Here is a 121,896-nt window from a genome sequence, read left to right on the forward strand (position 1 = left end):
TTCCCTCCCAACCCCAAATATGGCAATCAGTTGGACCATGAGCATGTAAGTGAGACCCACCAGCCAGACATCTGGGAAAGAATTCTCTGTAGCAATTCAAGAACCCTCCCCATTTAATGTCCCGTCTCCAGCTATCGGAGATATTTTTGCTAACAGCAGTCACAGATGCTATTGTAGGCAACCTCATCATATCATACCCGCCATAATCAAGCTCAATCTTAAAACAAGTTAGTTTTTATGCCCCCACTACTCTCCTTGGGAGACTGTTCCAGAACTTCACTCCTATGATGGCTAAAAATGTTCATGTAATGTTAAGCCTAAACTTGATGGCCAGTTTATATTCGTTTGTTCCTGTGTCAACTTTGGGCCTTAACTCAAATAACTCCTCTTCCTCCCTGGTGCTTTTCCCTCTAATATATTTATGGAGAGCAAACATATCTCCTCTCAACCTTCATTTTGTTAGGCTTCTTCCACTCTATATGGAGTCACATAATGATTTCAAACTTCTTGGGAAAAGTGACTGAACAGTATGTGGCTCATTTTCAGGGCACTCAGAGCTCCAGTTGAAGTTAATGAGAGTGGCGAGTGCTGAAAATCAAGCCCTTGGAGGCTATAAATGCAAAAGCCCTTACCCAAATCCCCTCATTTTTACCTTTATTTCTGACATGGACTTTAGTGGATCCAAAACACCACATTGTTGGAGCATGGAATGACCCTTCCACACATACTAGACTTCAAGCATTTTAATAAGTGTAAGTTCTTATGATGTTTTCTTGCTTGGATGTGTTTTTAATAAGTTCTCTCTAAGAGACATATCTGTACCCTTGCTGACACTGAATATTTGCATTATTCTGTGTGTGGACCCACTGAATGGATTAAATTGCATCCCAAAGACTCAGCCAATAACAAGGGACAGCACCTTGCCACTTCACCTCCAGAGCATCCTAAAGAAGGAACTGTGGCCCAGCAAGCCACAATTTATTCCTTTCGTCTCCCTGCTGATAGTAATTTCCTACTAGCCCATACCAACAGCAAATTCCTACCACTACACCCATCCCTAAGCCTGCACAACTTCCCCAATTCTCTCCCAATTCCTGCCCACATTATCTGGAGAGTTGGGGATGGGCAACAGAGGATGGATCAATTGATAATTATCTCTTCTGTTAAATTCCCTCTGAAGCACCCGGCATTGGCCACTGTTGGAAGACAGGATACTGGGCTAGATGGGCCATTGGTCTGACTCAGTATGGCCAATCTTAATTTCTTATGTACAAAGCATTCCTCTCTGCATACCCAGACTCTGGTGCAGGAAGGATGCCCAAGTTCATAAGGAGGAGGAAAATTTATGCCCCATCATGAGACATCCTGCCTAAGTCGAAACATAGTCCAGTGAAACTATTCACAGATTAAAGGTACTACTTAGTGTGAGTTAGGATGCCAGATTCTAGTCCTCAGACTGTGAGTTTCTAGGGGCAGGAGCATGTTTTCTATTGGATCTTGTACAGTTCTTTCTGGTTCTTAACAATTAATAATAATTTGGTAAAGTAGTAGAAAGTAATTATTAAGGAAAAGAGGGAGTAGACAATCATGAACTGCTCACATATTCTGAAATGTATACTGACTGTGCTAATTAAGCATGCAGAAGATGTTAAGATTATGAGATTACTTGTACTAAGGGGTGATCAGATTTTGTTGGGGCTAGAGATTGTGTTTTGTTTTGATTATCAATCTTTAGGCTAACTACTGGTGTATCTTAAAAATACAGAGACAGAAATGCGATAGACTAATCTAGATTCTACAAAAGACATGCCACAATAGCATATGCAAAGTACACAGAAAAATGAACATGAGCAGTGCAATTAAAAGACAGAATTTTTAGAATTGTTAATTGTATGGTAATTAGAAGTCAAAGCAGAGTCTATTTAAAAATCCAAGAAGTCTATTAGGAGTCCACAGAACCAACAGCATGTCAACAAAAATTAGAAAAGAAGACCAGATTTTCATTGTAAATGGGATACTAATCATCAGCAGTTCAGTTTCCCAAGTGTAAGTCAGAGATAGTTGTTTGACATTTTACATTTTATTCTTCATTTTAAAAAAAGCACACAAGTGGCCTGCAGATGGGCAGGTTTCTATTACTTGGTTGCTAATATAGAGTTAACCCAGATAAGGAAAGAACAAATAAGGCCAAATTTTCAGTGTAGCCTTTGATTGCGTACACCCAAATGCTGTAATCGGGGACATCATTGCATGTTGCATGAGTTTGGAAGCATGCAGTCAGAAGTTAAATCCAGGTGAAGATTTTTGACCAACACCCGACCCCAAGAGCCATAGGCAGGGACTAATGTATTATGTAACACACTGGACCTTAGGTTCCACAATGAAAACGCCTTCTTTTTAGATAACTTTCAGATATTCATCTAGGTAAGGTGCAGACTCAGAAATGATTTAAGGTTGTCAAGGCAAAAATATATTCCTGCATTACAAAAGTGTTCAGGATAGTGACTTTTCCTGGTAAAGGTTACCATATGAGCACTTTGTATACCATATTAGTCTTCTGAAATAATCACTCAATAAAGATGGTGTTTCTCAGGTGCTAATTTATTTTTAGCATATGTAATGATGTCCTATGTGGTTATTGGCAGGGTTTGAACCCAGGATCTTCAATTCTATAGCACAGACTGTTGCCACTTCGACCAAATGAATAATTCCATTAAGTTACAACAATAGCAAGTTGCTAGCCTTGATATTGATTAACATTAACTAAAACCCAATTCACCGCAATAGGCAGGTGGCCGGGGATGAGTCTTTACCCTGTTTTTAATTCTCCTTGGCAGGCCTTAGTTTAACCTGTGAACCAGGAGCATCTTTTGAGGGTGTAAGGCCCTTAAAAGGTTATCCCCAAGCTGCTTGTCAGTCTGCTGGAGAGAACTGACCCTTCCCTCGATTTCATTGTCATACCCCAGTGCCTGGTTGGGGAAGTTTGGGACTTCAGCTCTGAGTAGAGGGTGGGGGTTGGGACAGGTACTTAAGGCTCCTACCGCTGACCCTTAGGAAGAAATCCTCATCAGATTCACTTAGGCTTATGTCGGCAGAGAGTCCATCCAGACAATCCAGCTCCAGTAGGCTCAGACTTCAGAGGCAGCAGGACTGAATATTTGTCCCTGCACCCTCTAGCAAGACCATGAAGCTTCAGCAGACTTCACACCACAGAGCCATAAATGGTAAGGATTTCAACACCAAACACTTACATAGCTAGCAACACATTTTTTTCTAAGGCTGCATTATAACTATCGCTTCTGCAGCTTGGCACAAGTACTGTCAAAGCGGTGTCTGTGGAGCATTCATTTGCTCAGCTTTCATTTGGCTGCACAGATCCATCTACCTATATTGAACCTACTCACAAACATTTGTGCCAAAGGGATTGTAATGTTGATGGCTCTTAGGGAAGGGGGGCCATTAGCAGCCACAGGGATTGTACCTACATCCTCTACATCTTAGTACACGAGCTTTTACTGCCTGAGCTAAAAGACCCACCTGTTTCGGCCAAGGTTGTAGCAAGCATATCAATCTTTACCTGGCTACCACTAGCATAAGACAGAGCACCATGTCACCTGGTCATGGCTTATTTACTCCCCGTGGCTAGGTGAAGTGCATTGCAAGCCTCAGATGTTTCCCAGTTCAATTCCACATGCAGAATGCCACCACCCTGTATGCATAGTCAGCAGAAGGATCTAACTTGGCACCTCATGACTTTAATGCATGAGCCTCTATTGCATAAACTAAAAGACACAGCTCTCTCAGCCAAGAATGTAGCAGACTCATCAACCTCTACGTGGCCTAGCTATCATTAGATGGATACATCATGCCAAGTGGGTATGTTTTTTGGATTTTGTTCCCTATGAACATTTGGGGAATGGCTGGTCTTCATACAAATAGCTATATCCACATGCTAACAAAGGAATATGTGTGCAAACAATAATCATCATATTCAGTATCTGCTATTTATCATTTATACCTCTCCTGTTCAAAATGTTTCAGTCATGTAATCATGAGAAGTAGGTGACCAGTCACATAGCACATATAGTGAAAAGTCAAAGGCAAGCCTTACAGATCATGAACACATTTGAAGGCCACTGCCTAACACAACTGAGCACTGATCCTTGAGGGGGGTTCCTAGGCATTATAGTAGTACAAAGGATGATAATAGAAATCAGGATTGGCTTGAGAACAAGTTTGCAGACAAAAAAAGGACTGCATTCATCAAATAACTGATTCCAAATGAAAAATTAGAATGGTCTTTTTTGTAATTGGCTTGTTTATATAAGTGAGTTATGTTTGCTTTACTATTTCCAGTAAATTTTCTTAATAGTGTGTTATAAAGAAGTGTATACAATATTTCAAACATATGAGGAATGGGTTCAAGATGTAGACCTTTAAAATGTAATACTAATTTTGAATGCTTCATACTTAACCCAAAATTTTCAAAGATGGGTGCCTAAAGCTATGCTCTTAGGTTCTGGTTTAGACACCCAAATATGTGACCTTATTTATATAGGTGCTGAGTATCCTGCAGCTCCCAAATGAAATCAGCAGGAGCTGGTAGGTGCTCAGTACATTTGAAGATAAGTCAAAAATATTGGTTTAGGAGCCTAACTTTAGGTTCCCATTTTGAAAATCTTATCCTAAGTAAACGTCTGGAAACTGGCTGTGATCTAAATGTAAGATCTAAAGAGTGCAAAACCCTGGCCAGATTTCTAAGGCGTGAGTACCCATGTCAAAACTAGCAAGAGAGAACAGAGCAGCAGTAGAGCAAATGGAATGAACCAGTTCTAAGAGATAAGGCTGATGGAATCCACTGCGGTACTAATATACCCTAATCTACGCAGTCATAGAAATGAGATGCTGTAGGGAATGTTTGTGATCACATGTGTCAAAAGCACAATAGATACTGAGTCACACAGGAAAGCTGCCATGTATTAAGAAGAAATTGTATGACTATAAATAGCCCTATAAAACTAGATCGGGGAGAATGCAATAAGAGATACCTGTATATGTGTGTGTATGCTTCCTTCACAAGATATAAAACTAACACACCATCTGTTTGTTTGGCTAATAGTGATTAGAGTCTGTGAATTAGTTTAAAAGGTGACTTTCAAAAATATTTAGCAGGAGGAAATGTTTTTGGGAGATAGCGTCTATCTTCCAGAGTTATTAAATTTGCTGTTAGGCTGTTGCATGGTCTCCACAGTCATCCAAAGTGGCAAATGTTTCCCAGAATTCTTAGGGAAACCTGACATACTGAACTAGTCTTTAATTTATTGATGTACTACTTCACTGAGAGATGTAGTATATCAATAAATGGCTTTAGTTAAGAAGCTCAGGTCTAAGAAGAAGTGGTATGAGCTTGCAAAAGTACATCAAGACTTGCAGAAAATAAAATCAAGAGCTAGTGGGAGAAAATTGATGTCTGAGAAGGACACAAGACCAAACAAATAGCACAAACTTTTAAGATCCACAGTAATGGTTTTCTATAAGGCAGCACTGTTGGGAATTTAAAATGTTACACTTTTTCATTCTTTTACATCCTTATCAATTGTCCTGCTTCTGTGAAAATACTATAATGGATTAATTAACAAACCAACTGTTGTCACACCAAAAAATAGGAAATAACTGCAGCACTGAGGACAATGTGGTGTGGTTAATGGGAGCTATTTAATGGAGGTCGTTGGTGCATTACTACATTGTTAACATCCCGCCACAATTGGCAGCACTTAGCAGCACCCTTGTTTGACTTGGTAACTGGCTCGGCAGAAAGGACAAAAGTTAAGAGCAAATCTGAGCTCACATATGTGAGCACATAGGACAATACTTGTGATGACACTGTTGTCCCTTCATTAAAAAAAAAAGAAGTAGTGAGGGGCAAAAATACATGAAAATTCAGAGATGCATCCACAGAAACAATAGGAAAAAGTGAATGCTAGGGTGACAAGGACTGTCCAAATATTTACACCTTTGCATTAATCTGAATTGTCATGAAACTCAGGAGACAGTCAAGAGACATTGAGGAGCCCAGTGCCACAGCAGCAGTTGTGGGTCTCAGGACACCAGCTAATTACTGTGCAAATCAACAAAGGACACATAGTCATGCATAGTGTGGCCAAGGATATATCTTTCCTATGCACCAACGAGGGGGAGGGGCTGTCATAAGTTGATAGCACTGGCCTGTGTGTTTGAGGAAGTCAGTTTAACTTCCCTCAGAATAGCACAGACAGAGGGGTTAACAGAATGACATAGCCCTGGGATGCCAACGGGCCAAAAATTTTGCCAAAGAAACTTCTCAAAAGAAGGGACACATACAGTACTGACGCTTAACAAAAACTGAAGAGAGGCAGCCATGGAAGAAGGAGATTGAATAAGTCCCTTATGCAGATCGGGTGGGTAAATGTCAAGGGGTTGTGGTTGCAGCAGTGTTGAAGCATCCTCCCTGTGGACTTTGTCAATTCACCCTCTCTCTGAGAAGTCACCTCCTATGATTCCAAGGATGGAATTTGCTGGGAAAGGAACTGATGAAACCAGAAAATTTGGCAGAATTTCCTTGCTATAGACCAGGGGTACGCAACCTATGGCACGCATGCCAAAGGCAGCACGTGAGCTGATTTTCAGTGGCACTCACACTGCCTGGGTCCTGGTCACCAGTCCAGGGGTCTCTGTATTTTAATTTAATTTGAAATGAAGCTTCTTAAACATTTTAAAAACCTTATTTACTTTACATGCAACAATAGTTTAGTTATAGACTTATAGAAAGAGACCTTCTAAAAACTTTAAAATGTGTTACTGGCATGCGAAATCTTAAATTAGAGTGAATAAATGAAGACTCGGCACACCACTTCTGAAAGGTTGCCGACCTCTGCTAGAGACAATAATAACACCACAACATCAATGGGATTAACCCCCTCAGGCACAGTACAAAGCTACCCATGAAGGTAGGGGAGTTTGGTGGTGGCTGGACGGCCACTGGAAGGCAAGTGAAGGGTTTGTACTGTCAGTCCAGTAGAAGTCCTTGCTATGAGTACTGAGTGATGAGGTCTGTGATGATATAGTTTGCACATTAGGCCTGTAGGCTGCCTTGGGGCCTGAGGTAAACCTATGTGCAGAATAGCAACCAGGGCAATGTAAATTGTGCAACATCATAAAGCTGTCATGATAACACTGGCCTGTGTCTATGGGGAAGTCAATTTAATTCCCCTCAGAATAGCACACAGAAGGGTCAGCAGAATGGCTTAGCACCGGGATGGTCCATAGTTGCCAACAGGCCAAACATTTTACCAAAGACACTTCTCAAAATAAGGCAGAAGTCTGGAGGCCATCAGCTCCCACCCACTGTAAGGTCTTATATTCACCCTGTGAAGTTTTAGGCTATTATCTGAGAAAGGTGAGAGAAAAATAAACAGAGAAGAATGACCTAAAATTCCTCCACAATGAGTATAGACTATCCAGACTCCTAGCTTATTTGAAAAAAAATAATGCCCCCTCATCTCCTGTGATGACACACATGTTTTCTCTGGCTCCTGCTATGCCCTTTATGATTTTTTTTAATTTCCCTTTTCTGCCCTTGCACTCTTGCCCATCACACATAGCTTCTTCCCCCAGAACTAACTCTCTCCCCACCCCTGAAAGTTCCTTCTCTGTTAGCAGCCGACTTCAGGTTGCCTCCAAAACAACAATTCCAAACCCATCAGGCAAGTGGGAAAGAATGTATGTTTGTCCCCCATACCCCTTAAAAATGGCTTGGTCAATGTGTCCTTGCAATATAGCTGGGGTGTGGAAGGCTCATACGTGGTAACTGCTACTGGAGCAAATTTTGGCACACATTGTTTACACTCCAATGATTCCTTGAGCTCAGATATGGCCATTTAAAAATTCCTTGGTAGGTGCATTTTATAGGCTATACACATCTTGACAGATGCTCCCAGTTGCATTCTCCTTTGAAAATACTCAGCGGATGCAAACTCTGCTTATGCATAACTGTTACTGCCCATACTACAACCTGAATTAGTGTTGCAAATTCTTTGAAAATGTAGCCCTAAATGTGCATGGACAGTGGACTTCCCTCTTAGCCCCACAGGTGGTCCATCCCTAACAAGACTGAGGCAATTGGTAAGACAGGAAGCTTGCTGTTAATACAACACAAAGCAGCATGTGGAATCTTGCTACTTCTTTTGTACTTGTCCTGTGGATAAAAAAACTACTTTGATCTCTCAAGCTATCATGCGCCTTTTACAAGTACTAAATTCATTTTAATTGTATTGGAACTCACTTTATCACTTTAAATCATTCCAACAATTAACATGTAGTACTAATTTGTACTAACTATAGGTTCTTCACAGTAGAGCCCCAACCTGGTACTTACTCAGGTAAAAATGCCCCTAAAAGCCAATGAGAGATTTGCCTGAGTAATGAATATCAGAGTAGGGCCTAGGTTAATAATATCATTGTTGAAGAAAGATGACAATAACCAAGTAGATACAGCACTCCTGTTAGCTCCCTGTCAAAAGAGTAAATATTTTATTCTGCAGATCTTTTAGAAAAGCCCCCTATCTTAAAATTTTCTCTGTAAAAAATCACAGGTTTAATTTGGCTTTTAAAAGAACAACAAAGAGGAAACTATCAGCATCAGATTTGTTTCTGAAATGTATATTAAACAGAACAAATCTGAATCTTTCTAGTTCAGCCTTGATTGGGGCTCTGATTCCGAATCAGCGAGTATTTCAGAGCACTCATATTCTGCTATTTCCTCCAAAGTTTATATTTTTTTAATCTCAGATTCCTCCACTAGCCTCTTTTACCCCCTACTCCTTGCCTCTCACTTGTGGTCAGTGTTTCTGTCTGATTCTATTCACAGACAACACTTGCTAAGTTTCAAGTTTGTGTTGAGATTTCTCAGTACAGCCTCAAAGCCAGAAGTCTTAATATAACCTGGAATCTGAGCAAAGGCAGCTGTGAGTGACTGGAAGAGAGAGAAACACTGACTGTGAGCACTGAGGAGTCATTATGTATTTTATAGTTGGTGTGCTAACCACAGCTGTAGCAAAAGGTGACCTGCAAAGATGAGGAAAATGGGTTTGTATCTTTATTTGCTTCTTTATGGTGTGCAAAGTAGGCCTGAAAATCATCTATGTTATTTAAATTTGCAGAGAGGGGGAGAGGTCTTCCTATTTTTTACATTAGAAATGAAGCTGTGTTTTTTTCCAGGAAGATTTGTGAAGAGCTAGTAGGTCACAGGTTCCAAAGAAGTGAAATTGAGCAATTAAGAGTGAGAAGGATTTTTAGTCGGACTATTTCAATTTTTTTAGTTTTCTGTTTTTATTAAAAGCTATTTACCAGGACTCAAATGCCTGATGAAGAGTTGGGAGAAAAGATCTCTTTGTTAAAGCTTTGTTCAATTAAGTGCTGAGAACTATGCCACTGTTCTACATAGGCCTTCTAGGGAAACTCCAGCACAAATAAGGAAGACAAGATTTTATACTACTGACATTTTTAAGAATGAGCAGAATAATATGGGAAGATTAAGAAAAAACAAGATTTTTCATTTATTCTTTATATTCGATACATCACAAAGAAGGCCACAACCCTGCTCTTTCCATTTTGCAGGTCACCTTTAAGGATACCAAAACATTTCCATTTAAAATGCCAGGTTTTCAATCACTCATTACTTTTTGAAGGTAGCAGGTAGAAATTTTCCAGGCTTTGCCTGCTGAGAAGTAAAAACCCATTCCTATTTTTTGTGACAAGGCTAGTGGAAAACAATATATTTTCCCTATTATAAAAAAAATAAATAATAATAATGTGACCTTTATTTTTGGAACAGCTCTGCCACTGAAATGACTGGGAAAGAAAGCCAAAATCCAGAGTCCTGCTTGAGAAGTGCCTATGAGTGTTCTGCAGAGAAATGGTGGAAATTTGAATTATACTGCAATATACTGCGAGTGGAGTAAATGTTTAACAATGATAGTGATCTGCCAGCATTCAGTAAGGTAGGATGCACTGTGCATCCTGTCCAGTGAATGTCCACATCCCCAGAAGGCACAAAATGAGTGGGTCAGGGCTCAGAGTGATGTGCTTTAACCCAGACACAGACAGGCTGTCTTGAGGAAGGTAGCTCAGTGTTGTGGACGTTGTTCATTATTTTTCCTATCTGCTCAGGCTGTCTACAAAGGTTCCAATTCTGATTGAGGCTTTTGGTTTTTTATTACATGAAAACTAGTCCAGTTTGAGTTGATCCAAGAAGGGGAGAAGATAGCTCAGAGATTTGGTAAAAGCCCATAGAACATTTTGTGTAGTGAGTCCTGGTTACATCCAGTCCACACAGGCAGTCAGTGAATGATATCAACTATTTTATAGATGTTTAGCAGCTTTACAAAATGAGTGGGTAATGGTTTCAGTGGTCCCAGTTCCTGCTGGAGACAACTGAGTGTCCATATATTAAAACATCACCCCATTTTGTAGTCACAGAAAGAGAGGCCATAGACTGAATGGGATTAAACAGCTAAAAGTGATTTCTTCATGTAAAAGTTGAGGTACATCTCCAGAGTATTGAACATAAGAATGGCCACAATGGGTCAGACAATTGGTCCACCTAGCCCAGTATCCTGTCTTCTGACAGTATCCAGTGCCAGGTGCTTTGGTAGGAATGAACAGAACAGGGCAATTAGTAAGTGATCCACCCTCTGCTGGCCCTCCCAGCTTCTGGCAGTCAGAGGCTTAGGGACACCCAGAGCATGGGGTTGCATCTCTGACCATCTTGTCTAATAGCCATTGATGGACCTACTCTGCAGGAACTTTTTTAATTCTTTTTTGAACCCAGTTATACTTTTGGCCTTCACAACATCCCCTAGCAACACAGTCCACAGGTTGACTGTGCGTTGTGACCAGAAGTATTTCCTTTAGTTTATTTTAAACCTGCTGCCTATTAATTTTATTGGGTGACCCCTGGATCTTGTGTTATTTGAAGGGGTAAATAACACTTCTTTATTCATTTTCTCCATGCCATTGATCATTTAATAGAGTTCCATCGTATTCCCCCTTAGTCATCTCTTTTCTAAGCTGAACAGTCCCAGTCTTTTTAAACTCTCCTTATATGGAAACTGTTCCATACCCTTAATAATTTTTGTAGCCTTTCTCTGTACTTTTTCGAATTCTAATAAATCTTTTCTGAAATGGGGCAACCAGAACTGCATGCAGTACTCAAGGTGTGAGTGTACCATGGATTTATATGGTGGCATTATGATATTTACTGCATTTTTATCTATCCCTTTCCTAATGATTCTTGACATTCTGTTCACTTTTTTGACTGCTGCTGCACATTGAGCAGCTGTGTTCAGAGAACTAGCCACAATGACTCCAAGATCTCTTTCTTGAGTGGTAACAGCTAATTTTGACCCCTTCATTTTGTATGCATAGTTAGGATTATGTTTTCCAATGTGTATTACTTGCATTTATCAACATTAAATTTCATCTGCCATTTTGTTGCCCAGTCACCCAGTTTTGTGAGAGTCCGTTGTAATTTTTCACAGTCAGCTTTGGACTTAACTATCCTGAGTAATTCTGTATCATCTGCAAACTTTGCCACCTCACAGTTTACCCCTTTTTCCAGGTCACTGATGAATAGGTTGAACAGCACTAATCCCAGTACAGTTCCTTGGGGGACCCCACTATCTACCCCCTCTATTGTGAAAACTGACCATTTATTCCTATTCTTTGTTTTGTGTCTTTTAACTAGTAACTGATCCAGGAGAAGACCTTCCTTCTTATCCTATTACTGCATAGTTTGCTTAAGAGGCTTTGGTGAGGGACCTTGTCCAAGGCTTTCTGAAAGTTCAAGTACACTGAATGCATTGGATCATACTTGTCCACCTTTTTTGACTCCCACTCAAAGAATTCTAATAGTTTAGTAAGACATGATTTTCCTTTACAAAAGCCATGTCAACTCTTCCCCAACAAATTGTGTTAATATATGTGTCTGATAATTCTGTTCTTTACTGCAGTTTCAACCAATTTGCCCATTCCTGAAGTTAGGCTTATCACCCTGTAATTGCCAGGATCGCTTCTGGAGCCTTTTTTAAAAATAGGTATTACATTAGCTACCCTCATTATTGTGGGGATTCTTACACTGCTTGTGCTGTATTGTTTTGGGGCTGTCAATATTACATGCTTTTCAAATTCTAAAAATGTTACATTATAAATATACATCTATATTTTTGCAGTAGGTGCTGGGTTTTTTGCAATTATTTCTCTCATATGTGGAACATGCTTCCTGCTTATTCAGAATTCTCAGCCTGGGTCATTAATTAAAGAAGGTAAAAGGTTTTTGGGGGAGAGGGGGTTGTTTTGTTTTCAGGAGTACGGATTTCTGTTGTGTTTGCTTTTAATCACTGATGCTTCATATTGCTATATGGTACAGTATCTTGCTCTACAACATTGCCAATTTGCTTTGTTGTCTCAATTCTTTGTCCCCATTTTTAAAACAGAACTAGATAGAGGCAACCAAAAAACCATCAGAGGCAACTTGTTCAGAAAAAAAGCAAATCTGGTCAGTCTTGAGTTAGAAGTTTAAAGCTCTCTGGCCCACAGCCTCAAAAGTATTTAGATACCTAATTCCCATGGAAGTTAGGTACCTAAACACCTTTGAGGATCCTGGGTTTTAAGCACAAGGGGCCAAATCCTAGTCCCACAAGCAAAGTAAATCTTCATCTCTTTCACCTCCTATCTGGAAGTAGAAAAGAGGGAACCAGCACAACTATATATGCTCCATAGCTATGTCCTATGGGCAGAAGTAGGAGTAGAGTAGAAGTAGGGCAGAATTATGCAGCCTTTTGCACATCCTTCATGCAGTGTTTTGTGAGTTTGTGGTTCTGTGCTTTGTGCCACATCACCAGCCCGGCTTGAAAAAAAACCCTTGACAGTCATGTGCAGACAGCCAGGGTGCAGCTTGTGTCCATGGCACACAGAGAAGTGTGGAGTCACTTTGCTCAAGGTCTCTGTTGCCTGTCCCCTTTCATAATTTTTTTTTAAAAGTGTTTCCACTATATATTGATCCATATTATAGGTGAGGAGCTGCTTATTATTAAGACTACCCAGCATGTCCCATTTCAGTTGCTTATAACTTCGTCAAACTTTAACCCTTTGGGCTAAAATTTTCCATGATAAATGTCTGCCTTTGGCTGATTTTTAATTATTAATTATTATTATTATTATTATTATTATTATTATTATTATTATTATTATTATTATTATTATTATTTTAACCGAAACAGTTCCACTGTTTCCAGGAATGACAGGGAAAAATACATTTTGCCCATGTTAAAAGATTTTGACAACTTTTTCTTTGAAATGTTCCAGCATCTCTATACTTTCAAGCAAGGGCTTGAAATTTGGCAGGAAGGTGACCTTTGTGTCAGAGATGTGCCTTTTGCCTTCCCCATATAAATTCCCCAAATGTAGAAAAGTTATAAGCCTTTGCAAAATTGCAGTTCACACAGGCTCTGTAGAGATTTGCTAGACCAAAACTGCTAAAATCTCCAAAGATTCCACCCTCACTGAGCATGCTCAAGCCTCTCACAGCTCCTCGTGCTGACCAGACTGAGCATGTGCCAAACTCACAGAGCAACTGAGTATGCCCCGGTTCAGAGCTACAGGAGGCACAGTAGGACTGTCCCTGTAATTTATGAGACTGGGAATTGGAATGTAGAGCAGAGAGTCTGTCTTTCCTATGCTCTCAATGACCCCACCACCCTACTGGACCCAGGCAGCTGTGTCATAATGCATATGCACAAGGGGCCCAAATTAAAATTCCATGGACTACCTTAATTTTTTTTATTTCAAGGGTGACCTGGACAGGCAGGGACCATCCCTTTTTTAAGCCCTGTCCTGGCTGTCCTAACTTTTTTTGGCAACAGTGAGCATTTGTCAAAAAGTGGGGTACAGAGAAGTGTGGGGGGTGGGGGGGGCGAGTGGCTTGGGCCAGCCCTGCACAGGTGTGGGAGGAGGCGGGGGGGTTCAGACAAGCAGCTAGGGCCAGACCAGCATGGGGGAGGGGTGCAGGCTAGCCCCACAGGGTTTCCCATTTTCCCTGTGGGAAATATGGTCACCCTATTCATTTCTCAACTTTTGAGTGCTTGACTTTGCAACCTTAATAATCTTCTTTTATCATAGTTTTTTGTGTGTAACATTATTTATGCTGTATTACATTAATATCTAGAGACACCTATTCAGCTCAGGACTCCGCTGTGTTAAACACTGTTCCAACACACAGGAAGAGACAATCGCTGAAAATCCCTGAAGCGCTTACAATTTAAATATACAAGACAGGCAAAGGATGGGAGGGAAAACAGAGATAAAGAAATCACCCACATACAAGGTTACTAGCAGAACCAGGAATAAAGCCCCTATTTCACACATTTCAAGTCAGCACCCTCTCTATAAGACCATTTAGCTTTTTACAGTGCTCTATAGGGAAGAGGATAATTACCATTTGGTTCTTTGCGCCCTTCCTCTGGTTCATCATAGTAAAGCTGATGCCTAGAGAGTAAGTTTTCTCCTGGTTTCTTTCGTGCATCTGGATATACTTCAAAGATGGATTTAATATTGATATTTTTGTAACGGAGACACATAAAAGCAAATCTGATGATGATGGATAGGGCATGCCCTAAGCCTAGTGTATTCAAAAAGAAACAAATCAGAAGGAAACCTCATCTAAGCTCTTCTTTCAGTGTATTCATTTCTGCAGCTGTAAAGTAGGTTTACGAACAAACTGAACCTATGACCTAGCAGTTCATCAGTGGAGGTGAGGTGGATGAGATGGAAGGAGAGCAAAACCTGAAAATAAACTTGAAATTATATTAGCAATGATAATACTTTGCGTTCCTATCATGCTTTTCTTTTTTTAACCCCTGGATCTCAATGTTCTTTAAATCTCGGTGGCAGAGGGAAGTATTATCCTGCTCATTTTTCAGATGAGGAAACAGAAGTGCCCAGAACTTCTGGTACTTGCGCAAATGTACATAGGCAGTCAGTGGTAAAATAGGGGACCACAAATCATAGTAACCCACTATTCAGTTATGCATCCTTCTCCCTCCTCATATGCGGCTGATGCACAGAGGATAACAACCTGCTACTGCTCTCTGCTAAAGGCCTTTCATTCCGATGGTAGAAGTTTGCACTGCAGCACTGACCATCCCAAAATTCAAGCCCTGTCATCAGCTTTTGGTGGGGGTTGTTACCTGATCATCAGAGTCACATTTTAAGTAGGAGCCTGTAAAACAAAAGCCTTTCCCGCAAACCCAGAGTGATCATGAAAAACATCCTGAGCCATGCAGTGGAGCTCCAGTACTAGCTGGAGGACACCTCATTAAAGAGCTGACTTAGTAGGTGATGCAGACAGGGGTTTCTCTTGAGGGGTCTGGGGGAAGGATCTTCTTATGTTCCTTTTGAAGGAGGAATAAAATTCTAAACAATGTTAAGAACATTTAGGTGTCCCCATTACAAAATAAGGAGTGAAGTATTTAAGTGTCCCGCTTCAGTGCTTTGTATATGAAGGAGGAAGAGAGCTGGGATTGTTTTTCGGAAGACAGTTATTCAATACTTCTTACGCTAACAGTTTGCTGTTCCGGAGAAAATCTTTGGAGACAGGAGAAGATGCAGAAAGACCAGCAGCAAATGTACTAGCAGCAACAGACTCCTTACGTCTAGCTGACAGTTTTTGGAAAAGCAAAAGACCATCAGGGGTTAGAATGTCATCAGCTATTTCTGTTTGTTTATGTATTTATTTATTTATTTTTCATTTTTGCATTTTGAACAAGAAGAGAGACTAACAGCATCTCATTATATACTACACGATGCATTTTTATCACTGTCATGTCCTCAACTTAGGCTAACCATTAACAAGAGCAGTGTGCATAAATTCCCTTCCCTGTTCCACACTCAAACTCTGCTCTTCCACAAGAGACACTGTTCCTGGGAGTTGCATATTATTTGGAGGGGGGGGCAGTGGCCATTTTTCTAGGGGAGAGTCAAGATGAGTTTGCTCACCCATTTGACTGGCACTGACTGACCTCCCATTGACCTTGTTGCAGAGTTGCAGACCACCGCTGAGATATACAAAGTCACCCTTCAAAATAAGACTGCTTGGGGAAGATCTCTGGAGGGAAAAAAATCACTTCTTGTCAGGTTTTTAACATTTTACAAACTTGCTAGAACAAGAAGAGAAGAGAAACTAAGTTGAGGGAGAGTGTCAGGCTGGTTTTTGTTTCCAATGTCAACATGTATCAATTGTTTGTTAGCTTTTTAGTGTAAACTTTAAAAAAAAACAGTATTGTTCCAAAATTGAGATGGAAATTCCAGAGAAACCGAGGTGTCATTTAGTCATTGATAGCACTTAGCAAAACGGAGCATTCTTTTATACTTACATTTTTACAACGGAGTTCACAAAATCACTTGTCCTTACACAAAGTCTGGACAGACATGCTGATGATTTTTTCCCCCATACTGCCCGAGACAAATTTGCTCACTCATTGAAGCCAGTTGGAGATCCATCACACTGAATTTGGTCCTCTGTATCTTAAAGCATCAATTACTCCCTTCATGATGGTAGGCCAGTATTCCCTGAATGACTGTCTCTTTTTAAACACCTGTTCTAGACAGCTTTATATGAAAATGTATTGTTTTATAATATCTTTGAATAGTTCCCTCCCCTTCATTTCACATACACCCTGGTTCACCTTTCTGATAGCCAGGGACAAAGTGAGACAAATGTACTGAGCATATAGATACCCAGGAAATAGTTTCTATAGCAACAGCACCTCCATTAAAGCATTCTGAACTTTCTTCTTATTCATGATATTTTAAGGTTGCAAATATTACAATTATTGATACCAGACAAACTCAATGCCCTTTATACAGATCTCTGCCCTACTCATACACTGAGGCAAATTCTGCTCATTTACAGCACTATCAATCCAAAGTCCATTGATTGTAGTTGACAGCAGTGTAACTGAGAGCAGAATTTGATCTCTTGCTTCTGAACTATAAGACATGAAGCTACAGTTAGACTATTGTTAGAACAACACTTCTTTGCAGTGCCAAGGATGGCTGCTGTTTCTGGCATCACAGCAAGGTTGCAATGTGTGTGTGGTGCACAAAGATTACAGCCAAATTTAGCAGAACAGATATAAGACTGCTTTGTAAGCAGTTACCCTCCCCTGCCTATGATTTCTCCTGTTCACTGATACCCTACATTCTTCTCCAGCCTCTCAGGCCATTTCTATGGGGGTATCTACTTCTACCACCTGCAGATGTTCACTCGCAATGTTAAGGAGTGAGAGAAAGGAGAATTATTAAAGATGATAACTAGGAATAGTGGCAATTAAACTCTAAAAAGGAAAATTTAAGCTGAAAAATCGGGGAAAAGTTCCCCAAAAGTGAGAACTAATAGGTCATGAAAGACTCCCAAAGAGAAATGGTAGAAATCTCATCACTTGGGACATTTAAAATCAGAATTGATAAAAATACCAGTAAATATACAAGAGGGAACAATTCTGCCTGGGTGGGAGCATAGGGCGGGGGGAAGTAGATTAGAACAACCCAAGCAATATATTCCATCTTGAGGTACTAAAAGGCTGATGTTATTTGAAAATGCCCCATACTCCAGCATGAATCTTCTAAGGAAAGAGAAAGAATGGGCATTTGTGTAACTTAATATCTTACATTTGAGTACCATGGGTTTTTATTTAAATACTTTATTGTTCCATCTGTTTAGTAGCTGTACTGTATACGACAGACTAATAAACACAAAATAATACAAAAATGGGTATTTTATGTGGCATCCTCCTCCTTCAAAATCTTGCAGATGTTTGGGTCCCAGTGATATTTCTTACAGGATGGAGTTTGCAACTGCTATAATTAAGCAATACAGTACCATTAAGTCACTCGAGAGGAAATTAGGAACTAAACTAGCATTATGTACCGAAGAAGCCCAGCTTGTGAGCTGAGATCTTTATTCAGTACATGAAAGTCTGCTCCTTTCAAGTTTATTTTAAGATAGAAGTTATTCCTATTACACACCATCAGAAGATGTAAAAAGTGAATTAAATCTGTATTCAATGTTTATTTTACATGTAAGTTGGGATCTTAAATTGTGGGAAAAGATGTTTTTTGTCAACAGTGCTCTCTGTTTTGGTATTAGTTTTTAATGGGCAGGAGAAATGTGCAGATTTGGAGTTTTTCCAGGGATCTGGCTGTATTCCACTGAATCAGCACTGAGTTAAAAAAAAAAGATCTTAGTCCTTCTTGTTGCAATAAGAACTGGATAACGGTAATATCATTTCTCTGAGTTGTCCTTGCAAAACTCCATCTAAAGAGAGAGAGTTAGACCAAAAGAATCACAGTATGCTATGTGGAAATGATGTATGATAGCATATGAACTCCCATTACCCTGTATAGAACACTGATACTAATACTCCTTATAAAAGTCAGTTTCAACAGCAAATATTCCACCATGGTCATAAGTGTCATATCTAATGGAACAAATGACTGTCTTACAGACAACACTGAATGATTAGATCTTGATTAATCCACTATCAAAAGTGCCTCACATCAGACAGACTGCTAGACCATATGGAGATTTACAAAGCCAAGGAAAGCTGTTCTGATTGCTGTTTCTTCACCTTTGATTTCATCTGCTTTAAGATACAGGGGGAAGCCCACCTTCACACAGACCTGTCTATTCACTCCCCTCTTCTTCATATCAAAAGTACAGCATCCCTGCTATATGACCATTTTCCACCTTATCCACTGCCTGCATCTCCTTCAAGGTTTTTGTTTTGGTTTGGTTTTGGCTGACAATGGGACACTTATTAAATGAAACTTTGACTTTGAAGATGTTTCTGTCCCTCAAAAGTCACACTCTATTTTAGCAGACTCCAAGAAGTCTTTGCAGACATTGACTTGTCAAAAACTATTGAATTTCCTCTCTTCTTTCAAGATGAACTGCCTTTACTCAGCTCTGTACTGAAACATCAACAAGATATTGATGTTGTATGTTTTCAATTTAGCTGTTAGACTAATCTTTCTGCACTTGAATTGCTGCTTCAATGAATTGCTCTTCTCCCCAGTCCTGACATGTATCTCCCCTGATCTCACAATCTGCTGCATTTTGGCAGCCCTAGTAGATGAAGTTTTCTATTCTTCCAGTTTCTCTCCTACCCATTTTGCTCGTTTTCCCTCCAATTGTCTAGCTTTAATCACTTTTGATCTGGTAGAACTTACAAGAAGGGGATGTTATCAGTTGTTCTATAACTACAAAGTCAATAAATTATTCCATCTTAATCTAAGTGATTCCAAAGTTTTTTTAGTTAACCATCTGCTGCATTTGTCATAGGCCACTCATTAACACACCATAACAAGACAATAGTTTACAGCAGGGGTAGGCAACCTCTGGCATGCGTGCTGAACGAGCTGATTTTCAGTGGCACTCACACTGCCCGGGTCCTGGCCACCGGTCCAAGGAACTATGCATTTTAATTTAATTTTAAATGAAGCTTCTTAAACATTTTAAAAATCTTATTTACTTTACATACAACAATAGTTTAGTTATATATAATAGACTTATAGAAAGAGACCTTCTAAAAACATTAAAATGTATTACTGGTGTGCAAAACCTTAAATCAGAGTAAATAAATGAAGACTTGGCACACCACTTCTGAAAGGTTGCCAGCCCCTGGTTTACAGATGCACCTCACTAGCTTACTGTTCCTAAGATCAGACTTCAGACTCTGTCTATTTTATTATTATTATGTATTAATTGTAATACAGTAGCACCTAGAGGCCCTAATTCAGATTGTTCCATTGTGTCCAGCCCTGAAGACCTTACAATCTAAATTGACAAGACTGATGAAGGGTGTTAGAAAGGGAGTATAGTTTTCCCCACTTTACAGAGGAGAAACTGAGGCACCAACAGATTAAGAGATTTGCCCAAGATCACACAATGAATCTGTAATAAAGTTAGGAATGGAACCCATGTTTCCTAAGTCTCAGTTCAGTCCCTTAATCGAAAGGCCACCCTTTCTCTCATCTTAGAGGGTATATTCATTTTAACTTCAAAAGAAAATAAAAACTAGTTGGTCATATTCTGCCATGCATGAGAGGATACAAACTACTGTTGGGTTTTTTTGTTTTTTTTTGTTTTGCTTTGTTTTGGTAAAGGTAGATTAATCACATCGGTTATTGGAATGCCAAACGCTGCTCAGGGATTCTCAAAAGGCACATCTGCTTTGTTTTTACAAATTCTCTGCAAGAAAAAAAAGGCGTCTGTTTGTCAGCTGCCTCCGTGATTATGTTCAATATGAGTACACAAGGATGGTTTATTTTCACGAGGCAATTTCTGTGTTGCTATGACTTCCCTAATCTTCAGTCCATAAATCATTTGAGTCAACAACACACCAACAAGCTAAAATCCAGAGGAAATTTCTCCAAGGCTCCTTTTTTCATCTTTCTATTTCCATTCAGAACTCAAGAGGCTCTGCCTATATGGGGTGTCACCATCAGAGAAAGCTTCTGAACATTTCCCAGATATAGCCTTAAATCATATCATTAAGTGAAGATTTTAAGTGAATCAGGAATAGTGTTCTTTGGTCAGATTAATCTTTTCATTCTGTTCCCTCTTGACCCTTACATGAGGATCCTTCTGTTGACTAGAGGATCTCAGTTCCTCTTCCCACTTCAAAAGCCTTCCTCCTAGCAACAGAAAAACTATTGACATGTGGAGGCTTTTAAGGCAGCCCAAGCTTGTGCTGTCTTGAATGTCAAAAGGGGTAGGGATCGCAACTACAAATCAACCGTCATTTTAGTTAATAATATATTTTCTAGTGGTCTCAATCTAGTCTGTGTTGTGCAGTTGCCCATATATCCTCCAGGGTTTTAAGTAAAATGGCTGCCCAGTGCCAATAATTCTGGGATTGTGAAAACATGCACCAGCTTCATATCACAACTTAAAGTACAGTTATCTCAGAGGTCAGAGGGAACATGTTATAGGAATCAAAAGGTGTTGGGGGAAAGAGCATGCAGAGATTTAACACTGTGATCTGTGAGGTGGGCCTAATTCTCCATAGCCTTTCACCTTCTTTGCCATTGACAGTTGTGCAAAATGAGTTCAAATCACCTGTAAAATAATGCCATATCAGAAGAGTATGGTTTTATGCTCATTTTGCCCAAGTGTGAATGACTATACAAGATATAAGTGACTGAAAAATCAGACCCAATCTCAACACCTAGCTAGGTGATGGACTAAGTTGCAGAAAGTGTGGTTTGAGGCTGCCAGTTACATTTTAGAATTCCTCCATGCTCATTGGTGTGGGTAGTATATTGCCATTTTATCATTTACATCCCTAGAAAAGAGATCTCTTTTATCTGTACATAATGTGTAAATTGGCAGGAAGGGACTGTGTCTGATGATTAGAGCATGGGATTGAGAGTAGAACTCCTAAAATTTGTGGCTGGCTCTGACACAGATTCACTGCATGATCTTGGCTCTCTGCACTTTACTTTACCTGTCTGTAAAATGGTGTTACAACTACTCATTGCAAAGCCTAAGAAATAACATTTTTCTAGATAAAGTGGATCATGTTTTACTTTTGTTCCCAGTAGTTTCAGTAGAAAATACTCTGTAGATATACTGGGGTTATCGGTTGCTTCCTGACCTACACTGGATCCCCAATTACTCACATTACAGGACCAGACCTCTCCATTTTCCTAGCAGCCTGTTAAAGCTTGATGTAGCAGGCAACAGTCTCAGAAGTGATGTTTGAAAGCTTTTGTTTTCTCCTCCTCTGCTTGCATCTATGGCTCAAAAATCCCTTCATTCTCTGGCATAAATTCTTGTTTCTCTTCATCATGGCTTCAGGCTTCCCATTTAGGGGTGTAGAGACTTTCCAGTTTGTCAGTTTTAGTGAGAATTTGCTCATATATCCTTGAAAGATTACTCTCTTCATTCTAGTCATGGAGAGGAATTCCTCATGCATGACAGTTCCAAGGACAGTAACAGGGTGGAGACCAACGTTGCAGAAGCTCTAATTTTTAAAAATCCACAAAATACAGTCTCTGCTTTGGATTTACTTTTAGGCTTAGATCCACTTTACTTTCTTTATTACATTGCTATCCTTTTTTAACATCCGAGATGATCTCGCAGGTAAAGTATTCTTTAAACTATCATCTGACGTTCATGCATCTCCTATTGTCTACACCCAACAATAGAATTTGGTGCCATATTCATTATTTTCCTCTGTTGGCCACAATTAAACTGTTGGGCTGTTGTGAAATAAAGGTCCAGCGTTTTCAAGGTGCTTTCTGAAGATGAGTAAGCATTACCAGTCCCATTTACACATGGGGAACCGAGAGGTTAAGCTACTTACATGAGGCCACACAACAAGCCTGTGGCAGGGCTGGAGCTAGAACCCACATCTGACACCTCGTCCTGTGCTACAACCATTAAGATCGCTATCAAGTCTACATATTACACAAGTGTGAGTAGGAAAATTAAAGATCCAGACCCAGATTCTCAAAGGAATTTAGGCTCAGGAAGTTAGGAGCCAAAACACCTCTGAGGGATCTGGGCCTCAGCCCTTAAATGTTTACTTTGCAGGTCACAACAATATCCTTGGAATCAGGTGATCCTTCAGTACTGTAACAAGTTCTCTCTCTCTCTCTCTTCTTTCACAAATATGAGACTGCATTGATTGAGTTGCTCATTATGATTTTGGGAAGATATTTCATTGAAACTTTCTTTTACTAGAGTCATCATTCTGTTTCTCTGAAAATGTCCCAATAGACACCTCTTTTGCATGTGGTAAGTCTTCTGTTGCAGGAGACTTCGCAGCTAAGCTCAAACAGAGCTCTGTGCAGCCTCTCCTAGGGAGTCAGTATAAGAGAAAATGTAAACAGAATTATAATATTTAGACAGACTTCCTGCATCAGTAAAACTAAGGAAGAAATTAAGATTTAGATAAAAAGGTCTAACATTAACTATATCGTTCTGGAGCACTCTGTGTACTTTGTACATCTTATATACCCTTTCCTTGACCTCTCTCACCTACTTCCTAATTCCCCAAGGTTCTGCCTCCCCCACCAAAACAGACATTTTAAAACCAAATTACCTCCTGCCAGAAAAATGACAACTGATACATTCACAACACCCTCAACAAATAATATCACAACATTGTGTTAAAAGACATGCATAATAATCAGCTTCAGAAAAGTCTTAATAAAAGAAAAGTATTTTTCTACTTTAAAACAAAGTGTCCAACCTTTAGGCTAGACGTGTAAAATATTTACAGTTAATTGTTTTTGTTAGTAATATAAACTTTGATCTGCTCCACCACCAGTTTGACACTGATATAATTTCATTCAGGTGAAAAATGAAAAAAACCTCACACACAAAATTCATATGTTGTATAGATTTTTAAAATAATTTTCTATTAAATTTTTATTTAAAAAAATGTTTATTTTCTGTTTTCAAAATGAATTTTCAAAAATGAACATTTCAACATTTTAATTTTTTTTAAATCACTATGTGATTAAGAACAATTCATTCATTTTTGAAAGTGTCTTATTTCAAAACTAGAAAATGATAAGCAATGAAATGATGAAAAAAAAATTAAAAAATCAAGAAACTTTATTATAATTTCTAAAATGAACAATATACTAAATGAAAATTTGATAAAAATAATAATTTTGCCCAACACTGTTAAAACCAACTGTGACTCCCCCCCCACGTTATCTGGACCGGTGATCTGGTAGGTCACTCCAATCCTTGACTCTGGGAGCCAGCCTTACCTTGCTCTACTGTGAGAACCCCCACTCCTGGGCTGTTCACGCACACCCTCTGGCATGTAAGCTGCTCCCAGCTACTTGCAACTGAATGATGCTAGCCAATATCTCCGGTCCCAGACACAACCCTAGGAACCTCCATCTTGCACTGTCCAATAATGCCTGCTGGATGCTGTAAGCTTATACGAGTTTGTCAATTTAACAAAGAAACTGATATCTCAAGGAGAGTCTCTGACATGCTTCAAACCAAATACACTGTTTCAGGTAGAATAAACAAACAGCTTTATTAACCATAAAGACAGATTTTAAGTGATTGTAAGTCAAAATATAAGAAGTCAGATTTGGTCAAATGAAATAAAAGCAAAATGCATTCTAAGTTGATTTTACCACTTTCAATGTCTTTACAAACTTAGATGCTTCTCACCTTCATCCAGGCTCTCCCTTTTGATCAGTGCTTCAGTCGCTTGGTGTGGTGTCTGTAGGTGGAGGTGGAAGAGAGAGAAAGAGCAGGGCAAATATATCTCCCTTTTATCATGTCCTTTTTTCCCTCTTAACTTTGCCCTTCCCCCTTCAGAGGTGAGCATTACCTCATTACAGTTCAAACTGACCAAAGGAAGGGGGGTGACTCCCTCAAAAGTCCAACAGATTCTTCTGTTGCTGTCTAGGCCAGCATCCTTTATTCCTACACACCCTGATGAGGTGTGAACTGCCTCTCAGCTCTTGGAGAGTTTTTGCCTAGGCTTATTTTAAGCATGAGGATGGATTTTCAGCCTCATAACTATATACATAGAATCATAGAATTATAACCTATAACATTATTATAACAATACTGTAACAATACTGTATGAAGACACCTGACATGACAAACTTTGCACTGGATACTACACAATCATTTTACAAGGATGGACATGAGGGGGCTGGGTGTTCCCCCGAGGTACAGAGCATCACACCAACAATTTTAAATGAAAATATTGACAAATAAAAAAGACATTTTATAGCAAAAAATTATTCAAAAATGTTCAGCCAGCTCTACTAAGTACTGATTTACACAGGTGTAAGTAGAATCAGGCCCACAGTCACGGAAAGTTTGATTCCTTTACAGCAGTGGTTATCCTTATGCAAGCCAACGTGGCTTATCAGTATTTGTTGTTTACACAACCCTATGAGGTGTACATAGTGATTTACAGTTGGTCAGATGTACCCAAGAACAACTATGAGCAACCATTGAAATCAGTAGCATTATTACTTAGGATAGTAAAGTTAGTAATAGTAGTAATAAAGTAAAGCACGCGTGTGTTTGCCTGAGGGCCCACCTCAGGAAGGCATATTCTCAACAAAACTTGAGAACATGCTTAACTTCAGACACATGTTATAATGAAATTTAAGCACATGCCTAAAGGTAAGTACATACTTAAGTGTGTGTTGAACTGGGGCCCAAAAAGCAGTAGATGGCACAATACACAGTAGAAATAGTATGGCTTAAAAAGCAATTGCTGTGAAGGCTAACAGAGAGTGGTGAGCAATCACTGGCTTAAAAAGTGTGTTTAGCTGTATCAAAGTCTTGTATAATCTAAACACAAGCACCAGAAACAATGGGCCTGATCCAAAGTTCATGAAAGTCAGTTAGAGGACTCCCACTAAGTTTAAGTGAGCTCTAAATCAGCAACTGAAAAAAACAAACACTGAAAACAATCTTAAAAGTACTAAGAGAATTACAGATCTGAAGATTGAATGGAAAGGCATTCCACCAGCTGGGAGCCAGAATCAAGAAAGCTCTGGTCTTGGATGTCATGCAGGGTTCAGGTGGCATAATATGAAGTAGTTATCAAACATGCCCTTTGGTTGTACAATGAATGACACACACACACATACTTCACAAAGAATGACAGTGTTCTGCTCGGTATGCTCCAAAATTTGTTGCATGCCTATGTAGGGTGACCAGATGTCCCGATTTTATAAGGGCAGTCCCAATTTTGGGGTCTTTTTCTTATATAGGCTCCTTTTACCCCCCACACCCTGTCTTGATTTTTTACATTTGCTGTCTGGTCACCCTATGCCTATGTGGTCCTAATAAAAGCAGTCTCCAATGTGCTTTTTTAAAAAGCTATCCATGCATCAAGAATACTTACTGTTATTAGGATTGCCAACTTTCTAATGGCACAAAACCGAACACCCCAGCCCTGCCCCTTCCCCAAGGCCCCACCTTGCCCTTCCCCTTCTCTTAGGCCCCGCCCCTGCTCACTCCATTTCCCCTCCATCCGTCACTTTCTCTCCCCCACCCTCACTCACTTTCACTGGGCTGGGGCAGGGGGTTGAGGTGCAGGAGGGGGTGAGGGCTCTGGGGTGAGACCCTGGGGTGGAGCCAGGGATGAGAGTTTTGGGGTGTGGGGGATGGCTCTGGTCTGGGGAAGGAGGTTGGGGTGCAGGAGAGCGGTGTTGGGCTCCGGGCTCGGCGTGCAGACTCCGGGTAGGGCCAGAATGAGGGGTTCAGGGTGTGGGAGAGCACTCTGGCCTTGGGCAATGGGTTGGGGGGTGAGGGGTCCAGCTGGCGGTGTGTGCTGTGGGGTGGGGCCGAGGATGAGGGGTTTGGCATGCAGGAGGAGACTCAGGGCTGGGGAAGGGGGTTGGGTGTAGGGGGCCTGGGGTGAGGGCTCTGGGAAGGAGTTTGGATGTGGGAGGGACTCGGGGCTGGGGAAGGGGGTTGGGATGCGAGAGGGGGGTTGGGGTCCCAGCGGCACTTATTGCAGCTCCCAGGAAGGGGCCACCAAGTCCCTGCAGCCCTTAGGCACATGGGTGGCCAGGGAGGCTCCGTGCACTGCCCTCACACCAATGGGAGCTGCAGAGCCAGCACTGGTGGCGGAGGCAGCACACGGAGCCTTGCTGGCTGCCCATGTGCCTAGTGACCTCAAGGACCTGGCAGCCACTTCCAGGAGCTGCATGCAGCTAGGGCAGGGAGGGAGCCTGCCTTAGCCCCAGGCCCCCGCTGTGCCATCAACAGGACCTTTACTGGCCCCCTTGGCAGTGTCAATTGGAGCCACCAAGGTCCCTTTTTGACCAGGCATTCCAGTCGAAAACTGGATGCCTGGCAGCCATGACTGTTATTGATTGTTTACAGGGCACTATAAGTATACATGGCACTTCCCAAAACCTGTAATCACGACAAATGTGCATATGTCTAAAGGTATTCAGGTGTTCCTGTGCTCAGTGTCACAATGCCTGACTGATTTAAGAGCCAAAATCTCATTTTTAAGAACTGATTTAGGCACTTAGGAGCCTAAATCCATCAATTGTCAATGGAATTTTGACTGCTAAATGCCAAAATCCCTTTTGAAAATGAAATTTAGGCTCCCAAATCAGTTAGGTGTTGCAACACTGAACACAACAATACCTAAATACCTTTAAAAATCTGGGCCAACATCCCTGACTCACAAAGCTTGGCCACACAAATTCAGCACACAAGATGAAAATACACAGCAGTTCAAATGGCAGAGGCAGTGGGGAACCTGGGCCAGATTTCACTTTTCGTGTGGCACACTACAAAAAGCACAGCCCAGGGAAGAAGGAACCAAAGCTGTCTTTACGCCACCTTTGTGCAGTCCCCAATAAGTTAGAGCAGCAGCTACGCGTTGCCCCTGTGCAGGAGGAATTCCCCTGCTGGCTGCTTTCTTCACTTTACAGCCCTGGTCACTGCTGGAGTGGTATCAAGGGGGCATGGCTGGGGCCAGAACCTTGCCCACTGTTGGTGATTAGTTCATGGCAGAAAATAAATGGTATTTAAAGGATTATACTGTTCAACACCTTTGTTGCTTAAGCTGTCTCTAACAGATGACTCTGCTGCAGACTGCAGGACAGACAGTAACTCCACTGAAGACAATGGAACAACACCAGTGGGAAACTGGGCCAGGCCCTTGCTGTCTAAACGGTCAAACATTGTTCCAGAACGTTCGGAAGGCTGAAGCTTCACCTGCACTGAGTTTAAACTCTAACCCACCTTCCTGTTCCTGATCTTGGCCAGAGACCATAACCAGTTAGGCTGGCTGCAGCAGCCATTTGCTGCCTCCTCCCAGTACTCTCCCTTCCCTTCCCTGGATGGGGAGGAACAGGTGCCATAGTGCTGCCTACGCTGCCTCTACACTACTCAAGGACTCTTCTGTGTCAGTGGGAATCCTTTGCCACCCAGTTAAGCCAGCAAACCAGCCAGATCCCCCCTGCCTTCTTACAGTAACATTTTCAAAGACGGGCCATTTTCAAAAGTGATTGAAGGACCCATTGACTTTCAGTGACACTCCATCTCTTAAATGTGACTTAGGACTTAGGCTTGAAAATTAGAATCATAGAACCATAGGGTTAAAAGGAACCGCAAGGGTCATCTAGTCTAACCCTCTGCCAAGCTGCAGCATTTGTTGTGCCCAAAATTCCATTCCAGCTATCTGCAGTCTCACTGTAAAACTGTGGTTAGTCATTTAAGGCACTACTACATAAGGCACTTTACCCTTCAGATTGGGAGGGCATTGCCAGATTTCTGCTGAACTGCACTATTTCAGCTTTGTTTCACTATGAGGCCCATTGGTCCTCACAAAAAAGGAAATTCAGATGGTGCGAGAGAAACTAAAGAGCAGATCGCAGGCAGTAGTCTGTAGAGGAAAATACAATAATTCATTCTATTCTAGAAGGAAAAATACTGGTATCAGATTTGGCAAATAGAATTGCTGTAAACTAGGACAATTAACTTCTGTATGTGGACCAATTTTGGAGAAATTTTTTTTAAAGATCATTAGTGGAATCGTACCATTCCCTAGCTGGCTGCTGCACCTGGAGAAACTTCCTGATATTAAAGATAATCACTTAGTCTCCTGGAGAATGAGAGCATTGAGAGTGAGGCTTGTATAACCTTAGCAAACTGAAATCAATCTCTCAAGTAATGGTTTTCCTAACTCTCCACTTCTGATCCTCTCCAACTCAGAGCGTCTCTTTAAACCAATGTAAGGGGATATCATATATAAGTCCCGAAGGACAAGCATTTCATAAGTGTATTTGTAATTAAAAATTTGTCCATATTTTATAAAAGCCTGTTGCATAGCCCTACCCCCCTTGCCCCACCCAAATGACTATAGGAATGGTTACAGCACATACTGGTTTTACAACTGATGTCACCACATTCACTTCACTGGGAGTTGAGTGTGCTCAGTGCTTCTGAAAACCAAGCCAACTTTCTTTAGATGCCTACATATGGAATTAGGTGTGTAACTTTAGACAACCCAGTTTCAAGATTCAGGGCTTTCAGTCTGAATGAACACGTTCTAAACTAATGGAAATAGACTATGTGTTGAATGATGTCCTTTGCACATAGCTGAGATCCTGGATCTAAGTGCCTACTTTTTGATGTAGCCAAGTGTTGTAGGATTCAGTGGTCAAAAAAGTCCATTTTAATTTACTGTTGTTTGACTTCCCTTCATGAAGTCCCATGATGGCTCAACCCTGCCATAATTCCAACATGAACTCTTCCCCCCCCCACACACACACAAAAACTTCATTCAGATGAGCTTAGGGCTGCAGGTGTATATTGTTGAGTGCAAATTATCTCCCAAGAATTTTAGAGTTTAAAGAAATAAAAACCCTTAGTTAGTGTTAGTGTCACGGAGTCACAAGGCTGAGTGCTATGTCCCCATCTTTTAACAGTCTCTTGGAGGAACCCCTTTGATGTGCCAGTCCCTGCAAAATGTCTCATGCTTCCTTTGGTCTAAGCCATGTAGCCTCACCGCCTACTGAGCCTGAACCTCTGGGGCATCTTCGTTCCTCCTGCAGCCATGAGCTCAGCTCAGCAACTCAGACAGACTCCTGATAAAGAAGTGTACATTGTCAGGGACTAATGCACCACGGCCAGTATTTGTGGTGACATCCCAAACAGCGTATGATTTATTTGTCAAGTGGAACACAGCACTGGAAATCCTTGGGCTCGCATGGAGCAATGCAGGTTAAAGCACAGCCATTCTGGTCAGCCCAGTGAAATTCATCAGCCAAGTTGCAGTGAACACCATTGTCAGGCCCTGCGTCTCTCCCAGTGACTTCCTTCCTTAGTCTGTTCCCAAGTGAGAGCCCCCAGCTTCTTCCTGAAGCCAGCTCTTATCACCCCACCTCACACTTCTCAGTCTTTTGTTCTTGACCTGGAGTCTCTGTTCTGCTTCCCTGCTGAGAGGCAGGGAAACCCTCCTCCCTCTGGGTTATTGGTTGCTAGGGGTCAGTGTCGTGGTGACAGGGTTTTCTATTCCCTTCTCAGATTTTCCACTGCTATGGATCGGCCTCAGTCAGTTCTTTTTTAATGATCAATTCAGTCCGGTCAGACAGCCAGTTGACACACACACTTTTCTGCATCTCAGCCTGCCCTGAGAGTAAACTTAATCCTTTTTCCCTCAGTGGGTAGCAATGCGAAGTATGGGGGAAACTGAGGGGCACATCGGATTCATAAAAATAATTACAAAAAATTCCCACTTTGTTACAGCTAGAAAAGCCTGAAATGCAGAATCGGATTGCACTTCTCAAACACAGCACCCAAACAACATTAATTCTGCCTAGGGTCGCCAAGCATCCAGTTTTCCACCATAATGCCCAGTTGAAAAGGGACCCTGGCGTCTCCCGTCAGCACCACTGACCAGGCCGTTCTGAGTCCAGTTGGAAGCGCAGCAGGGCTAAGGCAGGCTCCCTGCCTGCCCTGGCTCTGCACAGCTCCTGGAAGCAGCCGGCATGTCTGGCCCCTGCTGGAGCCTGCATCCCCTCAGCTGGAGCCCACAGCCCCTCACACACCCTAACCCTCTGCCCCAGCCCAGTGAAAGTGAGTGAGTGTGGGGGAGAGCGAGCAACCGAGGGAAGGGGGATGGAGCGATCAGAGGCAGGGCAAGCATGTTCAGTTTTGTGCAGTTAAAAATTTGGCAACCCTAATTAAACTTTTGGGCACTCAGAAATAAATAAATACTCTGGTATACTCTGCCACAGCTCAGGGAAAATGTTTACGGTGGCTGAGGGAAGACCAGACTCTCAGCTGCTAGCAAATGCATGTGTGAACCCAGAATTGCCTGATTTTGAGAGACTACCACCATCGTGGAAAGGAAGTGGGAGTAGATGTTAGTTGGTAACCTCAGTGGCAATCTCTCCTCCTACTGCAGTCTCTTCAACCTTTCCCAAGCCAGCAGGAAGAAGCTCCTGTTCCCTCAGAGTGGCCTTCCCACATCCACCTAGTCTATTTTTTTTCTGGAGGAGCCTGGTGATGTCTAGAAGCAAGGATGTGAGGGCAGTGCCCTAGGCCTTCAAAGAGTAGCATACTGTTTATCCCTGATACCAGCAGGAGGGGTCGAAGTGCAGGAACAATTTATATAGTGGGGATGTTGGAAGCCATTGAACACAACTGTAAACCCTGTGTATGATGGAAACCACTTCAAGCCAGGGGGTGCTGCTGCACCTCCAGGACCGCTAGTTCCAGTCCCCTGGGAGGGGCAGTGTGGGTGAGGAGTCTAGCAGCGAGGGCAAAACAACATGTAGCTTCCAGCTCTCGTGAAGGCCTTTCACCTAAATCATGCTGGCAATGCCCCATAACCAGGCAGCCACAGTGCAGGTCCTACTCACCATTTCATTAGCAAGTGACTCTAGACCAGAGGTCGGCAACCTTTCAGAATTGGTGTGCCGAGTCTTCATTTATTCTCTCTGATTTAAGGTTTCGCGTGCCAGTAATACATTTTAATGTTTTTAGAAGGTCTCTTTCTATAAGTCTATAATATATAACTAAACTATTGTTGTATATAAAGTAAATAAGGTTTTTAAAATGTTTAAGAAGCTTCTTTTAAAATTAAATTAAAACGCAGAGCCCCCCGGACTGTGGCCAGGACCAGGCAGTGTGAGTGCCACTGAAAATCAGCTTGCGTGCCGCGTTCGGCATGCGTGCCGTAGGTTGCCTATCCCTGTTCTAGGCTCTGCCCTTACATTGTGGATTTTACCAAGGGACTTTCTCTTATCTCAGAGCGTTAGGGCTGGTGGAACCCTCTGTGCTCTGCTCAACCCCTCTCATCAACAGAACAGCAGCTCCAGCCCCCACCTTCAATCTGGAAAGGAGACAGCAGCTGGAAATGCAAAACTCATTCTCAAACTTAAATATTATTTTCATACAAAACAATAGGGGGAAATTGGCAGGATCCACACTCTAACTGCTACTCTTTGCTCTTCCAAGCTTGAAGATGGTGTTTTTATAGGCTTTTGCGTTGTACTCATCACAGTAGTAGCTGAGTGCTTTCTGCTTTTCGGTACTGTTTCGGCTTTGCTTTCCATCCCTAACCTCAACCCTGGCACTATAAGCTCCCTCTCCTGCATCTGATCAGACTAAAAATAAACCATAAAACCCCCAGACAACTCAAATTGGAAATAAAATAAACTATTTTATCTCTTTGGACCAGCTGTTCCCATGCAAACGACAGGAGAAGCATGATTCACAGAACCATGGTGAAAAACTTTGTGGGAAAATTGCCATGGATCTTTATACTGGTCTGCGCAGCGTTAGCTCCCCCATGGTGGCCTGTGGAGGGGTTTGTTATGCATAACTAGTCATGGTAGGGAAGACAATAGCATCATTGCATAAGATCCAGCCGTGCCATCAGGGAAGGTTATGATGGCAGATCATTCAGAGAAATATTTGCTCCATGACTGAGGTCCAGGATGCAAGAGTTTGAGGATTGTGGATTCCATACATGATCAGCTTCCCCCCAGTCTCATTCGGACAGGTCATACAACCTTCCTAATTCAGGGGGCAGTAAGTGGAATAACCACAAAAGGACAGTCACTCGTCTGTTGGAGTAATTTCCCCCTTCTGCGGTTATTTATGTCAAGGGGAATGATCAGGAGTATTATAAATAATATTGATTTGACCATAAAGAAATCAGCAGGAAATCTGCTCAGGTCCCCTGAACTCAGAAAACAACCGCTCGTCTCCCAAGTAGTAGCTTGCAATGGGTAAACAGAGTTAAATGAAATCTGTGGAACTGGATGCTGATTGCAAGAGCACACGAGTTGTGGATTGTTATCCAAGTTGCATATTTGGGGGGTAGTCTGGCTTCATTTCATGCACGCAGCTTCACTAGTGGACAGTACAACACTTAAAATATGTCACTGTTAAAGGTCTGCTGCTGCTTGTGGGAAGTCTTGAAAAAATATTCTACCTAGAAGCAATTTTGCTCCCACATCATATTAGCTGTATTTCCCTTCTGTGAGTGCTGTTCACAAGGATGTTGACATATAAGTGGCTGTTTGTTTTGTTGAACTCATCTTCTCTTGCTACTTTTCCCCCCATCTGAACTCACTAGGTGAATAACTTGCACTGAACAGTGTATTTGACTAATTTACTCATTTTTCCTTTTCACAAATTATCTATGAATGGACTTCAGTTTCTTAACTTTGTTCATTATCAGCATTCTTTGCCAAACTGTTTATAATGATATTTCAGCCTACAGATTGCTTCCAATCTGTCTGTTATTATTTAATTTTGCTTTTGTTCTTGTAATTTGTGGCAATGGCACCTGGAGTTCTGAATAGGCAGCCCTTTGTATCATTGCATAAATTTAAAGAAATTATTTATTTGCACAGCAGTAGTGACTAGGAGTCCTAGATGGACCAGGACCCCATTGTGCAAGGTGCTGTGCTGGCATAGAGCAAGAAGACAGTCCCTTCACCAAGAAGTTTACAATCTAAGTATAAGACAAGAGACAGCAGATGGATACAGAGAGACCAGGAAGCACAAGGAAACAATGAGGCAACATTGGTCACGTGCTGCCTAAGGCACATTGCACATACACTAAGAAGAAACACACCAGCAGCCTAACCTCTGTCAAGTTCTTTTGTAGGTATCATGGCAAAGGAGAGTTTTAAGAAGGGAAGTGGAAGAGAACAAGTAGCTTATAAAAATATGTAAATAAATAAAATAAATGTTGCTATGAGTATTTGCTGTTCAAATTCATTACTCATCTCGTGATTGGTCACCTAAATACGTGGTATTGGTTTGTGCATCCAAGACCTTTCCAATGGCCATGGGGACACTTCTCACATCCATACACAAGAGGGGGAAAAAAGACATACAAATATTTGTCATACTCTTTTTTAACAATTTTTAGACCAATATTTGCAGGAAGTGAAAAAGGATACAAATACAATCAAAGCAAATGTGCGGGGATTTTTGCTCAAAGGAAGTTTTTACAATTTTGCAGTATTTGCTCATCAATCATTCTCATAGCAACCTTGATGTCACAGAAGGCTATGGCTGTATCTCCTGTTTAAAAACAAGTGTGTCTGTTTTCCTACAAAATATCCTTAGCAACAAAGACAGTATAAGGAAAGGTTCAGAACACATAGAACAATGTTTTCCAATAAGCAGCAATTCAATATATAAAATCAAGCATATAATATGTGGTTGTTGGGATTATATAACGGAGAAGCTCTCATTGATTTTTTTATGAAGTATTGGATCCTGGAGATTTTAAAATTAGGCACTGAGGTTGACCCAGTTTGGGTGGAAAAAGCTTATAGAATCCCAGGAAAGAACACAGCCCAGGGAAAAGTCTCTGGAGATACAGTTACTTTTAACCTTTCAGACCTGCACGACAAAGAGTGAATTCTGAAAACTGAGAGTAGAAAAGAGAGATTTAGTTTAGGAATGTTAGTATCCTTTCCCCTCAGAACTGCCCTGGCACAGAATTTGTAAGGCAAACTTTACTTCAGATTAAGCAGGAATTTTTTGACTTTGAGATCGAAGATGCCATTTTATTCCCAGCAAAACAGTGTAAGAGACCACAGTAAAATGTATGTCCTGGAGCATGGCTCAGCTGACAAGTAGCTAGACCAGATCAAGAATACAAAGATAGAAAGTAAAAACAGTGATCTAAGATCAAGAAATTTGAGATGAAAAAGTCTTCAGTTGAGATCATAATTGAATTTTCCTTCCACCAATTGCATGTTTCAGCTTTTTTTTAATATATGTAAAAGGACCAATGGCTAGAGAGATTTCATGATACCGGTTGGAAAGCATTTCAGATACATTGGTGGAGCAAAGCTAAACAGACTTCCCAATATTAAGGGGGAGATAAGATCAGGCACCAATGTAAGTACCCTATCATATTGCCATATATATTTTCAGTTGCTGTGTGAAATGCCATGAGAGTTGAGTACACATTCTTTTGAAGTCTATATATGATATCTGACTCTTATGGGGTGATCCTCACTATCGCTTTGGCCCCTTCATGCCAGGTTAAAGGGCAAGAGTCGTTAAAAAGGCTCTAAAAGCCCTTGATCTGGCCCAGGGTGGGGGGTCTCCCAGCACAGCACTGTAGAAAACAGACATAAGGTTGCCTTCTGAGGGGCTCCTCAAGCACCCTGGCATAGGTAGAACTGAGGCGAGGGAGGTGTGTCTCCCCTTAGGTTGAGTGTTATGCTGTACCATCACAGAATCTCATCCACAGATTTTAGGTCTGCCTTCTCTTTGGTGGGTACAGTAACTTTGCAGTACAGGGCTTTGTATTACTTCCACTGGCATGTCCAATTGCAAATAGGGGTATGTCTACACTATCCACCAGAGGACCGGGCAGCAATCGATCCAGCAGGGATCGATTTATCACATCTAGTCTAGACACGATAAATCAATCCCCGAGCCCTCTCCCATGGACTCCTGTACTCCAGTGCAGCAAGAGGCGCAAGCAGAGTCAACGGGGGAACGGCAGCAGTCGACTCACCGCAGTGAAGACACCACGATAAGTCAATCTAAGTATGTCAACTTCAGCTACGACCTCTGCACCTCAGTGTAGACCAGGTGTCATAAACAGATGGTTAAGGGTTAATGTCTCTTTTACCTGTAAAGGGTTAAGAAGCTCAATAAACCTGGTTGACACCTGACCAGAGGACCAATAGGGGGACAAGATACTTTCAAATCTTGGTGGAGGGAAGTCTTTGTTTGTGCTTTTTGTTTTGTTCGTTGTTCGCTCTTAGGGCTAAGAGGGACCAGACGTACACCCAAGCTTTCCCAATCTTTCTGAATCAGTCTTTCATGTTTCAAAATTGTAAGTAATAGCCAGGCAAGGTGGATTAGTCTTATTTTTGTTTTCTTAACTTGTAAATGTGTCTTTTTGCTGGAAGGATTTTTACCTCTGTTTGCTGTAACTTTAAATCTAAGGCTAGGAGAGGGGTCCCTCTAGTCTATATGAATCTGAGTACCCTGTAAAGCATTTTCCATCCTGATTTTACAGAGATAACTTTTACTTTTTTTCTTTCTTTAATTAAAAGCTTTCTTTTTAAGAACCTGATTGATTTTTCCATGTTTTAAGATCCAAGGGATTGGGTCTAAACTCACCAGGGATTGGTGGGGGGAAAGGAGGGGGGATGCTTAATTCCTCCTTGTTTTAAGATCCAAGGAGTTTGGATCGGTGTGAAGCCTCTCAAGGCAACCCAGGGAGAGGAAAGTCTGGGGGGCGGGGGAAGGAGGGGGATGGTTACTTTCTCCTTGTTTTAAGACCCAAGGGGTTTGGGTCTGGGTTCCCCAGGGAAGGTTTTGGGGGAACAGAAAGTGTGCCAGACACTAAATTCTGGCTGGTGGTAGCGTACCAGATTTAAGCTAGTAATTAAGCTTAAAAGTGTTCATGCAGGTCCCCACTTTTTGTACCCTAAAGTTCAAAGTGGGGGAAAAACCTTGACACCAGGGCTAGGAAAATTATATCTGGGTAATGAGTTCTTTCCTTGTGTGTTCCTCTTTGAGTCTCTCTTGCACCGTACCCCCTTAGGAAGTGGGCAGATTGTAATATTAGTACACTGCATCAGAGTGGCTGTGCTGCATAGAAAAAGAGCCTGTATCACAAAGCTTTGCATAATAATCTCTCTGATAAAATGAGGGGTGTATTTGTGAATTATGTACAAAAAAACTATATTCAAAAATAAAACAATGTAAGTCTTTAGAACCTACAAGTCCATTCAGTCCTACTTCAGCCAATTGATCTGACAAACAGGTTTAGTTACATTTGCAGGAGACAATGCTGCCCGCTTCTTGTTTACAATGTTACCTGAGAGTGAGAACAGGCATTCATATGGAACTGTTGTAACTGGGGTCGCAGGCATAGGCGCCAACTTTCCTCAGTGCCGGTGGGTGCTCGCGCCTCCCCCACCCCCATTCCAACCCCTTCCCCAAAGTCCCTCCCCAACTCTGCCCCCTCCCTGCCCCATTGGGCCCCTTCCCCAAATCCCCACCCCGGCTCTGCCTCCTCCCTGGAGCACCGCATTCCCCCTCCTCCCCAGCTGTGTGAAACAGCTGTTTTGTGGTGCAAGCACTGGGAGCTAGGGGGGAAAAGAAGCACGCAGTGCACTCAGGGGAGGAGGTGGAGGCGGACCAGAGACAGAGGTGAGCTGGGCGAGGGGGAGGATGGGGAGCTGCCAGTGGGTGCAGAGCACACATCAATTTTTCCCCATGAGTGCTCCAGCCCTGTAGCACCCACAGAGTCAGTGCCTATGGCTGCAAGATATTTATGTGCCAGATGGGCTAAAGATTCATATGTCCCTTCATGCTTCAACTACCATTCCAGAGGATGTGTCCATGCTGATGACGGGTTCTGCTCGATAACAATCCAAAGCAGAGAGGACCAACACATGTTCATTTTCATCATCTGAGTCAGATGCCACCAGCAGACTCTTTTTTTTGTGGTTCGGATTCTGTAGTTTCCACATCAGAGTGTTGCTGTTTTAAGACTTCTGAAAGCATGCTCCACACCTCATCCTTCTCAGGGCTTGTCTACATCAGAAAGTTGCAGCGCTGGTGAGGGAGTTACAGCGCTGCAACTTTGAGAGTGTCCACGTCTGCAGGGCATCACCAGCGCTGCAACTCCCTGTTTGCAGCGCTGGCCGTACTCCCGTTTTGTCTCGGGTGTAGAGGATCCAGCGCTGGTGATCCAGCGCTGGTAATGCAATGTAGACACTCACCAGCACTTTTCTTGACCTCCGTGGAAGGAGGAAGCCTCTGGTAATCAAGCTGGTTTCCTTTCCCGGTTTGCTCTCTCGGTCCGGAGCCAGCCAGCAAACCGCAGGGAAGGAGACCTGCTTGCTCGGGGTTCCGGGACCGAGAGAGCAAACCGGGAACGCCGCGGTTTGCTCTCTCGGTCCCGGAGCCAGCCAGCAAACCGCGGGGAAGGAGACCTGCTTGCTCGGGGTTCCGGGACCGAGAGAGCAAACCGGGAACGCCGCGGTTTGCTCTCTCGGTCCCGGAGCCAGCCAGCAAACCGCGGGGAAGGAGACCTGCTTGCTCGGGGTTCCGGGACCGAGAGAGCAAACCGCGGCGAAGCTGGTTTCCTTTCCCGGTTTGCTCTCTCGGTCCCGGAACCCCGAGCAAGCAGGTCTCCTTCCCTGCGGTTTGCTGGCTGGCTCCGGGACCGAGAGAGCAAACCGCGGCGTTCCCGGTTTGCTCTCTCGGTCCCGGAACCCCGAGCAAGCAGGTCTCCTTCCCCGCGGTTTGCTGGCTGGCTCCGGGACCGAGAGAGCAAACCGCGGCGTTCCCGGTTTGCTCTCTCGGTCCCGGAACCCCGAGCAAGCAGGTCTCCTTCCCCGCGGTTTGCTGGCTGGCTCCGGGACCGAGAGAGCAAACCGCGGCGTTCCCGGTTTGCTCTCTCGGTCCCGGAACCCCGAGCAAGCAGGTCTCCTTCCCCGCGGTTTGCTGGCTGGCTCCGGGACCGAGAGAGCAAACCGCGGCGTTCCCGGTTTGCTCTCTCGGTCCCGGAACCCCGAGCAAGCAGGTCTCCTTCCCCGCGGTTTGCTGGCTGGCTCCGGGACCGAGAGAGCAAACCGCGGCGAAGCTGGTTTCCTTTCCCGGTTTGCTCTCTCGGTCCCAGAACCCCCCTTGAAGCCGCCCAACAGCGCTGCAGTGTGGCCACATCTAACACCACTTGCAGCGCTGGTTGCTGTAAGTGTGGCCACTCTGCAGCGCTGGCCCTATACAGCTGTACTAATACAGCTGTAACAACCAGCGCTGCAAAATTTTAGATGTAGACATGGCCTCAGATTTTGGAAGGCACTTCAGATTCTTAAATCTTGGGTCGAGTGCTGTAGCTATTTTTAGACATCTCACATTGGTACCTTCTTTGCGTTTTGTCAAATCTGCAGTGACAGTGTTCGTAAAACAAACATGTGCTGGGTCATCATCCGAGACTGCTATAATATGAAATATATGGCAGAATGTGGGTAAAACAGAGCAGAGGACATACAATTCTTCCCCAAGGAGTTCAGTCACAAACGTAATTAATGAACTATTTTTTTAACAAACATCATCAGCTTGGAAGCATGTCCTCCAGAATGGTGACTGAAGTATGAAGGGGCATACGAATGTTTAGTATATCTGGCACATAAATACCTTGCAGTGACGGCTACTCAAGTGTCATGCAAATACCTGTTCTCACTTTCAGGGGACATTGTAAATAAGAAGCAGGCAGCAGTATCTCCTGTAAATGTAAACAAACAAGTTTGTCTTATGATTGGCTGAAGTAGGATCGAGTGGACTTGTAGGCTGTAAAGTTTTACATTGTTTTATTTTTGAATGCAGTTATGTAACAACAAAAAATCTACATTTGTAAGTTACATTTTCACAATAGAGATTGCACTACAGTACTTGTATGGGGTGAATTGAAAAAATATTATTTGTTTTGTTTATCATTTTTTCAGTGCAAATATTTGTAATAAAAACTAATATAAAGTGAGTATTGTACACTTTGTATGCTGTGTTGTAATAGAAATCAATATATTTGAAAATGTAGAAAAACATCCACAAATATTTAATAATTTTCAATTGGTATTGAGTGCAATTAATCACAATTAATTTTTTTAATTGCAGTTAATTTTTTTCAGTTAATTGGGTGAGTTAACTGCGATTAATTGACAGCCCTCCTCAACATATATAATATTCTCAAGGGAGTCCTGCGGGCAACATAATTTGGCTTTGCAGAGGCTGATCTCAAACAATATTTGGGCCTGTTATTACATTTTCTTCCCTCAAAGAACAACTTAGTCCTTATCATGAAGTGATGTGCCGAGTCTTCATTTATTCACTCTAACTTAAGTTTTTGTGTGCCAGTAATACATTTTAACATTTTTAGACAGTTTCTTTCTCTAAGTCTATAATATATAACTAAACTATTGTTGTATGTAAAGTAAATAAGGTTTTTAAAATGTTTAAGAAGCTTCTTTTAAAATTGAATTAAAATGCAGAGCCCCCCGACTGGTGGCTAGGACCCAGGCAGTGTGAGTGCCATTGAAAATCAGCTTGCATGCCACCTTTGGCATGAGTGCCATAGATTGCCTACACCGATCAAATTAATCCTCACAAAACCACTACAAAGTCGCTAAAGGCCTGATCTACAGCCAATGGAAGTCAATAGGTACACGCCCCAGGTATGAAACATTGACCCCATTTTATACATGGGAAACTGATACAAAGAAGTTAAGGGACTTGTCCAAGAGCACACATGAAGCCAGTGTCAGAGCTGGGATTAGCATTCTGATTCCCCCACCCTGTGCACTGGCAACTAGTCCATGGCTCTCTCCTTATTAAATTGAACAGGAATCATCCTGGTTTGATGTCTTAGAAAGTAAAATACAGATATCATGAAGATTATAATACTAGCTCTTATATAGCACTTTTCCTCCATTGATCTCAAAGTGCAACATTCACGGAACAGAGAAAATTGCAATCCTTTTAATACACAATCCCACTGATACCCAGCCTCATTCCATTAAAGATATTTAGAAGAATATCATGATACGCAGCACATGACCAGAAAAATGAGCTTGGGAAGATTTCATTTGGAGGCATGAAAAGGAGTCAAGTTTCATTGATCTACAACCTCACATTCAATTCTTGCAAAAAGAACAAGACATTTATAATCTATTAAAAATCCAGGCTAGTTTTAGTCTTTTTGTTGGATAAGTCAGTCTCTCAGAATAACCTGAGAGTTGTGAATAAAGAAAAACTTTGCTGTGTTTATTTAGAGAATCTAACCCCTTGGAGCCAGAGTATACACTAATGCATTTTACATTAGTGGGCTGAATCAGAAAATCTTGATTTTTACTGCCAAGGGGGTAATTAATATCAGATCATGTTTGCAAAATGGTTGTGTTTATGTGGGAAAGAGGACTAGGCACTAACTTGTAGGGTTTGATGTATTCAACTTTAATGTGGAACTAGAGCTGGGTGAAGAGCGAAATACCGAAAATAAAGGACAGGAAGTAGGATTTCAATGGCTAGAAAATGCATTGCTGCTGACGGGGTGTCAGCCTTGGTGCTCTGCTCTTTCCCTAGGAATTTTGTATACACAGAGGATTGGTAGGTAGAAGCTAGAAAATGGTTCATGTGACCTTAGCAACATTTGTATACTATGATGCTTTCCTAGAGTGTCACCTCATGGTACACTGTTTTCCAAGTCTGCATGCTTATTGTTCAGCCAAGGTCAATGTATGCTCAGAAAATATTTCTGTTAGGTGTGAACGATGTGTGTTGCCACACCATATAGCCATGGGGAAAACCCAACCTTCTGCATGATCTGATTCAGACACTGAGGAAAGTACTATCAACAAGGCATTGCTCTGAACTGAAATGTGCCTCGTTTATGTCTCCCAAAGTTTATAACAAACTGAACTAGGAACCTCAGCTCAACTTCCTAACACCAAACATTAGGTTCAGAGCTGCTCAGTCAGTTTTTCAGAGCACCAGCTGTGCTTGGAATACAGAAGTGCCGGCTTCCTTTCCCCAAGCCTGCCTTTAGTGCCTCCATCCCTCAGAAATACACCCATCACTGCCTTCTTACCCAGCCTGATCCCGGTGATGCCATGCTCCATAGACCCCATCCCTAAAAGAAACATCGGCTTCCATTCCCCGATGTCTCCCTTGTCTCTCTCCACATACTGCCTGTGTTCCCAGGAATACACCCTCACTCCCAAATCTCTCTCTCTCCTTCCCAGTTACACTCTTCAGGAATAACTCCATCCCCTCAAATCCCTCCTTCATCCGCCACTATTCCCCAGCACTGCCCCCCAAATCAATTAAAGTCTTTTACTGAGCCCCCACAATCTCCCTAAAATGAATTGCTGCCGCCCCCGACTTTTTTTTTGTGGGGCTGCTGCTGCCCCACTTCCTAGTGATCTCTATCCCAGCAGTCTCAGTTCCTTCTCGACTAGCTGCTGAACTGTTTGATTGCTCCCATCCCCCAACCCCTCACCATGAAGACTACGTGACTCCAAGCCCGGTGTGCTCTCTCACTACCTGCTCCCCCCTTCTGAAAGAAGCAGGAGCTCAGAGGCTGCTTTGCTCTTTATTGGGGAACACGTATTGAGTTTGTAATCACTGCACAAATACAAATTTTCTTGTTAACACAGATACTGTTAGAGGCAACAGTGTTGGATAGCTCCAATTTAGTGTTACGCATTGGAATGATATTGGGTTAAACAAACAAAGAAACTAGATAATTGTTCCTAAGTGTCCAATGAGTGTCAGGTTTTCCTTATAAAAAAGGACCTGATAAGATAACAATAGTATTCAGTATTTATGAAGGGCCAGTTTATTAAGTCTTGGGGTATCTGAAGCTACCTAGCGCATACCTAGTGATGGGTGGGGGGAGCGTCCACATGTGGATACCTCCAAATAATGAAAAAGGAGTGATGAACCTTATATTGTGCATGGGGCTGGTAATCCCACTTCATAAAGCAAACTTACTACAGAAATGTATACCCAGAGTCATATCGTTACGCAGCAGGTTTGAACAAGAGACCAGCTTCAGGAAGAATATGATAGGCAACCCCCTAAATAAGCCCAGGTCCTGAGAAGTCCCTAGCTGAAAGCCAGATCAACAATAAAAATCGGATTTTGGAATCTGAGAACAATATACAAAGCTACTAAGACTGCTCAAGTAATTATCATCTTGATGTCCTTGGAATCAGTGAATGTAGATGGGCAGGTTCAAATGAACTACACTTTAGAGAAACAAATAAGACCATCATCTACTCCAGGAATGCGGATGGTAGACATGAAGATGGGAATCAGTCAAGCAAAGAATTATTAGAGTTTGCTTTCAGATTAGAGTCTTCAAAATAACAGTCATATCATACTATGCGTGAACCGTTGAAAAGACAGATGAGGAAAAAAAGGTTATTTTTATGATTTATGAAAGAATGTGTTAACCAAGGTCCCAAAACACAATATCGTGACTAAACAATTAGTAGAATTTTGCAGTGTGAACAATCTAGTGGTAGGTGGAACAATATTTTCTCATAAAGTGACATGGAACTCCCCAGATGATAGAAGACAGAACCAGATAGATCATTTCTGCGTTACAAGAATGTTTCTCAGCTTGCTGGCAGATGTATGTTTGTACAGGAGAGCAGATATGGCCAGTGACCAAATTTGTATAGCCAAATTGAAGATTAAGTTAAAGAGGATGAAGAAAGCTAAAAGAATACCATGCATCAATAGTGCACAATTAAAACACCGAAACACAAAAAGTGCTTTTCAGCTTAAACTGAAAAACAGGTTTGGTGTTCTAATGGAGTTAACTGAAGAAATCCAAGACATTGATATTCTGTGGGAAAATACCAGAGAGTGCTATCTAGAAAGGGCAAAAACAGCTCTTATAACAAAGAAATCTAAAATGGAAGAATGGATTAGCGGTGCTACCAGGGAAGCAGTGGAATAGAGAAGATGTGTAAAGCGATAACTCATGAATGCTAAGACATGTGAAGAGACAAGCAAGTAGAAAGAAAAATACAAGCTCAAGACAGAGAGGTAAAAAGGAGGGCTAGAGATAAAAGGACATATGTTGATAGAAAATGTCAAGAGGCTAAAGATACCAGCCAAAGAGGTGACTTTATAACTTTGTATAAGACAATAAAACAGCTAACAGGAAAATCTGGCAGTATTGAAGGGCCTATTAAAGATGCAAATAGGAAGACTCTTAGTACAGAAGAAGAACAAAGGAAACGATGGGTAGAACATTTTCAGGCTGTTTTAAATAGACCAAGCCCAACTAAACTACTAGAAATACATGAAGACCTATCACTAGAGCTTGAGATTGATGAGGTAGATATTACAATGGAAGAAGTTGGAAAAGCCATCAGTAAACTCAAAAAAGGGGAAAGCAGCTGGAGAGGATAACATTACTGGAGAGATGCTTAAAGCAAGAGATGAAAGAGCCCTCTAGACTTTCCCTGTGTTTTTTGATAGAATATGGAATGAAGAAAAGAACCTAACCCAGTGGAAGAGAGGCCTTATAATAAAATTGCCAAAGAACTGCAATAATTGGAGAGGAATTGGTGCCTGGGAAAATCACGTGCAACATCATCCTGGAACATATCAAGAAATTCATTATAGAGTGGCTTTTGAAGGGTTAAAAATAGAACATTTCAGCTAAATATTGGCAGGAGTTTGATACTGTCATGAGCAAGGAATTCACTTACATCCCCTAGCTTTATCCCTCCCTCCCCCCTGTTTCAGTGGAAGAGGATGGTTGGCAGGATGTTCTCTGTGAGGGAGTCTCCACACTGGAATTTACTCTGACCCATGCTCACACCTGTACTCTTAGCTGGAATTTCAGGGATATTGGGTGGAGGGAGAGGACTGAAGGCAAGAGATAGTCTGGCAAAGGGCCAGCGTGCCCTCTCGCACTCTTCCGGGCCAAGTGTGGCTCTGCAGCACCCTGCCTCAGTTTCCCCTTCTTTCAGGGCCCCTTAACAACTCCACACAGTCCAAAGGTATAATACCAAATCCCTTTTTGGGGGTTCTCCTTTATAAAGTCTAAATAAAGTTGAAATAAAATCTTTTCCACCCAGAGTAAAAATAATACTTCAGTGCCTCCCTGGCAGGTAGCCTCCCCTTGAGTTTACACAGCCCTCCTTTCTTGGGGCCTGTGTTTCTGGGCTTTCAACAGCACCTTCAGCAGTTTCCTCAACTTCCTCAACTTCTCCCTTTCATTCAGCAGCTCTCATGTAATATTTTTCCTTACCTCCCTGGGCTAATAAAGGTCCACAGCTAGCAGCCTGATGCTGTCTCCTCCTCTTTATATGGCTTAGGTGCCTTCCCTCAGGGGCGGCTCTAGGAATTTTGCCGCCCCAAGCATGGCAGGCAGGCTGCCTTTGGCAGCTTGCCTGCGGGAGGTCCCGAGTCCCAAGGATTCGGCGGCAGCCTGTGGGAGGTCCGCCAAAACCGCGGGACCAGCGGACCCTCCGCAGTCATGCCACTAAAGGCAACCTGCCTGCTGCCCTCACGGCAACCAGCAGAGTGTCCCCCGCGGCTTGCCGCCCCAGGCATGCGCTTGGCGTGCTGGTGCCTGGAGCCGCCCCTGCCTTTACTTAAGCTCTGTTGGGCAGCAGGTAATTAGTCACAGGTGCACTGGTCCTAGCTCCCTCATAAAGGAGCCAGTCATCCTATAACAGTCAGATATGAGACTGTTGTTATGCTAGGCAAGCATTATTGTGGATCACGTGGTTAGCCCGGTCCATATGATACATATTGTGAATTTTATGTTTTATTGACTATCTTAAAATGAATAAAGGGGCCTTGCTCCAGAAATCTGTGTCTAAATTATAAACTAACATAAAGAAATGAACTAAATAAGTGAGAAACTAATTATGCCAACTTCTTAACCACTGGAAACTAAGCAACCTTGACTACATCACATAGGATAGCTAATTTCACATGAGCAGGCTTCTCTGAAGAAAGAGAACAACAGGAACCATTTTGTTTTGTCACAAGATACAACAAGGAGAACATTGGTGATGCCTGTACAGAAGTTCACTCTTTAAACCATGCCAGAAGGAAAATGATATTAAAATGAACTGTAGACTGATGCAAAAGATACCACTCTGAAAACAGCACAAGTGGGACAAAACACACACAAAAAGTAGAATTTAAACAAGCTCTATGTTAAGACAGTAAGGAGAAAATTGCATAAACTAGAATATGTTCTCCTTGACAGGGATGCAAAATGAATGGTAAGGTACTATATGTAGGGTGACTGTATTTCCATATGCTGAATACGGACACCTGGTAAAATTACTTGTATTTAAGGGAGTTCAATGGCAATCAAACAGAATGATGCAGTACAAACATTCAAATTAGCATCAAGTTGACTGAGCCCCAGTTAAAAAGAAATACTGCATAGTTGGATTCTTTTTATTTACCATCTTATCTTTAAGGCTTTAGTGTTCACACAGGGAGAGGTGACACAGTGACACACACACACACTCCTGTACACCCAGAGGTGGCTCTAGCTTTTCTGTCGCCTCCAAGCACAGCAGTCAGGCAGCCTTTGACGGTGTGCCTGCAGGAGGTCCCCAGTCCTGCGGATTCGGCGGTGCGCCTGTAGGAGATCGCCTGTCCCACGGATTTGGCGGCTTGCCTGCAGGAGGTCTGGCAGTCCTGCGCCTTCAGCGTACCCGCTGCCAAATTGCCGCCGAAGCCGCGGGACGGGCGGACCTCCCGCAGGCAAGCCACTGAAGGCTGCCTGACTGCTGCCCTCACAGGGACCGACAGGGAGCTTGGAGCGCTGGTGCCTGGAGCCGCCACTGTGTACACCTCTCTCACACAGAGGGCATGATCAACCAATCGACCTGATCCTCCCTGCCCAGGTCTCTCCACCCTCCATGTCTGGCTGGGCCCCCGGGACAGACCTGCTGTCATAAACAGATAGTTAAGAGTTAATGTCTCTTTTACCTGTAAAGGGTTACAAGCAGTGAACCTGGACCACCTGACCAGAGGACCAATCAGAAGACAAGATACTTTCAAATCTCGGTGGAGGGAAGTCTTTGTTCCGTGTTGTTTGTTTGTCTGTTGTTCTCTCTGGGTTCTGAGAGTAACCAGATGTACCTACAGGCTCTCTAATTTTCTATTCAAATACTAAGTACCAGTAGAAGGCGGTTTAGTCTTTTTGATTGTTTTCTTTATTTGCAAATGTGTATTTTGCTGGAAGGATTTTAATTTGTATTTGTGCTGAGGGGGAAGGCTTCTCTCTAGTGTCTATAAGCTGAAAGACCCTGTAACCCTTACCATCTTAATTACAGTGACAACTTTTACTTTTTCCATTCTTTTATTAAAAACTTTTCTTTTTTTAAGACCTGATGGATTTTTTCCCCTTGTTGAGGCTCAAAGGAATTGAATCTGTACTCACCAGGGAATTGGTGGGAGACAGGGAGAGAAAGAGGAGGGGGGAAGGTGCATTTCCCTTTGTTGTAAGATTCAAGGAGTTTGAATCACAGTGATCTTCCAGGGTAACCCAGGGAGGGAAAGCCTGGGAGAGGCAATGATGGGGGAAAGGGTTTACTTTTCTTGTGTTAAGATCCAGGGGGTCTGGGTCTTAGGGTCCCCAGGGAAGGTTTTGGGGGGACCAGAGTGTACCACGCACTCCAAATCCTGGTTGGTGGCAGCACTACAGGATCTAAGCTGGTAATTAAGCTTAGAGGAATTCATGCTGGTACCCCATCTTTGGACTCTAAGGTTCAGAGTGGGGATTTATACCATGACACCTGCCTCTCCTGATAACTGGTGCCACATCTTCCCATAGCAACACGGGGTGGGTGGGGGGCAAGGAGGGTCACATTCCCTCCCCACCCCACCAATTTCTGCCAGGGTTCACACCAGAATGTGACCAGCAGCAGCCTTTCAGCACAGTGCAGGAGGGAATGGATGAGAGCTGCTTCAAGTCGTAGAGGAGGAGGGTGGTCAGGAAGGGATAGCCTGGCACATGACTTTACAGAGCTCATCTCTTCTTCTCCCCCCCACTCCCCGCGGCTGGAAGCAGCTTGTTACTTCCTGTCCGCACAATATGGAAAGGAAACTAACATCTCCAGGCTGCTGCTGACCACCAACGTAACCCAGCTGCCTCCTGTCCCATTCCCCACCACCACCTCCCCACACAATTACAGCATGGGCAGGAAGGGGTTAAGCCATAGGGGTGCTTTGTGCAGCAGAGCCCAGGGAACCTGACTGCAGGGGCTTCAGCGAACCCAGCCAGAGAGGTAGCTCAATGGGTGAGGGTGCCTAGGGGACAGAGCAGCCCCACGCTTCCTGGGGGCAGGACTTAGGGCAGGGGACTGGGTGCTGAGGAGAGTGCTAAGCCCCTGCCCTGGGCAGGGCCAGCTCCACCGTTTTTGCTGCCCCAAGCAAAAAAAAAAAAGCCGCTTGGACTGTGCCACCCCAAGATTGGACAGAATGCTGCCCCTTAGCATGTGCTGCCCCAGGCACATGCTTCCTCCACTGGTGCCTGGAGCCTGCCCTGGCCCTGGGTCTGCTGTGGAGCCTGCAGGTTCAGGTCATAAACAGGATGGAAATTGCTTCCCCCCCCACCCACCCTCCGCCACTCCAGAGCTTAGCTGATGGACAGAGAGTCTGCCCGGTGTCATACTGTGTGGGGATTTAGCACATGCAGGTCTCGGCTTCTCCTGGCCAGCGCCCTGGGACAGAGGGTCTTGGGCTTTCCCAGGGCACTGGCTCAGACAGAGGTGGTGGGGGAAGGAAGGAGCCTGCCGGCCAGGCTATTGGTGAGCTGAGCGCTCTGACCAGGGGCTGGCTCTTCGAACAGTGGGGATATGGAGGAGCAGCGGGTCTGGGGAGACGAAGGGGCAAAGCTGGGAGAGGACAGTGAGAGGGGAGCATGTAAAGGGCCAATGGGTGGGCAACAGAGGCGACACGCATCTGGCTGCTGCCTGGAGCCTGCGTGCACTTACCAGCCACTGCAGCTCACGCACCAGCAGAGGGAGCGCCAGCCCTATGCACTGCCTCTTCGTCTCACCACCAGCCTTGCACATCCACCCCCATCGTTGGCCACTAGATCCCCCACTCACCACTGTGGGGAGCACCGCTGGCGAGCAGGGATCTAGCCAGTAGCAGGACCTGCCAGTACTGATGGGAGGGAGATGGGAAAATTTGCCCATTTTAAAGAAAAAGCCAGGACACCTGAAGGAGGACTTAAGTATGAGACTTCCCTTTAAAAACAAGATGTCTGGTCACCCTAACTGTATGACATTGGGCAGAATTGGGGCCCTTGAGGCCATATGGAGCAACAACGGAATTTTTCAAGACTGTCAGACTTACCAGAACAGTCACTGTCCATGACAAAGTAATGATGGTGTTCAGATCTGTCATTGTACGTGTGCTCCAGTGAATATAAGACAACGTTTGACTTGTCAGTGCACAGATGTGATTGCTAAGACTGATTAAAGATTTCCAGTTGCCTAATGGGAATCCATTTTCAGGCCTGAAAACAGCCATCTACCAGCAGTCAAAACCACACAGGACGTAGCAAAGGCTTCCAACTTTGCCACATATTTTGCTCTGTCTTTACATTACTCACTTCTGAGAGTACATGGATGTCTGAGGAGAGGACAAAAGTGCAGATTACTGCCACGTTGGTTAGTAATTTGCTACACTTGGATGAAATAGTCCTCTGGTACAGAGAAGTTAAGAAAACCTTGTGAGAAGTATTTATAGCTGATATCCCTCTCCATGAACATTAATTATTTTTTTATATGCTATCTCATGGCAAAAGACAAATATTTCATCCGAGCTGAGGAAATGGCCTTGGGAGCAAACAGATAAGGGCAGCTATCTAGGCTCTCCAATAAAAACAGCTGGCTCTCAAAGGATCTACATCAGTGAGGAGGGGAACAACAAAAAACCAAGACACACAGCTCAGAGTTGGACACCTTGGAAACTGACATCTGATCCACATATCAATTTGACAAGAAGGTATCTCAAAAAGTAGGGCTGTAACCAGAGTTTAGAAAGATACTGTAAGAAGCAGTGGTTATACTGTACTTCATGAAAAGGAGCAGAGCAACAATCTGAAGACTGTGTGCTGAGAATCAGCACTCAAAAGAGCAACCTTTACAATTGCATATCTAATTTTTTCTCTGGACTTAAAATTAGTTGAAAAACAACAAGGAGCTGGTGAATCCTAATGTACTGCAATTTCATAAAAATAAAATGGGTACTTCCACTACTTAACCCGCCCCAACAAATGATCTTTTTCTATAAAATATTTTCAATGGGTCTATTCAGAGATGCCAGCGTCCTGGCAACACCCTCCTGAAGCAGTAAATTAGAAGTTATTAAGCTTAAAATTAACTTTTAGCCGAAGTAAAAATGATTTTAAAAAGTTTCTTTTTTTAAAAGGCTCCAAAGTGTGATTCACCTACACTGGTTGCTTTAAACAACAACCGCAAGTCAAGCAAACACAATACACTGTTCTGAAGATTTCACAAACTGTAATAGCTTTGGTTAAACTAACAAAAAAGAGTGAGCTAATATGTTTCTATAATATTTATGAAGCTGCTGACATTCTTCATTTCTGATGAACAAGCGGTAAAGCAGTAGCAGCAGCTTAGAAAAAAGTTATGGGTTATTTTGCTTTTTATTTGCTGGGCACTGAGAAAAAAGAAAAGACCTACTTAAAAATGATTAAATCCCAGGCATGTATAAATCGCACATTCTGTTAAAATAATGTTTTTCTTGTAAAAGGATATTTTTTCTCTTTTTTCAGGGAAGTTTGTCCATGGTCAAAAGAAAGCAGCACCAAACATGGATTAGAGCTTTTCCTCTCTTCCTGATTAAATTAAAAGTAGATGTTTTGTTTGCATTTAAATGGTCCCAACAAGGAGCTGGAAACTCTTCCCGGCTACACACCTCTCCCTTGTCATCCCCTTATAGGCTCAATTCCTGCAAGGTGCTGGGCACTTTGGCACTTTAAGCACATGAGTAGACCCAGGGGTTCTCAAACTGGGGGACAGGACCCCTCAGGGAGTCGTGAGGTTATTACATAGGGGGTCACGAGCTGTCAACTGCCACCCCACATCCTGCTTTGCCTCCAGCATTTATAATAGCGTTAAAAACATTTTTATATATTTTTAAATTATAAGGGGGGGTCGCACTCAGAGGCTTGCTATGTGAAGGGGGTCACCAGTACAAAAGTTTGAGAACCATTGTGTTAAAGTTAATGGAACTCCTCGCAGGCTTGCTGGTCTGGGGCCAGCATGCTGGGCACCTTGAAGACTGGAGTCCTATGTGGGCCATAAAGGAGAGGGGAAGGGAAGTAGCTCTGCAGTTCATGCCTCTCTCTATGAGAGACCATGGAAGCCTCTCTATGTGATCACTGCATTGTGAATTCTGAAGAGCAAAAGCTGAGACAATGGCTGCTCCAGGTGGCATGTTACCCCTCCAGAGAGCCCAATCCAACACCAACTATAATCAATAAAGGTATTTTCACTGACTACAGAGAGCACTGGATCAAGCCCTAAACTAGCTAGTGTTACCCCACAGTGGCTTTGGCAAATAGCAACATGAATCCTCAGTAATCTACTGCCCACCACCCAAAAAACAAAACAAAAAATCTTCCATCCCCAAAGAGCTGCAGTTTCCAGCCCCTAGTGATCAGAGATTGAAATAAAGAAAAGACAATCTGCACATTATTAGCACGTTTCACCAAAATGTTAGAGTTGGAAAGGTAATCATATACTTAAGAAATACTTAAATTTATCCTACAAAACTAATTAATGAGTTTTTGTAAAGTTAGAATCAAATATAAACTTACCATTATACACATATCCACATCTACAGTACAGATTTCGCTCTTGTAGATTTACATCAAATCTGTACTTTATCATAAAAGCCACAAAATGATGTAAGGATTTCATGTTCAGAAATGGGTAAGAATTGCCATACTGGTTCAGAAATGGCCAGTACCAGACACGTCAGAAGAAGAGGATGAAAAAATAAAAAGTAACCCAAACCCACAATGGACAATGAGGGAAGTTTCTTCTTAACTCTAGTGGGTTAGTTGTTGTCTTATTACGACAGAGCACGAGGCTGTATATCCTTCTAAATAAACTGTTCAATCTGATCTAATGTAACTGGGGGTGTTCTCATCCATATAAAAATCTAATTTTTTTTTCAAAAACCTACTAAACCTCTGGCATCCGTGATATCTTGTGGATTGGGCAGTTATGCATTTCCTATTATCCGTTTCAAATGAGTTGCCTTCCAGTTCCATTGACTATTCCCCTTGTTCTTGCATTATCAGAAAAAAATGAGTGGGAATGCTCAATTTGCTTTCTCTTTTCTATTTATAACTTTATATACCTCTATCATATGCATCTCCGCTCTGAACTAAACAGTCCCACGCTTTTTAGTATCTCCTTATATTGAAGTTTTTCCCATATCTCTAATCACTTGTTGTTCACCTCTGGACCCCCTCCTATTTCTGCTATCCTTTTTTTGAGATGGGGTGATCAGAACTGATACAGCATTCCAGGTAAGGACAGAAAATGTAATACAATGGCAATCCCCTTCTTGACATTTTTGTTTGCTTTTTGACCCTGGTTGCATATTGAAAAGGTTTTCATTGAACTGTGCACAAAGGGGCTAGGAAGGGAGGGATAACTCAGTGGCTTGTGCATTGGTCTCCTAAACCCAGGGTTGTGAGTTCAATTTTTGAGGGGCCTACTTAGGGATCTAGGGCAAAAATCAGTACTTGGTCCTGCTAGTGAAGGCAGGGGGCTGGACTCAATGACCCCAGGTCCCTTCCAGTTCTAGGAGATAGGTGTATATCTCCTGTTATTATATCTACACAGCAACTAGACACCAACAGCTGCCCATGCCAGCTGACTTGGGGTCACAGTTCACTGCTGTGTAGACTTCTGGGTGCAGCTGGAGCCCAGGCTCTAGGATCCTGCAAGGTGGGAGGATTCCAGAGTTCAAGCTCCAGCCTGAGCCCAAAAGTCTACACTTAAACTGCCACACAGCCCAAGCCCCATGACCCCAAGTCAGCTGGCACAGGCCAGCCACAGGTTTTTCTTTGCTGGGCAGACATAGCCAAAGGGGTCTAGGCCTTTCTCCTGAGCAGTTAACATAATGTATGAGTAGTATGTTATTCCTTCCAGTGTGCATTACCTTGCTTTTGTCAACACTGAATTTGATCTGCCATCATTGCTGCCTATTTGTTAACTTCATTATGCCCCTATGAAGTTTCCCAAAATATCTAATCTTGATTAACCTAAATAATTTTGTGTACTTCAAAGCTGGCCACCTTCTTGGTCATCCCCTTTTCCAGACTATTTGAGAGATATAATAAACAGTCCTCACAGAGAATCTTGGTGCACTCCAATGTTAAACTTTACCATGTTAAACATTTACACCTACTCTTTGTTTTCTCAATCTTAGCTAGTTTTCAAACTATGATGGTACTTCTTATCTTATGACTGGTTTTCTTAGGGTGATCTTTGTCAAGGTAATTTTTTTGAAAATCCAAATAAATATCAACTAGTTATTTATCCACTATATTGCTGAAACATTCAAAGAATTCTACTAGGCTAGGGAGGCACAATTTTCCTTTACAGAAAACACGCTTGCTTAGCATATCATATTCATCTAAGTGTTGTATAATTCTATTTTTAAATTACCACTTCAGCCAATTTGCCTGGTACTATAGTAAGGTTCATTGGTCTGTATTTCACAAGATCAGGCCTCCAGTCTTCTGGCACAGTAGCTGATGTTAATGAGAGAGCATATAAAAAGCAGCTCGCAGTCACTTTATTCTCAAATTCCTTCTGAGCTATTGAATAAACTCCATGTGGGTCCTTGTGACTTGTTACTCTTTAATTCATCTAGTTTATTCACCCTGAAGATCACCTGAAAGTAATGGGTAATTCCTCAACATCCTCTGTGGCGAAAACTGTAGAGAAGCTAAAGGATATTTTTTTGCATCCATGTCCTTAACCTTCTTTACAGGAGCACCATCTATTTAAAAGTCACATCTACATGATTTTTAATGAACTTTTATTACAAGTAATATCTGAGATTACTTTAACTGAGAGCCTTTAGAGCAAAAGTATATTATTTCTCTATTTTTTCAGTTTGTTTACTTTATTTGACAGAACTTTGTATATGATCAGTTTCACCATTTTTCTCCAAAACAATTAGTCAATATTCTGTTTCTGAGACTCTCTCACACAGCAGCAAGGGAGAGAAAACCTTCTTTTTTTTTTTTTTTAAAGAGGAAAATGGTTGTTCAAATCAATCAATCACAGAAACTGTCCATGGACTAATGTGGTATCCGAAACTGCTTTTAACTCATTAATTGTCCTCTTTACTCTCAGGACATGTTCTTTCACAGGCTTCCTGCATCTGATAAACTAATTATTTTTATGTTTCAAGTGGATGTTCAAATTCCTTATCAGCTCTCATATTTTCAACAATCCATTCTAAATCCAAGCTTAAGATCCTTTCTGTTGGCTTTACATGGGTTGGATTTCCATTTACTGATGGATACCTGACTCAAAAAACCTCTTGCACCTTGCCATTTTCATCTCCTCCTCTCTCTCCTCAGCCCCCCCATATCTGGCATGCCTGCTTCCATTTTTGTTTAAGGGGATGTGAATAATGTATAGGTATAATTTAAATGGGAATACTAACTTTTACGGGGAACTACCTCCTCTCAAGTTGTTCTTCTAATGTGGTACCAGAGGAATAAAGTAATTTTTGTCATCACCAATTAAAAACTTTTACGAAACAGGACCGTTATAAAACAATTAAACTTGCAAATGCACTAGTCTCTAGGAGGAAACCCTGGAGGAAATTCTGCTTATTAAAATTGCAATTTTAGTTTCCATTAAAAAGGAGAATAAGACAACAGAAGATGGGTTGGCAAGACAAATTATTACTTAATGTCAGTTGAGCTTATTTCAAATGAGATACCGTATCTTTACCAGGTTGGGTTCAGCACATTTTTTGTCTCTTCAACTCATTTATCTAATTCAGTCATCTTGATTATAGCCTCATGGACCTTCATTTTCAGAGGAAGAATTTTGTAACAAACAGCCTACACAACACGCTGATTACTGAACAGTTAATTCTAATTAACTTGGCTATGGCAAGAGAATTTTGATAAAGTCCTAGAATGCAAATATATTTTGGTTATCCTGGACCAACGTCTATAAAATAAAAACTCTCAGCAAGGCCTCCAGATGAGACATCAGAGTGATAGAAATCTAATTTAAAGAAACAAATGAGAAAATTAAAATCACAAATAATTTATTCTTCCTTTAGAGTTGATGGAATACAGTTTTAAATAGCAATGAAGTACACAGCAGTGGAAAATTGGCACAGAACCTACAAGCGTTTCATTCATAATAATGCTCCTCACGCGTTATCTGTTCAAACCTTGATGTGCATTTTCTACCGATCAACTTTAAGCTTAAAAAAAAAAAAAAAGTTCTCCCTTTAAAAACAATGGACAAATGAAAAATTTGTTTTCCGTGTTTGTTTTGCTCATTCAAATACTATGTATTACAATTGCTTTCTCCCTGTTAAAATATTATGGCCAACTGTGAAAAAAATATTATTTTACTCCTGGGCTAATTTTATTTTTAAGTTATGTCCTTCATAAAGGTTGCATGTATTTCTTGCACAACAGAATATCCCTTTACATATCTGAACTACAGTTGCAGGATGGTCTCAAAACCAATTTGTCTACTATGTTATTGATCAGCGTGCTGCCTTTATCTCACATGCAACACTATAAGCATCAATGCAGTTCACAATAAAATTTGGCGTTTACCTCACCAGCAGGTTTATATGTGATAATCTAAAACATACCTTGCTCTCATATTAACCAGTAAGAAAAATGGATACACTCAAAAAATGCCTCATTTCTAAGGGTATTAATTCCCAGTTAAGAAAGTTTAGATAGAGGTTTACAAATTCTTCTATGCTAGTTTGTTACATACAAATTATCCAACTAAAGGTTAAAATACACGTATACAATACAGTTTGACCTGTCTTCAGTATTAGTTTTTTAATTCTTCGCATATTCAAACCAGGTAAAATTAACATTGTCATATTCTTTGTTACTGCAATTAGAAAGGGATTACGGCTTGGTTTATGTTATGCTGTGACAAAACACCTACAGTTTGAACAATTTTTCTGGGTACCAAACCATGCTGCAAAAAATTGTCAAACTACATTAGAAACCTTCTTTACAAAAATGCTTCACTCAGAAAAATTGGAAAGCTTAAAAAATTAATTCTTTGCACAAGACTATATCATACTGTTTTTGATTACCTTCCTGTTTAGGTAACTGGGATTCAATTCTTTGTACAAGAGCCTATCGGTACTGTACAGTATACTATGTCTTTAGTCACTTTTATTATACAACATTTTGAGACCAACACAATCAAGCATTTACCATGCCCCCATCCATATTAACAGCAGATTTTTGATCCTGCCCAGTGAGTAGTGTACTGTCTTGCATATTCACCACATGAAAAACATAATATACAAAATATTGCTGCTGTAAAAAGTGTACATTTCCCCCTTCCCCTTACAAAAGAATTTGTGGAAAAAATATTAAATTCCCATAACCTTCATAAACATATAAAGCTGTTCACGCCTTTCAGTCTGTAACAGTCTGTTTGATGCACAGTTCCGAACTCACTGAAAATTGGTTATGTCAATGCATTTTCTGTCCAATATTGCCATCTAGAGTATGGTTGTGAAATGAGAGTTTTTGAGAGGCTACAGCCTTTTATAACGAGCCCATAAAGACTGTATATTGTAAAACAGCCATTTATCCACAATATTTTTCCAAAAGCTAGATGGAATGGGAGATTCTCTTCACAGGGAGATGTCCACAGTGCTGAGGAGACAATATGGCTGCTAACAGATACTGGAATGTAAGTACTTTTTCACTGCTGATAGTTTCCATATTGCCCCTAAAAAAGATAAAATTAAAAATATGATTAGATAATGATTTTGTTTTTATATAGTAAAAGTTGAAACAAGGCAGTATCCAAAAAACTCATACCACTAAGAATCAAACACACTCGAAAACATTCATTTTATTGATATACATGGTATAGTGTTTCACCTCAGAAGTTCTCTAAATTTATCTGTAAATTACACTGCTGATTAAATGTTTATGGCCTGGAGTTTAATTCTGTCTGAACAATTTTTCTTGAATTGGTATTGGTAATTAATAAAAGATTAAATAAGAGACATTAAAAATTTAAGACAGATTATGGTAAAACTGTCTCTGTAACAAAGAATATAACAGAATGGCTGAATGCTAAATTGGAATTTGAGCAGCACTGCAAGAATTCAATTACATACAAAGGCACAGAAATTCAAAGTTAAGGTATCCACTCAGCCTGTAACTCATAACTATTATCCACATATTTTCAGAGCACCACACAATAGACTAACACATGTAGTTCAAAACTCTGTGTGTGATCCAAGGCACATCTAGGCAATCATAAAGATACAGATGGCCAACTTGTCCTATAGGAATCATAGAATCGTAGGACTGGAAGGTACCTCAAGAGGTCATCTAGTCCAGTCCCCTGCACTCATGGCAGGACTAAGTTTTATCTAGACCATTCCTGACAGGTGTTTGTCTAACCTGCTCTTAAAAATCTCCAGTGATGGAGATTCCACAACCTCCTTGGGCAATTTATTCCAGCGTGTAAGCACCTTGAGTTAGGAAGTTTTTCCTAATGTCCAATCTAAACCGCCCTTGCTGCAGTTTAAGCCCATTGCTTCTTGTCGTACCCTCAAAGGTTAAGGCAGAGGTGGGCAAATTACAGCCCGCAGGACCATCCTGCCCGGCCCCTAAGCTCCTGGCCTGGAAGGCTAGCTCCTGGCCCCTTCCCTGCTGTCCCCTCTCCCCTGCAGCCTCAGCTCACTCGCTCCGCTGCAGACGCAATGCTCTGAGCGGCAGGGCTGTGAGCTTCTGGGGCAGCGCAGCTGCAGAGCCCGGCTTGACCCAGTGGGGGACAGTCAGGAAGGAGGGAGAGTTGGATGGGGAAGCAGGGGGTAATCAGGAGCAGGGGTTCCGGGGGAAGTCAGGGGACAGGGAGAAGGCATGGTTGGACGGGGCAAAGGTCCCAGGGGGGCCGTCAGGAATGAGAGGAGGGGTTGGATGGGGCGGCAGAAGGCCGGGGGCAGTCAGGGGATAGGGAGCAGAGATGTGTGGATGGGGAAGGGGTTCCAGAGGGGCCATCAAGGAACAGGGGAGGCTGGATGGGGCAGGAATCCTGTGGGGGGGAGATAGAAGGTGGGGGCTGGGCCACGACCCCCTCCCCTAACTGCCCTCCATACAATTTACGAAAAGTTTGCCTGCCCCTGGGTTAAGGAGAACACTTTTTCTCCCTCCTCTTTGTAACAACCTTTTATATACTTGAAAACTGTTATCATGTCCCCTCTCAGGGCAGGTCTACACCAGAAGCGCTACATCGGCGCAGCTGCACTGATGCGGCTGTGTCTCTGTAGTGTGTCTGGTGAAGATACTCTATGCCAACAGGAGAGCGCTCTCCAATCGGCATAATTACTCCACCCGCATGAGAGGTGGATGCTATGTCGGCAGGAGAACATCTCCCGCTGACACAGTGCTAGAGTGGACAGTGCTTAATTCGCTGTAAATTGAGTCGCTCAGGGGGGTGTCTTTTTCATACCCCTGAACAATATAAATTACATCAACTTAAGCGGTAGTGTGGACCTGCCCTCCATCTTCTCTTCTCCAGACTAAATAAACCCAATTTTTTCAATCTTCGCTCATAGGTCATATTTTCTAGACCTTTAATCATTTTCGTTGCTCTTCTCTTGACTTTTTCCAATTTGACCACATCTTTCTTGCAATATGGTACCCAGAACTGGGCACAATACTCCAGTTGAGGCCTAATCAGCATGGAGTAGAGTGGAAGAATTATTTCTCGTGTCTTGCTTACAAAAGTCCTGCTAATACATCCTTAATCCACAGATTTGATGCATATGATGCATGGAAATACTGGCTTCATTACTCTCCTCCAATTCCTCTGATGGAAGAGATCTTTTGTGAACGGCAAAGGTTGGAGCAGAGACGTCAGTAATGCTTCTCATGATCATTCACAAGCTCTCTGCAGGTATACCAAGACGTTCAGGATTTGCAGAAAACGAGAGGGTATGTTTGGGAATGACCATACTAACCAGCATTGTCACTCCTCAATCCCACCAAGGTAATGCAGCATAAAACACTTCTGATAATGCCACATTATACACATTAGCACAGTTCCTAAGGTAGTAGTGCTACTGTGGAGAACAGGGGAAGCCTTCCACAAATGGATTCCCATTGGGACTTGGATTATCAAGAAACTGGAGGACGAGAACCTTTGCAGAGGGAGGGAAGTTATCCCTGGCCCACACCAAAATGATCTGTAGGAAATTCAACAAATTAAAAAAAAATTTCCCCTCTGTTCCCCCTCCCTCTCTCTAAGCATTTTTCTATGCCTATTTCTTGCATTTGGAACTATGGCCCTTTGTACACTAAATTATTTTTGAAGACTTGGGGCTAAAAGGTAGTTGCACTTCTCAGGTTACCGAGTTTAACAAGGTTTTGTTGCCTTCCCCGCCCTTTTTAACATATTTGTGCACAGAGAGAAATCTGTTCTCCCTGAAGGTACTCTAACCACTGTTACTCATGGGAAATATGTTTTTCTTGTTCAAAGTCTAAATAGTTGCTTATGGACAAATTATTAAGATTTTATTGTTAAAAAACACCTATCTGTGTAGTAATATTAATTCAGTCATAGTGTCCAGCTTTCTTATGCCCAGGAGAGTAAAGGCATCTATTTTAATAAAGTTTACAATATAACATTCAGAGAGATATTAGGCAACATTTTCTGTTTTGTAGCTTGTAACATACAAATAGTAACTAGGCATATGTACAAGGAACAGAGAGGAAGAAATCAATTCTCCCTTCTCCATGGCCATTAAGCAGCTGCTGAGCCACTCTGGTCCAATGGCTGGAATAGCCTCTACAGGCTCTTACTCAGCTTCCTGGGGATCCTCTGCCTCCCCCTGTACGCTGTCATGCAGGAAACCAGTACAAACTGAGGCTTCCAGTCTGCATGGGTCCCTCCCAACACCTATACAGCATAATTACACTGCTTTGGGAGGCAAGGTGCCCTTTGCAGATGCCAAGGATGGGGGCTGGATTTGCCCCTAAGGGAATGCTTTTTAAAAAAAAAAAAGCATTCAGCCATGTTCAATACAGAGCAATAATAAAATGTGACCCTGCAAGATGTTTAGTACCCTCAACTTCCACTGAAGTCACTCTCATCACTAGGCTAAAATGGTTCACATTAATTTTGATACAATAGTGAGCTGTTTATAACACAAGAGCTTTGCAAAGTTTAGTATAGTCTGGCCAAATCAGAAAAGAGTGATATAGACTAATCAACTCTCCTAGCTGTATGTGAATAATTCCAATGGAAATAAAAGCTATGAGAGTTACATATTCCATCCAGGGGACACAATTCCCCAAAATTCATTAATAAAACAGTAAAATGAACACACAAGAATTAGTACATTTTACTAAACAAAGTTGTACCTGGTCATATCCATAAGGCCTTTGTTGTGGTGGCTGTGGTGGTCCAGGCTGTGTGGGCCTGTATGCTGCATACTGCTGGCCTTGCCCTTGTGGATAGTTAGGATACTGAGGTCCTGGACCACTCTGTGAAGGACCTGCAAATCATTAAAACAAATCAAGAAAGGGGAGGAGTGAAGAACAGAATTGTAAATGGGGCTCCATGTCTGCAGACGCTGCAGGTAAACAAAATGACTATGTATTAGATAAAAAATCCAATGATTCCATAGAGTGTAAAATCATCAAATTTTGGTGTAGACCTGTTTGTAAGCTGACCCCCGCCCTTTGATGCGTCACTTTTTTTACCAAAAATATTCGGCTTATGAACGAGTATATACAGCATTTAACAAGCTTAAATTAGGTTACCACATACATCAGGCAAATACAGTGAGTTACGTTATTTGGTGCCCGCCACTGGATCCCCTGAAGACCAGAAGGAGCCATAAAGTTCTACAACTGATGAACAGGTGCTTGCTCTTACACAAACAGGCAGATCTGCTTCTGGGGCAAAATGTGACTTGCGTAGACAGTAACTTGATTCAGTGCTGACAAGTGCACATTTTATCTAATTCCATTGGTCACTGAGCAGCCATCAGATGGTAACAAATTTGGTAATTCTGGATCTGTGAGAGGTTCAAAGTGATTATCTTGAGGATAAAATCTTCATATTCCATTACCATTCTCCTCAGGCATCAAATCCACCTGAACTATGCTGCTTCAGCTCTCTGTGCTTCTCCTGGAGTGGGACAGATACCTGAAGATTCATAATAATTACTGGGGCGCTGATTGCAAATAATTGATTTTTTGCAAATTAATGAGTAAGCAGATAAATATTAAGTAAAGCAGGATACTACATCCCAAAATGTACTTTGTTCATCTCACAAATGTAGTTCAGTTTTATTTATGATAATTCTTTATGGTTTACTAGTAAATGTTCATAGGAGATTTTGTAAAAAAAGAGTTAAATATATTAATTTAAGACTTCATTATCTGCTTAAGAAACTGTACTTGAAAAGTGAGCTAGTTTGGGTGGGCAAATCATGATGTGTGTGGATAAGGAGTTCTATTGTATTTGTTTCACCTGTTTCTTCTAATGTTTTTATTCTAAACCCCAGGTTTTGAAAAATGAATATATGGAAAAAATGAGTCAAATTTGTCAAATTTTATTTATTTACTTTTTTAATGCTTTGGGTACACATACAAATATTTCAAAACTGTAACACTCCAGTCCCAACTTCAAAAACAAACTCTCCCAAATCTAACTAGATCCTTTACAAAGCACTACCACTAACACAGCTAGGTCAGATGTAAAACTAGTATTTTCATGCACAATCATGATTGCATACACAATCTCACATACAAATTATGGAACTGGTTTTCACTGTCTCTTCTTGAGAGGATGTTTATTTTAAGATGAATGTGTAAGTATTTTTACAGTATGACAGCAAAGACAATTTAAAATGTATAGTATGCCCTGTTCTGATTCAAAATCTTCAGAAAAAAACCACATCCACTCTGTGCTCATTGTTATGGAGCACGTCCTTGAATCCAAGGGGTTAACGTCCCTAATGATAATAATGTGGTTTCCCAATGCTACAATACATTAGTGTGGGGAAATTCTCAATACTAGCACAACATTATCTCTTAAGATTACAACTGTGCAAGTATTTTTTGTTACAGTAGTGGTACAAATATCATCAGAGAAAGTAAGAACTTAATGATCCAAGCTCGACCCCAATAAATAAACGTTAGGTGAGAGTCTATGCTGAGTCTCTAAGAGGTGAGAGTCTATGCTGAGTTTCTAAGAGGTGAGAGTCTATGCTGAGTTTCTAAGAGGTGCAACACAGAACTGGAAGCTCAGCAGTACAGGGAGTTAAGATGGCTTTATGGTGTTAAGATGGCTATCTTTGTGCTCTCCTGATCCTAGGGTCCTGTATGGACTGGAAAGGCCCCCAGTATAACTTAGCTCTGGGACCAGCCTAAGTTACATATACCGCTCCTATGTGGCTCAACATAGTCTAGAATCTCTGCAGTGCTATATGCTGCCTCAACATCCCCCTCCTGGCCCCAGCTCCACCCCCTCAGGAAGCTGTATTCTGCAGAGTCTGTGCTGGGGGACTTTTCCCCCAGCTGAATACAGGGATTTTAGGGCCCTGTTATATTGGTCCAGCCATTTCACCCATCATAAAGAGGCTGAAGCAGAGATGAGGATCTCACCTATAGTCTTCCTTGTGAGAACTAGCTTGTTGTCCGCTACTTACCATAACCCTGCTGTTGTCCTGGATAACCTTGCTGGCCTGTGTACTGCTGCTGTTGTGGAGGGTAACCCTGCTGCTGAGGAGGTCCTTGATATGCATCTTGCTGCTGACCATACTGAGAGTTTCCTGCAAAATGGTTGCAAGAAAAAAAAACAATTAAAAATGTTTACTACACTTCTGTTTTTCTCTAAGATGGACAGCCAACAACACATGAACAAAATGAAAATGCAATCTTGAATTCAAAAACTTAATAAAACAAAGAAAACGCAAACCAAACAGAAGGAATTCGGCCAAACAAACTGCAGTTAAAGCCAAGTTTGCAAGGTTGAACTGCAGCTTTTTCAGCATCTCTGCCAAACAAGCAGTACATTTACTGGAACATCAGTCATAAGATCATGACTATGCTAAATAAAATAAAAAAAGACAAAATTAAAGACATCTACGAGAGCACAGACTAGCTACACAAGATCAGCAAGCTGTTTCCTAATGGCACTATATTTATATATATACATATATATACATATATACATATATATATATGTATATATATACACACACACACACAAAAATATATATATATACACACACAAATGAACCAATGGATTTATGTTTAAATAAAAAATTTCCATTGGAAAAAAAAAGTTCTCTAACAGTGTTTTAGTCATTTTATTGTTGTTAGAAATGGCAAATTATGGTTATATATTTTAGATGTTTGCAAGAAATTATTTTGAATGCTTCAAGTTCCCTGCAATTTTCAAGACAGCCAGCAACTAGTATTCTACAAGAGCTTTGCATGGGCATAAATTGTTTTGTGCAAGAATTTTCGTTCCCATAGGAGGTGGGGGAGGGAAGGGAATGTATGTGCGTATGTGTGTGAAGGTATATAGATACCTCCTTCGTAGTAATGTTGTGAGGAATCCTCATAAGGCCTATCGTAGCCTTGTTCAGGATACGACGGTTGCTGATAACCGTAATCATTATGACCTACATCAATTCGACAAGAGACAGGAAGAAACGTTAATGGCCTCTGAGTGAAAACCCTAAAAATATTTCATCTTTCAGAAAAATCAAAAAAAAAAGTCAACTGGAAATACATAAAAAAGATTTTTCAATTTTATTAGCCAAAGATTTACCAATATGATTTCCTTTCATGTTGAATTAACATGTGACAGGGAACAAAAGCTTAATGCATTCGTTTTAGCAATATCACAGCAAGGGATGGTCTTAACCTTCTGATAATCTTTGTTGGTGGGAAAAAGTACTTTATCTTTTATTTTTAAAAAATGAAAGCATTTAGGCCTTTCACATGTAAATAACCTGAATTAAATTAGAATGAACAAAGGAAGCAATTATCATACTTTGTCTAACACCTGTTCGGCTGATCTCCAATTCAAAAGCATATGCTAAAAGCAGTGTGAAATATAACAAAGCTCAATGAAGTTATGAATCACATATTTTTGTAGTAAATTTTGCTCTGAAGTGTCAAAGGAAAAACTTCTCAAGGCTGATTTTTTTCCCCCCACAAACACCATTCTTAACAATCTTAAGAAGACATTTTCCCTGGAGAATCTCATTTATCAGCACAATCATTAAAAAAGAAGCTTCAGTTTCAGAGGCTATGGGCCCCTCTGGTTTAGAAACCAAAACATGAGAAAAATAGCCTACCTGTTTGTTGTTTTAAGACTCAATATTTCTCCTGCAGATTACTAAAAGGTACTACATCATAGTGCCCTCTTGTGACACTCAAGTCATGAGAACAAGCTTTCATTTTGTTAAAAATTTAGCACAAATTTTATAAAAGTGCCTAAATAAGGCAGAGAGCAAGAAGTTCTAAAAATAAATGGTCTTTGGTATAAATGAAGAACTAGACCCAAACTTCTTAAAAACTTACTCTGATGCTCCTACATTATTATTAGTTCATATTTTATAGATTATTATTTTAACATATCCACTGCTGTTTAACAATAATACTTGCCGAAGTTAACAAAATATGGTGGATCTTTGTAAATTCATCTATACTGTCATATAATTTTAACTGATAATGTTCAACTGTATGCATTAAATGCATGAATTACCTTTAACTATGTGAAAGTTATGAAAGTCATACAGCTAACTCTTTTTTGTACAGAGTAAATGAGGTCATGTGTATAACACAATATAAGTTTCAGAATTAAGACTGTATGTTCTGATTTAACATAGCTTGTGAAATATCTTTGAATGTACACAAATGAAAATCAGATGCCTACACCTATTTATAACAGCTTTAGGCCTGGCTAAAATATTGATTTAAAAAAATTAAAACTTTAAATTCAAAAAAATAATTCATTTCAATAAGTATTTACAAATTTTGCTCTGAAATGTTGATAGGATTTGAGGGTTATTGAGCTACGAATGTTTTTTAAATTGTTACTATTACCATGTTCCTTGGACTTCCCAAAACACATCATTAAGTGGCAAGCAGGCTATCACAATAGCTATGAGTCAGCCAGTATTTTTCCACAAATACAGTTTGTTCACCTAACCTCTCCCTCAGCAAAACCAAAACAAATTCAAAAAGGAACCCCATCTTCTAATTTATAGTATAATCCTGATTCCCCTTGTTCAAATACACTATATACAGATCTCTTACTTCAAAGAGGAAGAAGGACTGATTTGTGTAATATTAATTTAGAGTCTGATCCTGAGAGCACTGAGGGAATTCCACAGGACCATGTCTTTCAACAAACAAGCTTCTCAGGACTGGGACTATCTTAGGGAATGGCTAAACTTGAAATTTCAAAGCGCTGCCGCGGCAGCGCTTTGAAGTGTGAGTGTGGTCGGAGCACCAGCGCTGGGAGAGAGCTCTCCCAGCGCTGCACGTAAACCACATCCCTTACGGGTGTAGCTTGCAGCGCTGGGAGCCACGCTCCCTGCGCTGCGGCACTGATTACACTGAGGCTTTACAGCGCTGTATCTTGCAGCGCTCAGGAGGGTGTTTTTTCACAACCCTGAGCGCGAAAGTTGCAGCGCTGTAAAGTGCCAGTGTAGCCAAGCCCTCATGCCGTTATCAAACAGTATGTATGCTTAAGGCCCACACCACAGCAGCAACAAAACATTTGTGCAATTTGTTCTTAAAATCAAAAATAAATTATGTTATAGGATAAGAACAATCATAAAAAACCAAAACATTATGCTTATAAGCAAGTTTTTTTATTTCTGTATACTAGCTATAAAAAGAATATATTACTCTGTCTCTTTCTACACATACAGTATCATAAAGCAGATGTATAACATGACTGCTTTAATTCAGATCAGCTGTTCCACATACACTGAAGAACCCTCCATACTTGTAGCTAAATGAGAGGATTCTCATTATAGGATATGAAAGCCAATATTAGAATGTCAAAGTAGAAGTATTACAAATGATGTACTTTGAGCAAGTTGTAAAATTAGTTCTCTTTAGCATCTTAAATTATAGTAACAATTCTGAATTTAGAAGCTTTTATAAATACAAGATCTGTTATGGTGATCAATTACTAACTATTTTCACCCCATTCTATAGTTTTTGAGTAGCTCTCTACATTGATATTGGGCAGGTATAGAAAATGGGAAAGTTAACATTATGAGAGATTACCATCAGGGTAATATTGCTGGTTCATGCCTTCTGGAGGACCTTGTCCACCATGACTGTATTGGTCCCCATAATAGTCTTCCTGGCCTGAGTACTGCTGTGGTGGGCCTGAAAAACCACAACCAGTCAATACGTAAGTATCTTGTTTTCTCTGTTAACAAGCTTACTAATTTCTGGTTTTAGTATGAGAAATATTTCTCAAATGTACTCCCCACCCACCCTGTTGCATTTCAGACAACATATTTAATCTACTTGTTCAGCTGCACTAGACTCCATACAGTAGAATCTCAGAGTTACGAACACCTCAAGAATGGAGGCTGTTCGTAACTCTGAAATGTTCACAACTCTGAACAAAACATTATGGTTGTTCTTTCAAACATTTACAACTGAACATTGACTTAAGACAGCTTTGAAACTTTACTATGCAGAAGAAAAATGCTGCTTTCCCTTTATTTTTTAGTAGTTTATGTTTAACACAGTACTGTACTGTACTGCCTCTGCTGCTGTCTGATTGTATACTTCCAGTTCCAAATGAGGTGTGTGGTTGACTGGTCAGTTCGTAACTCTGAGGTTCTACTGTATGTGAATCGAGCTCAGAGTTCATTTTAAGAACACATGTAAAACAGCAACAGCACTAAGCTATGCATCAAGAAAAATACAGACTCTCTTTTAAAAAAGGACTGCAGTTAAGAAAAAAATGACAAGATTGTGGAATATAATTCTATTTTCTCTCTCTTTCCTCTAGTGGTTGAGCAATTTTAGAACCAAATGGGTTATTTAATTATTTTCCATACATATCAAACTTTTGTGACAACAAACTGAATTCTACTTCATACAGCAGGTTCTCTGGGGTGTAAACTTTTTGGACACCTTTTTTATTCAGAAATGAGCTTGAAATAAAAGAGATATAAATCTCAAAATTCATGTCCAAACTAGTAGCTTTTCTGCTGCAAGAGCTACCTTTAAGAAGGAGGAAAAAATATGCTGGAGACAAAGAAATCTGAAATTGTGCACATAGCAATTTGGTTCAAATATGATGTAGACAAAAAACTATTTATAAAAATTTCCAAGATGGTTATTTAAACTAATCTAAGAAGTTCAATGTAGGGTCTTACCTTGCTGTGGTGGCCTATACGGAGGAATCTGTCTCTGACCCATCATGTGATTTCCTTGGTTAACTTGGCCCATCATTCCCATTGGTGGCTGCTGTCCCTGGTAATGTTGTCCACCTCCCTGTGGCATATTATATTGCTGGGAAGGAGGTGGCTGCTGGTGCATCATTGGACCTGTAGAAGAAAAACAAACAAACTATAATATCTTTTCTAAATTGTGATCTGGATTAAAATCCTTTAAAACGCATAACAAATCAAATCTTAAACTATTAATAACCAAATCCACACAGATAAGTCAAAAGCAGTACCATCAAGCATTGCTTAATTCTGGACCTATGCAAGTTGGGGTAACCAATTCAGTCACGAATTTACAGAACAGAACTTCTCCAAAAGGATGAAGATAGTTGCATGAAGGTGTTGCGGCTTTTTAAAAAAACAAAACCATGGGTATATTATATTTTTCATTCCTATTTTCCTCATGCTCAAAGTTAATGGAACCATTTCCACTCTATTTCCATACTGGATCAGACCAAAGGTCCACCTAGCCCAGTATCTTGTCTTCCGACACTGGCCAATGCCAGATGCTTCAAAGGGAATGAATAGAACAGGGCAATCATCATGTAATCCATCACATAGTCCAGTCCCAGCATCTGGCAGTCAGAGGCTAGGGACACCCAGAGCATGGGGAGGCATCCTTGAAATTCATGGACCTACCCTTCATGAACTTATTTAATTATTTTTTTAGTCCAGTTATAGCTCTGGCATTCATAACACTCTTTGGCAATGAGTTCCACAGGTTGACAGTGCATTGTGTGAAGTACTTCCTTTTGTTTGTTTTAAACTTGCTGCCTATTAATTCCATTGGGTGACCTCTGGTTCTTGTGTTAAGTGAAGAGGTAACTACACTTCCTTATTCACTTTCTCCACACCATTCGTGATTTTATAAAACTGTAACTACAGAGGTCACTTTGTTCCTACAACAATACTCTCAGATTAAAACTACACTGCAGTTAAGGTGGAATTACACATCAGTTATTATGGTAATTTTTTTAAATGTATGTTACTTAGATTAAAAGCTGTCTAGAGCCAAGATAGTATTTTGGTTACATGTCTAGCACAATGGGGTTCTAGTCCACAACTGGGCCAAAAAGGCACTACCACAATACAAATAAATAAAAATAATTTTAAATTATCCTAAAACAAAGCATTATAAACTGAGGAAATTCAGAGTCAAGGCTAAATTTGTAATAGCATTCAAACTTAACTTTGCCCTATACTGACAATAACCATATGATTACGATTACAGATTAGATTCAACTACTTTTTAAAGAAATATTAGAATCCCTTCTCCCTTCATGGTGTCATCACTGGGAGGTTAAGGTACCAGATTTCACTAAATCTTAACAAAATGTAAAATGTGAAGAGTCTACGTTATTCCGCTATTAAGAGCATTAGGGCAAGAAAAGTCTAACAAGGTGGTAAATTGTTTGTATGTCTGTTTCTTTTTCTTTTCTAAATCCTGACCTGTATTGAAATCCTTTAAAACAGCGCAACAAATCAAAACTTACACTATTACAAACCAATTTTTTCTTTCTTTTTTTTTAAGTGGGCAGGTGCTAAACTAGGAGCAGATAGTATCATAGCAGAAATTTAATGGTGGAAAACTAGCTAAAAGCAGCCAATTTTGAGGATGGACTTATAAGAGGAATATTACATGGTAACATTCAGGAAAGTTAAATCAGATGAACTGAAGGTGTGATTGTACAGTGCATTAAACCCCTGTATGCATGCTCTCATTCAGAAGTGGCCAGATTTCAGTTTAGTTTAAACAAATTGTAATTAAATAAATTAAGAGCACTAGTAAGAGGGAGGCTATTCTAAGTGAGTTAGTGGGGGAGGTAACCAAAAAGTTTTCAACAAGAGAAGGCAAAAAAGCAGCATTATGGAGAAAACAGAGATGTTCAGCATTTTCTTTTGAAGATAAATATAGATCATTAATTAAGATCACGGAAATCAAAATCCTGCTTCTGTTCTCTAGTATGACAATTATTATGTTCCAATTTTAAAGTACTGAATAAAAGCATTAAAATGAAGATGCTGAAATTATTTTCACTTAACTGAAACTGTATTTCATATTCTGGATTTTCTGAACAATTGGACAATTCAGACCATTACATTTCACTACAGCTCTGTCTGAACATACTGAGAACAAGAACACAGTCTTGAAGAAACAAAAACTAGTTGCCATAATATTGCTAGATCTCAGGAAAGCTTGTTAATTAACAATATTAATATTAGTCACAATATAATGTGATAAAATGCGTTGGCTCCCCATGGTGCAATGTAGAGGTTTTCTATTTGCTTTTTTAATTAGAACTTCATTAATGCTTTGTAAAGCCACAATGAGAATCCACTACTCTGCATCAGCCTAACCGTCTATAATATTAATAACAGAGCACTTGGCTTCTTTCCAGTTTAGTCCAAGTCGCCTTTATGAGAATGGCACCAAGATGGTGAGCCATGAGTTCAATCAGTTTTCAGAATGGAACCATTTCCTGCAACGGATTGGGGAGGTGTAGTTTTTTTGTTTGTTTTTTAAAGGGGTTGGAGGGTGGGGTCCAGTAGTGGTTTTTTGTTTGTTTTTCAGTTACAGTTTTATGCCATATTTAGTTTCACACTTAGTCAGAATACAAAACTGAATAAGACTATAACAAAAAAACAACCTCCACTCCACAAAAAAACCAAACTAAAATATTAGATGACAGGACTCTCATTTTTGATGGGGTTTTTTTTGCTATTGTTATTAATGATTTATTTACAGCTCATCAGCTCTAGAATATATTCCAATGACTGTGAATTGTTCATTTTGAAAGAGAAGCCTAGAATGGGGATGTCTGTAAGGACTATTGCTGACAGAGGTAGAAGCTTGAGTTCCTTTAGTATGTTATACTTTAATTCTCCAAGACAGGAAGACTTAAGAATTTTTGAAGGAATAGTTAAAGACGCAGTCAACACCCAGTGCTGCAATGGTTTCATCTATAGTTGCAGATAAGAGGTTACTTCATGGAAGAGGCCACAAGATTCCTTAGGGTGAAGAAAATCACGCTGATCTTTGTGGGCTCTCTTTCATACAGCAATCATAAGAATATTAGGGTTGGAAGGGACCTCAGAAGGTCATCTAGTCCAACCCCCTGCTCAAAGCAGGACTGATCCCCAGACAGATTTTTACCCCAGTTCCCTAAATGGCCCCCCTCAAGATTGAACTACACAACCCTGGGTTTAGCAGGCCAATGCTCAAACCACTGAGCTGTCCCTCCTCCCACCTATAAGTGCTCCCTGATGCAAGAGGAATACTTGCATGCATGTTGTCTCCATGACCAGATATTTGGTGCTAAAGAGAGGCTGAAGGAAAATAATTTAAATTGGTAGAATTGTGTGTCTCATGGAAGAGCATAGATAATTTTGGTGAATCAGTCTGAAAGTCATGTGAAAACATGCATCTTTTAGGCTGACAGCTCCAAATCAGTTTTGCAGGGAAAAGGATTGGATGATGGAAGCCAGTCAGCATGTAGCATTTGAACTTTTTACTGAACAGTTCAATTTCCTTAGGTCCACAGTAAAATAACAGTGGTCTCTCTTTATTTTTGGAATTAGAAATAGTCTTATTAGAAGCCTCTCCCTCTCTACACTACTTTGGCAAGTTTTCTATGGCTCCCATCTTTGAAAAGGAACCCATCTCTGCTCTGAGCAATATCTCATTACATGGATCCGAGAGGAAATGGGGGGAAGGGAGAGATGGAAGTCAGAATGGAATGGAATTAGATTGCATATCTGAACCAGATTATCTCCAACAGCCAATGATCAGTGGTAATTCCATGTCATGCCCATAGGAACTGACAGACTAATCTTAAAACATATGGAAAAAATGAAGAGTAAGATAAATGCAGACTGGAAGTGTGCTCCAGGACAACCTAACAAATTTAAGGCCAGGTGGGTACTGAGGATGAACAAACAATAGAAAAATTCAACTGTTTAAAGTGTTTCCTCACAGTTTTGTCTTCCACCGCTTCTTAGATATCAAAGTGAGAGGGTACAATATGACAAGAATACAATAGCTGCTGACATGGTTGAGACTGCTGGAGGAGACGTAAGGGAAAGAGGAACCAGAAGTAGGGAACTGTCTTTGGACCCAAAAAGACAACACCACTAGGTGAAACCCAAAGCCCATGCTGCAAGATGTAGTCTCTTCCATCTCCAGAATTTAATCAGTTTTGCTGCTCAACAAACCTCTGTTATTAAAGGGCAGATCTTTCACATTTGAGCTTGAGCTTTAATAGGAAGGCCAGATGACCTAAGCCAGTGGTTTTCAACCTCTATTCATCTGCGGACCCCTAAAAATTTTTGAATGGAGAACTTCTTTTGAAATTCAACCTGTGGTCCATGAAACTTTATTTGCATAGTCACCTTTCATGGACCCCTTAGACACAGTCTGCAGATCCTCAAAGGTCTGCAGACCACAAGCTGAAAACCACTAACCTATGCTAAGAATACCATCAGAAAGTGATCTCAGATGTCACAGTTCCGGCCAGTGTACGCAGGGCATTATATGAAACACAGAGTGCATGTCTAGAGACAACGTGACGTTCGGCGGACTTTTTCTAACTTATTTTGCTTCTCTGAGAGGTCACAAAATAAAGGGACTACTTGGTCACAAACCTGGAACTGACCGCTAGCCATGATGGGCTGATAACTGGTGATAAGAATTCCTACAACACAGTAGCTGTGCAGGAGCTGCTGCAGCATTTAGAACCTCCAGTGAAGCATACACTTAACTGCTAATGTCTTCTAGGATCTTTGCAGTTTAGAAACTCCACAGGTTTCTGGAAGCCCAGGAAAATGATAAACAGACAAAACTTCATACCTTTTGCAAGCCTTGCTAATGTTACAGGGGAAACTTAAAAGATTCTTCAGCAGGATCTCAAAAGCCTTGTAACATGTCAAGGGAGCAATTTGCTTTTCCTAATACACCAGAAATATCTTTCCAATATGTACCACTAATTGAAAAATAGCAGAAGGAACTACTGCTTTACAAGGTCTTCACCTTCCAAACTAGATCTGAAGTTTCTAGGTGTCCTCATTTTTGAGAGGACATTTAAGAAATAAAAACAATAATTTGACAGATGGGAAAACACCTAATATTTCTAATTCAAAGCAGTTCAAGTATTTAAACCTTTGCACTTGACAAGTAGAATGTGGCATCTGTTGAAAGCAGACTCTGTTCACAATCAGCCATGCCTTTGTTTATTCAAGGTATGATTTCCTATAGGTAGCAACTCTTTAAAACCATGTGAAATTGAAGTTAGTACAGAATGCAATGCATAAGTTTAAGGTGTTTGGGTTTTTTTACTTCTGAATTCCAAATGGTTGGGTCTTGATTATATTTGAGACTGCCTTTCCTTGTGTGTTACACAATGGCAACTGCAATCAGCAGAGGTGTTCAAACTAACAGACCCTTGTTTAAATGGGAAGGGGCTGGTAGCAGGGCATTCAGAGTGAAGGGTCCTCAACAATGGAAATCACTTCTTCCCTAGTGCCTGAATTGTGTGACAATCAACACCCTATGTTAGGCTCATTTATCTTTTCAGTCTTTTACTGATTGGGCAGGACAGTGCTGTTTAGGGTTTAGGGGTAGACAGAAAGGGAGAAGTTTGCTTCAGTGGAGTCAGTGGTGTTTGTGATCTCTTATGTATTTGTTTGTAACTACTGCACAGTTGCCAGAAATCTGGAAGGGTATTTTATATATTTAAACAAATGAAAATGTCTTTAAAATCTTACCATCAGGTTCAGCAAACAATCCTGCAATGAGCCCTCAACAACTGGCAAGGCAAACATGACATCCAGAGCTATAGTTCTGCTGTTTAACTGGACAGGCAACATGTGTCTAATGTTTAGTACATGGAAACTGGTGAGTCAGAGATACTTGGCTTTCATCTCAGCTCAGGCAGGGAATGGGGTCTACCACAGTGGTCTGCAGAGGGACATGAAAAACAGGATTCCTGAGAAGGCAGTGTTATTTATTTTGGCCTTTTTTTTTTTTAATCAAAGTATTTGAGTTCTGTAGTTTGTCACCATAATGCAGATGTGAAAAATTCCATTCAATCTACATAAGGAGTCCTTTCTAAGTAAATAAAGACTTCAGTTTGTTGAAAAATTCTGCTTTCAACAGTCTCCAGATAGCAAAAATGTCTTGTTAAAAATGGCAGAATATCTTATTCAGCATACTGTACCAATAAACTTGTAGGATTGTACACACAAAAAAAGGGAGACAAAGGGGTTTTGTTCCACATTCGCTTAGCCACCTTACAGTCTCATATTCTTCATAAAGGTTGGCTAATATTCCTTGCCGTTTTCTCAGAGTGGTACAACAGCTTCATTACGAGAGTCACCTGTGAATCTTATTGTTTAACATTCATTTTCCACAACCCAAGAAGACTAAAATTTTCAGTTGCAACAGGACTGACCTTGTAAAACAATCTTGTGAAGGCTCTAGATTTTCATACACAACATTCCTTCAGAAGATGTCTTATAAACTAGTGCAAGTCAATGATTAATACAGTAGATACTGATAACAAATCACATTATTGGACTTTTTGCCATACTAAAAAGTATTTTCATTCCTTTCCTACTAATACCATCAGACACAAATGATAACTTCTGTATGACCCCATACTAGTAACTGCACACACACAAAAAATATTTTAAAAGAACATTAATGTTGCAGATTCAGCACTCAAAAGTTAGCAAGTGCCATAATTAAAGGTTATCTATATGCCGCCTTTAATTTAGCCCCTGAGCATATGCATTCTGATCGTCTTTAATAACATGATCACATACATTTTTCCACAAGACCACTCACTGCCTCATTCAGGGCACAGGATGGACAGTACTCATTGAACAAGCAGCTATACCATAATATTTTATCATCATTGTTCAGTGTGTGGCTCATGCCTTATTTCCATCACATTATTCAAACTCTGCTCTAAAGACTGAACTGTTAATTTCTTCGTCGGCTTTTCTATGGCACACATCACTATAGTATCGAACTATTTCACAAACGTTAATGAGTTTATTTTCACAACATCCCTGAGGTGAGATAGTATTATTATCTCCATTTTGCAGATAGTAGGGAACAGACGCATGGAGTGATTAAAGTAAAAAATAGCCACTAGTTTTGGGTGCTCTATTTCATAGATTCCACAGCCAGAGGAGACCATGGTGATAATTTAGTCTGACCTCCTGCATAACATAAGCCACAGAAGTCCCCTGTTTTAATCCCTGTTTGAACTAGTGTTTATCTTTTGAAAAACATCCAATCTTGATCTTAAAGTTGCCGGTAATAAAGAATCCACCACAACCCTTGATAAGTTGTTCCGATCATTTTTTATCCTCACTCTTAAAAATGTGTGCCTTATTTCCAGTCTGAATTTGTGTACCTTCAACTTCCAGACACTGGATCTTGTTATAACTTTGTCTGCTAGACTGAAGAAAATTTCCCCATGCAGGTATCAAATGTGATCAAGTCACTCCTTAACCTTCTCTTTGTTAATAGATTGAGCACGTTAAGTCTATCTTTATAAGGCATGTTTTCTAACCCTTTATTCATTCTTATGGCTCTTCTCTGAACCCACATCAGTTTATCAATATCCTTCTTGAACTGTGGACATCAGAAACAAACACAGTATTCCAGTAGTAGTTGCACTGATGCCAAAAACAGAGGTAATATAACCTCCATTCTCCTACTTCAGAAATTGAATTAGCTCTTTTGATGAAAGCATTGCAATGGGAGCTCCTGTTCAGCTGACAGAGCCTTCATCCTGTAAATATGGCTCACTTTCTTTGTTCCTAGATGTGTAACTTTATGTTTGGCCATATTAAAAAGCATACATTGTTTACTTGTGCCCACCTTAACACACAATCCAGATTCCTTTGTATCAGAGACATGTCCTCTTCATTTTTTTACCATTCCCCCAAATCTTTGTATAATCTGCAAACTACAACAGTGATGATTTTAAGTTTTCTTCAAGGTCACTGAGAAAAATGTTAAACGGCATAGGGCCCAGAATCGCTCCCTGAAGGACTCCTCTAGAAACACACCTGCTTGATGATTCCCTGTTTACAATTACATTTTGAGAACTGTCAGACAGTTTAAAATCCAATTAATGTGTGCCTTGTTGATCATTTCTAGTTTTTTAATCAAAACGTTGTGTGGTACAAAGTCAAAATCTAAGTATATTCCATCATTACTATTACCTTTATCAACCAAACTTGTAATCGCATCAAAAAAATATACCAAGTTAATTAGACAGGATCTGTTTTCCATAAACCCATGTTGATTGGCATTAATTATATTTCCCTCTTTTAATTCTTTATTAATCAAATCCCATATTAGCTGTTCCATTATGCTGCCTGGGATCAATGTTAGGCTGACAGGCCTATAATTAACTAAAGTCATCCCATTTACTCTTTTTAAATATTGTCATAACATTTGCTTTCTTCCAGTCTTCTGTAACTTCCCCAATTTTCCAAGAGTTAACAAAAATCAACATTAACTGTCTAGAGAGTTCCATGGCCAGCTGTGTGATACTAGCAGTGTTACCAGTGGCACCAATATAATTGTCTCAGCAACAGTTCCTGCTCCACAGTGAAGCAAAGTAATGATTTATTTAGATGCTGCTCCATCCCCTCTTTGAAAACCCATTAAAGTACTGATATTTGTTCAGTAATGGAACTACTATATCAGCTGCTTCAGCAATCAATTTAGAAAGTGTAATCTATTCCATCGAACTGCCACAACTTCTTATTAACTTATTGTTTCAAATACACCGCTACCCCGATATAACACGGTTTGTGGGGAGCCAAAAATCCCTACCGCGTTATAAGTGAAATGCTGTTATATCGGGGTAGCAATGGTAAGGCTGCAGCGGTGATTTAAAGAGCCCGGGGCTCCGGCCGCGGGGAGTCCCAGGCCCTTTAAATCGCTGGCAGAGCCCCGCTGCCGCAGCCCTGGGGTAGCAGCAGTAGGGCTACAGCGGTGATTTAAAGGGCCCGGGGTTCCCCGCAGCAGCCGGAGCCTCAGGCCCTTTAAATCGCTGGCAAGCCCTGCTGCTGCAGCCCCAGGGTAGCAGTGGCAGGGCTCCAGTGGTGATTTAAAGAGCTCCGGGCTCCGGCTGCTGCAGGGAGACCAGGCCCTGTAAATCGCAGGCCGAGCCCCGCCTCCGCAGCCCTGGGGTAGCAGTGGCAGGGCTGAGGCGGTGATTTAAAGATCTCTGGGCTCCGGCCACTGTGGGGAGCCCAGCCCCGCTGCTGCAGCCCCAGGGTAGCGGCAGCAGGGCTCTGGCAGTGACTTAAAGGGCCCAGGGCTCCCCGCAGCAGCCAGAGCCCCGAACCCTTTAAAGCACTGCCCAAGCCCTGCTGCCGGAGCCCTGGGGTAGCGGCAACAAGGCTCCAGCCGTGATTTAAAGGGCCCTGGGCTCCCCGCAGCAGCCGGAGCCCTGGACCCTTTACAGCACCGCCGCAGCCCTGCTGCTACCGCGCTGTATGCAAACCCGTGTTACATCGGGTCACGTTTTAGCAGGGTAGCCGTGTAATTCTTTTACAGTCTTAACAAATCTACAATTGTTTTTGCAGTTTCTAATGATCAATTTCCAAGTTTGATTGAGGGGGGGAAATAAATGTATTGGGAAAGTATTATAGTACGAAGAATACTATGAAGAAATATGAAGTACACTACTTTGAAATAGGTGAATCATTAATTCCCTATGTTTAAAGTAGATCAATTACTTACAAAATAAACTGATTTTTGCACAGATATTCAGTTTAATTCTTTCCTTGAATTTACTTCTACCTACATCATTTACTTCACTTATTAAGAATCAAGTCTTCATAATTAAGGTAAACCTCAACTGCAGTATGTCCAATACTTTTCTAAAAAAATTCACAAATATTATAAAAAATGCTCCAGGACCCACTGCCTAACACGCATACAAAATTTACCAATTTACAGCCAGAGGTATATTTGCTCCGATTTCAATCACAGCTGTGTGTCTACTGTACTTTTTCTTAACTACCAGATTTCTTAGAGCTGTGTAACTACGACTGTGGCTAATCTCAGAATCATCAGTTTTCTTGCTTTTGCTAACAGTAACCAAACTCGTGGTTGGACTGTCTTCTGTACTAATGCGGACTGGATCTTCCTGTTGATTTGAACCTCTACCTGACCTAATAAAAAGAAAAAGCATTCCTTCATGGACATCAGCCAGATGTGCAACAAAACATGGAACAAAAGACACTATTGGAAAGCAAAACTCAATCTCAATTCACACTACAGTATTATGCATATTAGTGACTAAAGAGAGAGCCTTCCAAAATAAAAAACTTTTTCTCTCATAGCAGAAGTAGTAAAGGCAGCCCCACATGTATTCTTTAGTTGACTTATTTGCAACACAATCCAGATAGTAGATAGAAAACAAACATGTTTTAATTACTGCATTTACATTTTGGATTCCGTAGTTTGGCTTTTAGAGGACAGCATATTCAAATTAAATGCAGCTAGACTTCACAAGTGGTGTTCTGCCTGTCTGTTAAGAGCATTTGTGTGAATACATAGCATAGAAACAAGGAAATAGTTTTGACCATTGTGGTAGTATCATATTTTATATTGCAGTGTACTTGGCACTAACACAAGAACCACACTGTGAACAGGACAGAGCATCTCTGCTGTTTATTCTGGTTAAATATCTTAGACACAGAATCCGTTCTGAATTGTTACTCTATGCATAAAGACATCATCAGAAAATACTATGTAAAAACAGATTTGTATCTGGGACTGAAATTCTAGTACTAATACAAAAGAAACAGGTATTCCAAATTAAAAACATATGTGTGATACAGAACAGGGATACATAAGATTAGATAGTCTGCTATAAATGTTTATTGGGACTATCTAATCTTAATTACTCCATTTATCCGTAAGATTGAAGAGTGATTTGTGTGTCAGTACTTAAAAAGAAAAATATATTGTTTTACCATGGTAAATTTCTACAAGAGATACATACAGCGAAGTAATAACTCTTTTATATCATGATCTTCACCAAATGCAGAATGTTACATAAATAAATAACACTACAAAAAAGACATAGGTTTCCTTCAGATCTGGCAAAAAACAGATTATTTCCAGTGGTTCACGCTGTCTGAATGGGGCCCTATGACTGAAAACACTGAAGAGACTGAAACACAGGAGAAAAGAAACAAAGGGTGGGATCCACAAAGGTACTTAGGTGCCTAATGCCCATTTTTAGGCACCACTGCAATCCAGAAAACTCTAGCTCAGCTGCTGTCTAACTTCATAGGTACTTAAACTCACTTGGCACCTAAGCTTTTGTCTCTGGACATGCAAACTACAGCCTCACTCCTGGGCACCTATCTCCTCCACAACTGCCCGCTCTAGGCAACCAGATGCCTGTCTCCCACCTAAGAACCAGAATAATTCACGAACCAGAAAGACAGGCATTCAGCCACCTAAGCTTAATACAGGGGCCCTATTCATTAGATAGCATCTGAGCACATCTACTGGATCAGTCCTCCGGCTAGTTCACATACTATAGCCTGGGGGAAAAGGGGAAGAGAAAGAAAAGGAGGACCTCCCTCATAACCTTTAGCCGAGTGGATAGGGTATTCACCCAAGATGTGGGAGAGCCCCCAATTCAAGTCCCCATCCTCCTGAAGGAGTGAATGAATTCAAACAGGGATTGGCCACCTCTCAAGTGGGTACTCTAACCACTAGGACATAAAGTTTGGGAACCACTGTTCTAACAACCCATGAACCCCTTTCACTAAAATGCCAAGTCTCACAAACCCCCTCCTAAAAATGAATATTTCCAGGGGTTTTCTCCTTTACCTGAGTATAAATTATAAAAAGCAGTGATCTTAGAAATATAAAATTTGTTTTATGACATGCTTATTACACGTTATTTATTATTAATTGTTATTTATCATTACAATATTTATATTATATTATGAAAACTCTTTCAAGATCTCACTTTCGTAGCTTGTATCACTTTAAATAAGCCTGATATAAGACAAGGCTCCTACGTTTCATCAAAGAGTATCAGATGTGAAACAGCATGAAGGTATTTAAGAAGCCAACTCAAAGAGTTCCTCCTACACACGCATTCAGGTCTTGAGCAGTCCAGGCAAACAACACACGTTACAACAAAGCTAAAACTTGTTCTTCATAATAATTTTAAAAACAGCAAAATATATCCACCTCCCTTTCCATTTCATATAAGAAGTCTTGAAGTTTAAATTTTCTCAGTGTGATAGATATGCTTGCTTTCATCTGCTTCGCTCTTGGAAGTCCAGGGGCTGCCTGTCCGCCATTAGGGATTTTTTTCCCTGAGAACCACTGTAACATTTTGTGAACCCCAGTTTGGGAACCACTGATATAGAATCATTCTAACTCTATCTCTAGCCCAATTAATATTTAACTATTCAACTGTTTCATTAAAGTGGACCAACTTCAACAAGAGAGATTGAGGGACACGCATATCAGACTATTTCCACAGCCGAGTGGTTAGGGCACTCAACTGAGAGATGATCGACCCAGTTCAAATGACTTCTCCCACTCAGGTGCCTATCTCCAAGAAAGGAGAGGGGCTTAGCATACACCCCTCTGGACAGCATCTCCCATGGGCTAGCTTAGGCAGTTCCTCAGCTAATATGCTGGCTTTTGTGGATCATGTTCTTAGGTACCTATTTCTCCCAATTCATTCTATATGGAGTCTTTGTGCCTAACTCAAGCTTTGTGAACTCCAGCGGTTCTAATGATTTTCTAGGTGCCTACTAGGTGCTGTGGTGCTCAGCACTGCTACACCTAAGTCCCCTCATGGATCCCACTCAAAGATCGTTAGGGACATAAAGAGAAATATATTTAGAGAAGGAAACATTTTAACTTGGAATAAAGGCTTTTTTCCACCTTTAAAGGTTTACATAAGAGGCCTCGTTTTCTAGCTGACCCCCACTTAATAGGAATTAAATTTCATTTACCTTGGTTTGGTTGCATGTTTATGTTTGGTCTGGGGCCATAGTTGCCCATGGGCTGTCCTTGGCTCAGAGTCATCTGATTTTGCACTGGCATGCTTTGTGAAGATGGCACTGAGTGATTATAACCGCCCATGGACCCATGGCTACTTGAAGGCATGTTCATGGAACTGTTTGTCATAGTGAGTTGATTAGGCCCAGGTCCTTGCATAGGCATATGGTTAGGTCCTTTGGAGAGAAAAAACATGTTATGTTAAGTACCATTAAACAATCAACAGCAGTCACACTCAGTTACAACACTAATTATATTATGTACATTTATTAAATCAGCGAGTTGGCTTATGATTTGTTAACCTGATTAAATGTCATTAAGTTTAGTTCCACTGTGACTTTACATTCTCTCTTATATATTAGCTGAAACTTTTAAAATAAAAGTTGCAAATGATCATTCAGCCTTTCTTAAATCCATACTCTGTGCAAAGCTAGCCCTTTTAGCACTTAGCTCACAAACACCTTGATTTCAAAACACTCCTTATTGATCAGTGCAACAGTAGGATCTCTAGTTCAAGGGCCTGGCTATACAGATTTTAATTTATTCAGACTAGTTAATCTAGATATTCTTTTGAAACTGGTATTTAATACTTGGGAAATAATAAAAAGTACTGGACTTCAGACAGTGCAAAGAAACACACACACAAAACACATGATTATAAGCATATTTAACATTAGGTTCTAACATCAACTACACAACCAAAAGTTTATAAATATATTTACAGATTACAGAAAAAAAACAGTTAGCCTCTCACCATTTCTCCCAGTGAAGACCCAAAGGATGAACAACCTGGTCACACACCCATATGGCCAGTTATACCTCTTCACCCTTTACTCCTCCCTTCCTGGCAAGACAGGTTGGAGTTTGATCGATCTCTTGATTATACCCACTCTCAATGGATATTTTAAAAAAGAGTATAAATACGACTGCTTGATAGGACACCATCTGATCAGTTTACCTATTCTTTTAGCTGGGAGATGTGAATTAAAGTCCCTTTTCTCCCAATCTCAATATCAGCTGTTCACATTCTAAATATTTATTTTTTGTAACTGGAAATTGCTTCTATAAAAGGATTTTTTTTGTCTCTCTACAGTGGCAGTGGAAGACAATTTTATTTTGTACAGCTTTTTTCATATAGGCTTTATCCCCAAAAACTTTACACAGTATTAGATAATACAGTTATAAAGTTAAAATGAAAAAAAAAAAGCAGAGAGAGAAAAACAGGTAAGGGAGAATATTTTCTGATCAGATAGGAGGGTCGAAAAGGTAGTGAAATCAGGAAGGTTTACGTAAATGACAAGTACCCTAAGAGAGAAGTACTGTATGACATGCGGTACCTAAAAGTAGCCCCTATAACCCTCATATTCATAATTCGTATATGGTTGTAATATTTCATACAAAGCATGCCATGTAAGATACTACATGAAAGGTCATGATATGCTGAAACCCATTGTTCTGTCAAAATAAGTATATTGTTAGTGTGTATAATATTATTTGATTTTTCTGTATGGTTGTTATTGAAATATGCTGAGAGTTTGGGAGTCACCCATTGCTAGTTCTCCAGTGACAACAAAGGAGGTGGCCCACACACAGGAAGGTGTTAAACAACCACTGATCAGCAGGAGAGCTGTAAACAAGAGATTTACAATTCTGTAACAGAGTTGTGTTACCACTACACAATGGGGATTGCTCAACTCTATGACTCAGTTGCAAAAGACCACACCAGGTGGACTGCTCAACTCTGTGACCCAGCAAGGCCCACCAGGACATATTTGGGCCAGTATTTTCCAGGCACATGGACTGAGGGTATAAAATAACGGGCAGTGGCATCAAGCGATTACCTCTTCCCTCCCCCACTTACGCCGAAGGCAACAAGAATGCTGGGAAGACAAAGACTTGAACTGAGGAGACTGGTCCCAGGCTGAGGGTATGGCTACACTTGCAGCCGTACAGCACTGCCACGGGAGAGCTTCCACGGCAGCGCTTTGAAGTGCAAGTGTGGTCACAGCGCCAGCGCTGGGAGAGAGCTCTCCCAGCGCTGCAGGTACTCCACCTCCCCTTGAGAATTAGCTTGCAGTGCTGGGGGCACTGTTGACACTGGCGCTTTGCAGCGCTGTAACTTGTTGCACTCAGGGGTGTGTTTTTTCACACCCCTGAGCAACAAAGTTGCAGTGCTGTAAAGCACCAGTGTAGCCAGGGCCTGAGAAGGAAAGTCAGTCTGTGTATTACGAACTAAAACCTACCTGCAACACCCAGTGGGGTGAGAAAAGCTGTTTGATTCACCTCTGGTTTAGTCTAAAAGTTCAGGATTTAGACTGTGTGTTTACTTTTTATTTTCTTAAGGTAACTATCTCTTACCTTTATGCTTACCACTTATAAACACTTATAAACCACTTATAAAATCTATCTTTCTGTAGTTAAAAAAATTATTTTAATATTTTATCTTTACCACGGAGTTTGTCTAAAGTGCTTGGGGAAGCTGCTCAGGTTACAAAGGCTGGTGGCATATCCATTTTCCTTTGATGAAGTGGCAAATTAATTAGTAAGTTTACACTGTTCAATGAAGGTCTTGAGCAGTGCAAGACAGTATACTTCTGGGGTGCAAGGCTGGGGGCTTAGGAGACTAGCTGTGTTTCTCTGCATGTAGCTCATGAATGGTTTGGAGAGCACTCAAATTGGCTTGGTGTGCCTCTGCATGCTGGTGGCTGAGTGATAACGGTGCCTGGAGGGGTTTGCTGCTTGTCACTAGCAAAGCATTGTGAGAGACAGCCCAGGTTGGAGAGTTAAGGAGGCACAGCAGTTCCACAGTTGCAGGTTGTACCCCAAGTAACCCATCACAGGAAGGAAGCCTATCATACTACCAGTAGCAAGATTATGTGATGGGGCAGAGAGGGGATGCCAACGCTACACAAGCTGAGTGGGGAGTGTAGAAATGATAAGTCTATAAGTAGGCTACATCATGGCTAAGTAGGGTCAAGGCTTTAATTGCGAAATAAGCTGCATAAAGGATATAAAACAGAAGGCAATTTTGAAATGGATCTTAAAAGAAACACGGAACCAGTGGAGCAGTATGAAGACATAGGCAATTTGGTTGTATTTTTCTGGATGGTTGACATCAGCATTCTATATGTCTGGAGAGCCAGGTCGTGGCCAAGGAAACATAGCTGCAATATTCAAAATCAGAAGAAACTAAGGCATAGATAAGGATTTTTAGATGAGGCAGTGTTATACACCAGAGGTTCTCAAACTGTGGTCCACAGATCACCAGTAGTCTCCGAGCTCCATTGAGATGGTCTGCAGATAGTTCCCTCTAAGGTGTGCGCCTGGGTGGCTGCACATGAGAGAATGAAGGGCCACCCACCCAATTAGTGAAGCCGTGCAGGTGTGGCTCCACTAATTAGGTGCCTGGACCCTGGAGAAGACGCACATGTAAGATGAGGTAGTGGCCTTGGGGAGAATAGGGGGTAGGTGGCAGGAGCAGTGGGGTAAGAAGGGGTGTGGGGAATTTGGGATGTGCAGGGCTGTGGCGGTCAGAGAAAGAGGCAACTTTCCCCAGTTCCAGGGCTGTGGCTTCCCAGGAGAGATGGCCTTTCTTCCCAGCCCCAGCTCGGGGGCTGCCACAGCAGGGGAGAAGGGTAGAGACCCCCCCTTCCTTCCCAGCCCCAGCTTGGGGCTGCCACCGTGGGGGAGAAAGGGCACATCCATCGCATTAGAAAGGTAAGATGACTGATATTAAAATATGAGTTGTGTGCTTTTATTTGTAGAACAAAAAAAGTTAATTACTATTAAGTTTTTTTATATATATAGTGTTTTTATCGAAAGCGCTTTTCAATAGTTAGCTAATGATACAAACAACATTTGGAAAGATCATTACGTGGTCCACCGAGACCCTCAGAAATTTTCAAGTGGCCACAAATAGAAAGTTTGAGAACCACTGTTATACACAGCGTTACAGAGGCAGTTATTGGCAGATCTGCAAACAACAAGATGTATAAGAAAAAAATGAAGGTCAAGGATCATACACGAATAAAAAAGGCAAACGGGAAGAAAATACAGAAACTCACCCTTGAGGTGAGCTTGTTGTCTGGCTGGTTGGTGGTTTTTGTGTGCTTGCTTGATTGCCATGTGACTGCTTGATTGAAGTTTGTAATGTGTTCTGTTTGGAGGATCTGTGAGCTGTGTGCCATGCGGCCTGAAAGCTTCCTAACAAAGCTCTAGCCTGCTCTCCTTTGATCCCTAATCCCTTAAGGATCCCCTGACAAGGGGGCCAGGGATACCTCAGTGAGAACAGGAGTTTAAAAAGCCAGCTCCTGTGCGACCAGAGGAGCTAGGAAACAGGTGAGTTTTGTGAGGGAGATTAGAGCGGGAGCATAAGAGCCAGATACAACTAATGACCATTCTCTAAACTTAAGCCAATAAATGTCCCTCTCAAAAAAACAAAACAAAAACCCTCTGCAAGAGTAAAAATAATGCAGGCAGATGTCCAGCAGCAAAGCAGAGGCTATCTAGTTTATTGCCCTGAATGCAGCATGTATAATTACCTGCCTTGAGGGCAGGGGACATATGTGTGCATGCAGTGCAAGCAACTCATGAGATCACAGTGGCTGAATTGGAGGAGCTAAGGGAGACAGAGAGGTACACAGATGAGACTTTCTGGACACAGTAGAGTGGTCCCACCCTCACTCTGATAGCCTGTGTGCTGTTGAGAAGGATGGAATTCTCACCAAAGGAGAACATCAAGCTGGAGCAGAGGGAAACAAAACCATAGTTGGGACTGTCCTTCCAGATGGAGTCATGATATCCTATTTCACAGAGGCTACCCCTCCAGAGGAAGGAACCCCTGTTTTTTGGAAGAGAGACAGGTAATAGTAATGGGGGATTACATTATTAGAAATATCGATAGCTGGGTTTGTGATCACTGGGTGAACCACACGGTGAATTGCCTGACAGGTGCGAAGGCTGCAGACCTCTGGACAGATTTGTGTGCAGTGCTGGGGAAGAGCAGGTGGTTGTGGCACATGCAGGTACCAATGACACAGGGAAAAGTAGGAGAGCAGATCTTGAGACCAAATTTAGACTGCTAAGGAAGACATTAAAGTCCAGGATTTCCATGGTAGCATTCTTTGAAATGCACCAGTTCCACGTACAGGGCCAGTTAGACAGGCAGAACTGCAGGGTCTCAATGTGTGGATGAGACATAGTGTTGGAAGGAGGGACAAAGGAACAGGGGCACCTTTTGGGAACAAAGAATGGTATTCAGGAAGGATAGGCTCCACTTAAAACAAAACGGAACCAGATTGCTAGCTGGTAAATTGAAAAGGTCGTGGAGGAGTTTTTAAACTAAAGGCCGGGGAAATCCAGCAGCCACAGAAAAGCATATAGTTCAGACAGACACACCCCAAGGAGGAGGATTTATAAAAGGGCATACTCTGTATCCTAGTAAAGAGGCGAGGATAGAAGGTGATAAAGTACAGGTCAGAACTGAAGACAAACAGTCAAACAAAAGAGAGTCCTATTCAATTACATAACATGAAAGAAGACAACTAAATATTGACAAATTTTATAAGTGTTTGTATACAAATGCTAGAAGTCTAATTATTAAGATGGGTGACCTTGAGAGTCTGATATTAAATGAGGATAATGATATAATAGGCATTACAGCAACATGGTGGAACAATGATAATCAACACCAGGGTACAAAATATATAGGAATGACAGAGTGAGTCATGCTGGTGAAGGAGTGGCACAATATGTGAAAGAAAGCATACAATCAATATTGTAAATATCTTGAATAAACCAAACAGTATCACAGAATCTCTTTGGATTGAAATTCCATGCTTGAATAATACGAGTATAGCAGTAGGAATATACTACACCTCTACCCCGATATAATGCTGTCCTCGGAAGCCAAAAAATCTTACCGCATTATAGGTGAAACCGCGTTCTATCAAACTTACTTTGATCCACCAGAGTGCACAGCCCTACCCCCCAGGAGCGATGCTTTACCGTGTTACATCTGAATTTGTGTTATATCAGGTGGCATTGTATCGGGGTAGGGGTGTACTGATCACCTGACCAGGATGGTGACAATGCTTGTGAAATACTCAGAGAATGTAGAGAGGCTACAAAAACAAAAAACCCCAATAATAATGGGGGATTTCAACTATCCCCATATTGACTGGATACATGTCACCTCAGGACGGGATGAAGAGATAAAATTTCTAGACACCACTAATGACTGCTTCTTGGAGAAGCTTGCCCTGAGACCCGCAAGGGGAAAGACAAGTCTTGATTTAATCCTAAGTGGCACACAGTATCTGATCCAAGAGGTGAATATAGCTCAACCGCTTAGTAACAGTGAACATAATGTAATTAAATTTAACATCCCTGGGGAAGGGGATACCAAAGAAACCCACCACAGTAGCACTGAATTTCAAAAATGTGATCTATATAAAAATGGGGAGGCTAGTTAAATGGAAATTAAAAGGAACAGTCATCACAAGAGTGAAATGCTTGCAAGCTGCATGGAAACTACCTGAAACACCATAACAGAGGTTCCAACAATATGTATGCCTCAAATTAAAAAAAACAGTAAGAGGGCCAAAAAAAAAGCCACCTTGGCTAAACAGCAGAATAAAAAGAGGTGGTTAGTGACAAAAGGGTATCTTTATAAATAGGAAGTTAAATACTAATGAGGAAAATAGAAAGGAACATAAACTCTAGCAAGTCAAGTGCAAAAGTATAATTAGGCAGGCCAAAGAATAATCTGAAGAGCAACCAGCAAAAGACACAGAATCTAACAGCAAAATTTTAATTACACCAGAAGCAGGAAACCTGCTAAACAACCAGTGGGGCCACTGGACCATCAAGGTGCTAAAGGAGCACTCAAGGAAGACAAGACTGTTGTGGACAAGCTAAATGAATCAGTTTTCACTGTAGAGGATGTGAGGTAGATTCCCACACCTGAGTCATTCTTTTTAGGTGACAAACCTGAGGAACTGTCCCAGAATGAGGAATCAATAGAGGGGGCTTTGGAACAAATTAATGAATCACCAGGACTAGGTGGCATTCACCCACGATTTTTGAAGGAATTCAAATATGAAACTGCACAACTATTAACTGTGGTATGTAACCTATCGCTTAAATCAGCCTTCGTACCAGAGAACTGGTAGACAGCCAATGTAAAGCCAATTTTTTTTAAAGGCTGCAGAGGCGATCCTGGCAATTACAGGCCATTAAGCCTTTCTTCAGTACCAGGCAAATCGGTTGAAACTATGATAAAGAACAGAATTATCAGACACATGGATTAACACGATATGATGGGGAAGAGTCAACACAGGTTTTGTAAAGGGAAACCATGCCTCACCAGTCTATTAGAATTCTTTGAGGAGGTCAACCAACATGTAGACAAGGATGATCCAGTGGATATAGTGTACTTAGATTTTCAGAAAGCCTTTGACAAGGTCCCTCATCAAAGGATCTTAATCAAAGTAAGCAGTCATTGGATAAGAAGGAAGGTCCTCTCATGGATCAGTAACTAGTTAAAAGACAGGAAACAAAGAGTACGAATAAATGATCAGTCTTCACAATGTAGAGAGGTAAATAGCAGGGTCCTCCAAGGATCTGTACTGGACCAGTGCTGTTCAACATATTCAGACATGATCTGGAAAAAGGGGTAAATTGAAAGGTAGCAAAATTTTGCAGACAATACAAAATTACTCAGGATAGTTGCAAAGAATTACAAAGTGACCTCACAAAACTGGGTGACTGGGCAACAAAATGGTAGATGAAATTCAATGTTGATAAATGCAAAGGAATGCACATAGGAAAACATAATCCCAGCTACACTTACTTAATAATGAGTTCTAATATTACTTGTAATATTCAAGAAAGCGATCTTGCTGGAGTCATGGATAATTCTGAGAAAACATCTGCTCAATATACAACAGCAAAAAAAAGCTAACAGTTATGGGAATCATTAGGTAAGAGATAGATAAAAAGACAGCATGCATCAAACTAGCATTTTAGGCAGCCAAGGTACACTCACACCTTGAATACTGCATGCACTTCTGGTCACCTTATCTCAAAAGATATACATTAGAATTGGAAAAAGCACAGAAAAGGACAGAAAACATGACAAGGGGTATGGAACAGCTTGCATATGAGGATAAATTTAAAAGAATGGGATGGGTGATCTTAGAAAAGAGACAACTAAGGGAGGAAATTATTGAGGTCTATAAAATCATGAATGGCATGGAGAAAATGGATAAGGAAGTGTTATTTACCTCCCTTCAAATAACACAAGAATGAAGTTCACCCAATGAAATCAATAGGCAGCAGATTTAAAACAAAAATAAGGAAATATTTTTTCACAACAATGTGGAACTCATTGCCAGAGGATGTTCTGATGGCCAAAAGTATTTCTGGGCTCCAAAAAGAATTAGATAATTCATGGAGGACAGGTCCATCAATGAACATTAGCCAAAATGTTCAGTGACTCAATCCCGTGCTCAGAGTGTCCCTAACTTTTAACAGCCAGATGACAACGGATGGATCACTCAATAAGTTGCCCTGTTCAGTTCATTCCCTTTAAAACATCTGGCACCAGCCACTGTAAGAAGACAGGACACTAGTCCATTGGTCTGAGCCTGTATGGCCATTGTTATGTTCTTATGGAGTTGTGTTTAAGGAAGTGCTTCTTAGCCGAAAGAAGCAAAGCCATAAGTTTACTTGATCTGGCAGACAGAGATAATGAAAGGATGAAGTGTTAAAGGTGTCAGATGTGTGCAGTAAATAGCTACCTTTGTAGTGATGGTAAGGCTAAAGATAGAGAAGATAAGCAGAAAGATGGGAGACTCAGAATCAAGTTTTTGCAGGACTCCATAGAAGAGGGGTTCATGGCACAGAGTAAGATCCAGAAAGAATAATTTGGTAAGCAGGAGCCTGACCATGACAACACAGAACTGGAGAGGCCTGCATAATCACGTCTCCAAGAAAATCAAGCACTGCTTAAGACTGTACTGGTGTCAAGGGGAAAAAAGCACATCATCAATAACTACAGGTTGAAATAGGTTTTCAAGGGTGGTAGAGTAAAACTAACATTTGAAAGAAAACTCAAAGATATCATACAAGAAATTATTATAGGGATGACAAAAGGCTACTTTCTCAAGTACAAACACTCCCCGACTTACGCAAGTGTTCTGTTCCGGAACGTCCTGGTAACTCGAATTTTGCCTAAGTCAGAAACGTATCTCCGACCATTATGCAAAAACAAAACAAAAAATCCTCCTATTTCTAGCTTACGGAACTTTTTCTGTAAACTTGGATTTGCGTACATCGGCTTTACGTAACTCGGGGAGCGTCTGTACCTTATTGAAGGGAAGGATAGCAATAGGATAGAGAAATGTGTTGTCAGTAGGAGAACACTTCAGCTTCTCTGGTCACTCAGTAACAGACTTAAAGATGGCAATTTTGCAGCAGAAAAGCTTCAAAAACAGACTCCAACGAGAAACTGCTGGACTTGAATTAATATGCAAACTAGATACCTTTAACTTAGGCTCGAACAGAGACTGGGAATGGCTGAGTCATTACACAGATTGAATCTATTTTCCCATATTAAGTATCCTCACACATCTTGTCAATTGTCTGAAATAGGCCATCTTGATTATCACTACAAAAGTTTTTTTTCTCCAGCTGATAATTGCTCATCTTAAATAATTAGCCTCTTACGAGTTGGTATGGCTACTTCCACCTTTTCATGTTCTGTATGTATATATATCTCCTTACTATATGTTCCATTCTATGCATCTGAAGAAGTGGGCTGTAGCCCATGAAAGCTTATGCTCAAATAAATTTGTTAGTCTCTAAAGTGCCACAAGTACTCCTGTTCTTTCTTCAAACTGGTCTTCCATCAGACTGCAACCAGAGAAAGTTGGTTATGACTGCCTTCTGTGATCACAGGACAACAGGGCCAGTAAGCCAAATAATACAATTAAGGGCCTCTGTAGTACATAAAGCCTTTTGTTATCTAGGCCACAAGTTTTTGAGCACGCATTTTTTGCCTGATTTCCTTGTCCAGCAGTTATGATCATCAAGGAATTGGTCTAAAGTAAGTCCTTTGGTTTGCTCAGCACTGACCATTGTTGGGCAGGTCTTCTTCCATCACAGGACCCTGGCTGTGGAAGACCTTTCCAATAGTAGGCCTTCCTGAATCCGTAAGTTGGTGTTTTAAGGGCATGAATTCCATTTACTTCAGGTAGGTCTATTCTTGATAATTTCCCCCACAGCTCCCTTGGTTTTGCATGTTATTAAATGTGTACTGTATTTGGACTAATTATGTCTTCTTAGATTTTTAAAATTTTGTTTTTTGGTTCCTATTACAAAGTGTTTATTGGGATCTATGACGGGGCGGATTAAACTGGGAGGCCCCCTGCTGGAGGCCTCTTGACCCTGCCACATCCCACCCCAGGAAAAGGGGAGCGGAGAGAGTCCTCCAAGCAGCCAGGAGCAGCAGCAGCAGCATAGTATGCAACCAATCAGAGAGGGACTGCAGGGAGCAGCCAGTCCTGACCTAGCAAACTTATATAAAAGGAGCTGCAGTGCAGTGCAGAGTTCAGTTCCTTGCTGGAACTGGAGGAGTGTGCATGCCGTGTCTGTCTGGGGGTAAGTCTACACTGTAACGTAAACCTGAATTTGAGCCCCGGCTCAAGCCTGGTCCCCCCTGCATCTACACTGCAATTGTACTAACCCAGGGCTCAGATCCTGCAGGGCTGGAAGGTCCAAGCTTGATTTAAGTCAAGATGCAGAGTCCAAGCCCTAATGCTTTGCAGTGTGGATGCAGCCCCACTTGACTCGGGTCCCAGGAGTCAGTTGGAAGTATCCCACAATTTCATGGGACAACTTCCTTAGTCCTCTCTAGCCCAACAATCTGCAGTTCATTCTATTGAAAATGGAAGCCACTCAGGTCAGTATTAACCCATTCTCTTCTGATCATCAAACTGCAAGCACTCCATCAGAGAGCCTCCTGGATTCACAGAGGAGACTGAACTGATCGAGCCTTTTGCACAGCAAGCTGCTTCCTGGTATCATGCAGGGCAGCTAAAGTTTTCTCACAGTGCACCACAGTCCTAGGGCTAGAATGTCCACATTTTGGGAGTGGGTGCTAGGAACTCTGTGATACGGTTACTTTAACTCTGATCTGCACACTTCAGTGTGGACACCACAACTCTAGGTTTGAACACAGGTTGGCTGAGGGAGCTACAGGACCTCGGACAGAGCAGTGCTGGCAGAGACTAGGGGGAACACGAAGGACTGCCAGGCTGGCTGCTGGGATTCAACCAGGACAAGGCCCCGAGGTAAGGGTGAAGAACGAGCTGGGGCCACAACAGCGACACAGTTTAACTAAAGGGATGTGATGGATGGCTGCTATATATAGGGTCCCTGGGCTGGGACCAGGATTAGAGGGTGGGCCCAGGTTCCCCCACCAACCACTGGGGAAGTGGCCTGGCCTTTGATGTGCCCCAGAAGGGGAACTGAACTCTTTTAGTGGCCCAGCAAGAGAGTTGGGGCCAGAAAGACCTAGAGAGGTGAAGAGTCTCTGGGTGACGTGGTCCCACACCAGGGCCAAAACTGCTTGAAGAGCAGGGACAATTTGAGAGTCCCAGAGGGGCTGAGAGACAGTTCAAGCCAGGGTAATGCGATAGGCCCTACTGAGCTGATTGAGTGAGACCCAAGATAGGGCTGCAGATGGACAGATCTTACAGAGGGAGCTGAGACAGACCCCTGTTGGACTTCTATCCCAGAAGGGGTTTGGGCGTTTTGTTGTTTTGTTTTTGTTTTTTATAATCTCACATAGAGACTGTATGACTTGGCCAGAGGGCTGAATCACTGAAGACTCACCACAAACAGAGTGCAGGCATAAGTACTGGGGGAGGGATAGCTCAGTGGTTTGAGCATTGGCCTGCTAAACCCAGGGTTGTAAGTTCAGCCCTTGAGGGGGCCATTTGGGGATTAGTCCTGTTTTGAGCAGGGGGTTGGACTAGATGATCTTCTGAGGTCCCTTCCAACCCTAATAATCTATGATTCTATGGGACAGGGGTACTCACAAGAGGTGTGTGTGATCTCATTACAGGTACTTATTCTGAGATATATAAACATGTACACAAAATAAAGTAACTGACTGAAAGCATATATGTCAATTACTAAAGCCCTGAATATAGGGAACCTTCTAGACTTAAAAAAAAAATGTTATATTTCAAAGTTGTACATTTAATATGATTTTTTCCCCCTCTTTCTCCAAGATTTAGGAAAAAATATTCAATGGATTCAGTGTCACCCCCAATATCAGAAAATGACCCATTGTAAACTGTTTATCTTCACATTCTCAGAGAATCTTTAACAGAGAGAAGGAGCAGATGTATAATTTAAAAAAAGGATATGTTGCGGTAGAGGGTAAATTAAAGCTTGGCTAGTAACCATATTTAAATATTCTCTCTATTGGGAGAATACCCAAACAAAATTTATTTACCTGTCACATATTTTCATAAGAGCTCTTTTCTGTAGTCTACCTAACTGGCAAAAGATGTACCTTTTTAAGCACAGTAACTTTCTCCCCCTTCGTTCTGCAGTGAAGTGTCAATGCTGACATTGTGACAATGATCTTTTCCAAGGAAACACATTACTATCATAAACACAACATTATGACTTTACTAGAGGCTCAAGAGACTGAATTGTGAAGGACAATGCCATTTTCAATGTGAGCAGATGGACGCTAGGAGGGGCATGAAACTCCCCACTGAGAATCCCTTGATTCCATTTAGGAAGTGAACATCATCATCATATATGACGAAGCAAAAGAGGTCTCTTCTGCCAAATGTGGCCTGTGCTACAAATAGATGATTTAACTAAATTCTGCTCCACACATATGACATATGTCACTAAAGGACTGCTTCTCCTTCTCTAGAGGCTAGCAGCCACTTTTCTCAAAAAGAAATCTGATCACTATCAAATCATTTGAAACCTAGAGTTGAGGGGAAGCTAGGGACTTGTTACTCTGATAGGAGCTGGAGCAATCACAAGATTTTTACCCTCATGTTTTAAATTCTATCCAATTTATTTATATATCTGTAGAGTTTATCCATGTGCTTGTTTGAGAGGGGTGAGTCTACAGAGAGCCTTTGACGGCAGCTTCCTTTCTCTGGAAGAATCATCATTTTAGAGCTTTGGTCTGAAGAGCTCACTTGCACCCACTGTGTGGAGAACTGAACAAAAGAAATCCTGGGAATGTAGCTTTTTAAGCTAAAAGCTAAGCTATATGAGAAATAGGCACTAAGACTTTGAGACTAAATTCTGGGAAGCTGATTCCCAATAAAGAAATAAGCTTTTCCACAGCTCTCTCCATTCTGCTCTTACTGCTAACAGGAGCACTTATCTCTGTAGCCAGGACTGGTGCAGTGTGGAATTTTATCATCTTATTTCATTGCTTTGTTTTTCTATTTCCCAAGTACAGACTTTCTGTTTGTTTTTTTCCACAATTAAATGACTTTAAAGCTACACCTGAAACAATAATCTTCAAGCAATTTCTTCACAAATTCCTTAACATTCAATGTCTTCAATAATAAATGGAATACAGAAAATTAGTGGAAATTAGATTTTTTTTTAATAAAGTGTTCTATTTTTAAAGCTTACCCCAGTTTGAAGCATTCTAAGTTATATTTACTTTATTACTCTTTTGTTATTTAGCTATGATGATTTTAGAGTCTTTCCTTTATGGAAGGATTTCTATTTCTTCAGCCACAGGCCAATACCTTTCCCCAATAAGTCTTCTAAAGCCAACTGTACTGCATGGTTTCAGACAGACTAAATTTAGCCAGTTCTGTTCATCAGAGGAATGCTGTATGTCAGCTACATCAAAGCCCAAGGGCAGCCTGATAAAAACTGAATACAGGTCACGTAGCTCTGTAGCTAACAAACTCTAAGAGAGCTTGTACTCGGGGGCATTCAAAGCAGTTTTGTCATCAACAATCTAGTATCCCTTGAGCCCCCACGTCCTTTCAGTTGCTAAGCAACACTGGTGTTAATGTCTTAGAGGAGAAAAACTTACCAGGCATCTGGCCGTTCATCTGGTTCTGCATGTGTGGTGCAGGAGGGCCCCCACCTACCATACCATCTGAAGACATGTTGTGAGAACGTGGGGGTGGGGGAGGGCCACTCTGACTCATCCCTCCTGGACCCATAGGCATATTCTGTGTGGGTGGCTGAAAGGAGACAGTTTAGTCAAACAAGAGAAGCATTTAGTCTGACAAAAATATTATATGTACATATGGTACAACAGTTGCCTATATTGTTAAGTGGGCTATGAAGGAAAGCACTGGGAAAAGCATTTCTTGTCTCTTCTGATACATTTAACTCCTCTTAATATTAATTTTAGCAAAACATTTAATATTTTACATAATGTATTACATCAATTTTACATAATGTATTAGACACACAGAATCTTTCAGCCTGGCTATTAAATAAAATACAAACCAATGCCTCATTAAAAAAAAAAATCAGAACAGTTAAAGATTGCTTAAAAAAAAATTAACCCCCTACTCATCTACCCCAAAAAAGGGCATTTTAAAGAACCATCCCTTTATATCTGCTCTTTCAAAGCAACATTTGTTTGGTATAAAAATAAACATCCTATAATCTTCTCTCACCAACAGTTCCTGGTGCATCTACTGCTGCTAACAGACTTTGCACCAGTAAAAAAGTAGTTACAAAAAGAGATGAAAACCCCTAAATGCAGAAAGCATGCCAAAAACCTGCACTATTACAGAGAACTGTGGGTGTTAGAAGGTCTGACATCCCCTCTTTTCTATCCCTCTGAAGGTTCTTAATTTTGTGCTGAACACCCCCTTAATATTGGAAGCACATTAGTGCTGCTCTCCAAAGGTCCAGAGACAGCTGCCTACAAAGGATGTTTATGGCAAATTTCCTAATGAAATTGTGAGGAAAATTGCTGAATAACCTTGAGAGTTCAAAGAAGGAAAGCAAGAAAAACAGTATACATAAGCAGAAATTTACCACTGGACTCTACTGAAAAGGATGTATTGGGAACAGAAACTGCTGCTAGCTAGCTTCACTGTCCCATGCAACCCTCAGGAGACAATACCAGTTCCCTTGTACACCTCAGCTGTGGGATAAAAATGCTCTCTACTATGAGAGGGCAAAGATTCTCTCATCTGGGGCTCCTCAGACAACCACCACGATACCCCATGCATGCTACCATGCTCTGGGGCACCCTCTCCTGTGACACAGGTATGTGGTTATTTTGCCAGATTCCCTTGTACAGAAAGAAATAAGGTGATCAATGAGTGACCTCCTGTGGGCTAATTCCTGTGCAGCCTTGTCCTTCTCTTCACTATGTCTATTCATTGAGGGTTCAGACGATAGAACTGGAAGTGGCCACTGTCTTAAAAAAAATGGATGTAAGCAGCCACCCCTCATTTTTCAGAGGAGAGGGCATTTAGTTTCTTGACAATTTCTTTAGGAAGTCAGCTAAAGTTCTTCTGTCTAGGCAGCTGTTTTTTACACCCTTGATGGCCAGCCCCAATGTACTTCCAGTAAGCAGGAGGAAGAAAAAAAACGTGAAGGAGATGGCTTCCCTACTAAAACCCTTCACCTTCCTCTACAATGACAAAAAAGCAAAGAGGTAGATTTTCACAACCAACTTATCTCTCACTGCAGCAAAAACAGCAGGAAATGGAGGGGGTAAAGTGTGGAAGGCAGCTACCACTCTACAGCAGAACCTCAGGGTTACAAACACCAGAGTTAAAAACTGACCAGTCAATCACACACCTCATTTGGAACCGGAAGAACACAATCAAACAGCAGTGGAAACGAAAAAAAAGCAAGTACAGCACAGTTAAATGTAAACTATTAAAATAAAAAGGGATAGCGGCATTTTTCTTCTGCATAGTAAAGTTTCCAAGCTGTATTAAGTCAATGTAGTTTTAAACTTTTGAAAGAACAACCATGATGTTTTGTTCTGAGTTAAGAACATTTCAGAGTTATGAACAACTTCCACTCCTGAGGTGTTGGTAACTCTGAAGTTCTACTGTACTTGATCTATCTCCTCTATTAAAAAAGAGGGAGGAGGAAAGGCCTTTTAGGTGAAGCTCTTGCTTCCTTAAAATAAATAAAATAATAATTGGAGATATACCTATCTCCTAGAACTGGAAGGGACTTTGAAAGGTCATTGAGTCCAGCCCCCTGCCTTCACTAGCAGGACCAAGTACTGATTTTTGCCCCAGATCCCTAAGTAGCCTGCTCAAGGATTGAACTCACAACCCTGGGTTTAGTAGGCCAATGGTCATACCACTGAGCTAGCTCCTCCCTCCCTTCCTTCTACTTCAAGAGGCTGACCTTTCCTCACTAGGGTTGTGAGACTCTGAATTGAGCAAACTAGCTCAAAAATATTTGTCAATAGACACAAGATAAGAAAACTCAAGATTTTATTTCTTATTTTATTTTAGATGGATTGCTTATCTGGAGTATGTGGAGCACTAATATAGGGTCAATAGCATCACATAATACAGGTGGAATTCTCTCTGGGCAGAACCACACAAGTTGAAAGAATTAACGATCTATGTCATTTTTTTTTCTTGTTAACACTTTCCCAGATAAAGATTAACTATGCTAATGATTTAGAGTTGGATTTGGAAAGATTGAGAAAAGGTTAATGTTTACATAGCACTTTCAGGATGAAGATTATCATCAAGTTTTGGCTGTAATTAAGAATGAAGTGGTGAATTCCTTGTGGTGGTATTCGCAATAAAGCTAAAATATAACAATAGCCAAAGAGGTTTGCATACCCCTAAGCAAGAAAAAACTAACAGGAAACCGGGGGTGGGGAGGGGGGGAATATGGCTAAATCACATAGTTCCCAAAGCTATTTGAGCCAAACAGATACAATATTTCAGAAAATGGAAATCCTACTTTAGTGAAGCCAACAGAAAAGACCATAAACACAAACAGCTTAAAATGTAAGATATAAACTATCATGGCTAAGAGAGAATTTAAGCAAATAATCAAGGACACAAAAATGTAAATTATATTTGAAACAGGACCTACTGTGAATTAGTGGGTCCACTGAGAGTTAGCAGTTAAGGGATCAATTAAGGAGAATAAAGACATAGCCTCTCTGCAACAATGATTTCTTTGCAACAATCTTTATCATAGAAAACACTGGGGAAAATGCACCTCAGGCTCACTCTTTTCAGAAGAAAACAATAAGGTACTGTCAGAAACTGAGTTGCCAGGAGGAGGTGCTAGAGAAAAATTGCTAAATTGAAGTGCAATACCAGAACCAGATGACATTCATCCAATAGTTCTGAGGGCAGTTAAGAACAAAGTGTCAAAGTTGTTAACATAAGCAACCTCTCATTACAATCAACTACTCTGTCAAAGGACTGAAGGGTAACAAATGTTATACCTAGCCTCAAAAAAAAAAAAAAAATAGTGCAGCTGATCTAGGAATTACAGACCAGTGAGCCTTATACTTCAGTATCAGGTAAACTGACTGAAATAATTAAAAACTGAATTATAAAACACCAAGATGGACACAGGATAATGACAAATTATCACAGCTTCTATAGAGGGAAATCATGTCTACCTAATCTATTAGAAATCTCTGAACGTGTCAACAAAAAAAGTAGATAAAGGAGACTTAACTGACTCAGTTTATTTAGAATTTCAAAAAGCCTTTGGCAATGTCCCTCATAAGGGTCTACTGAGGAAACTAAGTAATGCTGATGAGCATACTGTCATGGATCAGAAGCTGGCTAAGAGAACAGAAATATTTAATAAATTTAAACATGGAAAAAGGCTACCAATGTGATGCACCAAGGTTCTCTAGAAGAACTGGGGTTTCACATATTTATTTATTGTACTGAAAAAAGGGGCATCTAGCTGACACTTTGCGGATGATACAAAATTATTTACATTATTCAACTCTAGAGAGGACTGTGAGGAAGGAATAAGCAATATGATGGCAGATTAAATTCAATATTGATAAAAATAAGATACCATAGATTGGAAGGAATGATTTGAGCAACTCCAATATTGTAGGGTTCTAACTTTCCTGTAACTACTAATAAAAAAGGACCTGGATATCATTGTAGACAGTACAGTGAAAAATGTTCAAAATGCAGATGCAATCATAAAACAAGAAAAGAAAATGTTGATGTCTTCAGAATGGGATAAGAAAATATAATGCCATTATATTTATAAATGCTCAGTTCAGTACCATGTTCAGTTTTTCACCCCATCCCAAAAAGATATGAGAAATAGAAGCACTTCAGAGACAGGCATCAGATGATTAGAGACCTGGAAAGTCTTTCATATAAAGGTTGAAAAGACTGATACTGTTAAGTTTAGAGAGGAGACAAATACCAAGGGATATGATAGCAATACAACCTCATGAATGGTATGGAGCAGCTAAATTAGGAACTCCAATTTATCCTTTCATAGCAAAAAAGAAGGGGACATTCAATGAAACTGAATGGAAACAAATATATAACTGATAAGAGAAAATTCCTTTTTATACAACACATAAATTGCTCAAAGAATTCACTAAGAAAGTTTAACAACAAGTTGTAAGTAGGATTCATAAAACAATTACACATGTATATGGACAATGATAACACACAGTTACATGAGATGGGACATACACCCTTCATACTGCAGGGCATAAGTTTACTACTAACTGATGGGGATTAGGAGGAAATTCCCCTACATATAATTATCATCCACGATGGTGATTCTGGCACCTTCCTCCAGAGCATCTGGCACTGGCCATTATTAGAGGAAGCATACCAAACTAGATGGACTACTGGCTTGATCTAATATAGCAACTTCCACGTTCCTATATGTGATACTACAAATAGTGGGACCTTATTCAACAGCCAATCACTTTCCAGCCTGCTTCAAAAATAATTTAACTAGCGATCAGATTAACAGAATCATAGAATTCTAGGACTGGAAGGGACCTCAAAAGGTCATCTAGTCCAGTCCCCTGCATTCATGGCAGAACTAAGTATTATCTAGACCGTCCCTGACAGGTGTTTGTCTAACCTGCTCTTAAAAATCACCAGTGATGGAGATTCCACCACCTTACTGGGCAATTTACTCCAATGCTTAACCACCCTGACAGTTAGGAAATTTTTCCTAATGTCCAACCTAAATGGCCCTTTCTGCAATTTAAGCCAACAGCTTCTTGTCCTACCCTCTTAAGTTAAGGAGAACATTTTTTCTCCTTCCTCCTTGTAATAACTTTTTATGTACTTGAAAACTGCTATTGTGTCCTCTGTCTTCTCTTCTCCAAAGTAAACAAACCCAATTTTTTAAATCTTCACTCATAGGTCATGTTTTCTAGACCTTTAATCGTTGTTGCTCTTCTCTGGAATTTCTCCACATCTTTCCTGAAATGTGGTGCCCAGAACTGGACATAATATTCCAGCTGAGGCCTAATCAGCATGGAGTAGAGCAGAAGAATTACTTCTCTTGTCTGGCTTCCAATACTCCTGCTAATACATTTCAGAATGATATTTGCTCTTGTTGCAACATTTATTCTCTATTGACTCATATTTAGCTTGTCATCCACTCTGACCCTGCCCCGCAGCTCTCTTTCTGCAGTACTCCTTCCTAGGAAGTCATTTCTTTTTGTATGTGTGCAACTGACAGTTCCTTCCTTCTATTAAGTATTAAACCTTTCTGCTTAATATTAAGCTATAATGTTCTGTCTTCTAAACCCAGATGAAATCTAGGTCAATGGCCTCAACAATTCTTTCATAAGTTAGATCAACTATAAGCATCTTGACCACCTCCAGTAAGAGTACTAAAACATCAAATAGAAAGAACTTAAATACAAACTGACTTCATATTACTGAAAAGCTAAAACATTAAACATCTTCCAAGTTAATTTTTTTCTCTGAAAAGCAGACTGGCCCAACATGAAGCCCAGTCAACTTCATACTTTAGTCTTAGTGTAAATCCATGTTAAGAGGAAGTTCAGATCTGGAAAGAGTAAGGATGAAGGCTGCTTGGCATGGAAGGGTTTTTTCAGGATTAAATGCAGAAGGGAATTAGAGTTCATGTTGATTTTATTCCAGTTACAAACTGGAATCAAATTCAGTATTTCAGGATAAAGATCTATTTTAAATTATATGATAACAGTAAATTAAGGAAGCCAAAAGAGCTGTGCACTTATGCCAACAGTCATGCAGCACTCTTCAAAGCTGTAGTAAGGTTTTCTTCAGGGTTTTAATACAAAACAGAAACAAAGCAGCAAACAAGTGCAAGTCTTGAATTTTCTACTATGACTCTGACTCTTATGAATCTGAATTATTATAGCCTTCCTGCTGTCAGTAAAGGACAAAAGATTTGTTTGCTGAGGACTAACAAAGTTAAACAGGACTAAGATACAAGACTAACTATAGCAGAGACTCTGGAAGGGTTAAAACATGTAGGAGAGGAAGTAAGCATTGCTAAATCTTACTAAAACTTTATTGCTAATCTGTGGGGAACACAAAAGCATATTTTAAAGTCTGCTTTGAAAACCTTGTTTTTCCTGTAATCATTTTGGGGGGGGTTTATTATTGTTTGATATGCAATGTAAACAAACGTTCCCCCATCCTCCTATGGGCAGAAGAGAAATGGAACTAAATCAGGGTTTAATAATTTGTGTTCAGGTCTCTGAAGCACAATTCTCTGTAATATAAGATCTCCCATCCCATAAACTACCCTAACCTGCAGTCTATTGCTAATATCTCAGCCTCTGTCTATTCTACTGATAGGTGGCAATGGCATCTGCAGTGCACTTACTGAGGTGTGAGAGTGAGAAATAAGATGACAAAAAGCCTGAACTTCTGAGATTTGAATAAGCAAAATTGTGAAAAATGTAAATATAGTTATGTTTATTCTGCTACTTTCAAAGAAAAACAGTGGAAGTGTTAGGAAAAAAAAGCATCCATTTTTTCAGCATGTGATTTTTTTTCATATAACAAAGTATTTGTGACCATATGTAGCTGTGAAAATAAAGTTTAATTACAAGTGTAATTTATCATCACACTGTTGCTGATAATCTTACTTAAAAGTGATATTAGTGGTAACAAAGTCCAAAGTAAGAATGACAACCAATTTCCAGCATGATTTTATATTAATGTTTTTAATAGCAAAAGAGAACTTCGATTTAAATATTTGGATAGAATGTTCACCATGTACACAGTAAAATATTTCATCATTAAAATCAGCTGACCAATCAGAAGAATTTTATTAGAATACTTTAAATGCTTGCAGAGCAACCAGTTCTGCTGTTAAAAACAATATGAAATCAGGATAACAAATGGTTTATGATTATATTTTAGGCTCTAATCTGCTGTTAGTTGTAGCAGTTATGAATAAAATTCATACAGGACATTTAAATTTCCTTTAAGACATGTATATTGCCACAGACAATAAGTGAACTTAGAGCACACTTGAGATTCAAAGCTGGATGGGTGTATGGGGTACTCCATGACAGCAGTGAAAAATGGGTGGATCACTTCTGTTTTTAAAAATCTGATCTTGTCCACCTAGAATAAACCTGTTTTTAAAAAGGCTTTCTTCAAGACCCATGTAACCTTAGAACAGGTACCTTCTGCTCTTCAATTGTGCAGCTCCTTCTTCCTGGAGAATCAAGGAGGCTATTGTTGAGCTTAAGGCCCGTCTATACATGTTTTGTTGGCATGGGGGCGGGGGGAGGGTCAGTTGTTGGGGGCGAAAGCATGTGAGTGTTTAAAAAAAAAATACCATCCCTAACCAAAGTAGCTTCACTAAAAGCCCTAGTGTAGAAGCAGTTATACCAGCAAAAAAGCTGTTTTGCCAGTACAGCTCATTTCTTTCACTAGTGTATATGATGCTACTCCCCTAGGAGGGTTTGCTGGTGTAGGTATACTTGCACACTTCTTATAGCATAGATAAAGTCTAAGATATCGGCAAAAATTGATTTATTGTAGAAATGTTTTGATAGTATTGTGCAAGACTCCATGATTGCTACTGAAGAATTTGCAATCACATAGGCCAGAGCATGAAGACAAGAATTAAGAGAGCGGTTTAGAATCTTTGTGATTAGAGAAAATAAGGCTCTCTGAAGCAGAATGGACAAACTGGTGAATACTGGGAGTCCATGGTACTCCTGAGCTAACTCATAGGCTAGATGATGAAGGTTTGAGTTTTTAAAAACACAGCGGGCCCAATTCTCCACTTTATACCAGTGTAACTACACTAGCACCAACAGTGACATACCGGCATAAAACTGGTGTAGCACAGTAGATAATCAGGCACCAAATGGTAAAATGAGGGGCCTACTAAACTCAGTTTACAGCAGTGGTCTCCAACTTTAAGCATAAAATCACTTTTTGAATTTAAGTGCAACCCAGGATCCACCTCAAAGAAAATATAGCAATAACCATACTCACACAAACCCAAACATCCTTGCCCTGTCCCTTCTCTGAGGCCCTGCCTCACTCACTCCATCCCCCCTCCCTCTGTCACTTGCTCTCCCCCACCCTCACTTACTTTCACCAGTCTGGGGCAGGGGGTTGGGGTGCAGGAGGGAGTGCAGGCTCTCGGCTGGGGCTGAGGGGTTCAGAGTGTGGAAGGGGCTCTGGGCTGAGCCTGAGGTAGGGGGTTGAGGTGCAGGAGGGGGTTCAGGGCGCAGGAGATGGCTCAGGACTGGTACAGGGGGTTGGGGTGCAAGAGGGGCTGCAGGCTCTGGGAGGAGGGGGCTCAGGGCTGGGGCAAGGGCAGGGGGTTGTGATGCAGGATGGGTTCGAGATACAGGCTCTGGCTGGTCATTGCTTAGCTTAGGCAGCTCCCAGAAGGTGGCGCAGCAGGATGAAGGCAGGCCCCCTGCTTGCCCAGACCCCGTGCTGCTCCTGGAAGCGGCTGGCATGTCTGGCAGCAGCTCATGGGGAAAGGAGGCGCAGGTGACTCCATGTGCTGCCCCCGTCTGCAGGCACCATCCCCGTAGCTCCCATTGGCCGCGGTTCCCTGTTCCCAGCCAATGGGAGCTGTAGAGGTGGTACTGAAGGTGAGGGCAGCATGCAGAGACCCTCTGCCCCTTCCCCTCTCCAGAGCCACAGCCGGACATGTCGGCCACTTCCGGGAGCGGTGCAGGGCCAGGGCAGGCAGGGAGCCTGCATTAGCCCAGCTGTGCCACTGGACTGTTAGAGGCCAATCTCCTGGTTTGGCTGCAGGAGGGTCAGCAACTCTACATGATTGACTGGTAGACTGTGGAGCCTCTGATGATCTCAGTGACTGAGACTGAGATCGTCTGTCAGAGGCTCACCAATTGACCTGTAGATTGATCTACTGGTTGGTGACCACTGGTTTCTGACGTTGCCAAGAGGCTTCCTATTTTTGTTTTTTAAAGTCTTTCAAATGTCCTTTACCACTCATACATTCATTTTTTGTCTCAGCATGACAGAAGTATCACTGTTTGCTGGGATTAACAGCTGAAGTATTCTCCCTCCACACTCAGCCAAAGGAATCTGACCAGCTGTTTGTAATGGACTAGTGGTCATTTGGAAAACATACCTAAACCATACATTTAAATATGAAGAAGTCCTATATAACTATAGTTTTTGACCCTGCAGAGAGTGTGAATAAGTCATTCAGCATCAGAAACATGCAATATATGGAAAAATTACTAAAGGTGATCTCCTGCTGCTTTTAGACTAGGATCAGCTAGCCACTGCAAACACACGGGTCCCTCAGCAGGATTTAATATCATTGGACCATAGGCTGTTGCTCTGATGATTAAAGGACATAACTAGCAGTTCCTGTCATATATAGACATTATTCAGTATGTAACAATGAGCACTTGTGAGTCATTAATAAAAGGTTTGAAATGTGGCATGCCACCTGGAGAGATCTTGGCTATCATGCTGTGCAAAATAAATACAAACTCTCTTGATGAGATTCCTTCTAAACACATGGGGAATTCAAATTCAGTCTCTGCTCTGATAAAATGCTTGCACTACTATAGCAGCATCTTGGCTGTGCCAGAATTACCATCCTCTACCTTATCAAGATAAATCTGACTGCTGAGAAGAGATAGTCTGTATAAAGAGGCTTACCCCTAAGTTACCCTACTCACTGGGAGCTTCGAGTGAAGAATCGGAGCATCATACATAGTTTAATCCATCCTCGGGTCTCAGGGAAAACTAACTGATTTCTTTCTTAGCATTATATGGATAACTTTTAAATTGTACAGCATCAGATACAAAACATGAAACTTGATTACTGAAATATCCTCCAAGCAAGGCTGCTCCATCACTTGCTTGTTCACACTGTCTGTTGCTAAACAGCAGCATCTAACTTAGCACTGTGGGTTTTTAAAGCACTTAACACTATTGGTACTTCCATGTTCAAGAACTGCTCATTGGACTTTGTACTGATGCAAATATACTCACCTGTCTCCATCCATCATAGTAATACACAGGTACATTTCAACCCCTTTCCTTCCTTTTTCGTGCAGGTTATATTTTAAAAATGCTACTGTTAGAAATCATTTGTTTCATTTTATTATCCAGCATTCTCCATACTGTGGTTATTGCATTCCCTCTAGTAAATGTTTGTTTGTTTTTTAAAGGTTATTTACACTGTTCCTAGAAAAGCTTTGTAAGAGAGAGATAGGGAAAGTTAATAAAAACACCTATTGGAAATCGTGGCCTGCCTTCTGACTCAACAGTGAATACCCAGAGAGACAAGCCATGAACCATTACCTCCTTTGTTCTCAGCTATTTGTAAGCTGAATGAACAGGCAGAACTAGTGAATTTTATGACTTCTTAAAGTATTTTATAAAAAGCGGATAGCCTCTGCCAAAGCAACACCATACTAGAGGCTAACAGACTTTATCCATTTGTTTTTAAACCATATATCTCAACATCTACCCTACTACAATCAAGATTGCTAGTTACAGCACAGGCACACACCCAAATAAATATATGCTATACTACCTAGAATATTATCAGACCTTACCAGCTATGAAGGGTCAGATCTGGTTATTGCTTATTCAAGGTTTAGTTTTGTTTTTAAAACTATATTTAATGTTTTGTTCTTTAACTGATTAGATCTTTACAACTAGATACAATTATTAGAATCTAATATCAGAGGGGTAGCCGTGTTTGCTGATTTTACAGATCCAGACTAAGATTCCTGTGGCACCCTATAGACTAACAGACGTATTGGAGCATGAGCTTTCATGGGTGAATGCATCCAATAAAATGGGTATTCACCCACGAAAGCTCATGCTCCAATGTCTGTTAGTCTATAAGGTGCCACAGGACTCTTTGCTGCTTTTAGAGAATCTAACAGTTTAGTAACTGTAGTCTTCCTTTCAGAATCCTAACATGCTTTTTATAAAGCAGGAGCCTTAAAACTATAACTCTGCCTAATCTGCACATAGTAGTCATGTCCACATTCAATTTAAATACAGAATTTTCAGTGAGTAAAATTTTATTTGCCTCGTTCTGTCTTAAAATGTTGGAGTACTGCTATGTATGGATTCATTCTCTGCAAAAAGTTGGTATATTTAAATTTCAGATGAAGCAACTCCTAGAGATGTCCGAGATCCTTCTGCCTGAAGAGGAACTAAAACTACAAAAGCAGTTTCTCCTCCCTTGGTGTTCACATCTCAACTGCAGAAAAGGGCCTGATTGAGCTAACTTCATTATCTCTAGACTGATTCTTGCCTGCATTTATACCTGCCTCTGGAAATTTCCACTACATTCACTGACAAAGTGGGTATTCACCCAAAAAAGCTTATGCTCCAATACGTCTGTTAGTCTATAAGGTACCACAGGACTCTGTCGCTTTTTACAGATCCAGACTAACATGGCTACCTTTCTCATATATGAATACAGTAAGTCCTCACAAAGTCGTCCCAGTTAACGTTGTAACGTTGCTAATCAATCAGAGAACATGCTCATTTACAGTTGTGTAATGGTCCCTTATAACATTGTTTGGCAGCAGCCTGCTTTGTCCACTGCTTGCAGGAAGAGTAGCCTGTTGGGAGCTAGCTGGTGGGGGGCTTGGAACCAGGTGGACTGGCAATCCCCCCATCAGCTCCCTGCTCCTCTAAGTTCCCTGTGCAGCAGCTGCCCAACAGGCTATCAATTGCCTTCTACTTGCCATGCAGGGGCGGGGGGAAAGAAGGGGGCTAATGTCAGGGTGTCCCCCTTGCTCTTGCTCCTCTCCTCGCACTTACCCCATATCCATAGAGCGGGATGGGGGACACAACAGGGCTCACGACAGAGGGAGCTTCCTGGCAGCAGCTGCTGCCTCAACTTGCTGATCTACTTAAAAAGGCAATGTACTTAGAGTGGGCTCAGCATACTTAAAGGGGAATGCACATCTCTCTCCCTCCCCCTCTACACACACACACACCTGTCTCCCCTCCCTCCATTTGTACTGCCTTGTAGAGTGTAATGGCTACATTAACATGTTAAACCTTGAGGGCTCAGCCGAGTGCTAGTTCATCATTTAGCAATAAGGCATTCCTCAGGAAATATCCCAGCCTCTTCCACCCTCTGACTTTACCACCTCAACCAAGCTTCACAATCATCACTGCTGTGTACAGTATTAAACTGTTTGTTTAAAACTTATACTATCTGCTATATATAAAATATACTCTTGTCTGGTGAAAATTATTTTCCTGGAACCTAACCCCTCTATTTACATTAATTCTTAATGGGAAACTGGATTCGCTTAACTTCGTTTTGCTTGAAGTTGCATTTTTCAGGAACATAACTACAATGTTAAGCAAGGAGTTACTGGATAAGATTCTATTATATTAACATTAGCTTTCAGAACCAAAGCATTCATGCCTATGAAAGAACTGCATATATATCTGACTGCAACAGCTTTTTATCTAATATAACAATCATTAATTTGAGCTGAGAAACTTATAACAGTTTATTGAGATGCTGCTTGTAGTGTTAGTAGTTTCTTTTCTTGAAGAAGTTACACTAGAAGCAACTGGTATTTCAGTGGCGGCTGCTGCTGCTGTCTGGATTATTGGAAAAAGAAACCAGCACTCTGCATTTAAAAAGCTTTTTGCACTCATATAACAGCAGGGACCTGTATTACTGTTCTTTTTGAGCAGAATTCTCATATTTGACTAAGAGTATGTTTATACTATCCCCCAGATCGGCAGGCAGCGATTGATCCAGGGGGAGTTTGATTTATTGCGTCTAGTCTAGACGCGATAAATCGATCCCTGAGCACTCTCCTATTGACTCCTGTACTCCATCAGGCTGAGAGGCACAGGAGTAGTGGATGGGGAGCATCAGCAGTCGACTCAACGCAGTAAGTAGATCTAAGTACATCGACTTCAGCTATGTTAAGCACCTTCAGCTACATGAATAACTTTAATCGACGCCCGTCCGCCACCCAGGTGTAGACCAGTGCTACGTTTCATGCATGAAATGATTACACATCACATCCTCCAAAAATGTGGTAGCTTCAGGAGTCAATTTTCTCACGCTTCCACTACACACACACATTCTTCTTATGTTATGTCTTCACTACTGGCCGGATCGGCGGGCAGCAATCGATCCAGCAGGGATCAATTTATCGCATCTAGACTAGACGCGATAAAAATCAATCCCCAAGCACTCTCCTGTCGAGTCCTGTACTCCAGTTCAGCAAGAGATGCAGGCTGAGTCGATGGGGAAGCGGCAGCAGTCGACTCACCATAGTGAAGACACCGTGGTAAATAGATCTAAGTACATCGACTTCAGCTATGTTATTCGAGTAGCTGAAGTTGCATAACTTAGATCAATTCCCCCCCAAGTGTAGACCAGGCCTTAGTGTTTTATTAAGCCTCTTTCCATCATTTGATATGGGATGAGGAAGATAAATGGATTTTAGTTAGAGTAGGAGTCAGCAACCTTTCAGAAGCGGTGTGCCAAGTCATCATTTATTCACTCTAATTTAAGGTTTCACATGCCAGTAATATATTTTAACATTTTTAGAAGGTCTTTCTATAAGTCTATAATATCCATACAACAATAGTTTGTTTATAAAGTAAATAAGGTTTTTAAAAAGTTTAAGAAGCTTCATTTAAAATTAAATTAAAATGCAAAGCCCCGCAGACCGGTGGCCAGGATCTGGGAAGTGTGAGTGCCACTGAAAATCAGTTTGCACGCTGCCTTCAGCACACGTGCCATAGGTTGCCTACCCCTGAGTTAGTTTCAAGGTTTTTCTTAGCATTTTAGAAATTCAAATATCTTCTTTTTGAGGAAAAGAGTCATTCCAAATGCAGAATATATAGTCTATCTTCTACTTCACTAAAAGGACTGAAGTTATGGCAATTTTAAAACTGAACAGGTGCACGTTGCTTTGATAAGTATGCAATGAAGTGAAATGCCCTGAATATTCAAATGCCAGTTTCACTATAGAAGAGGAAAAGGGCAATGACTGTGTGTACTAGGAAAGCTGGCTTCCCAGATTGTCTATAAACAATTAGGGAAAGGGCTGCACCTAGAAGTTTGAGAAGCAAGAAGCGTGGAAGAAGAGTTCCATTTAGTTTTTTCAAGGAGCTAAACAGTCAGACTTTGACAAAGACAAGAAGTTTGTTTTTTTTGTAAACTCTCTAGTCGAGTGGTCTCCAACCTTTATGCCCAAGAACACATTTTGAATCTAAGAGCAACCCAGGATCTACCCCCACCCTTCCCCAAAGCCCCAACCACTCCCCCCCGCTCCGTCACTTGCTCTCCCCCACTCTTACTCATTTTCACCGGGCTGGGGTAGTGGATTGGGACCAAGGGGATTGGGGTGCAGGAGGGGGCTCTGGGCTGGGGCAGAGTGTTGGAGTACAGGAGGGGGTACAGGGTGCTGGCTTCGGGAGGGGGTCAGAGCTGGGGTGCATCCTCCTGCAGGGCAGCACTTACCTCTGGCAGCTCCTAGTTAGCAGCAGGCGCAGTGAGGCTAAGGCAGGTTTCCTCCCTATCCTGGCCCCACACCACTCCTGGAAGGCGCCAATGTGCCCCTGAGCGGTGGGGGGCAGGGGGGCCACCACATTGTCCCTCTCTGCAAGCACCACCCCCACAGCTCTCCCAGTCCATGGGAGCAGCATGAGGCCAGAGTAGGTAGGGAGTATACCTTAACAGTCACACTGCACTGCCAGAGATCGTGATCAACTGGGAGATCCTCTAAGATCAACCAGTCAATCAAAATCGACCAGTTGGTGACCACTGCTCTAGCTCTTATTAGGTTTTTAAGAGATGCAGCTAGGGATAGTTCCAGGATCTCTCTGTCTCTCACTCACTCATTTCCTACAGCCAAGAGGGGTTAGCTCACCATTGCTTGTCACCTAGCTTTCCAATTGCCCTTCTTCCTACATTGGGCAGAAAATAGCAATCTTCGGCCTCTGTTCATAGATCCATATTCCAATGTAGGACCCCACCCCATTCTTTACACGTGCCTCAGACCTCCCATGTGGTGCTAGACTATACAGGCATATTACTGTCCACCACTGTCCAGGAAATAGAAGGATCCCTGCAGGTGTCCAGGCAAAAAAACAGCAGAGTCCAGAGGTCAATTCTACCATGTTTGGTCAAGTGGAAGAGAATCCAAGAGTAGCCCCACACCTAGAAGCACTGCTACTCCTTCCTCCATCAGATCAAGGGGCTGGTGGTGGGGGAGAAGGATTCCAGGAGGGGTTTCTTTTCCTACATCTGCCTGGCTGTTGTGAGCAATGGAAGTTTCGTGCCATTGATGTCACTGTTATTTAATAATTCAGCATTTTATGATGTTTGCAAAGATGCTAGGGGCCTTGATAGGTCATCACTGCTTCCCCCACCCACCACATCACTTCCCCTGACCTCTGAAACTGTACCTCTTGATCCACAGCCAGCAAAAGTGTTACTTTACCCCACCGCTACTCCCCTTAGAAGAAGTTCCTCCCCCATTTCAGGAACACCACTCCTTCACCACACACTAAGAGATAAGGGCGGTAGATCCATACCTACACTCTAGTCTGTCCCTGGATGGGAAACCAAGAAGGAATATTAAAAAAAAAAAAAAAAGGTGAAATATATACCTCGTGTCTAACTACAGCCGCTTAATTCTTTGAAAGCCTTCCAGCTTTTCTAGCTAAAGTTATTGCCTCCCCTTCGCAATCTGGAATGTTTAGTTCTTAAAAATAAAAATTAAAAACAGGGCTTCCAAGCGATTAAAAAAAGAATCACAATCGCACTGTTACAATAATAAATACCATTTATTAAAATATTTTTGGATTTTTCCATATTTCAAATATATTGATATCAATTGTAACAATACAAAGTGGCATACTGCTCACTTTATATTTTATTACAAATATTTGCACTGCCAAAAAAAAAGTATTTTTCAATTCACCTAATTCAGTATTGTAGTGCAATCCTTTATCGTGAAGTTGCACTTACAAATGTAGAATTATGTATAAAAATAACTGCATTCAAAAATAAAACAATTGAAAATTTTAGAGCTTACAAGTCCACTTCGTCCTATTTCTTGGTCAGGGCCAATCGCTCAGACAAGTTTGTTTACATTTGCTGAGATAATGCTGCCCACTTCTTGTTCACAATGTCACCTGAAAGTGAGAACAGGCATTTGCATAGCACTGTTTGTAACCGGTGTCGGAAGAATATTACATTCCAGATGTGCTAAAACTCATGTCCCTTCATGCTTCAAATACCATTCCAGAGGATATGCGTCCATAGCTGATGACGGGTTCTGCTTGATAACAATCCAAAGCAGCGCAGACCGACGCATGTTCATTTCATCATCTGAATCAGATGCACCAGTAGAAGGCTGATTTTCTTTTTTGGTCGTTTGGGTTCTGTAATTTCTGCATTGGAGTGTTGCTCTTTTAAGACTTATGAAAGCATGCGCCACACTTCATCCCTTTCAGATTTTGGAAGACACTTCAGATTCTTAAACCTTGGGTTGAGTTCTGTGGCTATCTTAGAAATCTAACATTGGTACCTTCTTTGCCTTTTGTCAGATCTGCAGCAAAAGTGTTCTTAAAATGAACATGTGCTGAGTCATCATCTGAGACTACTATAACATGAAATATATGGCAGAATGTGGGTAAAACAGAGCTGGAGACATAATTCGCCCCCAAGGAGTTCAGTCACAAATTTAATTAACGCGTTATTTTTTTAAACGAGCATCAGCACAGAAGCATGTCTCTGGAATGGTGGCCAAAGCATTAAGGGGCATACGAATGTTTAGCATACCTGGCATATAAATACCTTGCAATGTCGGTTACAAAAGTGCCATGCGAATGCCTGTTCTCACTTTCTGCTGACATTGTCGCCTGTAACAACTTGTTTGTCTTAGCGATTGGCTGAACGAGAAGTGGGACTGAATGGACTTGTAGGCTCTAAAGTTTTGCATTGTTTTATTTTTAAGAGCAGTTATGTAACAAAAAAAAAATCCATATTTTAAGTTGTACTTCCCCAATAAAGAGATTGCACTATAGTACTTGTATGAGGTGAAATGAAAAATAATGTTTTTGTTTATTTTTACAATGCAAATATTTGTAATAAAAAATATAAAAGTGAACAGTATACACTTTGTATTCTGTGTTTTAATTGAAATCAATATATTTGAAAAAGCAGAAAAACATCCAAAAGTACTTAATACATTTCAGTTGGTATTCTGAACAGTGCATTTAAAAACTGCGATTAATCGTGATTAATTTTTTTAAATCACAATTGTGTGTTAACATGCGAGTTAACTGCAAATAATCAACAGCCCTAAAAACAACCTTATTCAGCATCAGACATATCTGTAAAAATGTTAATTTTAAATACTGAGTGAACTGTTTTCCATTATCCGGTCAAGTTACCACACAGCAAACCAAACCCTTGAAGATTTGGCTAAAACTTAAATCCACTTATGGTAGAATGAACTTACATTTGTTTTTACAGAATCAAATGAAATACAGATCAGTTCTTTTGGGGAAAAAAAAAAAAGCAAGCAATCAAGAAGTTGTTTTTTCTCCTTAAATGTAGCAGTCCTAAAAGGAAAAACACATTAGCTAGAAATAGGCACATTGTGGAAGCTTCAGCACACATTAGAAATGCACCTCAGTCGTGACCTGCAAACCTCCTCTTATCCCATTCCTCTTTCTTGAGTGCACACCACCACCACCCCCACATCCACCTATGCAAACAGGAAAGTGTCCACTAGGGACCAGGATTATGTTAAACTCATTTCCACTGTGATCAGAACCAAGTTACCAATCTACAATAGGTCTCCAGAAACGAAGAGGGTTAATACATTAATCTCCTACTACACACAGACCTCATAATTAAAGTGGCTCTAGTCAAGCTAAAATTTTACTTTTCCAATAGGATATTACCAGGGTAGCTTTATGAAAAATGCCTAAGGAGGCACTGTTTGGAGCTGAATACAACTCAACGCTTTATAGATACTCAATTGCAGGGATGCTTCACTATGGGAAGCACACTTCTCCAGAGCCTGAAGAAATAGTAATTTATTTTCATCAACTAAAACTGTATCTGGCAATGGATGTGTGTTTATCTTTGTGATTACAGAAGTGAAACAACACATTGGAAAAAGCTTCAATTGTATATGAATTTCAAAGAGTTACATTACCAGAAATACAGTTCTTCACGATGACTTAATCAGACTTTTTGACTGGGGCTGTTATGTGGAAGCTTGGCATGGAAAGTTAAGAGGAAGCAGGCTACTATATCATCATTCAGTTCTTTTCTCGTTATATACATCAATCCCATCTCGGATTTTGTCATCACACAGGCTTTTCAGACATCTTATTTCTAATCCTAAGAACGTCCTCATGGTCTATTTACATTTTAGGAGAGCATGTGCACAGCACAAATCAATGCAAAATGTTTTTCCAGTGCATGTTACTCAAGAATATGCACCTAAAGACTGCACTGTTCTGCACATATTTCTCAGCAGTCTGTATTCGTCTTTAAATTCTAAGAAGTTATAGATTTATAAAAATGTATACAAAAGATTTTTTTCTTGCATCTGTACAATGCCTCAGATACCGGTGGTAAAGAAGTCAGCTCTTTAGAATACTGAAACAATACAGAGTAATCTGATGTAAATTTAAGCTACACAAGAGAAATTGTTTTTAAAAATCGAACTCCGAAAACTGAACAATGTACAAGCCTGAAAACAGGCCTCATTGTAAAAGTAATTTGATCGAGATTGCTTCTTGCACATAAACATCATCAACATTCTTCACTCTGCTTCCTTTCCCCTTACTATGGCAGAAAGGAGGTCAGATATTCATGGCCAGATTGAAGATCAGACAGGAAGAGTTAACACCTCATCTGAAAAAAGTTGCAAGTGTATCTATTCACAGGAGTTAAAACAATATAAAAAACATTTCAGTTAACATTAGAGTTAGAAACTGAAGCACTGAACATCCAGGAAACGTGAAAGATAAAGTAGCCTATGCAATCTTAGTTGAATCCTATGTGTTGTCATGATATGGCTAGTTCAGGGGTCGGCAACCTGCGGCACACGTGCCAAACATGGCACGCGAGCTGATTCTGAACAGTACACAGCCGCTTGCTGTAGTCCTGGCCCCTAGCCCCACCCGCCCACCACTCTCCCTTGCGGGGGCAGGAGGCAGAAGCTTGGTTCCGTGGCAAACATGCTTCTCCCTCCCCCATTTCTTCCCCTAGCTTAGTGCTTTCCTGCCCTGCCCCTTCTCCTTCCCTGTGCCAATCAGCTGATGGCCCTAGCGAGGTGGAGGAGGGGAAGAGCAACAGCGTGCAGGCAGCTCCCTAAAGAGGACAGAGAGAGGTAGGGATGGAGCCTTGGGGCAAGAGGTGGAACAGGGCACATTCCTTCCAGCCCCATGCCCTGAGCCGCTCAGGGCAGGGGGCTGGGAGCACCCCAGCCCTCTGCCCTGATGCCCCCCCCCCCCACACAGCATTCTGCCCTGCAGCCCCCATACGCTCCAGCCCTCTTCCCTGAACGCCCACACAGCCCCAGCCCTCTGCCCTGAACCTCAGTCCAGACTTCTGCCCTGAACCTCCTTCCCTAGCCCTCTGCCCTGACCCCTGAAACCTCCCCATCCAGGTCCGAGATCCCAGCCGCAGGCCCTGCTCAGCCTGCTGCCGGCCTAGGTGAACAGAACCCCAGACTTGCAGCAAGCTGAGCAGGCTGGTGGTGTAAGATCAGCATTTTAATTTAATTTTAAAAGATGCTCCTTAAACATTTTGAAAACCATATTTACTTTGCATACAATAGTTTAGTTACATAATATAGATTTATAGAAAGAGACCTTATAAAAACATTAAAATGTATTACCGGCACGCAAAACCTTAAATCAGAGTGAATAAATGAAAGGTTGCCGACCACTGATCTAGTTACATAATCACATACTGGCACAAAAAGGCTGGAAGACATCAAGTAGCCAGTCTGCCCCATCTTCAGTCCTGGAGTGGCTTAGAGCCAGCTGGGGGCTGACTTAACTTACAACAGCCGAGACTGCCAGAGAGCAACACACTCTAGAAAGGAACCTTCTGTCACCTCCCCTCCACCCCCCAAAATAAATAAAAATAAATAAAAGGGTGGAGAGTGGGAAGACCACTGGTATAAGAACCAGCTACACTAGCTGGATAATTACTCTCATGCTTCAGGAATCCTTAGTTGAGGAGATATAGGGGCTTTCCACTGAGTTACACAACGGACATCTGGATGCTATTTTTATCACAGCACCCATCTTTTTTTAGATAGCATAATGTGTGTGCAAAGCGACTCCAGCAGCAAGAGTTATTGGTCCCAAGGAGCTACGTGAAAAGACCTTACTTTTCTCACCCAGGGGAAAACTGAACTCAACTGTTCAAATCTTTGGGCCATCTTCAAGGACCTTCTCACAGTATCAAGAGCCCACATGAAAACTGCCTCAGTTTCAGTGTTTTACAGAGGTACTTACTGCTGGTAGTAGAGACTGCATGTTTTGATTGGAGTCTGCTATAGTGGCTAGGTAGACCAAGTTTGTATGCAACATCTGCTGATACCTAGCAAAATGAACAGAGCAAGACAGGTCCAAAAAATAGCTAAGGGCACAATAATATTTAAATCCACCTCCTTTCAATTTACATACATAGGCAGAGTGAACTCTGATTTCAGTACATCAAGAAATTATGGGGATAGTTCTAGGAATCCCAAGCTTTCCACATATCCCTGCCCCCCCATGTTTTAAAAATTCCCTTGCAAAAGTACTGGAACCACTCAGGCACATCCTCCTTGTAACTATTACAGAAGCAGCAACAGAGTGACCTTGTTCTTGTCTGTTTCATGCCCTGCTCCAGTTGAGTTACCCAGGAAATGTGTTGTATATGAGCCCCTACATGACCATTTGATGCTGCTTGAGGCATGTACTAGTGACAAACAGCTCATTTCTCTCTCCTTCTGATGCATCCAGCAGCAAAAGATCATACCTATACATCAATCATATAATTAGAATAAGCAGCACATAATCAGGGCTCCATGTATTCCACAATTGCAAAATCACAAAGAATTCAATCCTTGCTGCAGAATAGTGCTCTAGTATCTCAACTTCCTTTTCTTAAAGGGAAATTACATTTCTAATCTTGGTTGCAAAGATAATCTTGAAAGCATGACCAGCATAAGCCAATATCTACTGGAGTCTGCAAAAAGCCTCAAACATGGCTCATAGGTGTGGCACCCTCAGTCATCTCACGCAGGATCCCATGGCTGAAAGACTCTGGAATTTGGCAATTTTCCAAGACACCACAGAACTCAGCATTTTGCTGCAGAATTCGTTGTTTAACAGGAATAAGAATGAAGTGTATTTAATGTGGATATAATAAATTAATACTGAGGCAGAATATGGCCCCATTGTAACACAGAGCACAGAAGACCTTGTAGAGTGCTTCCCCAGTAGCCCAGAAGGCAGACTGAAAATCAGAAATCAATTTCACACTTAAAGTTTACATGTAGAGGCACAGGCATAATCCTTGTTTGGGATAGTGCTCACCCAGGGATGTGGAGCAACCCTGACAGGAAAGTGGGCTGGCCTACTGGCAGGAAGCAGCTCATGACCACAGCATGACCTTCACTCATGGCCTATCCATGCTTGCAAGTACCATTAAGTTAATGCATTCAGATTTCTGTTGGCATGCTTCTAACCAAAAGATCAGCATTGACTCACTTTAGAGCAGTGGTTCTCAGATTTTTGTACTAGTGACTCCTTTAACATAGCAAGCCTCTGAGTGCGGCCCTCATAAATATATTTAAAAAAGTGTTTTTAATTTAACACCATTATAAATACTGGAGGCAAATGGGATTTGAGGTGCAGGCTGACAGTTCACAACCCCCCATGTAATAACTTCGTGACTCCGAGGGGTCCTGACTCCCAGTTTGAGAACCCCTGCTCTAGAGGATGCATCCAAGCCTTCTTCATCAAACATCAGGCTTGTCATGATACATGGCCTTTCAGGCAGAGATTGGCTGCTTTGAGATAGGTGGAAGAGTATGAAGTTCTTGGATATGTCCCCAAAACAGCCTTCAAAATAGTGTCAGCTCCTCTCCCTACTACTTTGAATTACTAGGGAAGGTGTGAAGCATGTAATCGAACTCCTCCCCAAAGTAATCAAAGCACTGACACACACAATAGAAAAGTCTGTGCATTTTTATTATGAAATCCTTTTTTACCCTACATTACTGTTACTGTATGCTAATAAATTAAAACCAGCATTTCAATATTTCTAGAGCAGGAAGTTTTAATGATATTCATATACTCGTTTAAAGGTACACTATCACTAGCAGTGGTTTTGTATGTTCGCTAGAACAATTCTCCAGTGAACTGATCTAAACAGATTGGGTTTCCAGTTAAATTACCGATATCACCAGGTACAAAATATATTTAGATTAAAATCTTACTGAGAGCATTCTGAGGTCTTTCCTTTGTTCTGATAGTCCATTATACACTGAATAAGATGGTTATTTTCATCCAACATCTGAAATAATAAAATAGAAGTCAGGAATAAGTTTCACACCCTTTTAATGTAAGTGAACTAAAAGTGAGACCAATCTCTGCTATCTACATTACATCACCATTGAAAAAGTGCTTTAAAAAAATTGTTTCTTATTTTGTTTTGCACAGACATCATTTGTAGAACTTTTCCCTCCTCCTATTCTTTTAATTCTCCATTTGTTTTATGGCTTTTAGTTTAGGGTTTTGGATTTAAGTCACTGCTATAGTTAAGGCTCCAAAAACATTTTCTTTCTAATTCCTATTCTTCCTTTGCCACAATTTTCTATAAGTTTCATTTTCCAAGTTTGGTCTCTGTTCAGAAATTTGTTTTAAAAAGCTTAGACAAAAAAGTTTCTCTTCTCCTATTATGAAATGCTAGTGATTTGAAAAGCATAGCAACAGCAATGGGCAGAAAATTGAATGTTACTTCAAAATAAACCTCACTGCCTTTTAAAATGAGATTTGATTAACATATGAGCTTTTAGCACAGTTGCACTCTATGAGCATAGAAAATTATATACATTATTCTCTATCACATTTTAGAAGTATTCAAGATTGTGAATACGTGAAACTTTTTTTTTTTTTTTTACACTAAAAAGTCAGTCAGTCAGTCACATAAATGAAAAGAGGCACACTTCCTAATTTTCCACAAAATGGATTTCTTGTGAACTTCCCATGGTGTCCAAGACATCATTTTGGAGGTATCTGCAGGCAAATAGTATCTTATGTTTACCCCAAAGAGGGAGAAGAGCCACTGCCAGAGATTCCATTGAGACCATTAAGGACTTAGTGATAATCTATTTTATGTGGAAGGTGCTCAAATACTACAGTACTATGAGACCCTAAAATAGATTTTTGAAATTTCCTGCTTCAAGGATATTGAACTCATACAATTAAGCAAACAGAAGTCAGGGAATGACAGTTAAAATTGCATGTGTACTGCTACAGCTGCGCCACTGTAAGGGGAGAGCTCTCTCTTGATGGCACAATTAAACCATCCCCAAAGAGCAGGGGTAGCTATGTAGGCATGAGGGAAGAGTGTTTCCTGCTGACAAAGTGCTGTCCACACCCGTGTTTTTGTCAGTGAAACTTCTGTCAGTCAGGGGTGTGGTTTTTTACACCCGTGATCAACAAATTTTTACTGACAAAAGTGCTAGTATAACCATAACCTTAAATATATGTATCTTGCTTCCCACCCCAATTCTTGTTTACTTACACAAGAACATACCAAAATAGTGGCAGTGCCTAAAACAGTACCTAGAGACCCAAGCCCCAAGCCTCTACTCAAACCATAATCCCACTTCATTAATATGCAAAAAAAAATCTTATCAATAAAACTAAGTTTAGAAACTGCAGTTTTGACTTACCTCACCAATAAGCACTAGACAAAGATCAAAATTATAAAAAATTACTTATCCACAAAGGTGAAATATGACAATTAACTAATGAATACGTCTCATGCACAGAGTTAATTGTCTGACATATTACCCCAATTAGAAAGACATGGCGGGGGAAGGAGAAGGAAAGAGGAGTAATCTCTTTTATTGGACCAACTTCTCTTGGTGAAAGAGACAAGCTTCAAGACATAGAGCGCTCTTTTTCACATCTGGGAAAGGTATTTCCACCCCCCAAATCTGCATCCCCAACTTCTCCACAGGCCCACCCCCTCATCCCGCATCCCCAGCCCCCACGGGCCCCTCCATGTGCCCACCCCCTCATCCTGCATCCTCACCCCCCGATGTCCACCCCCCACAGACCCATCCCCCAATCCTGTATCCCCCACCACCCACAGGCACCTCCACGTGTCCAGCCCCCAATCCTGCATCCCAACCCCTCCTGCCCACTCCTTTATCTTGCATGCCCACTCCCCACGCGCCCAGCCCCTAATCCTGCATCCCCGCACCCCACACACTCCCGCCCCGAACACCACAGCCCAGCCCAGCCCAGCCCTGCCCTTTACCCTCTGCCCTCAGACCCAGCGTGTTCCCAGCCCCGCCAGTCGCCGCCCCCCGGCCGGGCCGGAAGCAGCCCCGAGTCGGGCCTGGCCCCTCCCTCACCTTCTGGATGGCGGCCGGCGTGATCTCGCCCTTCCCCCGCTGCCTTGGGGCCGCGAATGCCACCGACATGTCGGGTCCCTGCGCGCAGGAGGATCCAGCACCCGGGCAGCGGACGAAGCAGCGAACGGAAGAGGCAGCGATCCGACAAGAACATTCAGCGCCGCGAGGGGGAGGGGGCGTGACGGCTCGTGGGGCCAGCCCTTCCCAGTCGCGAAGAGGGGGAGATAAGCCTCCCTGCCACTACACCCCCGTCCTCTGAACGCAGGTGGCAGCGTTAGCGACACTGGGACTCGCTCGCTCCGCTTAGCGAGAACGGCTCCACTGACAGGGAGCGCCCTTTTGGCTGCTTTAAACGCGTCCTCTTCGTTACACATTCTGCGCCCCCCCGCGATTATGGTACATTCCTACCCAGAGCTCTCAGCCTGAGACAGGCTGTAAGTGGTACGGCCGGGAGCAGGGGGAGCCCGAAGTGCTCACTTTACAGGGGAGGCGAGTTCCACCCTGCCCCCAGCCTTGGTTGCTCCCACACATTGAGCTCCTGGCCGGTGCAGTCAGGGGCCTGTGCGAACAGCGGAGGGGGAGGAGTCCGGGAGGAGTCTGGGGAGGCGCGTGATGCTGCCGCTTGGGTCTGCTCCGCCGCTCGTTCAACCCCCCAGGAACGCTCCATCGACTCCACTGGTGCGGGGGTAAAGTCGCTCTAAAGAACGCGGCTGGGAAGCTGCAGCTGTGACACCTCAACGTGTGCAAGGACACAGCTGGTGTTATTTTGGAACTGACTCACCCATAATTTAGTTGCCAGAACCCATACACAAAACGTGTTAAGGAACAACCCTATATGGAATTAGATTATATTGCTAAATCTCTCCGAACACCGTGGGCTGATTCAAATAAAACTGGTTTAGTTTACCTTTTATCTTAGCCAATAAATCCAAGTGCACTACTACCCAGTGCTGCTTTACTTCTGAAGCAAAACTTGCTAAAACTACCTTAGTTTAATGTACTACAGAAAAAAAATACTAATTAAAACTCTTAGCCCTGATTCTGCAATAATACCTATGTTTGAAAGCCCCTAGAAATAAACCAATCCATAAAGTAAGATGATTCTTTACTAAATTAGCAGGACAGAAAGGATGCAAAGATTGTAGACACAAGTATAAGATGCTAGTTACAAATGAGAGCAAAGAATTTCCAAACTATAGGTTTAGGAAATAGTTTCTTTTTTAAGTCCACAGCTGTTTGGGGAGGAGATAGTCTTAGGCCATATATATACCCAGTAGTGCAGCTGTAGCAGTACAGTACACCACTGCAGCGCATATGGTGAAGATGCTCTATGTTGACAGGAAAGAGCTCTCCTGTCAGCATAAAAAAAAAATCTCCATGAGTGGCATAAGCTACATTAGCAAGAGAGCTGCACACACTAACTCATGTTAGTATAACTTATGTTGCTCTGAGGGTAGAATAGTCACACATATTTAGACCACGAGTAAGCAACCTTTCAGAAGTGGTGTGCCAAGTCTTCATTTATTCACTCTGAATTAAGGTTTGCATGCCAGTGATACATTTTAACATTTTTAGAAGATCTCTTTCTATGTCTATAATATAGAACTAAACTATTATTGTATGTAAAGTAAATAAGGTTTTTTAAATGTTTAAGAAGCTTCATTTGACATTATATTAAAATGCAGATCTTATCAGTTTAGTGTGATCCATGCCCTTGCTTTTCCTTGCTAAGTTTTCCACTGTCTGACACGTATCTGGATACTTTAAGCTGCACACAGGCTTCTGAGGGATCAGTTGTTAACCAGCTCCGAGAGGAACAGGCAGGACCGGCGCCAGGGTTTCTCGCGCCCTAGGCGCACGGCCATTTCGCTGCCCCGCGCGCCGCTCCCGCGGCTCCAGTGGAGCTGCCGCAGCCATTTCTGCGGAAGGGCCGTTGGTCCGCAGCTCCGGTGGAGCTGCCACAGCCGTGCCTGCGGGATGTCCACCGGAGCCGTGCGGGACCAGCGGACCATCCGCAGGCATGCCTGCGGCAGCTTCACCAGAGCCATGGACCAATGGACCCTCCGCAGACACAACTGCGGCAGGTCCACCGGAGCCGCCTGCCGCCCCCTCCGGCAAAATGCCGCCCCCTAATAATGCTGGCACCCTAGGCGATTGCCTAAGCCACTTAAATGCAAGCACTGGTCCTGGGAACAGGACAGATTTCATGTATGAAAATACCTGTTCACACAGGTATTTGTATCCAAATGCTGAAAGCACTGCAAATGCAAT

At 41.4% G+C, this 121,896-nt stretch overlaps 1 protein-coding gene across 8 annotated transcripts; it reads right to left on the reverse strand.

The window, feature by feature from the left end:
* Nucleotides 1-54,971: 54,971 nt before the first annotated feature.
* SS18 (SS18 subunit of BAF chromatin remodeling complex) lies at nucleotides 54,972-119,820 on the reverse strand. Of its 8 annotated transcripts, XM_030552948.1 has the most exons (12): nucleotides 119,057-119,234; nucleotides 118,936-118,949; nucleotides 117,475-117,551; nucleotides 115,502-115,586; nucleotides 94,585-94,738; nucleotides 80,438-80,659; nucleotides 67,337-67,507; nucleotides 66,225-66,329; nucleotides 63,503-63,595; nucleotides 62,615-62,737; nucleotides 60,318-60,451; nucleotides 54,972-56,667 (listed from the first exon to the last, which is right to left on the reverse strand). In XM_030552948.1, exons 3-12 carry the CDS (start codon nucleotides 117,549-117,551, stop codon nucleotides 56,641-56,643), a joined length of 1,191 nt encoding a protein of 396 aa, XP_030408808.1. In that variant the 5' UTR covers nucleotides 118,936-118,949; nucleotides 119,057-119,234; the 3' UTR covers nucleotides 54,972-56,640. The 8 variants fall into 8 exon arrangements, with proteins under 8 accessions (XP_030408808.1, XP_030408806.1, XP_030408807.1 ...); XM_030552946.1 differs by lacking the exons at nucleotides 118,936-118,949; nucleotides 119,057-119,234 and adding an exon at nucleotides 119,626-119,820; XM_030552947.1 differs by having other exon boundaries at nucleotides 118,936-119,234.
* Nucleotides 119,821-121,896: the final 2,076 nt, after the last annotated feature.

This window comes from Gopherus evgoodei, chromosome 2 (assembly GCF_007399415.2).
Source record: "Gopherus evgoodei ecotype Sinaloan lineage chromosome 2, rGopEvg1_v1.p, whole genome shotgun sequence".
Classification (NCBI taxonomy): Eukaryota; Metazoa; Chordata; order Testudines; family Testudinidae; genus Gopherus; species Gopherus evgoodei.

What these genes read in the sequence shown, in the direction of transcription:
- SS18 (XM_030552946.1), bottom strand. Translation starts at nt 119,694, where the DNA reads ATGTCGGTGGCATTCGCGGCCCCAAGGCAGCGGGGGAAGGGCGAGATC. An exon ending in AAGACCTCAGAATGCTCTCA is followed by an intron (nt 115,587 to 117,474) that starts GTAAGATTTTAA and finishes TCATTTTGCTAG; the next exon opens with GTATCAGCAGATGTTGCATA. An exon ending in ACAACATTACTACGAAGGAG is followed by an intron (nt 62,738 to 63,502) that starts GTATCTATATAC and finishes ACCATTTTGCAG; the next exon opens with GAAACTCTCAGTATGGTCAG.